Here is a 144,179-nt window from a genome sequence, read left to right on the forward strand (position 1 = left end):
AAGGAAAGAATGCATAATAGTTATGACATATATCCTGAGCCTGTAGCATATTGAGTGTTGAAAGTAGGGCAGCTATCATTTGTTTTGCTTTCCATAGAACTGCTACAATGATGAAACTACTCTTCAATAAATAATATGAATATGAAACTACCTTCTCATTAGTTTGTTATAAAATTCTAGCTTTTCCTAATAAGTCATAGGAAACAACATTTGTAGTGGAGGGTAGTTTGATGTAGTCTTGTTGAGAATTTTCATCGAGCACCCAAATATTGCTTGATTCCCTTGCTCTTGAAAGTGCAACGTAAAGTTGGCCATGGGAAAAACCCGGTTGGCGAATATACACCCCAACTTGCTATAGTGTTTGACCTTGTGATTTCTTGACTATCATGGCAAAACACAATTTAATTGGAAATTGCATTCTATGGAGTTGGAATGGATAGCCTACTACATCTGGTGCCTTAAGCGTAATTCGAGGTAATAAAATAAACTCACCCTTTGAAAACTCAATAGAAATTTCATATTGAATAAGGTTTGGCATGAATTTCCTACAGATCAGTCTTGTTCCATTACATAAGCCACTTTATAGATCAAGGTTTCGCAATAAAATAACAGGAGTATTTAGCTTTAACACCAATTCATGTGGGTTCATTCCTCCTAGGCAAAGTATGTTTAAATATTCTGTCGGATATATGTTACAATGGTCATCAATCACTGTGTCAAAACTTTTATACAATAAGCATCTCCGCAAAAGCGTTCAATGAGCTTTGAATTAATCAGATCAACATCTTCATTCCTTGGTGTCAGTACAGCCCTTTCTGCAAAATGTTCCGGCTTCACACATGCATTTGATATTTGAGGATAAATCCTTTCCAGGAAATCATCTTGAACCTAGAATGCGTAGTTCGACCAGTGGGCATATTAGACGCCACAATACCAGAAGTCGTAGTTGGTAAGACAATTTGCTTAAACAACTGCACTTTTGCATATATGACATTGTACAAGAAAGTTTTTCCAGTTCCACCTGGCCCATCAATAAAAAAAAGCCCAGGTTGTTTTTGTTTAACATAAGAAATGATGCGCTTATACGCTGCCTTTAGTTCAACGGTCAACATTTTTCTTGCTGCCATACATGGCAGAGGCATTGGAGCATCTAAAGCATCCTGTAAATCGCGCGTTCTACGTATTGAGACATCTGGATGCGTATGGAGATGTTGTAAGCCTTAATCTGTAAGAGATCTGCCCATGTTTTCTAAGAACACTTCAACAGATCGTATAGTAAGCCCCAAAATCTTTTGCAGTTCATTGGGATGTTTTTACGCAAAGTCCTCAGAAAGATGGTTGAAATAACGACTCCATAGCTGCATCGGATCGGCTGGCTCAAGAAAAATTAAGGAATGTAGTAATAATCCTTCGCAAAGCATGTGGCATTTGCACTTCGGAAGCTTCATCTAAACACTTTGTTAATAAATCAACAGGCTCAATCAACCCCCGTTTTAGTGCGGCTTCATAAATTGTTGAACATGGACCAACAACATGCGCCTATAACAATCTTAAGTAGTACCTTTTACCTTTCGAAGGCGCAATAAATGTAAGCCTACCAATAATCCTGTTACACTTCCTTTTAGTCCAAGTCTTACTTTTTGAATTCCAAACATGGTGTTCACTAAACTCAGGAAAACAATACTTTGGCTTCAACGGATGTGATGCATTGTATGCAAAGAACTAAGTTAAAGACGTTTTTGCCCTTGATTCACTATATATGACATGCTTGAACTTTTCATTATCTCTAAAGCAAACACTTTGCTTGTTCGGTAAATGCACCTATAAAGACATAACAGCGGGTTGCATATCATATAGATCAAAAGTAAGAATTCTCCAAACAGCCTCCGGAGGAGAAACCCAGCTACCAGACTGAAAGCGCTCAATCTCATTAATAGCATCAACTTCACTATTAGGAATAACATTTTCCGCTATCATATCATGCCCTTTGTAAAAATACTATAAAGGTATTTAATAGCCTTGATGGTTGAGCATATCTCCACAGTCATATGGAAGTCAAAAGAAGCAAGGAGATATGGATTATACGAAATAACCCACCGATTATCTAAATCAGTTCCTCGAATGCAAACCGGCTCATCGATATCACGCCTCTTGTACAGCGGATAACCATATTTGGACTACTTTGTGAATGAGGTGAATTCCCTAGGATTTCGGTTTCTACATACGCGTTTACCACAGTACTTCACCATATAAGGATTCTCTGGGTTAAACAAACTACAAAGGCCATGCATCATATGACGTAGAACAACGCCACGAAGATATGGCTCAGACGGTGGTGGAATCTCTGAACAAACAAACTTATCAAAATGTTTTGGTTGCCTAATCTTTGACCCATGCTTTAAAATAATTAAGAAATGAGCATGCGGTAGACTACGTTTCTGGAATTCAATCACATGTATTATAGTTGCAATCTCACCAAACAACATTCGCTCTCGGATTATTTTTTTCAAAGCAAACAATTTAGCCCAGAAGATTCTTGACGCTAAATCTGGCCTATCTTGGGCATGTTCGCCTTCTGCTGGTTCTTATTGTATCTAAACCCAATTAGTGTTGCACGTCATGGTTAGAAAAATATCGGGCTTCCCATATCGTTGAACAAGCGCCATTGCATTCAAGTAACGCTTTTTCATATCTCTTGGACCGCCAATGAACGAAGGTGGTAGAATTATGGGCCGAATTACATTCGCTGCACTACACTCACCACTAATCATCGTGTCCATAATCCCTTGAAAGAACTATGCTCGAAGTTGAGACTGATTGTGCTGCACAAAATCTAAACGGGTAGTTTTCTATCTTTACGTACATATCCACAATAAATTGTTGGAATAGACGGTTAGCTCTTAAAAGGTAATTAGTAACATGTATCTGAAGTCTGTACGCATAGTATTCTTGATAAGAGACTATGTGCTTTTGATCCTTAAATCCATCCTCAGCAACTGTAGTAGTAGAAAAAGAAGGCTTAATAACATCATATAGCACGAATATTTATATGTATTGATCTGTTTAAAAATAATAGCTTAAAGACACATACCACTTGCTTCATCTAACAAAAATTCCTCCGCACTCTGAGCTGTATATGGAGTAATAGGGTTACGATCATTTAGACACGCGCTTCGATGACCATCGAGAACTTTCTTTAAGCCTTGATGCCATCCACAATCCTAAACGGAAACAACAATGGATACTGCAATGGATCATAGCAGCCATAGTAATGATATATACGGTGTGACATAGATGATTGACCCCACACAACGATATAAGGACTCCTTGTCTCATTTGATGGGACATCATCTATCCACATTGCAGCCACTTCATCTTATGTTGGCAAATTGTACACGCATAGATCTAACATTGGATTCTTACTGAGCAAAACTTTGGTATTCTCCTTCACATCTAAATGACATAGCGATCAGAAAAAGTGTGCATACGGGCTGCGTTGCATGATCTCCATAAGCAAACCCACAATAGACGGATTTATTTCAGGGAAGATGTCACATCGGTTCTCTTTTTCATGTTGACCATCAAAGAAATAAAGTTGTAAAAACTTGGGTTTAGCAAGACCATCAGGCAATAAGCTTGAAACATAGTGATAAAGTTGGCCATGTAAGTTAAAGACATAAATGCTTTTGTGGGTACGAGCATCAATTGAACCTCCAAGTGAACTGAATACGAACATATTGTTGTATAGACGACCATACTTCCTAAAATGCATTTCAATTTCAGTTCCATCTGTGAAAAGATAATTAAGCTGCGGAGGTCGATTCTCATTTATAGCAATTTTAACTTTGCCTTCACCACAACAAATGAACTTAGATTTATACGCAAAGTGCTTAGCATTCCAATATGTACAAAGTGTAGCATCAGCAAGCTTAATGGAAGAGGGCGGACAACCATTAGCTGCAATTCACTAACAGATAATTCTCAATTTTTTTTGTTCCTCAACTTTCACAGTGTAATGAACATAAATTTAAGACATGATGTGCTTATAGATGTGGCTACAACATATTCTAACAAAACAACATATAAATCAAGATTAAATGAAAAAGTGAAACTTACACATGAATAACTCCTCATCGAATGGATTTCCAACAATAGGTTGGTCTTTGCTAGAAAACCTCCCTATCAACGAAGAAACACATGTGCTAATTAAAAATGAATACTCGCTAACACTGTTTAAGAAGGAATTCAAAGTCGAGTGGAAGAAAAACCTTTTTGCTTGCTTTTCTTTAAGAGTGTGTAGAAGTAGAAGGCTGTGAAGAAATGCAGTAGGCCCCAATAGTGTCATCCGTAGGCTAAATAAGTGAAGGAGTGCAGCCTTCAGCCAATTCTTCAGGTGGAAGAGAAGAATTGTGCACTATGAGTTTACTCTTGTATTCACGTTTGCTTGAAGAAGCTTTTAATGTTTGTTGTTTTTTTGGCGGTGATAATCACATGTTGCGATATGGATTCATCATCATAGTCTTTTAAGAATCTATCTTCAGCTCTCAACAAAACACCGACTTCAATAGCTAATGCACAATCACTATACTTTAATTCCGATCATAGATCAATATAATCAGAAATTGAAATGCAGACGTGCACGACAGTGAAGAACCACAATTGAACAAATAAAACAATGCATCAAATAACCACAAACACACAGAACAAAGTGCATCCACAATACGCAGAAGTATTTGCTCGATACTATAGCAATGCAATCACAAGCGCTAGGTAACACAGTCTCCAAATGCTATACATATGCCCTATCAACAGCCATTCATACCCAAAATTAACCACAACAACAGTTGGAAGTAACAAATCAAACACAGTCTATGAACAGTATTTGCAACTAAATAATGGAAGTAGCAATCACAGACAATGTACTGAGCATATACTAGCTGTACACAATTAATATGTGCCTCTCAAAGACTTACCTAAGTGCTTTTCCGAGGTTGTAAATGAGCACTTTGTTAGCATCAAACTTACCCTCAAATTATGAACTAGAAAACACAAATAGTATATTACATAAAACCTGTTAATCCAAGGCCAGTGATAGCTGCGGACCATGAATACAAATTATAAGCTTAGTACTTTAAAAAAGTACAGTTACTACCCAACAAGCTCAACAAACTAAGATATCACAATAAACCTAGCACCTATTTGGGCAAACAAAGTAAATCCCATGACAAACTAAACGGCAAAGAGGTAGAACTACTGCACATCGTACTACTCTCCATGGAATGCTCTACAACAAACTACCAAGAACCAAGCAACATAAAGTATGGAAGCTGTACAACATTTAAGCCAATGCACAAGCAAACTACGAATTGTAATCCCAAAACAACCAAATTTTATTAAGCCGATAAAAATAAGTATAACAATACAAGCTATAATAGGTCAACAATAATTACAAAAGAGTATTGTCCTTATACAATTAACAACACCTAATACAAAAAATAATTCCTACAAGATAACAAAATGATGGTCCGAAGATATCAATCGAGCGCATACAAACTAAAGAAAAATGGACTAAATCATCATCCTCCCTCTCTCTTTCTAAACCAAGTAGCAAAATCAGGAGGAAGCTTAATAAGTTCAATACTGTGCAGTGATACCACAGGAAGCCAATGCAATCTACGTTTGTTTGGGGGAGGAGGAATTGCACCAGTGCAGGGAATCAGAGACTCAATGTCTGTAGGGGTAACACACTCATCCCTTGATTCAGCTGAAATGCCTACAACATCCCCCTCGCATAACCGCATACTTGTGGACCCAAAACTCCTAGTTTTTCTACACCTCCCTTGAGTCCGTAAGTAAAAGAGTGAGCATGTTTCACATAAGTCAATCGTGCCCTTGTTAATATGCGCAACACAGAGGCCAAAATCCGCAACTATAGCATGGAAACAATGTACAGCGGCTGATTCCTCAGAGGCAATTAGGTTCATAGATTCTCTACCAACTTTAAAATATGTAATTCCTCCTTCGTCCACTACAATAATAACACAAGCAACAACTGTATTACCATTAAGCGTCCCGTAAAGTGGATCAAGTAAACCCAAAAGCCTACTAACATGATTTAGGAGTCTTTTGTAAGAAGTTGCAATTATTTTCTCACAGTCAGCCATGACCTATCAGTCAAAAGCATAAGTTCTCCTTTAAATTATATTCTAACTCACCCAAAAAACTTTCAGTGCTTAAATAATAGCATGTAACTCACAATAAAAAAAACAAAGTCTTAACTATTGAAATAATAACATAGGCCTCATAGTCAATGGTAACAAAGTAACCGTTTTATAACACTGTAAACAAAGACAAAGACAAAATAACAGCAAATGAGAAATCCACTTTTCGCTACACATCAAGTCGTTCGTACATCTTTAATCAACGAATGATCATTGACATGATCACGAAACAATAACAATAAGAATGAAAAGCATAATTGATGTAGACCCAAAAGATTAGTGGCACAATCAAAATACAGAAAATAACAAAAGAACAAATAAATATCACTTAGTGCAAGAAAAACATGGTTACTCAAATTTAGTTAATATGACACTGTTTAATACACATTAAGGATTTCTTACATTTCTGATCAAACCATGATCGTTCACATGATCAAAAAATAACAACGACAACAATGCAAAGTACAATAAATGCAACCAACAAAGATTAGTCACACAAGCCAAAAATAACAAAAAAAAAAATAAAAGAACACTATTACTAAGATTTAGCTACCATAACACAGCCAACTAAGCCCAACAAAACCAAAACAAGACCAAATCAATCCCCAAAAAACGCATGCAATAAATGTAACGAAAAGGATCAAAGCATGATCATTGACATAATCAGGGAATAAGACAACACAAATGAAAAGCACAATAAATACAAACACAAAAGATCAGTAACACAAGCAAAAAAGAACAAAGAAGACATGATTACCAAAAGTTAGCTACTATAACACTATCAACTCAACCAAACAAAACCAAAACATAACCACATTTTCACTTTAAAAAAACACATGAAATTAATACAAACAAAATCACAATTAAAACATGATCAAACAAAAGCACAATGCAAACCGTGATCAAGTTTTAGAGCATACTAGTGAACTGAAGATTACAATTAAACATCTAATCCGAAACAAATGAAAACCAGTGAGTTGTATCCATTATAAATACATATATCTCATTGCATAAACCTTGTGTATTGCTAAAGCAAGAAACCAAGAAAACGTCAGCTATGGATTCCTTAAAGAAGAGAATGAATGATTGTATTTAATATAACTAACAATAATTGGAATCTTAAAATTTAGATTTTGGCTATGCTTGATGATATATAAGCAACCTACATGCAAAAACTACGTGCAAAAACACATGCAATCCACGACATGTATAACCCCAAATGAATATGACAAAGCCAAACAACTAACACATGCAAAAACACAATTTAAAAAATTAACCTACATGCAATCTACCACTTGTGTGTAACACCAAAGATGAAGTGGAAGATGACTAAGCAAAAACACTTCATTTCCAAAATGTGAATAGTGATATATATATATATATATATATATATATATATATATATATATATATATATATATATATATATATATATATATATATATATATATATATATATATATATATATATATATATATATATATATATATATATATATATATATATATATATATATAATACAAAAATTAAGAAATAATCAGGTTATTTAAATTACGTGAATGATATAAAAAAGAGTTGAAATTTATGGATGAAAATAAAAGAAAGTAGTAGAGTCATTTTCTTAATGATAATTTTAAGAACAATGATTTTACTTGAAAATCTAGAATTGACTCTTATTTAATGTTTGACAAATCAATTAAATTCATTTTTGGATTTGAGCGAATTCTACTATTGTATAAAAAGTTAGTAAAATTGAGAATTTGAGAATAATTTTCCCAACCTTATCATTTTCAAATTGTTTCTTTGTGATTTATCTTAATTGAAATCTACATTTTAAATGAAACACTTGTTTCCAAATATAGCATAAAAGAAAATTATAATAAAGTAAAAGACACATATTAAAAAGAAAAGTGTGACAATTTCTTTACGACAAAAGAGTTTGTAAAGCTACTAACTTATGAGACAAAGTTTTCTTAAAGCCAATTTGTACCATGTTATTCTTGCAGTGGCGTGTATGTGACTCCTTCGTCTTCCTAAACAAAATTCTTGACCTAGTGCTTTTAGTACCTTTACAATAACACATTAACACATGTGCTAAATAATGATCTTGCATTATATTGCTATTATGATAAGGCCATAATGTTCGAGAGATACGTTTCAAGAGGCAAATCACTAGCTATTTCGATGGACATAAGGTCTCTAGTCTCTACCGAAGGCCTAGGTCATATTGTCATAAAGAACGGCTAGAATTAGTAAAGTCTTTATGCTAAAAGCTGTGAGACATATTGAAAGGAGAGGCTATAACCTCACTCAAGGATTAAAGTATGAAGTTTAAGTGGATGTTTATGGTGTGTTAAAATTTAGAAAACAAATAAGCAAGTTACTGATGAATGACAATAATAAAGTAAATAATTAAGACAAGTATTTAAGGTGGTTTACTAATATTGGGCCACATCCACCATCTAGCCTAGGATTCATATTAATGTGTTTAAAGAATGAAAATAAACTTAAAAAAATTACAATGGAGTGTAAGTGTGGGAAGAGAGGAACTAATTAATTAGGAAGTATAATGTGAGACTTTTGGTATATAAAATAACTAAGTGTATAGTGGTGTATTTATAATGGGAGTAATATAATAAGTGGGGCAGCAATATAGTTTTGTAACACAGCATGCAGCAGATCCGAAAGGAAGCAGTGATCATTACTCGACCTGCTGCTCGGACGAGTGATATGGTCGAGCCAAGAGTCAGCAGGTGCAGCTTGCTTCTGTTTCTTACCTTTCCCTTTCCATGTATTCCCACGGTCTCCAAGGTCTCTTACACTCGCACTTAGGACTGATTTTTGCACATTTAGTCTTCACATGTCAAAGATTTACACCCATAAAATCTTGTACTAATGACATCCATACAAAACAAATTACAAACATGTGATTGATATGTCCTCTTCTAACCCACGCTAATTAAAAGTGATTAATTACCTTAACCATGATTTGATTATTTGGTGAACATAAGTTATTCATAATCATAACACATATCTATTGATTGAAGTAGAGGCTATTGTTTATTGACGGATAGATTGTAAATCATAATAATAAATAAATGCAAAATACGATGCAAAGAATTATAAATGTGGAAAATCCAAAGAAAAAAATATATTGTGGAGCTTTATTATGTTGGAAAAATAACTCACACAAATGCGATTTCACATCGAAAAATTAGAGAGAAGTTGACTAACATATAAGTTTCAATGACTACTTCTTTTATTACCAACTGGTTTGAAAATAGAACTTTATCGAATTTCTTTGCAGTTAATTCTTTTTCTATGTAGGTTTTTATTTATAAGCCTAATAACAATTATATCATAAGTTGTTGTCAAGTAATTTTAATGAGTTGGTACAAGTTGTTCAGTGACAATTAATTGGGTAAAGCAAATGAATATAAGAATATAATGTGTAATTATTGGCTAAAATATTAGTAAAGCGTTGCAACTATAATTGAAATGTTGAGTAAATAAATATCGGACAATTTAGGTATCGACATAATGTCGTATGTAAAAATTACAAGTACAAGGAATTAAATGAATTGGCATTTACAATTACACATGGTAAAGATGAATTAAATGAAGCACCAATATCAAACTTCTTATAGGTGCTTCATATTATAAAATATGTAAATTATTTAAATCATATGAATATGTATTAAATTGAAATTGCGTCAATTGTAAAGAAAATAAATTTTATACACAATAACATAGATTTTTCTTTTCTATATTTTAAAGCTTCTATTCTCTATAGGTCTTTCTCCATTGCATTTCTAACCACTGATCAAAAGCAAATTTAGTCGGCCCAAAATCAACCAATAATTTTAAATTTTTTGTTTTTTGAGAGAAGAAGCAAATCTAGTTAGTATAAATGAGTGTATGTCTACTAAAATTACACACAATTAACACGAACTCAAAAACAAAAAGAAAAAATAGAGAATCCAAAAATTTAGACTGATCATGACATATTACCAAGTCATTTAAATTCCTCATCAAATTTATATGAGATTATCTATCTTTGTTTCAGGATTATGGTTGTTTGTGCTCAATCTATTCTCTTCCACCGACTCATTTCCCATTTCTGTTTCCGTTTCCATTTCCTCAGCGCGATATGTTGAATGAACACCATATAAAACGTAAAACAAAACTAGCAAAACAGTCCAAATACCAAACCTTTTAAAGGACAAAATCTTTAAAGTTGTCATAAGGAAGACATTAAGAAAAATTGATAGGGCAGCCGGCCATGGCATTAGGGGTACCGACCACTCGAGCCCCGACCTAGTCAAAGGCACCATGTAATGGAAGATCGCGGTGATAGTGATCAAGGACCCGCCAAATAATGGCAAATCCAACAGTCGTTGATCGAATTTCCATGATAAAGAGAAGCCTATAGAAAGAGTTGTAAGGAAAAGGAGGAAAAGGAGGACATGTAATGGTGGTTTGCTGCTCAATACAACATAACGGCGATAGATAAGAGCATTTGCTACTAGGTAGAACACCAGGAGTGTTCCGATCGATATTATCTCCAGCACTATGTCAAGATCAGTGAAGAGGGCAATTGATGCAGTGCATATTCCTATACCAAAACGTTGACAGTAAATGTTAGATTTTATGTGTCAAATGATTTTGTACGTTCCATGTGGTGCACTCTAAAACATAATTTTTCTAAAACGATGTCAAATGCAAGTGAACAAATGGATGAATGACTTGAAATTACAAAAAAAAATGTTAAGGTCTTAATTCTAATAATATAAACTCAACTAGATGAATCAAAACAAAAATTATTTAAAATGATCTAAACTCAATTAAATGCATAATGAATTACTTGAGTTGTGAACAATAAAGTTTCTCTAAAATTTACAAAATGACAATTGGTTTTGGTATTTCTCAATGAAGTTAAAAGATTTTTAACTTTTTAATTTCGGATTACATTTGGTTGTGATCTAAAATCATGTACTGCAATTCTTATTCATTTAAAGTTATAGATGATGTTTACTATTAACCTATATATAATTTCATAATAAGAATGTATACATCTGACTTTCAAACCTTGCCTAAAGGAAAGCCAAGATGAGATTTATTGATATGATATTAAAATATAGCGGTTTTATGATTGTTGAATAAATGGCATAAAACTCAAAACCAAAATAAAAGCCACAAGAATTGCTTTAAAAATATACTCACCCAAGACTAAAGTAGCATTCAAGGGTGTGCCAGTTGAAGGATGAACCTTAGCTAACCACACTGGCACGAGTCTCGCCCGTGCCATAACGCAAAGGTATCTAGCCTGTCCGAGCATGGCCACCAAAAGCGATGCCACAATTCCTAAACTTGCACCTACGCCAACAAGATGGCTTGCCCATTTCCATCCCAACTTTTGGAATGCCATAGCAAATGAAGCCTTCTCTGAAATCTGAAAACTCATATACATAACTATGAAAATCACATATTTTCTGTTATTAGAAAACCTTTATCATAAAACCGTATAGCACCCCATCATCAACATTTTACAACCCGTTTGATAATCGGTACTAAATGGTGGAAAATGTAGTGGAAAGTTAGTTTAATTTTGTTAGAATATCTCTTGACAAGTTTATTGGTCATGGTTGTACTCATTCAACAATCTCATTTTTTTTTACAAAATTCATTTTAATGCATTATCATTTGAACATATAGTATTAGTGGTAATTGAAAATTGTGAAGAAGAAAAAACTTTTTTATGATCAAACTTTTATTACCATGGAAATGACATTATACATATCATGAAAATTTACACTATAAATCATTTCAATTTCCATCGTTTAGTACCGATTACCAAACGGGCTTAACCCATTAGTTAAAGATTAAGTTTCGAGTTGGTTTCGATAGAAAAGTTGAAAGGATATACCTGGTCATATGGAACCATGACGCACAAAGCCACACTCATAAGACAATAGACGGCTGAAACGAGAAGAACAGACCCAACAATGCCTGTAGGCAAGTTCTTGGAAGGGTTTTGAATTTCTTCTGCAAGCGTTGAAACAGAATCATAGCCAATATAGCTGAAATATACTATGGCTGCTCCATCCACCACACCTTTAACACCAAAAGGAGCTAACCCTCCTGGAGAGCTTACCAAGTTTTTCGGATTCCCGATCAAAAAACCAGCAATTATTATAAACCCGAAGAAGATTACATGAAATATTGTCATAGTAAGGTTCAAAATCGAGCTCTCCTTCGTACTGCAAACATGCCAATCAACTTATCATAGTTAGAAAACCCTTGATATTAATTATGATATCCTAATATTGTACTCTTACTTAAATTAGTATTTTAAGGGTCGAATGTATACAACTTTATCCTTATTAGTAATAATTAAAACGTTGATAGAGTATATGTACATAAGAAATGCATGATCATTTAGTTAGTCATTTTCCTTTACTATATAACATATACAAAAAAGAGAAATGTAATCAGAGTGGTAAAGTTTTGTAAGCACTGACAACACGTTTGATTGTCGGTATTAGTTGATTGCAATGGAATATATAGTGATGGAAAATTAGTTTAATTTTGGCATGAAAATCAGTTTAGAGCAAAGGGATCTTTGAGGACGTGCGAGGTGATCGACCGCACAGGGCCCCACTTTCTCCCGTATATGAAAAAGTTAATAAAAAAAATATGTTAAGTTTATAAATAAAATAAATATATTTACTGTAAATAAGTCGCAAAATAAAAATTTTTCACATGGCCCTCAAATTTTTCAAGATGACTCTACTTTAAAGGTTGTTGTTGTTCTACATCAATCATCACATATTATTCGCAAACTATTCTAATAATTTAGCATTTCAGCAGAATTGATATTAGGTATAGTTTTGAAAATTTTTGAAAATAATAATTTTGATATAATTAGATTTTCGATCAATATAGAAATGACATGGTACATTTTAAAAAAATTTACACTGCCAAACATTTTCATTATAACCGTTTAATACTAAAAACCAAATAGACCATTACTATCCGATAAGCTAGAACAACATACCTATGACATAAGCAAAGAGTCAAAAGAAGAATAACAGCAACAGCAGTGAAATCCAACATGTTATAGCCATCAACAAAGCCATGAACGTGAACCCTCCAAGAGTTGGGATCTTCAGCTCCAAATGTGCCACTTAAATACTCAGTAAAACTTCTTGCGACCGCAGCATTCGACAGCACGTATTCCATCAGTATATTAGCACCAGCTAAGTAACCCACAAACTCTCCTACATACATCAATGGTAGAAAAATAAAAGATTCAAAAAAGGGTCCTTCATTTTATCATTCTTTAGGGCCATACAAAGCAAATGATAAGTTGAATAATTAAGAGAAATATATATTATCATACCAAAGGTGACTCTCAGATAACTGAAAGCACCCCCAGCAACGGGAATCGCAATGGAGAATTCCGTATAACACATAGAAGAAAGAAGAGCGGATATGGCAGCAATAATGTAGGAGATAAAAACAGCAGGACCAGCTTTAGTGCGAGCCACAGGACCAGTTGTGACAAACACTCCCACTCCGAGCATTCCTCCTAAACCGAAAGCAACTAAATCGAACAACGAAAGCTTTCGTTTCATGTCTGCACCAGACCTTAGTCTCACTTGGTTCACTTCTTGGTCTGGGGTCCATGTAGCGAATAATCTCTTCCTAAGTTTATAAGGAGTTTTAGAAAGGGTGTTTATATAGTCACAAAAACAAAGTTTGCTTGAAGAATTATTTGATGTGTTTTCCATTTTATTTTTTATAAAGATATATAACTTAATATTTGGCTTCTATGAGATTGAAGGAAGCAGCACCTTATGTGTAATGTGTAGTGTATATATATATATAAATATATATGTAAGATAATAAAGAGAACGGACAGAAAGGTTCTTTTTTAAAGGTTAAGGAAACAAGTTAAGGAAGTGACTGGGCTTATTGGAAATACATAATGGTCCACTTTCAAATGGTTCCTCAATTCCTAAAAATAACTCAAAAAACTTCAACCAAACAGCTTTTTCTGGACCCAACAATTTAAAACAAGTTATTTATGAGAAAAGCATGCAGCAAATATGAAGTATGAAGTTCATACTTGTGGATGTAGCGTAATATCACTGAAGTCGATAAACATTAATTGGTTAGTGTATTGTTTTCCACATAAGTGACTAGAAATTTCCCACATAAGTGACTAGGGATCAAAATCCAGTAGATTTTTTTTATATTTAAATTGACATCATTTATTTTTTTGTTGATATATCCGCCACTTGCAGTGTTCGTCACTTTCAATTCCTCATTTTATATTTTGGAAACAAATCCTACGTACCACTTTTCATTTTAACTCTCTTTTAATATCAAATTTTCACATTTCCCAGTGATAAATATCCATTTATACAATGATGATGCAACTTCAATTGACATCAATTGTTTTATTGGAATCCACCACTTGTTATATCCATTTATTTTCTATTTTGGATTATCCTACTCCAAATTCGTTTTCTTATTTAGAAACAAACCCTATGTATCATTTTCCATTTCAACTCTCTTTTAAAATTATTTTCATGTTGTCCTTGAAAAAATTATATTTACACAAGGATGATGCAACTTCAAAGAAACAAGAGTATAGTATATTTGAAGGAGAGCTTACTAAGGGAATCACAATGAAAGAGCAATGAGTTTGACCAATTCTATAGGAATTTTCTCATCACGAAAGCATCAAAAGCTTTTGCTAAAGCAAATAAAGATTTCCTATAAATAAGACTTAATTAAAAGATTATGAGTTGATTATTCTTACACCATAATTTAATAGTAATAATCCCAGTTACAATTCAGGCTTACACTGCTGAATGAATACCAATTACCAATCTTACTGAATGAATAACAAATGTTTTACTACTAATTATTAGGAGTAATTTGTTTATTTCTTCAAATCTTTTAACATATCCAAACTTACATCTGACATAAATAAACATAGGAAATTAGAGAAAATCAAGAAGAAACTTTTGAAAAACAACAGATAGAGTACCAACCATCTCAAATTAATTTAATTCCAAAAGTCATTAATCAGACTTAATCACTAATATCGAAAGGTCACTTGACTATTCAGTTAGTAAAAGAACAATTATAATATATATATATATATATATATATATATATATATATATATATATATATATATATAAGAATTAGCATGAAACTCAAGTATTGATCAAATTAATCATTATTTAAATGTGCATTCCAATGCCATCAGATGTACCCTTTACTAGTCTAGTGACTATAGTTCTTAGTGTTTAGGGATATACCCTTGTATATTTGAAAAATAATTAACTTTTTCTCTAGGGTACATTTGAAGACTCAATAAGGACATCTTTTGTAACATATCAACAAAACATGTTTTCAGTTTCTAAACATCTTGTACAAGGCTTAGCTTCTTAAAAAAGGAATCGTCAACAGAAATTACATGTCAAGAAACTAATTTAACTAAAAGCGTAAACTTATTGGCTATCCCTTAATATCTTATATACTCTATCTTATTCCATCATATTATTACATGTATTATCATTCCATCCCTGACTCTAAATATTCTATTTTAAATGAGGGCCGATAGATATGGAATTCAAATCAATGACTTTTTATCCAGTTACATTTTGATAATCGATTTAACCAAAAGTTTAAGCTTATATTTAAACCCAAAGATTTATGTTATATTCTCTACTATAGTTCAAAAATTGTTTCCTCATACAAAGAGGATAAAAGTCCATTACCTAGAGTACACAAGTTGAAGTAAACTAATAATGCATAATCACCACTAAGAAAAACTTATTTTGTGTTACTAGAAGTTCTATAAGAGAATCATATCCGAATAATATTTGCAGCCATAGAAAATGGGCAGAACCTGATGAAAGGGGGGCCTATAGAGGTTATTTACACAATGCCAATCAACAATATCCCACCATTCTAGGTTTTGTGCTTCATCATTATCTAATTTTCCACTATATATTTTATTTCCTTGACAATACCCCACTTATAATAGCTATATCAAAGACAAGAAAGGAATAGAGAAGGAATCTTAAGCAAGTCTAACAAGGTGGTGTTACGGTATACGTACATATTTTGGGTCTCAACTATCAGCTTAATCTTTTGATTGAGTTGTTTTTTTGACATGGTATCAAAATCTAGTGTGACAAGAGGTCACGGGTACGAATCTCAACCACCTCTCATTTAAAGTGGAATATTCAGCACCAAGTATAAGGAGGGCCTATGTCGCATCCACACTTCTAGCCCAAAGGGCTCTCATGTGAGTGGGCGTATTAGAATATATAACATATCCTGAGGCCTTAACCATCAGCTTAAGCTTTTGGTTGAGTTGTTTCCTTAACATGGTATTAGAAGCCAGTGTGACAAGAGGTCACGGGTTTAAATCTCAACCACCCTTCATTTATAGTGGAATATTTTGCGCCGGGTATGAAGAGGACCTATGTCGTATGCACACTTCTAGCCAAAAGACTCTCGTGTGAGGGGCGTTTTAGAGTATATAGCATATCCTGAGGCTCTCAACCATCAGTTTAAGCTTTTGGTTGAGTTGATTTCTTAATATGGTATCAAAAGCCAATGTAACAAGAGATCACAAGTTCGAATCTTAACCACCCCTTACTTGAAATGGAATATTCAGCGTCAGGTATGAGGAGGACCTGTGTCGCATCCACACTTCTAGCCCAAACAACTCTCGTGTGAGAGGGTGTGTTACAATATATAACATATCCTGAGGGTTCAACCATCAGCGTAAATTTTTGGTTGAGTTGGTTAATTGGTATATGATACAAGCTACTATTTAGAAAGAAAAAAAAAAGAGGGTGAAACTTATTTTAAAGGTTCAAGGATTTACTAGCCACAAGAAGTAGAGCTTAATTTTTTGACTTTGAGCAAGGTCAAAGGGCACAAATGGAGCTAATTATATTTGATGAGGTTATTGGACCAAAGCGTGAAAATAAGTATGAAAGGAAACCTAGCTGGAAAGTGCACAAGGCACAATTAGCAAAAAGTGTGTTAGTGCAAGAGTATGTGATACCCTCCATCAAACTTCAAAAAAGGAAAAGGTCCAGGTTCTTCTAAGGTTTTGTAGCTTTATTAAATAAGTAATCCAGTAAGAATAAAATGCAGCAAGTTAGTCGCTCATCTAGAGTCCAGACAGTACAGATAACACTCAGGGACTGAAACACCGTTCACTAGCTAACTCGACGTATGCACACCTTCGCATTGATGTCAACATGTGAAGTGGCGAACCCAAACATTATACTAATTAAGTTCAAAAATATTGTCAAAATTAAAATAAAAGTCAACAATAAATTGGAAATATATTTGCATCCGCCAATACTTGGGCGTAAGCATGTCATTTTTTAAAACCCTAAATCTAACCCAATACGACTGGATTTCAGCTAAAATTTTTGATGCAATTAAATAAATTGATTAATTCGACTTGATCTATTTATTAAATTGGTTAGATTAAGATTAAAATTTGTAAACTAAAATAAATGCTCTTTCTGTCCTGTATAATTTGCTTCAAAGAGAAAGTTGTTGTTTTTTAATGAAAATGTTGATAATATCAATAAATGAAGAGAGAGAATAAATTGCGTTGATGAAATTAAAAGAGAGTTAAAATATATGGATGAGATTAAAAGAAAGTGGTGGTCATAGTCCAAAAATAAAAATGATCCAAATTAAGTGGCACGAACCAAAATGAAAAATACTGCAAATTAAAAGGAACGGAGAGAATATATTACTATACAATCCATTTGAGTAAACAAGTTAGTTTTGAATCAGATCAATTAATGTAACATGAACTTAATTCATATTATATTTTCATATTCTTCGTAGTAAATAGAAAATGAATAATTTATAAACTAAAAGTTTAAAAGTAAATATTATATAAGATAAGATGTAATTATTGTTTAAATACTTAAATGGAATAAAAATATTTTAAACGGTTAAATGGGTTGTTATCATGTCGACTTGATTCAAAACATATTAAGTTATTATGATGTAATTTTTAATCCAATTAATTAAATAGATTATGTTTATGTCACAAAGTTTCCTATTTGTTTATATACGATCCGAACTGATGCATGGCAGCCTACTAGAAGGTGCACCACATGAGGAAAGGTACTCATGAGGTCACTAAATTTTGTAGCATGCTAATCTTAGAAATAGACATGCAATCATCAGATTCCACTCAAATTTGTATTTGAATTGATCTGATTTGATCTAATGAAAATTAAAGCATATATGGCTAGAGGTGAAAATTAAATAAAAATTGGAAAAATTACTTTAAATAGTATAATGTTTTACTTATTTCCCTACAATAATACCAATTTTTGATTAACCATAAATAATACAAATTTTTAGAGGGTGTTTCCTAACAATATACCTAACATGTTAAAAATCAAACTATAGGAGAATAGAAGACAAAACAAAAATTAGTAAATTAGTTAATAAACTAAAGTTAGTATTATTCTAAAAAAACCCATAAGTTGATATTATTTATGGTTAATCAATAATTGGTATTATTATAAGGAAATTAACAAAAAATTATATTATTCACGGTAATTTTTCTCTAAAAATTTATCAAGAGAAGCTTATCCTAATCACATGACAATAAAAAGAGAAAAGAAAAAACATTTTCTTTTTGTTCATCATATTCATAATCAATATTTATGTACCAGCGGTATCTATATATCAGTAGCACGCCGTAAAGCTTCATGGACAAAGTCTGTGTGCAACCATGAGATAGTTATTCATAACAGTACAATACTATCTTTCATTCCATATTAATTTCACCAAATAAATTTTTGCGCAATCCAATATGTTTGTCGGACCATTTATATTTAGAATTATACATAACTAAAAATTATAAGATTTGATATTATGAAAATATGCGACGAGTCGGCGAATAAAACAAGATCTTACATAACTATGTTATTATCTCATATAATAGCTAAAATATGTAAATTATTATAGAATGATAAATAGCGTAAAAGTTAGTTTGATACAAGTAATATGAAACTGAGAAAGTAGTATAAACTATAAACTACTACTTGCTATCATTGTGTTTTTGATAAAACGTGCATATTGCACTGCACCTATGATGTCAACAAAGATATAAATAAAAAGACTTAAAAAAAAAAAAAGAAAAGGATCATTTGATTACCCTATTTTGCCTAATAAATCCCCGACCAACCCATCAACAACCAATGAAAATCATTAGATTATGTCAAAGCCTAAAATTTCTGCAACTTGCTACAAAATATAATTACTTGCTTTAATAACAAATTATAGCATCGTCAATGGGTCATCAACTAGGCAATTTGCACTTCTTCTAAAAGGATCCAAAATAATGCTGGCTTGTAAAGTCTAAACATTATAATCCAAGGAACATCAATGTATTAACACCATTTTGATCACTCCCACCATTTATTCAAAAGATATCCTTATAATGTACTTTCTCTCCATGTTTCAATATTTTGGATGTTAAATTAAAACCATGGTGTTGTTAGAAAATAACTAACATGTGATCCTACGTTGAATAATTAAAGAGAGGTTAACTAACGTATATACTTGATGGGCTACTCGTTCTAATACCAATTGATTTTTGTATGAAACTTCATCAGGTTTGTGTCCAGTTAACTCTCCTCTCATACAGGTCATATTGTGTACAACACCAATAACAAATTTATTAGGTGTAACCATAATTCATTTTCATTGCCTCATAAGGAAATTAGCACATCATATGACATTAGTTAAAACCCTTATACCCAAAAATATAGTAAACATTTTGGACATTTCTTAGAAAAGATAAAAGTGCAACACAAATGACAAGCTTAAAAGCTTATTATGAACCCCTCTAACAACCAATGTGGGGCAAGATACTGCAAAATTAAACTAGAAAGTATTATGCATAGCAGGGGACCAAGCATATTGATGTTAGTATAAGTATAACAAGAAAGCATTTGAAAAGTGGAACTTCAAGGGAGACACATCATTGTAGATGGCTTGCAAACTGCACTCAAGAAGACAGCATGACCTTTTACCTGCCTTAGATTGTCTAAAACCAGGCCTTTCTGGTATTCATTTGCCTCACTCCCACTTCTCTACCTACAAGCTACTACATCATCTACTAAGGAACAAACTATGAAAAAGACAAATGAAGAACATCATTAGTCACTCGCCAAAAGCGAAAATTAGTACTTTTCTGCTCTCAAATGCTTGCTACATTTTGTTTTTGAGCACTATTTATTGTTTAAATTTATTTTGTATATTACGATTAATGTGTAATAAAAAATATAGTCAAATGAGATCTTGTTTGAATTGTCTAATCGCACACTTTTATAATATAAACTTTTTATAATTTTTAAATGCGTATAATTTAATACTCCATATAAATAAATAAAATAATATATTAAAATGCGTAAGAAATCATAGCAAGTAGATTAGAATAGAGCAAGTAAGAAGCACCCATACACACACAGATACCTGTGTCTGTGTGCACTCCATTCCTCTAAGTCAGTTCAATAAAATCATCTAGGTACCTGTCATATCCAACTGAGTCTCCAATTTAAAAATTCGAAAGAAAACTACTTCCTCCTCAATGATGTACTTACAACCAAGGATTTGGGCACAAGTTTTAACATATATCCCTTTCAAATTGTTTACGTCATTAAGCAGTTTGGTTATCGGTATTAATTAGTAGTAATGAGAGTGATTTAGAATATGAATTTTCATGATATGTATCATATCATTCTTATAGTAAAGAAAATTTAATCACAAAAAAGTTTTTTCTTCACATTTTTTATTACCACCTAATACTACATTTTCAAATGGTAATGCATTGTAAATTAAATTTCGCGAAGTAAATAAGATCATTGAAAGAGTATAAACATCACCATTAAATTTGTCAAAAGATATTTCTGCCAATATTACACTAACTTTTCATTGTCATTCCAATCATTTATTATCGATTACCAAACGGACCGCTAATACCCTATAATGATAGGTGAAAAAATAATGTTGTATGAAACGCGAATAAAATAAGAGTAAAATAGTAAATATATAGTTCTTTTTTGCCAAATAGAATAATATTGTAAATATTGTGAAATATTTAAAAAAAAAAGTGTTTCAAAAAATATTATACAACGAACTTAAGAGTAGGATAAGATTTTAGACAATACTCCATTACAATTTGTAGTGTGTACACAGAAGAACAAATAAGAGGTTATTATTCATCATTATCTTAAGCAGTGTATCCTACTTATAGAAAAACTATAAACAGAGTCTAAAAAGAGAAGTACGACAGCAACTCATACCTATTAAAAAGAGCATGGCAATGTGTATTATTGATATTCCACTCTATGTATAGGGTAGCATTGCAAAACTACAAATTATGGAGAAAAGGCAGCACTCAAAAATGAAAAGGTGCATACCAAACCCCACTACAAAGAGTGATGTGAGTGCATTATAGCAATTCCACTACTTCATCAGTAATCAGTAATCAGTAATCAGTAATCAGTATCCATCACCACAACATTATTCTTTGCTCAAGCACATATACAAGCTATGAACCTGATATGGAATGAATAACCTAGCTAGACTAACCAAATACTTTCTATTCTCGTACGTATCTTGTCTTATGTCTCTTTTCTACTTCCTATATCCAATACAATTTGTTATAATCTTTTTTAATTCATCCTGTTAAATATCTTATAATTTTATTTTTGACTATAACCAACATTCACTCTTAAATTATTGTCTACATATATATTCAACTTATATAACTCTACATTAAATACTACAACTATTTCCCACACTTCAAAATCATTTTAATAGTATTTATGGCAAACTAGTATAGAAATCTGTATAATGTACCAATTTATTAGTATGAAATATATAAAAATATAACTTTAAAGAATAATACAAGTATATATTATTGTGATTAAATTTATCTAATAGATGATTTTTAACACAAAAATTAAATAAGGTTTTTTTAAAAAAATAAAATACATCACCTTTTTATTCAAATAAACATATCAAATTCTAGGTTAGAAATATGATTGTTATGATAAATTATTTAAATGCTTTACTTAATTTACTTCCAATTTAAATAAATTATATTCTAAATTAGGTGAATATTGTCATGTAATCAACTATTATATCCGCTAAAATAATAATTTTATTTGTCAATGTTCCCTAAAGATAACATTTGTTATTTTTTAATATTTTTATTAGTATATAACGATTATGCACTACGGAACGAAAGGAGTATAATTTTTCAAAATGATCCATAGTTTACCAACAAATATATTAGTAAATTGATGTATAATAAATCAATTTTCAACTTGTGAATCTCCATGATAACAACGTTGAAAACAATATTCTATAGACTAGGATCATAGATATATCATGAACATATAGCTCTCAAAATGCTCTGGTGGTCGGGTTTTGGTTCATGTCATTTTCGATTTAGTCAATAATTCGAGTTAAATCAGTTTCAGGTTCAAAATGAGTTTGGATCAACCCAACAAGTCGTCTTTAAACGTTTTTTCCTTATGACGTGAAACTGAAATAAATGTTAATACAGAACTGAAAACGGATCAGAATTTGTCGAATTCAAGTAGTGTTTCCGATTTTCAAGTCGTATCATTTTTGATAATGGGTTGAAATTTCCGAATCATACCCACTAATTTCTGATCGGGTTGCAAATCATATTGGGTGGACCCAAAATATAACGTTTTAGAATAGGCAGTAAAAGGTATATGGTGTATGCTTGTGATGTGAAACACTGGTAATCACATGCATCCAATTGCTATCTTAACATTCCAAATAAAAAATGGAGAGATATAATTGCAATTGGCATGGCATGATTACAACTTAATTGGCCAATCATCATTTATTCATCATAAAGCAAAAGCCAATTTCAGCAGCGGCGGCAAATGACAAAGTTGATGATATTGTAAATCTCATACAATCATTCATCTAAATCACAATCTTTTCTTTTGCACTTCGTTGTAAACCAAGTTTTGTTATTTCAATTGGAACTGACAAGTATACCCATTAATACTAAACTCAAGGCATAGTTACAAATAGGGAAAAAAAAAAATACTTCCTTACCTCAAAGTAATACATCTACATACTTTCTAATTTTGGAACGTCCCTACATTTTAGTTTAATTTCACTCGCGCTATAAAATATAATTTATTCTTATTAATATCGGATAATCGTATTTATTCACGATATATGGATATTCGATATCTGATATTTGATTGTCTGAAATATTGTCGGATATTCGATATCCGACATCCAATTATAAAAATTGTGGGATATTTAGATATCCGAAACTCAAAATTTTGATAATTGATACGTATCTAATAACCGTATTTTCGAATTGGGTATCCCAAGATTTGAACCGGATATTGAATTGAATCATCGGATTTTCGAATCATCTGATAATTTTGCTCAACCTTAAGCATAACTAGATTTTTAATGCCCCAATAAACCTAAATTCCCATTATAATGTCATAAAAATTTTAATTTCCAAACAGCATATACGTAAAATTTGTATTTTATTTCGTATATTTTCTCGCTATCTTAATAAATAAATAAAATTAGTTTTTAATCCACCCTAACTTAGAAAACCACCAATTGTTTTAGGTTTTAGGGAAAAAAAAGAATTATCTAGCAATTTTCTCAACAACTTTACTTTTACTAAGGTAAAAATTGAAAAGTGTCACTATCATGGTCTTTCCAAATACATGGCTACAAAATCTAATGGTATGACTACTAAAATTATTAATCAATTTTGTTCGGTCAAAAGTAGTCATCATGGTGAATGTAAATTTTAACAAAAGGAAACGTAGAAAATGGAAGTAAAAAGAAATTCTCCATTATAGATCCTCATTGGAGCAATATCAAAAGTGACCAAGAGATTAACTGCTTGAAATATTGCAACTATTGAAAAGTTAGTATAGAAAGTCGTGCAATGTACAAATTTATGAGTATAAAATATATGAAAATATAACTTTAAAAAATAATACAAGTATATATATTATCGTGATTAAATTTATCGAATACATGACTTTTTTAAAGCGAATATTAATTATTGTCTTTTTTTTAAAATTATGTATTGAATACATTATTTTTTTCATTCAATTAAATATATCAAATTTTAAGTTAGTTATATATAGAATTGTTATAATAAATTATACTTCATACTATACCTAATTTAGCTCTAATTTTAAATATAATGAAATTATAAATTAGGTAAATATTGTCATGTAATGAACTATCATCCACTAAAAATATTACATTTGTCATGCCTTCTTATAGAAGGACACTTGAAATTTTTCAATATTTTAATAGTATTGTATGCTATGATTTCAAAATTCTCATTAAAGACAGTTTTATGGTCAGATGTTGTCAAAATTAGACCTTAAATCGTCCAATTTAGAATACTGAAACACTCATGTTTATTTAAAGAATATTGTCTTGAATAATTTCATCTATTTCCCAAATACTCATGAAAGCCAGACAATGCCTTTATAGGCCCACTTCTGAAGGTAAAATTACTAAAATACCCCTAAATAGCATAAATTGGTTCAAGCAACATACTGTAAGAAGGTGTTCTCTTCAACTTATTTTTTTGACTTATTACTTATTACTTATTCTTATTGGAATCAGATCAGATCAGACCAGATCAGATCAGATCAGATCAGAACTATTCAGATCAGATCAGAAAGTTTCAGATCAGACCAGACCAGATCAGACCAAATCAGACCAGACCAGATCAGATCAGACCATACCATTATTATTATTATTATTATTACTATTATTATTATTATTATTATTATTATTCTTATTATTATTATTATTATTATTATTATTATTATTATTATTATTACTATTATTATGTTATTATTATTATTATTTTTTTTTTTTTTTATTTTTTATTTTTTTTTTTTTGACTCACTCCACTCGAACAACGACCTTTGAGAGTCGGGGGAGAACCGGGTTGCGATTACATACATAGAGTCATAGTTTGTTTGAACCAAAATTTATGTTTCCACATCCACCTCCAGGTATTACATAACAATTTCATATTCATATAATCCATGTTTAAATATAAATGTCTAACTTTTGTTATAAATTTAGGAAAATACTATTTGGTCGATTCCGGATATCCTAACACTCTAGGATACCTCAGTCCAATAAAACATGATGATATTAGATATCATATGCCTCAGTTTCGTGTTGGTCCACCTCCTACAGGGATGCTTGAACATTTTAATTACAGACACTCATCCTTGCGTACGACAATTGAGAGATGCTTTGGAGTGCTAAAAAATCAATGGAAGATATTGAAAAATATGCCTAGTATGGAGATCAAATATCAGTTGGCTATTATGGTGTCAACATTTACGCTTCATAATTTTATTCGCCTACATCAATTAGGTATCCAAATATCAAGTGGGGTTAACATTGAACCAAGAAGTGATACCAACATGTTTAACACAGAGCGCAAGAATGAAATGGATAGAATCCAACTAAATATAGCCAACGATATTTGGGCATCAATCCAAAGAGAAGCAGAAACATCGTAGTTTTTGATGTTTAATTTGTAGCATGTAATGTATGTATATTATTATTAGATGGAGAAACTATGTAGTATGTAATATTAATAATAAGACATAATAGTAATAATAATAATAATAATAATAATAACAACAACAACAACAACAACAACAACAACAACAACAACAACAACAACAACAACAACAACAACAACAATAATAATAATAATAATAATAATAATAATTTAACTACTACTATTAATAACAAACTCAATGAAACCAAATCAAATCAGATCAGATCAGACCAGACCAGATTAGATCAGACCAGATCAGATCAGACCAGACCAGATCAAATCAGACCAAATCAGAACAGATCAGAAAAATTCAGATCAGATCAGACTGAATCAGACCAGATCAGATCAGACCTTAGTAGTTCAGACCTTATCCAATCAGATCAGACGAAGAGAACAGGGCCTAAGTACCTTCATTTATTACTTAATCAGGTATGCATTCATAACTTAATTCTCTCAACTACTCACATTCAATTCTCGTTTTATATTTTTGATCACTGACTTGAGCGTCGGAGGGCTTTCCAAGAAGCTGCCCCAGGACAAGTAACTTGCTATTTGTTCTGCAGGTCAGTAGTAGAACTCGTTACTATTCATTTGGACACTAGCGAACAAAACCCTTTTACCAAGAACATTCCCCTTTTGAATAAAATTTTACACTAGTTTCTTGGTAGAAACATTTGGCGCCGTCTATGGGAAGGAGTAGCATCTCACACGCTAAGAGAAAAAGAAGCCATGAATTTCAAAAGAAACACTCGAGCCAATACCCGATAGTCTGAACATCACTCTGTCAGTTCGGCGCATGATTAAGAGCCAGTGTTGAACCCGAATCCCCCTAGTAACCAGGCAAAATTTAGACGCTTTTGCTACTTCAAACACTGCCCTATTTCAAGACTTGATCCAGCAAGTCTTTCGGACTCTACTAAATCTCCTGCAAATTCCTCAGCAGAATATCCGGCAACCGGTCTAGAGACAAGCAAAAGCAATTCTGAATTTTAATGTACAACCAACAGCCAACACGAGATTTCTAGGTCGAAGATATATTGCGGACAGTCAGAAGATGACTCAGAATCAGAAATGCTGATGAACAAATCTCCCAATAACTAACCCTTGATAGTCGCCAACAATACAATGCATCCGCCTCGAATCCTAACCGGATTCCCAAGGAGTTGATGAATCAGGACCCTCTCCGTCAAGAGGAGCTAGGCAGGGAGTATCCTTATTCAGCCCCTGTGATATTCACAATCTTGTTGTCGACCCAGATACTGTTTGTTCCTAACCGAAACAAGGTGAAAGTACCCATTGTGAAATACTTTGATGGATTTGATGACCTCGCTAAGCATATCGCATCATATTGGGCCCCTATTGTTTCAAATACCACATATGAAGTAATGTTATGCAAGTTGTTTCCCACCACCCTTTCAAGGTTAGCCCTAAATTGGTATATGGCCCTTCCTCTTAGAAATGTAGATAGCTTCGCTACACTATAATCTTTACTTTTAGACCATTTTTCGCCCCCAAGGGGCAGAGGAAGTCTAATTTCCACCTAATGTCCGTCATACAAAAGGAAGGAGAACTTTTGATGCCTTACATACAGAGGTTTCATGAAGAAGTTTTGTCGATTTTGGAGTCAACAGATGCTGCTGATAAGTGCAATTATTTGCACTTATTTATATCATTTTGTACTGCTTAATGATGTTTGATATTAGTAATTTTGTACTTATTTTGAAGATTTATGCTACTTTATCCATTTTGGTTATTCATGCTGATTTTGAGCAGTTTTTAATTGTTTTAAGCATAATTCTTATGGTTTTAATGATGATGGAGTTTACAAAGGAGATTATTGCTCTATTGAAGATGTTTTATAACGAAGATGGGCAAAAGAGTAGAAAATTGTTTAAATTGCAAAAGTTTTGAGGTGAAGTTTAATACATGCTCACTTTTTTTGTCATAACTTTTGATAAAAAGATCATTTTCATGCACGGTTTGCGGCATTAGAAAGTAGACTTCTAGCGCTTTCCAACGGTATATCATATGTCTAATTTTGACAAGCGAGCAAGAAATGACGGTTGTTTAATGTTTGTAAGTCAGCTGAAAAGTGATGAGTCGTCGCCTAAAAGCTACGACTCGCCGCTTTGTTTCTGAAGACGATTTTTTTTCATGCAGAGAATATGCGACGAGTTTCTCCTCAAGAGCAAGACTCGTCACCTACTGCTGAGAGTTACATGCCAGCGGTTTTCTCTAAAATTTCAATGTTTTATTTTAATTTGTATTAGGAAAGAAGTTACTATGAGATTTAGAAAGATTGAAGTTGTAAGTTTTTCACTAATTTCAGTTTTTCTGCTTTAATTTTTTCTTAGATTAAAAATCCTTAGTTATTAAACGGAGTTTTATTGTTTTCCATCGTTACTTTCTACTCAATTGGATGCCATTCATAGTTGTTTATGTTCTCAACTAGTAAGTTATTCTACCTTGCCTTTTAATTATTAATGGTCATCATCATATTGTTGCTTTTATGTTTATTAGCATGATCAGTGAGTAGTTTGCATGTTCTAAGGTTAGGGTTTGAACCTCTAATTTGAGTATGATTTGATTATTGAATGTGTTTATGAAATTAGGATTAAAGTGATTGAATTGTGCCAATAAATCCTAAATCAAATGTGCTTTGTTAGTCTAGTCAATAGAACTAGTGTGTGAGATTATAATTAACTTTACTTTAGGGTAAATTTTGATTAAATTCTTATTAATTCGTTCAATAAAACTAGCGTGTGAGAATTAAATTAATGGGGTTTAAATCCAATAGTTAATCAATAGAGCGAGAGTTTGAGTATAAAAAAATATATTTAATCAGGTAATTAATCCGACATTTTATAGATATTAGTAATAGTTTGATCATACAAGAATTTAGGGGATTCTTGATACCCTAAATATCTTCATCATATAGTTTCAACCCATTTTTTTTATTGTATTCTTAGTTATTAGACAAAAATCAATCAAACTTTTTCTTCTTGAGCGATGTAGTTAATAGAAATTAGCGAGTTTTTGGCGCGTAAACCGTGTGCTAGCGGTAAAATAAAATTTCACATCAAGTTTTTGGCGTCGTTACCGCAGAAGCGAGGGATAATTAATTTGTTGATTTTCATTGAATATAGAGCTTTTATTGTCTACCCCCTCCCCCGAATCTTACACTTGCCTTTGTTTGTTGTTGAATGAGTAGGAAGTTTTGATCTCTTGAACATTTTTATCTTGAAATTGAGGCCACAGCTCGTATACTAAAGGCAACTAGGAGGCGACCTAGACAGGAAGAGGTAAGACAGGTAAGAATGGGCCAAAATAATAATAACTTTAGCCGTATAGATGTGTGTTCGCTCAACCTAAGTTCCATTCCCTGCATTGTTAAACAAAATTTTGGTGCGGAGATTTTCGAGCTGAAATCTCACCTCATTTAGATGATAGAGAGGAATCAGTTTGGAGAACACCATTTAAAAAGTCCCCACGATCATATTGCTGACTTAGTGGAGAGGCGTGACCTGATAACCGCTTGGATTTAAATGTGGAGACAGTCCACATAAGGGTTTTTCCCTTCATTTTGAAGGATAAAGCCAAGGCTTGGTTGAAATCTGAACCTGCAGCCATTTATCGAGACTAGGAAGGACTGGGTAATGCATTCTTACCTGTCTTACCTCTTCCTTTAAACAACCACCATTTGAGTCCTTTCATGAGGCTTGGGAGAGGTTTAAGGACCTCCAAATGAGTTGCCCTAATGACCAAATTCCAGATTGGTTGTTTGCCCAATCCTTTTATGCATGGTTGTTTGATGAGCACAAGTCCTCATTTAATGCATCATGTAATGGCGATACTGATTCTTAGTCGCCTGAGGAAGTATTGAGACTCTTTGCGACCATAGCCAAAAATGCTTTTCTTGGGGTAATGAGAGAGATTGAGTAACACAAACTATAGACAGTGAGACTATCAAGGTTCTCACAAAACAGATGGTTGCTCTATCCAAACAAATGGCCATGATAAGTATACTGAGTAATACTTCGTGCTCTTCAGCTTATAACATTTCTATGTGTGATACGTGTGGCGTTTCTGGCCACTGTTCAAGCACATGCCCCCAAGTTTACAAGGAGGCAAATGCTTTGTATAGTAAGCCAATAAACGATCCTCTCTCTAACACATATAATGCAGGCACTAAGAACTATCCAAAATTTTCATACAAGAACCTTAATGTGCTGAACCAACCACCATATCAACAACCATACAATCCACCAGGGTTCATCCCACCACCCAAGCAGTTGAACCATTCACCTCCACACCACCACCACCATCAACCCTCTAATGTTGATACGCAAATTCAAGAGTTAAGAAATTTAATGCAGGCACATATACAGTCAAGCAGTGCACATATGAAGATGCTAGAGACTCAAGTAACACAATTCTCTCAACAGCAGAATATGCGTGCTCCTAATCAGTTTTCTAGCCAGCCTCAACATAAGGGCAAGGAGCCTAGTAAAATAAATGTTGTGATCGAGGTGGAAGGTAAGGAATTGGCTGACACTCCTCTACAAGAGGTGTTTCTTGTGAAGCCAATTGGTGATACTAAGACTGATACTATTTGCTTTGAATCTGGTAAATTGAGAAATGACAATGATAATGGGAAGAAATCAAAGTTAACTGGTATTAAAATTGATTACGTCCTTTTCTGTCGAAAGTTGGCTCAAGTCAAACTTGAGAATAAGTATGGAAAGTTTTTTTTAAATCACTCAAAGACAAGTCTTTAGATTCGTCTTTCCTAGGCATTCTTGCCAAGTCACCTATAGTACCTAAGATGTTTGAAGAGTTATAGTCCGATAAGCATGAGGGTATTATCACAGTTCCCAAGTTAGGAGACCGTGGTAATTTCAGTATCCATGATACTATTGGAGGTGTTTTCATGAGCAAAGCTTTATGTGATTTGGGTGTAGGTATAAGTTTAATTCCATATTCATTTTACAAGAAACTAGAAAATGTTGGTAAACAGGCCCCTTATGACATTAAAATTCAACTTATCGATCGTAGTCTTATCTACCCTAAGGGAATTTTGATGGATGTATCAGTAGCAATTGGAAGGTCTGTTGTCCCTTGTGACTTTTTAATTATAGATATGCCTGAAGACCCTAAGACCCCAATCATTTTAGGGAGACCATGTTTGGAAACTTTTGGGACCGTGGTAGATGTTGCTAAGGATAGAATTGTGATGGAAATAGGGGATGATAAGCATGAATTCAATATTGATAATTCCCTTGATTTTGCTGTATTTGTTGAATCTTTGTCATGTGGACATTCCCACTAAATTTAGCTATGAGTTAGATGTTGATGCTTTAACAACCTCTCTTGAAGGCACCAAAGGGAGTGAAGAGGTGATGAGTTGGGAAGATATTTGTAATAACAATTTTGATCTAACACATGAGTTGTTGCAAGATAATGAGTTTGTGCAGGATACTAAGTTGCAAGATGAAGAGCCAATGCATGAGGAAAAGGAGGTGACAAGGGAAAGCTCCACACCTCCCAAGGTAATTTCTAGTGAACTTTTATCCATAAAGAGTGCTAACGTTGTCCCCAAAAAAATCACAAAAGGAAATGTTTTTAAAAAGAAGTTTTGTAAGAGAAAGAAAAAGCAAAGGCTTGTTGGGGACAATAGTTTTAAAAGTGTTGATCTTGTTGACGATGATACTACTTGGTAGGCATGGCCACGGTCCGAGTTGGGCCGGTTCCGGTTCCGGTTCCACTTGGAACCTGTCGCGAACGGTTCCGGTTCCGGACGGTTCCAAACGGTTCCTTGGCGGTTCATGAGGCGGTTCCGGCGGTTCCAACTCGCGGGACGGGCGGGTCGGACCATCGGTTCCATTTTTATTTTTCCTTTAAACATTTATATAAAATACTATAATATTGCGGACGTACCATTGATGATGACTTGATTATTAGCGAAATTCATTGCTTGTCAAGTTGTAATCGTTATTAAAATATTTACTAAAAAGAATGAAAAAAATAAATTAATAAGAAAAATCAACTATAATGTCGATAAAGGCGATTAATAAAAAAAGAGGGAGAAAATGGACTTGAACCTAGTACCCAAAGGAATACTAAGCTGCCTACGTTTCCCGAAGGAATCAAAGCCCACGTAGTTCTTTGTCATACCTTTTATTTGTAGTTGCTGAATGTTGATTTATCGTTGTCCGATGGATCCTATTCGTCTTCGTCATCATCATCTGGTTGGTTAGATGCTTCCGCTGACTCTCCTCTTGACGATGATGCAGATGTATCCATCATCATCCATGGATCATCATCATCGCCTTGATCATCATCATTCCTTAGTCCTTGTGTTCGAATCTCCGCTTGATCATAATCTTTCTTGCAAACACATATTTGAATACTATGTTTCTTGTGTTTGAATACTATGTGGAGCAAGACGAGATCTCTTTTCGTCTAAAACTCTTCTACCTGCACTAAAAGCAGACTCCGACGCAATCGTAGAAGCAGGAATTACAAGGATATCCTTTGCAATTCTTGATAATATGGGAAATTTTATAGATTTTTCTTTCCACCACTCTAAAATATTATAGCTACCTTGGTCAATTTCAAAGTGATGTTTAAGATAATTATCTAATCCTAAATATGCAGTAGAGGGTGAAGAAGAAGATGATCCTACAAAACTCTCATCTTGGCTCATTATATTAGCTATTACGAAATTATAATAAGAGGGACGTGCCGAGACGCTAGCACGCCTAGACGTATCGCGTTTTAGGTTATATACACTAGCATAGTAATCATAAAGTTCTGCTAAAAGTTTTTTACAAGTTCCAACATAATTATGTACATCACTAGGCGGGCGATCTAATGATTGGTAGTAAAATCCAATTACTTTAGTAAGGACTTCTGTCTTAAAACATGGGTCTAAAATGGTTGCAATTCCATAAATAGAAGGAAAATCGGTAAAATATGTCTTCCACTTATCCATCATATCTGCAAGAATCAGCTTTAAATATGGGTTAGTATCATCATGCGAATGTTTAAGAAGATGATAAAAAATAGTAATACACTCACTTATTACTAAGTGAACGTTTGGTTCGTAAACATATGAAAAAATCTTATTTGCGTGGTCATACGCTTCTAATATTTTATGTACACCTATAGCTAGTTCCCATATGTCATCACTTATATAGCTATCTGTACACACACTATAAAGTTGTGTTATAATTGGATGATAAGCAATCGCTTTTCTTAATAAATCGTTGGTTGAGCCCCAACGTGTAGGAGTATCTAATGACCAATACACTTTTTTTTAGTTGATACTGGTCACATAATTGCTTATATCGTCTCTTTATCTGTCCAATTCTAAGCCACTTCACTATGTCTCTAATGGGATCTAATAAATCACTTAATTGTTTTATAAAACTAACCGATAGTTTGGAAATGGACTCGTTTACCACGAGCTTGTCTTTATTGTTGTTGTTGTAGTTGTTCTTCATGTGATCTTGTTGATGACTGTCGAGATCTATGTATCCCAATAGGGGTCGTTGGTTCCTCTTCTTGTTCTTCTTCTTCATCAATTTGTATTTCTCTTTCCACTTCTTCTACATAATCGTGTAATTCTTGGTCGTACCCTTCTGGATAATTTGGTTCATAATTATAATTACTAATGGAAGATGTTGTTGATATCGACGGAGTTGAAGTGAACTTTCTTTTAGAGCTAGAACCTCCCAATGATTTTGCCGCTTCAGTAACTTTTTTAGAGACTTTTTTCAAAAAAGAAGACATGATAATATTGAAATAATAATAGAATTAAGAAATAAATAAATAATTAATAGACTAATTATGTAATTAATTGAATTAAGAAATAATTAAAAGACTAATTATGTAATTAAGAGAATAATTGCGTGATTAAGTAGATAGAGTAAATGAATATGATTGAAAGTGATATATATTTATAGTAAAAATCACAACGGGTAGTTAACGACTCTTTTTCGAACGGTTCCAAAGAACCTGTGGGCCGGTTCCGGTTCCATGGAACCTGTGGGCCGGTTCACACGGACCGGTTCCGGTTCCAGTTCCTGTTCCACGAAACCTGTGGTCCGGTTCCGGTTCGAGTTCCGGTTCCACGGAACCTGTGGTCCGGTTCACCCGGACCGGTTCCGGTTCCGACCCGCAGTTCTTAGGTCCGGTTCAAGCGGTTTTTTCCCGGTGGTTTCACGGTTCCGACAACTTTTTTTCCGGCGGTTTCACGGTTCCACGGTTCGGGCCGGTTCGGAACCTGTCGCGAACGGTTCCGGTTCCGGGACGGTTTCAAGCGGTTCGGGACCGGTTCGGTTCCGGGTAACCCGCTCCGTGGCCATCACTACTACTTGGGTAAAGTATCTAGAAAGTGTCATATTGAATTCTTTTATTAAAAGGAACCTTTTCGCGCTATAGACGTTAAATTAAGTGCTTTGCGGGAGACAACCTCTACTTTTAGCCTGATTTTATTTGCTTTATTTTTTTGTTTACATTAGACTTCCCTTATCGTTGTGCTTGTGTTTTTATGTATTTATCCCTTTGCTATACTGTAAAGCATCGAGGACAATGCTTTTGATAAGCATGGGGGGGAGGGGGGGGAGTCTACACCTATTAGTTGTAGTTTTTATTGCTTTCTTAGTTTAATTCTTTTTTTTATGATTTCTTAGATTAGGATTTTTATTACTCCCTCCGTCCCTTAATTAATAAAGTTCACATAAGGAATGTTTATGAAAATTAGGAAAAATAGAATCTTTTAGATAGTGGAGATATTATTTTATTGAATAATAAATTTGATGGAGAAAAAGTAGAGACCATAAATATTAAAAAAATATTAAAAGAAAGTTAGTGGAAAAAATATGGGGACCACAACTAATAAAAAAACATTTTTGTAAAGTTAGTGAAAAACATGTGGGGACCAAATGAAATATAAAAATGTTAAAAAGAATTTGGTGGAAGATTTGTGAGGACCATAAGCATTATTAAAATATTAAAATGAGGATAAGTAAGGTTATTTTTGTCCAAAATTTGTGATACAAATGAAAAGATTCCTTATGGAAACAACAAATGAAACACCCAAAAGGAATGGAGGGAGTATTTGTGATTATTTTTTGTTTTTCCTTTTTATTTACCCCCTACCTAACAAAAAGAAAAATGAAAAAAATGAAAAAAAAAGAATAAGAGAGAATGCTAACCAATAACCTGTGAATGAGGTATAGGCAAAGGAAAGTGAGCATTCATCAGCTGCTATCATTATTCATCCTTTGTCACGGCACTTGCAGGTATAATTCCATTCCTATTTTTGTCTTTCTCTACACTCTTGCTCTACTGGATTGTCACACCCTAACCCACCTAGCCATCCTTACTCAGATTCTCGCATATCACCTTTTTATCAATCGTTGCCTGTAACATAAGTTAAAGCTTTGAACCAACATAAGCCCTCATCCCCTTTGATCCGAACTAAGTTCTTAGATTGTGAGATCCAAGAGCTCCATTATATGAGCCTTAGTATTGGAGTTCGGGTAATGTGTTTGGTACATTATGTTGTGGTTGTGATGGTGATGTTGTGTTAGGATGGGTATGAGGTTAATAAGGGGTTTGAGATTATTATGGGCTTACAAAGTGAGATTATTTAATGAGAGAAAAGGAGGATTAAGATAGGAAGCGTCTTACTATTGGGAAGTCATAAGTAGAGCCGGTGTATCATATTTTAAGAAGTAATGTTGTAACTGAAGGTGCTATCCCAGTTTCAGCATTTGTGTTTCATTGAATAGACTTCCTTCTCTACTTCTTTCTACTTTGATTGACATATCTAGGGTTACTAAAGACCCTATGCTTATAAAGGTTGTTTAACACCCTCTTGCTACTCACCATGAAAATCAAGCATGAGGGAACCTACTGCTTGCTTGTTCATAGTTTTTATCTAATATGAATTTGGCTTTTGTATACAATGTAATTTACTTTCATTATAGCTGAATTTGTACGTTGTTTTTTGATTGAAAAAGGGAAAAGAGAAAAATGCTTGAAAAGAGAAAAGCCCATCTAGGTTGAAAACCCGAAAGGGTAACCTAGCCAAAAGAGCGGCAATGAGTGGATGCGCAAGTAAGGATTGGAAAAGTTAATGAGTGGCTAGGAGGAAAACCCAAATATGTTCGTAGGCAAAATAAGAGAAAAGGATAGATTTAAACTTTATGAATTTCATTTTGTACTTGGATTGACGACATAAGAAGTGGGAGACATAAAGGAAGGTGTTTGGGTAGGCCACAAATGGAGGAATTAAGGTCATTAAGAACAAATGACAATAAATTGCAAATAAAAAAGAAAAATTAACCTTAAAAAAAGGAGAAATTGTCCAATCAATGAAAAAGATTGAAAAGAAGAGCAGAGAAACTGTCGGTGACTGGTGCGACAACAATAGTGCAACTGGTGGTTGGTACTACGGGTGTTCAAAACCGGATACCGAGTCAATCCGGATTCGAAAATTCGAAAATCCGCTTTTCCAGATACATAAAAATGCGACCCAGTTTCGACCGGGTTTAAACTGGGTATCCGAATTCCGGATACCCGAATTAAATCGGGTCGGAAGCCGGATATCCGGTTTTGTTTATTTTCTTAAACATGTGTTGTTTTTGCTCTTATTTCTTTTAGAATATTTTTTTATGTATAATTTGAATACTAATTCTCTAGAAATACTTAATTAGTCATAAAAGATAAATAATGAGGTAAGAGATAAAGAGAAATAATGAGGTAAGGGTTAGGGAGAGTTTAAAAATTAAAATACAACTATAAGTTAATTTAAATACAACTATAAAGTTAAGTGGATAATTTATCCGGTTTTAATACCGAATACCGAATAATTTGAATTTTCTAAAGCGTATATTTTTGAACACCCCTAAGTGGTACGTTATATGACAATGCATCAATAGATAATGGTGATGCCGACAGGAGACAACAACAGTAAGGTTTGGGAATTGGAAATTTGGAATTAATGTCGACTATCATTGATGTGGGTTTATTTGGGAATTAGGGGTATTATTGGGTGGGTAAAAACGAAAATTAAAAAAAAGTTTATATACATAGCACATAATGGGTTTTAAACCCTTGTCTTTGTTGTAGGAGATAATAAGACTAATTAATTCATTTGGGGTATATTTACATATACTATTTGAGTTTATTTTGAATTTAAGTTATGTCAACTTAACCATAGTAACATAATTATGTATCCACCTATAATTGAAAAATTACATTCAACGATTAATTTTAGGGACGCTTTTTTTCATGAGGAATACAATTTAGAAAATACGTAATGTAAAATTTATCCAAGAGCATTATAAGTCAAGTGATAGGTATAATTTTAGCTAAGTTTTGTTGAAGAATCATCATTTGATTCCTTCGTATTGCATGATCCTTCTATTACAAGTCTTGCTTTGACTTATAAATTAAGATTTTAGTAGGAATATAAAGTTTGATAATTCATCTTTGAGGTGTACGACTAGTCACATATATATTTTTGCTTGAAATGCTGCACGTATCTTTCTATAATCAGTTAAAAAAATAAGTCAAAATACACTCTTTTGTTTGGAAAACATGAATAATTTAGTCTTGCATTAGTATATAAAAAGTTTGAAGGAATATTGCTGAATTATTCCCTCCTTATTTTAGCCATTTAAGAGGTGTTAATTGCTGAATTGATTCTTACCTTTCACTACTAGGGGCGAAGCCAACATTTCAAGTTAGAGAGGGCCAAATTGTCGATATACTAACAAATTACTTATCTTAAAACTAGTTAAACTATGAAAATTTTAAAATCATATGACTGAACTGAACTTAATTCATAACAAAAATCATATTTAACAAATAGAATTGAAGCTTCCTTATAATTACCTTTTTTTTTTAAAAAAAAACTAAGTGTTTGAATCCATATATTTGCCTTCTAAATCTCCTAAAAAAAGGCATTGTTTAAATTAAGATAACAAAAATATAAGTAAATATACGGATAATGTAAAATTATGAAAGATAAATAGTAATAACATGTAACATCCAAAATATTTTCACAAAAAAAATAATAAAGAAACTGTTACTCGTTTAAACAAGAAAAAACAAATAAATATTTTTTTTAAAAAAAAACTAAGTACAGGTTTTAAATTTTAAAAAAAATGGAAAATTAGGTTTAAATAAAAATAAATAATTAATTAAAATAAGATAAATTAGTAAAAATAAAAAATTTTAAAAAAAATTAATTAAATTTGAAAAGTTTACTCTCAAAAAAAATTTTAAAACTTGCATCTCACATTTTCTAATATAACTTCCTTATTCCTCCACTTCTTCCCACTTTTTCCATCTAATTCTATTAACTACTACATTTTACAACTATAAATTAAATCATTTTACTCTTTAACTCATTCATTACTTTCAATTTTCTTTCTTCTCCTTCATTTTTTCATCACCCATTTATTTTTCTTTACATCTATTATTAATTTCTTTTTTCCTTTATATTATATTTCAATCTTTAGCCCATGTTCTATCTACAAGTAACAAACAACAATTATACTTCAAACGTCAATTTCCTAATCGAATTACATTCAAGGGCCATTCCATAAGGTAATTCTCAATATTCATCCAATTAGGATTATCCCATTAGTATTATGTGCTAAGTGATAATTAATGTGTTTAATTGGAATGTGTGATTTTGTATGATATATACTTTATATATTTACTTCTCGAATTTTATTTACTACTATTTTGTTACATATTAAATTTATAATAATATTTTGATGAAATTTATATTATTATTTTATTTTAATGACGAATTTAAAATGTAATTGAATTTGAAAGAGAAAATATTTATGATATTAATTTCTGTTGACACCAATTGATATTAAAATGGTGACTTGGAAAATGAGATTACGAATGAATATTATTGAGATATATAATGTATGTTTGATTATATGTTTGTGTGCATACGACTAATTATTAAAATATATTAAATCACGTAAATTGTAACACGAGGGAAAGAAGCTTTTATATCTGTTGTGATCCAAGTATAAGGGTGATTGAACAAGTTGTCTTGTTTGGTTAGTATAGCAGCCGACATGTTATTATTTCTGCTACTTGATATAATGTTTGGTCTTTCTTCTATTTGTTGTGATCAAAGTAGAAAGAGTGTGCACACTAGGGTTACCTGAGACTACTCTGCTGACCTCGATTAATTATTTGGGGTGACTACTTCTTGATGAAGTAGGTACAGGGGCAAAGCCTTGGCCCACTGGTGTTCTCGTTTCCTCACATTAATAATTAAATATATGTATTTGTCATTTAACTATCAAATTAATTAATTAATTGGTTTATGTGATATTATATTGTTTTCACAAATTGATTTTTAGCTCAACTATAAATTATTTTGTAACATTATTTTCAGCTCGATTATAATTTATTTTCTTAAACTATTATTTTTAAACTTAATTGTTTTACGGGATGAAGTTGAAATTACTCAATTTCCTAATTTTGGGAGCTTTTCTCTTGTCTTTCTTGCATTTTTATTTTTGCAGATTATTGATCGCGTGGGGATTGTGGAGTGAGGTTCACCTAGAAAATCTAGAAAATTAGTAATTAGTAGTCATATGTCAGTTAAAATTTCACTCCCAGTTTTAAAAATTATTTGGTTGTTAAATTGTATAAAATATTTTATATATTTGTTTAGCTTTACATTTATTTCTTATTAGGAATAGATGTGGCGGTAACGCTCCCATGATTAGGTTTTAATTTATGTTTTTTGTCATAAAAATTCTTTTTAAAATTAGACCTAATTATGTGGGTGTTACATGACATTATAGTATTAATTAAATTTATTAGTCTACTAAAAAATAATAGTTCAAATTTGAATTTGATCCATTAACCTTAGATTACAAATATGTTATCCCAATCATTAACCTATAGATATTTTTGTTATAATTATGCACTCTTTAAATTATGTATAATATATTAGTAAGGGAGGCCAAAGCCAAAATTACAAAGGATCGCATTTTCCGCAAGGGGGGTCGGGTCTCTGCTGGCCCTCGACTTGGCTTCACCTATGTTCACTACATCAATTATAGCTTCTTCAAGAAAGGAAAGTTTGTGATATTAAGGTTATTGCTCCTATTTTTGTCCATATGGCTATTGGGGTTTATTGTCTCAGTCGTATAGCTATTGGAGGGGATATTATTGATGTTTGGGAGAGTTATTTGGTCCATATGGTTGTTAGAACTCATAACTCTATTGTTGAAGGTTTAATGGTTGAATTCGAGAGGAGTACCCAAGGGTTAGAAGCATTCAGGAAAAGAGTTTTATGAACAATAAAAGTTTCGGGTCTCAAGCATCAAAAGAGGATGAATTACAAGCTTTCAATGGTTGGAATTTAAAGGTGTTTAATTTCTGATTTTCTTAGTAGAATTGTTTAGTTTTCTTTCAATAAAAACATTAGATGAAATGTTGTAAAATCTATTTAATTTTAGCATCCTAAGTATTAGAATTCTAATTGGTTTCATAGGATTCTAAATATGTTTAATGTAATCACTTGATGGCTTATAATCAAGTGAATATTTTTTCATTTTTCTTTTGCTTTGTAAGCTTATATAAAGGCTTTCTTTTCCTATGAGTAATCATCCAATAATCTGAATTCTAATCAAACGCTTTGTCTTATGCATTTGTTCTTATACTTGTGATTAAGTATTTTGAATGTTTTCCAATTTTGAGGTTTAATTCTTATTGTTTAAGGAATTAGCATGTTTGTTGAGAGTTCTAAATAAACTAATTTGTATGATTAATTCGATTAACTATTCCTCAAATTAAAAGTACACCCTAGTAAAATTAAATGAGTGTTCCTTGCATATCTTTTGAGTTATAACATTCTAATGAGTGCTCCTAGTTTATTTGTTTATTTTCCAAATATCATAATAAAAAGAGTCATTAAAAACATTTTCAAACCTCTGAAAACAAGTTCATGCCATCCTCTAAATTCCATCCAAAAACCTCGAAAAACCAATTAAAAACAACTCTTATCATTCGACAATAGTTCTAAATAAATCACTTAAAATTATTCCACTTTTATACCTAAATCTTTCAAAGCCAAACACATCCTTTCTTATGCTTGTTGCACTTAGAAATCTTTTTGGTTAATCTAATTCTTTTAGATTATAAATCAAATCGACCCTCAAGCTCAACTAATGAATATAATCCACAAAGAAATGCCTATACGCTTCATTTGGTAATCGATACTAAATAGTGGGAAAGATAATAGAAAGTTAATGTAATTTTGGTAAGAATATATTTCGACAAGTTTAATGGTTATTATTATGCTTCTTCAACAATCTCGTTTTCTTTATAAAAATTATTTTAATGCATCACCATTTAAATATGTGGTATTAAGTGGTAATGAAAAATAATAATCAATCTTTCAAAATCATGTGAATGACATAATAAATAATATAAAAAAACATATAAATTATTATAATTTCCACAATTTAATCTGTTAACAAATGGACCAATCACATACTTAAAAGTAAAACAGAGGACTTACAATTGAAAACAGGGAGAGGAAAGAGACCCGAGAGAGAAATAACGCATAGGCGCGCATTTGACTCTGGGGTTTATCAGAGGTTTATGTTGTAGAACCCTAGAATTTGATAGCAGTTTACACAAAGTAGCTGCTGGATTATCAATTGGGCGATTACCATTTTATCAATAAATCGAATCTGCTTAAATTTTATTTCTTCAAATGGCGAATTTGCTCGCTTCATTGTCCCAAAGTTTCCGAACTGTTCCTTCAGCAGCTATTCCTGCAATGCTAGACTGCATCTTAACTTCAACGGGCACTTCTCCTTTATCCCTTTTCGATTCCTTGCTTTCAGATTTCTCAAATCTTACAAAGGTTTGTACCAGAATTTGAATATTTTTGTACCAGATTGCGTTTATGTTAGTTTACTTGTTATTTATTGGATTTTTTTGATGTGAATAGGAGAATTTCGATGATATTAAGAAGATGAGTTCTGAGGAATGTGGATATCTTGTATCCTATCTCCGAGGGCTTTGTCATCTTATGAAGAAAATGGGTATGCCTGTTAATTTTTTAGCTGAAAGAAACCAATTTGATGAGTTTGATTGCTCTTTTAGGTAAGTCTTAGTTAGTAGTACATATTGATTTGCAAATTGATAAAAAGTCATAACAATAGCGAAAACTCATTGAGATTTGATTGAAAATTAAAATAGCTATTATTTAGGAATTAATTATTTTAGTAAGTTATTAGTAGTAGTGTGTTAGTGTGCTATTTAACTTTACTCATTTGACTGTAAGTTAGTGGTATCAAGAGCCAATATGATCTGGACTTGTGAGATAAAAGTGAAGAAAGATAGAGGGATTGAAGTGCTCTATGAATTGGTAGTGGGTGAGAAGTACATATAAAAAAATAAATAAAAAAGGTAAAAGTTGGTGAGAAGTGCAGCAACAAAGGTGAAGGTTAACAAGAAAAAGGAATGTTAAACAATGTAGTATTTTTATGTTTATCACTCTACCGTATTTACTTTCTTTAATTTTTTCCAACATAGTGGTATCAGATTCAAGGTTTATGATTCGGAATAATGAGGTTCTAAAGAAAGAGAGAGGAGGTAGAGTAGATAAGAGCAATGAACAAGAAAGTTAGTCATGTAGAATAAAAATAATTCCAAAAAAAATCAATAATAAATGTCAGGGATAACCATAAAAATTGGTTGCTCTTTTTGGTATGTTTAATGGGTTACATTTTAGCCCACGAAAATTTGTTTGTATGAGTGGTATGAAAAAGATGGTGAGTAATAAGTTTATGTGAAGGTGCAATGTTCAAAATTTGATTAACAAGTTTTTTAGAGAGAAGTGCTTTATTGATAGTTGGTGAGAATGTGCATCAACAGAAGTGTTACTGATGAGAAGTGCATTAATAATTGATGAAGACGAGAAGTGCGTCGCGGTATGAAGAGAAGTGCTTTACAAATCATGTAAATAGATGCTCCATGAAAACGATGAAGAAATTTTGAATCAAGAGGGAATGTTGAGATTTGATTGAAAATTAAAATAGCTATTATTTAGGAGTTAATTATTTTAGTTAGTTATTAGTAATAGTGGTTATTTAATTTCCCGCATTTGGCACTAAGTTAGTGGTATCAAGAGCCAATATGACCCAGACTTGTGTGATAAAAGTAAAGAAGGGAAGAGAGATTGAAGTGCTCTATGAATAGGTAGTGGGTGAGAAGTACATATAAAAAAATAAATAAGAAAAAGGGTAAAAATTGGTGAGAAGTGCATTGAAAAGGTGAAGGTTGATAAGAAAAAGGAAACAAAAACAATGTAGTAATTTTATGTTTATTACTCTACCATACTTTCTTTAGTTTTCTCAACAAAACTATGTTTGGATGGAAGAAAATAGAGGGAAAGCAAAAAGAAAAAAACGAAAGGAATGCATTTTCTTCATTTAAATACCAAAATGGAAGGAAGACGATTGGAAGGGACAACTCTTTGATATAGAACCGTGCCGTCAAATAAGATTCTATTTATAGGATAAATTTCTGGTTAGGCATGGGTTTGGGCGAATTTCAGACTAATAAGAGTTTTCAAATTTATGATTTTTGAGGGGAAAGTTATAATTTTTTTGCGGATTTATGGTGGGCGATGAGTTTCGAAATAGTTTATGTATTAAGGGATTAAGAAAAATCGGTAAAGGTTTCATCGTTGATAGATGATTCGATGGTTGGACGATTTTAGGAGTGGAAGTTTTGAGACATAATTTCTGTCTTTATTAATTTAGGGACGAAATTTTATGGTGTGGGTTATGAATGACGTGCAGGAAAGGGTTTAAGGGAGTCTGGATACGAGTTTTTTGGAATTTCTGATGATTGATGAAAAACAAAAAATATTTTGGCAATAAGCAACAGTTGCAGATAGAATTTAGACTTATTAGTCCTACCTTGTGATATGGCGTCACGTCTTGTGTAGAGGTGGATAATTTTTTTTGTATGTATTGTTAAGCAAAAGAAAGAAATTTAATTTTGATAGGATAAAACAACAAATCTCAAACTTAATTTGGGGTGTCTGGTGGTTTAAAATGCCACTACGTTAAGATATTTTTTATCTGTCTGCCTAGGAAAATGTACTACAAAAGTAAATACAAACTTTTCCATGAACAAAAACTAGATTTTCTTATGATCTAGTTGGCATGGTCGACCAATTAACTCCTAATTCTTAAATCGGAAAGTTAGCCAAATATCGAACAACGTTCTAAAGGAATTTTATTTATCAAAGTTTGAATAGCATTCTATTAACAATTAATTTTGAAAGTTTACACTAGCTAAGAATAGGTAATGAACTAACCAACTAGTTTAATTAAAAGTAAAAATGAGATCTTTGTTATTGCCTATTTTTGGTCGCGTGGAAGAGTTTGTTAGACTCTTCACACACTTTCCTCAATTCAAAGTCCACTCTGAGAATTATGTTCAAACTTTCTCCTTGAAGATAATATGAATAGGCATAACACCTTTCTTGGTTGCCTAAATTGCTGTTGGACTTTAATGAACTTGAGCCTATCATGTGAGTATGAAAGGACTTCAACTTCCTCTTATATTTACGTGGCAACTCCTGAAGTTCAAACTTTGTGATTTACAACATTGTAGTGATGTGCTAACTTTTTTTATTAAAATTATATATGGATAAAAATTTTGAATTTTACTTTCTTGATCTTTAAATTATAGTTTTTTTTGGCATTTTAATGAATTATGTTTTGATAGTAATTACACGACTTTGGAATTTTCTGTTCCATTCAAGATTATATATGGGGTATGTTTGATTTGATAGGAGTTTTTCTTGCATCTTACTTCAATTTCTTGTCATCAACTCCTCCGTATGTGACTCAAAAGTTTTGAAGACATAGCACAATGGGGTTTGGAGAACTATATGGATGTCGATAGTAGTAAATGTTTTGGTAAGAGTACCCCAGTCCCACATACAGTGCTTCATATAATTTTTAAGATCACCATGATATTCTTTGTTGCTTATATATGCAATTAAGGAGTTATGGTCACATTATAGCACTATTTCACAAATAAGGAGTATAGTAACAAGATAGGAGTAGTCGTGATACGTGTGTGAGAAAAATGTGTGGGCATATTCTAAAATTTGAAACAAATATATGCAAAGAAAGTCAGTGTTGCAAATTTCGCGAATAGATTAACGAGAATTGATTTCATCGGTTTGAAGGCCTAATTATGCTAGGTGTTCGGAAACTCAATTAGGAAACACGGAGTCTATACAAGGGAGATCAAATATGATATGTATGGTGAATCTACCCGGTTGGACATTTTCAATTTGGGTTGGATTCAGGTTGGACCAGTGTCACATGATTCGGTCACTTGACCACCGAATCGCGATTGGGTTCGATTGTACCCGACTGTGATTCGTTCGCGAATCAAATCGGTGAAATAAGCCAAAGAAAGAGGACAACAAGATATAATATCTAACCTGTAGTTGTTGCCATGAAAATGGTTAAATCTGCCATGGAAACGTTACAATGAAGGACAGAAGGAGGCGTGAAGAGGGAAGAGAGGCACGGTTAGGGTTTGAAATGGATGAGTGGGCTTTTGAAGTACATATGTTTTGTTTTGTCATTAATGTCACGTGACCGTTGCTTTTCCCAACATTTTGACTATTTTTTTTTTGGAGCTTTTAAATGTGTGGTCTTTTAAGCATTTCTTTCCCTTTTTTTTTACTGTATTTCATTGTTATTTTGGACTGTTATATTTTTTTCTCTTCAAAAAGTATTCTTTTTATTTAAAATCTTTTTATGTTTTTTTTTGTTCTATTTTCATTTTAAATAAAATAATATGAAAACTTGTACAAATCATCAACCAAAAAATCGAACCAAACAATCTGAGAGAACAAACAACATATATGCTGACTAGCGAATCACGAATCCGAATCCATACAACGAATCAAACTGAATCATGAATCGTGTGACATTGGGTTGGCCTAACTGGTCAAGTTTGTTTTACTTATTTTTTGATAAATTTTTAGTATTAAATATTTTCAAAAAAATAGATAACTTTTTTGTTTTATATAAAGGAATTTCTTATAAAAGGATCGATATATCGTTATGAGGCTTATAGAAAGGAATTTTAATTTTAACTTTAATTAAAAAAATGAGCTTGAAATGTAGTAGGTTACAACTAGAAATGAAGACTTAAAAATAAGAAATTTGACAAAATTGAAAAAACGGGTTGAAATGGTTAGGTTTGACCAATTTTTTCTGATTCTTCTAGGTTGAGTTATTTTCAGGTTACATGTTTAATTTTCCGAATTATGACCCACTAATTTTCATGGTATTACTTTTTAATTATTTTTTATCACCCTATTGTTTTGCATATTATAAAAAATAAGATCTCTTAACTTTTTTTCTTTAGGCTTATGAAATAATTTAAGAATCTGAAAAGTAAATTGATATAAGAATAATAATTAGACTAAAGATAAAATTTTCATTTAATTTTCAAAATCTTCTTTTATTAACATGCAAAATAATAGGTTAATATTAAAAAAATTTAAAATAGCAATACCACAAAAAACTAAAAGGTAAAATAAAAAAATTAAAGAGGTAAGAGTTTTTCATTGAAAAACGTGAAATCAGGAATAAGATAAGAGGAGGGAGAAATTTTTCTTCCTCATCCTCGACATTTAAAATAAGAAGAAAAAAATAAAAGAAGAGAAGAGAATACTGACCTCCATAGATTCCAGGTAGATTTTCTTTCTTATTGTTTCACTCTATTTTATTTATTTATCTATTTTTTTTATAGAGAATGAATTACATTAGGGTTTAGGCTTTCTTACTAGATTTTAAAGAGAAGGATGGGTTTGCAAGATAGGGTTGAAGAGAATTTATGGTGTAGATAGTTGGTTTAATTTAGGAATTAATTCTTTAATTGGTAGATTGGGGAAAGAGTTTATGGAATAGTGGGTAGTGAGTAAGTAATTGGAAAAGATTTAAAAAATGATTATGTAAATATGTGATGAATTAATTTTCGTAACAGTGAAAGAAAGTTTTTGTTTTAGTATACAAAGTCAAATTTCAAATTTAAGTTTTTGTTTGTAAAATTTTGAATTTTTTGTAAAATTTTTGGGTTATTACTTCTAAATAAAGTTCGACATCGGACTTATAATTTGGTGAAGTAAAATTTTGGCTCAAAGGTGTTACATTCTTCTTCCTTTTAGGGGATTTTATCCTCAAAACTGGATCTTACATAGTTGAATAGTTTACGGTATCGATGTTTTATGACATCCTTAGTCTCTCATGTCGCTTCCTCTTGCTTTTGGTTTGATCATAATACCTTGACTAATATAATAGTTTTTATTGCGAGTGTAATTTTTGTGTCAAGGGTTTTAATAGGGTGATCTTCAAAGTTGAGGAGTTTTTAGTAGAATGAGAAGGTATTTGCGTAGTTGGGATATATGAAAAATATTATGGACCTTAGCTAGTTTTGTGGGTAAGGCTAATCTATTTGTCACTTCTCCATGTCACCTTCTCTGTAGTTTTTGCTTTACCATTTTCGATCCTAAATTTAATGACTTGTTGACTCTTCAACAAATAGAGCTTTTCACATGTTCCCTTATTGCACCTCATATGGAGCCATTCCTATGTTGGCATGAAAGCTATTGTTATATAAGAATTCAATGTACATTAGGTTCTCATTTCACCCTCCACCAAAGTCCATTACACACGTTTTTTTTACATATTAGGTTTGAGTGGTTCTTTATGTGTGCTCATATAGGTGAAACGTTGTGCTGAATTTGAGTACAGTATTCATGGCTTCTAAAAGCTTCTTCTAAAAGTTTGACAGGAACTAGAATCCCATCTAAGACAATGTCCTTTGGAACTCTATGCATTCTTGTTACTTCGTTGAGCTTGACGTTAATTGCTGCATTGCCCAAATATCGTTCATAACCATAAATCGTGCAGTGTTTGTCAATCGCTCTACCACGACCTAAAAATGCATTCTTTCCAGTTTTAGTCCTTGGTAAAGCCATGATGATGTTCATAGTGATAGACTCCTATTTCCATCTAGGAACCGCTGAAGGTTGCAGATTTCCACTAGGTTTCACGTGTTGAATTCTATTTGACAAGTCAAACATTTTGTCGCAAAGATTACCTCCTCTTGTTTCATCCTAGTCCACCAAAAGTATCCTTTTACATTCTTGTAAAGCTTATCTTCACTAGGCTGTATTAAGTAATTTGAGTTGTGGGTCTCCTTCAATATCATTTACTTGAGATTCTCATTATTAGGCATGCACCAATGTTGTATTTTTCTACCCCATCCTCTTCGATCTTAAAAGCTCTCTCAGTTCTCTTTTGTGCATTAAGACTGTTTTTCTCGAATTTCATCAAATATATCTGGCTCCACTGGGAAAGATCAACAAAACCATGCTTCACAATTTCAAGAATTAGCTTCTTATCCTGCCATAATTCATTTGCTAAAACCATCACGTTCAATGTAAAAAATTTTTTTGACTTGGTGCATCTACCACCTTGTTTGCTTTTCCTTTGAGATATACGGTGTCTGACCTGTAATTATTTATGAGTTAGAAGTCGAACTATCTTTGCCTTTTGTTAGGGTTGAACTGGAAAAACTGTGGAGCACTATAATTGGGAGAGAATGCAATGTAGTAGTTAAAGGTTTAAAAGGGAATGTTACAAGAGAAACAAAGTGGTAGATTGCATTGATATGATGAGTAAAGTCCCCAGCTAGAGTATTTCGAGCATACTCTAAGCTCCCAAAGAGTACTACATTCCGAATTATATTTTTATGATGACTTATTTCTCTCTCTAGATCTCTCTATTTATACTAGAATGATTACTTATATAGAAAGGAAATGATGACAGTACAAAAAAAATAACAAACTAATGAACATAACAGATTGCAGTTTTTCTACTTGAGATTCCTTTTCCATTGCTTGGACTAATATGCCCTCTAATCCTTTAGCTTAATATTGGTCATTCATTATTCATCACATTACCACCAGCACAAAGATCCACCATGTCCATTAGGTCGGTCGTAATCTGGTTTTGGATGTAGATAAGTAGTGCAATTTGTATGGACTTTGCACCAATTTCTTTTGTGACAATGGAGGCAAGATGCAATTTGGAATAATTAAGGTTGAATGGAAAATAATAAAGAAATTTGTTGTTTGTGTTGTATTTAGGCAATAGGCTGGGTGTATGGGATAGTAGATGAAGAGATATATGAGCTTGCTTTTAGATATGTGCTAATCTTTGAAGATCGATGAGTGGATGGGTAAGAAAGAAGTTTCTTCACATGAAAAGAATCAGAATGCTCTTGTTGAGTTTTTTGCTGACATTAGTTTCTTCCTTCATCTCCAAGAAAGCTTCACTAAGGTTAACTACTTCCCTCATCTATGTTTTAACTATGGTCAACAAAATACTAACCCCTCCAACTTCTCAGTCAATATCGCACAATCCAAAAATGGCGACATTAACAAACCCCCTTTGGCCACATGTCTTGTGAAGCTTCTAGGGTACAAACCAGTCATCATCTACTTGCCTTTCACTAACAGATTCAAAGCTTCTAGGGTAGTTTCCACTTTATCTCCTTTTTGTGTCTCTTACCTTTTCTTCCCTTCTTATTTGTTCCAATATTTCTTTTTTTTTTTTTTTTTTTTTTTTTTTTTTTTTTTTCCTGTTTTTCCTCCTTACTTCGTATCTCTTCTTTCTCTATTTCTTATAGGGGGCGGAGGATTGTTTATTTCCACATTTTCCCATTTCTTTTAGAAACTTGAATTTCCTCCACATATGTCCTTTAATGCCCTTTTCCTTTCAACCCAATTTTTTTGGATAATCTTGGTGGGTTTATGGTTGAGCAACTTAATTTTGTGATGTAACAATCGAGAATTCTAGCAAATTTGGAATTCATTTGGAAAAATTGTGATGGAAAAGGAAAAAAAAATCTAGTTTGGGTATTTGAGGATTTCCCAGTGAGTCAAACATCTTGAGTTGTTTTTTTGTGTTTGTTACAGAAGCTTGACGTTGGGAATTGCTGAGAAAATCAAACTTGGTTGTAATTGTAATTTTAGGTGATTTCGGTTCTTTGATCGGTTAGTTATAGGTCGTGGGATGTAGATTTTGGAAAGTGTATGAGCATGGGTGGGGATTATCGTAGCTATCTAAATGTGGTAGTGGCGTTTGTTATGGTTTTGGAATAAGGATCTTCTGGGTGGTTAGGGTGATTTTGCGATGTTGGGTTTTGTGGTGGTTGTTCAATTGATTTGGGTGGCGTTGGAAGGTTAACGTTGTGGTTGTTGACCACATATATGGGCTTAAACATGGTCAACTACTCATCCTTTCTTCCTCCATTAAAATGAGAACAAAAAATCCCTTTTCTATTCTCTTACAATAATACCCCGAACAATGTTTACCTGGAACAGTTCGGGAAGTGGGATGGGAATAGGAATGTGGAATGCTACATAAGTTGATTACGAAATGATGGCTATGATTAACATTCTTTTATTTTAGAAAAATAAAAGCCCATGAATTAAAATCAGAATTAAAATCATAAATTGCATTGCATTACATGAGAATGTTTGCAAAATGCAAGTACACATTAAAAGTCCAACCAATTAAAAACATATTTTTTTCCTATTAAGGCTTAAATCTATCAATCTAATAGTATAACCACTATACATCAAAGATTCTAATACAATTATCTAAATTAATATGAAAATGATTTTTCTAGCTTCTACTCATTCTATGATTCTATATCACCGGACCATATTCCACAAGCTTCCACCTTGGTTCAAATGTAGTAAATATTCAAAATATAGATCAAAAAATGTAAAAGTTTTGAGTTTTTCCATACACACAGGTGGTAAAGTAGTGACTCATAATCAAAGCCTATGACTTTGTCTTACACTTTTTGTAAAGAAAATAGATCCACCTCTATTTCCATTGTAGCTTCCATTGTTATTGTAGCCCCCATTTTGTCATTTATGTGTGTTTGAACCTCTTTGGACATTGCTTGAGTTTGTGTCCTGGTTCACCACACTCATAACACATTATCACTTACCTTAACAATTGAATCTTGGGTGACTCTTGTTGCATGGCTTGCAGACTAATGTCTTGTTATTGTTATCACCTTGATACGCTTGCTTGTTGCTAGAGCTATTGTTGCGGTTGTTTGGGAGGTTTCCTCCGTTATTGTTATATCATGTCCTTTTGTCGTGGCCTTGAGTTTGAAAATTTCCACCATCTTTCCATTCAGTTTTTCCCAAAACATCCTTTTCTCTTTTCAAGATTCTCCACGTTACATGCTTTCGCATAGGTTCCAAAAACGTTTTTGAGGTACTACATTCTTTTGGATCTTGAAGCTTAACCCATATTCTTATTTGAGACATTATGGCATCGTTAGAGACTATGTTTGGCAAAACTTAGCATATTCCATGAACTTTTGGGGATACTCTTCTACACTCATTAATGGACCTTTGTTTGAACCCAATGAACTTGCTACATTTTTGCCTCCTAATGTGATCAGTTAAGAAGCAGTCTGTTATTAGGCCCTTAAAGGCTACCCAATTGAAGTTCAATTTGGCGCGAATCATCAGTCTCCTTGAGTTTCCCACCAATCAATCAACATTTTCTCGAAGATAGAAAGTTCTTTGATCAACTTTCTAGTTTTTGGTTATCTCAAAAAAAAAAAAAAGAAACTTTCTAGTTTTAGGTGGTTGCTTAGTTGGGAAAATTATCTCCATGTCACGTAACTAGTTTTAAAGTCATTGGGTCTTCCCGTCTAATGAAATTTGCCCATTTCTAATTGGCAATCATCTTTGCCATAGTTCTTTATTGTTCTTCACTTTCTTTGATTATTGACTTGGTTTTGGAAAGTCCAAAAGTTTGGAATAATTGTTCCAATACCCTTAAATGAGCAACTAATTGAAATTTCAGCCATATAGTCAAGTTGACGTTTGTGTGAGGGAGTATGTACAAGGCATAAGACACCTATACGAAATATAATGGTATTATCACCATCTAATAAACAAGTTAAAATAATTATTGTACATATTAATTGCATATTCAAGTTAATCAAAAGAAAAAAAGTTCCAACACTCAAAAGTTTGAAGTTCATGGTAAAGACCTTATTACATGCACTAAAAAGAAATAAACTACTCCTCATCCTCATCGTCCTGAGCATCTTCTTCTTTTCCGCTAATATCAATCAAAGGGGAAAGGATCTAGTGTATTAGCACTCCCTTCTTCACATAACTCTTCGTTATAGCGCCACTTTTCACTGCATCAATCATAACTCTTCTCAAATAATCAAGAGCTAAAAGCCTCCTAGTACCATGCATATACCTACTCTTATCATGTGCATCATTAATCATCAGATCTCTATATTTTCTTTGTATGGCCACTAAAGAGCCCAAGATACACAATAAAATATGAGTTTGTCGTTTGGCCCATCAGATAGTAGCTTTCAATAACTACTAATAAACAGTGGACGTAATCGCACATGTCCTCCCTACATCACAAACGAATCATTTTGGGGGACTTGGCATTAGGTCCCATATTTTTGCTTTCGCTACTTTTCCTTGTGATGAGTCTAGGCATTTAAAATATTAAAAGGTAAGTACAAAATACAAACAATTAAATAAGCACCCTCAAACTTAAGAAAAAATTTATACCTCATTTGATCTCGCTCTTAGTTTAACCTATTTTTATTCGCCCTACTCAATTTAACCTAATGTTCATTAAACCACTTTATGCACTTCTCATATATGAGAAATGCACATGATTTAACGAGCTATTTTACTTTAGTCAATTATATCCAAAACCAAAGAACTATCTTTGGCCCCTATTGAAATAATCTCTTTATTATCATTAGCAAGGTTAAGGTTGTGTACATTTGAGCCTCTCAAACGCCACCAACGTCATTGTGGTAATGAAATGTTATTGGTTTTTCATTAAACCAAAATTACCCTATCAACTAATCTATGTGCTAAGATGCAAATATCATAACACTATTTTTAACCTCAACTCTTGATACGATTTTGTAGCAACCTCCAAATTAAACATTTAAAACACAAACATTTGTATTTTAAAAAAATATTATTGATCTTGTTGTCTTTCTGTTGATTAAGACTCCCCAAGTTAAATTTACGTCATTTAAGTAAAAATGTTTGCGATTTTATAAATGCTTAATTTGGAGGGTGTTACACGGGTCAATTTCTGCTGGGAAAAGGATATGGCAGATTTGGGATTACAATGTCATATATTTTTCAGTGGAACAAATGGGAAGGAGTATATGATCTCATGGATTGATTTGTTTGGTTAATGTATATAATCCCATCTTATAGTTTAAATGCTTTGGACTGTTGTAGCTGTTGTCATCATTATATATCTTTAAAGGAATTTTTGTTGTGATTATATTTAATCAATATACGAATTTAAAATGAAATTAGTTAGCTTATTGGTAATACATTAAATAAGCTATGTGAACATTGGTGCTCTGTTTTTTTCCTTAGATATTAAATGATTGGCTGATCACAAATTCAAAACTAATGTTATGTGTAATGTTCGTTTCAGTTGTTAGTTCTGCCACTTTAGAGAGTTTTGTGTGGGAAGGTTTCATTCCTTTGATAAAAATGGTTCATCTGTATGAGAAATCAATGCTTCATGAGGTAAGCTTGTGAGAGGGATGTTGTGATTTTCCTTCTGTATTTTATTTATTGCTCATTCATATGTTTATGGTGTTTTAACTTCTATTTGGTTTTTAGATTGTAGAATTTTTTCTTCAAGTTGCTAGGGAAACCAATAATTGGGAGCTTATTGAGACAACACTAGTTCCGATTCTCTTGAGATCAGTAAGCCTTTCCATGGAAATGAATCAAAATGAAGAGAAGTCTGTCATCGAATGGAGTACGAAGTTTGTCTTTCACAGCTCTAGAGAATCATTAAAATCAGGCAGTGCATCAGATTTTATTCCATTTCTTTCATTGACTTTGTCTTGCTATGTTTTGAGCTGCGTATTAGATACTGCTACAGAGATGTATCAGACTGAGAAAGGGCCTTGCATCTCAGGCAATATCTTCCAAGCTGAAACATTTTGTGGGCATTTGCTATGGGATTTATGTAATTTGACTATCAAAATGCTTTCTCAGACCCTTGATCATAGGTCTTGCACTGTCAGTCTTCTCCTCCCTTCCATTTTTAAAGCATTTGCATGCAAGTGCTCATTTGAAGTTTGCATTCAAGGAGAAAATTGTTGTATTTCCAGGTGCAATATTATACTATTTGTACAGAATTTCTTTTCCATTTAAAATCAGCTTATCAAATTTGTTGTTGTAAGAGTGTTTTTTGGTGTTCAGGCAACATTTCTTCTTGAGACTGTGGAAGTGTTCCAAAGCGTTATTTTCTATGGGATCTGTAGAGAGGAGGGATGCATATGGCGTAATATCTTTGTATCTATCTTATTTTTGTTCTGTTGATTGTGCACAAGTGAAAATGTATGATAAGGCAGAAGAATTTGACATAAGAGCCGAACAAGAATTTTGGGATGAAATTAAAAGAGGCTTGGTACTCTTTCACCCTTTTCATTAATTTTTGTAGTGATATATGATTTCTGCCTTGGGAATCTGTTTCTTTAATCATAAGCACAATTAATTTTCCATAGATTGAAATTCATATTTGTGCTCTGATTTTGGGGTTTTCAGGTCGAGAAAGAAAGCTTAATAAGGAAGTTGTCCTTATTCATACTGAAGAGAGTGGTAGTAAAAAATGAGGCACAACTGCTTAATCCAACAACTGTTTTTGAGAAAAAGTCACGCCAGAGAGGTTCAATTGCTCGCGGCATGACAAAAAGGGATCTTTGGGCTGAAGAGGAAGCCAAGTCGCTGGGTGTTGGACAAACTTCCCTCTCAGCTGATAAACATTTGAGTGAACTGCAGAAGTGGGAGGCATTCATACTTCTCTATGAGATGCTTGATGAGTATGGCACTCACTTGGTTGAAGCTGCATGGAATCATCAGGTTCATACATACATTTACACCCCTTCAATCTAAGTTGCTTCTGTAGGCGCAAATCTTTTAAGTGTCAACTAGTTAGTACCTTTTATCCTCATAGGCTGGGTGAAGAGAACTAAAAGTGCCCCTTTACTAGTACTTGGCTAGTTGGCTCATAAAACTTTGAAGTCCCCCATTTTGAGCTTTTATAGTCCTATATGTCTGTCAAAAATTATGAGTGTAATTTACGTATGGAAGACATAGGAATATTCTTTCATACATGGCATATTCATAGGGTCTTAAATAAAGTAAACAAATAAAAGTTAGTTAGTGTTGTATTTTAGGTTGTTATGTTAGTCTTTTATTAGCCTTTATTCTTGTTTGTATTTTCCACTTCCATATCTTATAATTAGAGGGGAGTATGGGATGTTTTAAGGGAGTAAATATCTAGCTTTGAAGTGGAACCACTTAGGAGTGTTTGGGAGACTCGAACGTCCCATAGTATTGTTCTTGTATTCATCAATAAAGTCAGTTTTTGTTACTATCTTGGCTGATCTGTTACATAGGTATCAGAGCGGTTTACATCTTTTTCCCAAGAAAGAAATAGGAATAGAGAATGGCTGGCCAGGGACGTGAAGAAGGCAGAAGGGAAAGGTATCATCGGAAAATTTCGGACGATGGATGGAGACAGCAGCCACAATGGAGAAGAATCAATGATGGAATTCCGACATGGAAGTATAGCGGTACTATACGATCTTAAGGTTGTCGGAAATTTATGTAGACGGACCGGTGAGAAGGCCAGAGATTGGGGGCTCACCGAAAAAATGCAGCGTTTGGCCGGCGTCGGGAAGCAGTTGGAAAGGAAGGCAAATTTCTTTAGGGTTTCTAAGATGCAAAGGGAGAAGAGGGATATGAAAGGGATCTTAGGGTTTCCTGATGACGTCTAACTGATTTCATCTTTGCTGATGTCATCATGACAAATCATAATTTGGGCCTTTTTACACTCTTAAAAATCAGCTGGGCTTTGGAAGCATTCCTGAATATAATTTTCGATGCCATTAACTTTGTTTCAAGGATTACTTTAAAAGAAAGTTAAATTTCAAAAAAGAAAAAGTTGGGTACCGGAAATTTGGCATATGGTGAGTATTCAACTTCCTTTTTCTTGGTGTATTCTTTAAATTATGCAAGAATCTGGCTAGCTAATGACTCTAAGACTGCAAAGAAGGCCGACGAGAGACAATTCAAAGGTTTGATTGAGGAAATCAGATGGTATAGCTGGGCTTTATCATGGCTTCAACATCTCTTATGTCGGAATTACTGTGCATCGTGGAATTTATTTGAAATGGACGACTCACTCCTTTAAACCACTTCTACAAAAGCTACAATCTTAAAGGCACACTCAAGTACTTAATCGGGTTTATAAGTGTTCTAGTTATTGATTGCTTGAAATTTGGTGTTATCGCTTCGAACCGAGTTACATTTACCCACCTTGAGGGCAAGGTGGATCTTTAGGCTGCCGGTTGTCATACATGGCATATTCATAGGGTCTTGAATAATGTAAATAAATAAAAGTAAGTTAGAGTTGTATTTTAGGTTGTTATGTTAGTTAGTCTTTTATTAGCCTTTATTCTTTTTTGTATTTTTCCCTCCCATATCTTATAAATAGAGGGGAGTATGGGATGTTTTAGGGGAGAAAGTATCTAGGCATTGAAGTTGAACCATTTAGGAGTGTTTAGGAGACTCGAATGTCCCATAGTAGCGTTCTTGTATTCATTAATAAAGTCAGTTTTTGTTACTATCTCGGTTGATCTGTTACGCATTCCCCCTTATAAATTTTTTCTCTTTGGACTAGGTAGTTAAATCGGGGTTGGTTAAACCTTTCGTAAATGTTTTAGCCTTGAAACCTTATACTTGAGCTGTAAACAATGTATTTATAAAAATTAAAATGGACCGTTACTCTTGATGTCTGATGAATGCATCAAGGATTGCAATTTGTTTGACTAGACAATTTCCAACGAGTCTTTTACATGGTGAGTAGCGGGGAGTAGAAATGTAGCAAGCAAAACTAATAGATTTTAATGCTTTGAGTTTCCAGACTTGGCATTATCATTGGGATCAAGGGTGGTATTTGATCATTTCCACTTATTCTTGAGGCAAAAAACTTCAACTGGGGCCATTGTCCATTTAGATTTGAAACATGCGGTTGAAGCTCCCTAATTTTCTCAAACAAATAAAAGAGTGGTGGGAGCAATTTCAAGAAAATGGATGGGAGGGTTATAAATTTATGATGAGACTCAAGTCGCTTAAGAATTAAGATTAACTTGAAAAATGGATGTAGCAAGTTGAATTCTTATAGATTTAATTCATCCCCCAAAAGAACCGGACACGATAATTTTTCATCATCCGGCTCGAGCAAGAATTAAAAGAACCGAATGGATCCATAATATATTTTATCCATATAAAAGGTTCTCTATGAACCCCTTTCTTAAACCTCCCTTTTCGAAGTCATACTTATCCATGGAAAGAAAGGAATTTCGCTCTTACAAACATACTTTGAGATGATTGGAATGCAACTGACGTACTTGAAGAATATCTTGAGTATGTAGCAACAGTTCCAAATGAGCAGATGCAGTTGGTGCAACTTCAGATGCTAAATTAGGTCCTTCGGCTTTCTTGAGTTGGGAAACATGAAAGACCAGATGTATGCTGCAGTTCTTAGGTAGAGCTAACTTGTAGGCCACCTTTCCACTTTTCCGTATTATTTTATAAGGTCCATAGTAACAAAGAACAAGTTACTCATAAATACGTAGCCAAGAAACATTGTCTATAGGGCTGTAATTTAAGGAATACCAACTCCCCTTCATTGAATGATACGTCTCTTCGTTTCTAATCTGCATATTGGTTCATCCTCTGTTGTGCCTTGATGTTAAACTATATCTTATCCAACATTGCTTCCCTCTCTTGTAACATCTGATCCAATGCGTCTACCGTTGTTTGTCTGTGCCCAAAACGAACTAAACGAACTATGTGGGGAGGTACTCGACCATATAGAGCTTGAAATGGAGACATGTTAATGGATAGGTGTGGGGAAGTATTATAACTGAATTCAGCCCAATGCACCCAAGTTGCCCATTTCTTTGGCTGCTTGTTGGCAAAATAACGCATATAGGCTAAGTGCCTTGTTAATAATCTCAGATTGCTCATGGATTGGAGTTTCATACTTGTAATTCCTAGATGTGGTCACCAAAATCCTTTATTAGTAAGCATAATTTATTATGGTGTTTGTGAGGGAACCTTCAAAATCATGTATTGCCTTTTTAATGTAACTCTGTTAAAGCAAGTTACTTGAAAGGGAGGCTCCCAAGTGACAAAATGTGCGAATCCTGCTTTAGCTAATTGCACTGTTAGACTAATAATGCTACATGTCACTAGAGTTTCTTGTTCTCCAATTCCCATAAAATGTATGTACAAATACTACACCATTGAAGAGGGAGAAACCTATATACTCTTGACGTGACACGAACAGAAATTGAGCCGTTTGGCATAGAAGCTAAACTCATTCAATCTGTAATTTGGTGCCATAAAGTAAACATACTGGGAGAGATGACCAATACAGGTGTTTGTTTCAGGAGCAATTATTTAGCATCAATATTGTATTATGCTTGCTTCTGCCTTAAAACGCTCACAGTAACTGAAACTTTTGTTTCAAATTAAGTCAGAATTAAGCAAAGGGAGTTTTAAAGGTGGTATTGTTAGTTTCCTTTTTTACTTGTGGTTTGGTTAACAAGAATGTCCCAACTGAGGATGATCTTAAGAGAAGTAACCTTTTTGTTGATCGTCGTTGGAGTTTGTGTCTTTATCGGTTTATCTTCTACTCAGGTGTGTTTGAGTTCTTTCCAGTCGGCACTTATCATTATACAGTAGTGTTGTTTGAGATCAGCTGGTTTCAGCCTTGTTCACTTTAATACGTCTTTGTTGACTGAAAAAGTTGAAATTATCATTGGTGCTGAATAATTCAGGTGTAAGTGTAAAACTATATCCTTTCCTTAGAAACCCTTTTCGGCATTGTACTATTATGTGCTTTAGCTTGCTTAGTTCAATGTTGAATTGTTGTTTGCTGATACTTCAATGATTTTCTGGCTTGAAGTATCCCTTCTTTTCCTTGTGGTTGATCATAGGTTGTTTTCATTCAAGACTTTAGTGTTTCTGGTTTCTAACCTCATTTTCTGCTGGTACACACACATCCCTTGGTATCCTTGCGTTTAAAAGTTTTGTTGGTTTAAAAATTTTGTTGGTTGAAAAATGTGGAAAGTGTGCTGAAGCTTTTCATCTGTTTATGCCTTATATGTTTTTGCAGATAATTCTGCTACTTCAATCTTGCGTTTCCCATGAAAGTTCCATGGATACTGATGTATCCCAGCAGCAAATTGGTGTGCATGGTGGAAACTTTGGTTGGCTAGCTATATTGTGGGAACGAGGACTATTTCATGATAACCCTCATGGTAGTATTAATTGCCTTGAGATTCTTGCCTTTGATATAATTCTCCTTTTCTGTATATTAATTTCTTTCATTTGGATGATTCAGTTAGATGCCTGATAATGAAGTCATTTTTGGATATCGAGTGGAAGAATCAGGGCAATTGCAGTGAGCTGTTTCGGGTGGATTTTGTACTTGGTGCATTGATGCAAGGGCTGAATGATCCAGTTCACCACAAAGATTTTGGTTTGCATATCTAAATCAATTTACTTTCTCCAATTGTACTTTATGCCATAAAAAGGCCATGTATGTTTGTGGATTTGTGCCTTTTTGTTTTTGAATTTTTCACATGGCTTTAAATTGATCCATTCAGATTGTACATGCATGAATGATTTTTTAGAAGAGAGAAAGGTCTGGTTGTCCTGTTGCTTATGCATGAATGACTTTTTATGTCTATTTGCTCATCAACTGAAATTATTTGAAAACCTGTGTGAACATAAACCAAGTAAAAGAACAAAGAGTTTATATTTTAGCAATGTTCAACGTTTGCCATCATACAACAATTTTCCCTCTTATTTAGTTGCTTGAAAATGCATGCAGCCTTTTTCTATTGATTTTCATCGCGATTTAAGTTGTCAAGTTTTATTGTCGTTGTTCTTTAAAAGCGGATGCTTGCTGGAGTTGGTGTTCCATTGTTGTCATGTTATATCATGAATTATGTCAGAAGTGCTAACTTTATCTTTTGAATGATATTTTACGCTTGATATTTGTTCTAGGTATAAAAGGAGTCTACTCCTCGAAAACAATAGAAGGGGCCTCGAAGTTCTTTCATCAATATTGTAGTTTCCTTGTGGGAAGGTATGTTCTAGAATATGTTCTAGTTTATGGCTAGCAATAGGCTGTTCATCTCTGGATTGATACTAGATTATTAAGAATATTGCTGCCAGATTTTAGTGTAGCGAAGTGCAGTCAGAGATTATTAACACACAAATTCTTGTGTGAGACGGTCTTACCGTGAGACGTTCCCTATACACGGGTTAAGTAACCAACTAATACAATTATTAGCATATGGCTCTTTGTTTGGAGGTCGTCTCACCTAGAGACGGTCTCTCGCAAGAGTACCTTATTAACACAAGGTTCATGTATTTCTATAAGTATTAACACCCCGTTTGGTTGTTGGTATTAAATGAAGGAATGTTAACGGAAAAAATAGTGCAACTTTGGTAGGAAAATCTCGTGACATGTTTAATGGATATCATAAATGGATATTTTGGCAGTCATTCTTTAAATCTATCTATAGATCTGAATGATCAATGTGTCGGTGGCAGTTACCTAGATGCTCTAAGTGAGTTGGCCATTTTTAATGATCAAAGTTAAACGGACTTCTAAAATGTACTTCATATTCTATAAAGATGTGCTAGAGAATTTTTTAAATTGTTGGAGGTCCACCTTCTGAGTGTTAGGGAAATAAATATATGTTTGCTTTTGTGCACTCTGGATTCTTTTTATTGTCTTTAATATAATCTTCTTGGCAAATTTTTAGATTATGGAATCCTCTTGTGACCTTGTCCTTGGAGTTTGGAGTTGTTAGATAGTATATCTTAAAAGGAGTTCTGCAAGCGTATGTTATTAGTTCTTGAGCTGTTCACCTGTTATGAAATCAATATCTCACCTGTAGCTTCCAAAATCTAAAGTTCCGACACTGGATGGTAGTCAATAGAAGATTGATACATACTGTCTGTCATACATGAACTTGTACCTTGTGAAGGATATTGGTGCTTTAGAGTTGTTACTACTAAGATAAGATTGCTAATCTGGTTAAGTATTGGTTGTTACTGTTAAGACTTAAGATGAGGCTGCTAGTCTGGCCAAGTATTATAGTGTAGCATTTGAATATCTGATTTGGTCAGAACTCCAATATCTTGTTTTAATCATCTTTGTTGCTGTTTCTTCTCTTTTTAATTTGTTCTTTCATCAATGAAATCTTACCTTGAGAAAAAGGAGAAAGACCATACTTTTGTGCATAGTACAATGGTTATGGGGCTGCTATCTTTAAAAAATGATTTTGAGGCTATCTTTTGCATATGTTATATGTATAAGAAAGCACATAGTTTTTCAAATATGTACATCAGCGTTTAATGCTTTTTAAGTGTGTGGTAGAATGATTATTTGTGGGAGTGATCATATATGATTCTTTGGCAAGGTGTTATGAATCAAGCTACTGTGCACACAATATGTAAGAGAAGTTAGAAATAGGGGGAGGGAAAAGAGCAGAATACAGAGAAAGGAGAGAAGAAGAGGGAGAAGAATAGATAGAATGACAGAGATAGGATTATAAAGAGGAGGAAAATGTATTAGTATTTCATTGCATACAATCCTTTATTACATAAGCATATTTATAGAGCTAATGAGGCCTAACAACCTGATGCCCTTTTTGGATCAGATATAAGATTCCCCTTCTAGAGTATTTCTCCTATTACCCCTCCTATAACAGAATTATGTTAATTAGCTTGCCAACTCATCATTCATTCCCCCTTTTTTTTGCGCCTTTAATACACCTTAAGAGCCTTGGTGCGTTGTGTAGGTATGACATTACCCGCTACCAAGAGTTGCACCTTGTCCTCAAGGTGAGAGTCAGGAAAAGTAGCAATAAGCTGATGGTAGTTCTCCCAAGTGGCTTCGGATGTGGGTAAGCCTTGCCACTAGACCAAAACCTCCCAAACAGATGAACTAGGCTGGCGTAAGGTGAGTATGTCCTCTGGAATGGTGACAGAAATCAAATCTTCAGTAATGTGAGGGGGGATATCAACAGAATCAGGAATTCCCACAGCTGGTTTCAATTGAGAGACATGAAAAACCGATGGATGAGACTAGGTGAAGGCAGCGCCAAGCGATATGCTACTTTGCCAATCTTTTGAGTGATCTTATAGGGCCCATAATAGCTTCTCATGAGGGCGACGAGCGAGAGATTGATGGCGATATGGTTGGAGCTTCAAGAAAACGACTTCACGACGTTTTGAGTTAGCATAATGGAGCGTGCTTTGCTGAGCTTTAACCAAGGCAAAATGAATCGTATCCAACATGGTATCTCTCTCTTGGAGTAGGTGCTCAACACTGTCAACTACGGTGTTGCCCTGGCCAAAACGCACTAAGTGTGGTGGAGGTTTGCCATATAAAGCCTGGAAAGGAGACATACGAATGGAGGAATGGGGGACGGTGTTGTAACAAAATTCAGCCCATGGAAGCCATTTAGCCCACTGTTTAGGTTTGCCCTGGATGAAACATCGAAGGAAAGTCTCCAAGGCCTTGTTAACAATCTCAGTTAGGCCGTCGGTTTGGGGATGAAATGCCGTACCGTTAAGGAGTTTAGTGCCCTGGAGACGAAAAAGCTTGCTCCAAAAATTACTCAAGAAAACCCGATCCTTGTCCGTCACAATGGAGGAGGGAAACCCATGTAAACGAACTACATCTTTGATAAATAAAGCTGCCACAGAAGTTGTTGTAAAAGGGTGAGTCAACCCCATAAATGTGCATATTTAGTAAAGCGATCAACAACCACAAGAACGGTATCGATGCCATGGGATTTCAGAAGACCCTTGACAAAATCCATGGAAATATGCTCCCATACACTAGTTGCAAAAGGTAGTGGCTGTAGGAGGCCAGCAGGTGATTGATACGAAGCTTTTTGTTGTTGGCAAGTACGGCATTGTTGAACGTATTGGGTGACCTGCCGGCGCATACCCTCCCAGTACCATTCTGAGGCGAGTCTTTGATATGTTTTAACTTCGCCAGCATGATCCCCAAGAGGTGTATCGTGGTACTCATGTAATAAGATGCGAATGAAAGGCGAGGATTTTGCAAGGACAACTGCCCTTTATAAAATAAGTCATCATGGAACATGGAGAAACCCACTGGAATATCCTTACCCTTTCGAATTGCTTGTTTAATGCGGGCCAGGGTTGAATCCTTATCAACTTCTTGACGAAGAACAGGCCAATTAATACTGCTGGAGCTGTAGAGAGTACATTCGGCCAACTCATGAGAGCGTCGGGATAAGGCATTGGCAACTTTGTTGGACGACCCCAGATTATAAATGATAACAAAGTCAAATGCCATGAATTTTAAGAGCCATTTTGATACTCAGCACCCACCTCATGTTGCTCAAGGATGAACTTTAAACTGCTTTGATACGTTTTAACCACAAAACGATTCCCCATTAGGTAATGCTTCCAATGAAGGATGGCAAATACAATAGCCATGAGTTCGCGTTCATAGATGGATTGCCGTAGCGCCCGTGGGCCTAAGATATGGCTAAAGAAAGCACTAGGATGAGCCGCTTGGATTAGAACAGCCCCTAGGCCCTAACCTGAGGCATCGGACTCAATGGTAAAAGGTAGAGTATAATCGGGGAGAGCGAGCATAGGAACTGTAGTGAGAGCATGTTTGAGGGTGGAAAAGGCTGTCTCAACTTCTGAACTCCGGTGGAACGTGTCCTTAAGTAGGGCTGTGAGTGCCTGGGCAATCTGGGCATATCCTCTTAACGAACCTCTTACAATAACCAGTGAGACCCAAAAAACCCTGTAGCTCACTGATAGTTTTGGGGGATGGCCAACAAGAGACAACCTTGATTTTGTCGTGGTCAACCGAAACTCCATGACAAGAGATGACTTGACCCATATATGCAACTTGAGTGACCCCAAAGTGACATTTCTTCCCATTGAGAACCAGGGAGTGAGCCATGAGTGTATCAAGAACAGTGGCGACATGGTTGACATGGTTGTTCTCGGTTTTACTATTAATAAGAATGTCATCAAAAAATACCAAAACAATTTTTCTAAGGAAAGGCCGAAATACCTCGTCTATTAAGGACTGAAAAGTAGCCGGGGCATTCATGAGACCAAATGGAATGACGACGAACTCATAATGACTGTTATGGGTGCGAAAAGCCGTTTTAGAAATATCCTGTTGCTTCATACGGATTTGATGATAACCAAATCGGAGGTCTAATTTAGTGAAGACCGAGGCGCCTCCCAACTTATCTAACAACTTATTGATCACTGGAATAGGGAATTTTGTTTGGAACAGTGGCTTTGTTTAGGGCTTGATAGTCAACACAGAAACGCCATGACCTATCCTTCTTTTTGACAAGGATGATAGGGCTTGAGAAAGGGCTGGTGGAAGGCCTAATGATGCCCGCTTTGAGCATATCATGGAAAAGACGTTCAATTTCAGCCTTTTGAACGTGAGGGTAACGGAAGGAACGCACACTGATGGGATTGATGCCTTCCTTCAATACTATAGAGTGGTCATGAGTTCGGTGGGGAGGAAGGGATGATGGGGGTTGAAATAAGAGAGAGTAACGGTTGATAGTAGAGGTGAGGGTGGTATGTCGAGTGATGGTGGGTCCTCCATACTGCTCCAGCCCATAGTCTCAATGAGTACTCCCTGCCCTTCATGGTGCAATATTTTCAGCAATGCTTTCATGGATATTTGGGAGCAACGGAGGGAAGGGTCGCCATGTAAAACACATTTCATAGCACCCAATTGAAACTACACCTCCTGTGTCTTCCAGTTGATGGTGACAGTCCCCAATTTCTCGAGCCATTGCACTCCCAAAATAACATCCAGGCTGCCTAACTCCAAAGAGAAAAAATCCTCCACAATCCCCACTCCTTGTAAGGACAAACAGACCTGCCTACAGATGCCTTCTCCATAAACTTTCGTACCCGTCCCCAGAGTGGCACCAAAAGGTTTGCAATCTGTACATGGAAGTCCTAATCTGCGAGCTACGGACGTGGGAATAAAATTGCTCGTTGCCCCAGAGTTAATGAGGATTAGTACTGTGTTTCCCCCAATACTCCCCTCCATTTTCATGGTCTTCGAATTCGTAAACCCGATCAGTGATTGAAGTGAGATTCCTTGGAAAGGGTCCTCGATTGCCATTTCATTGAGCTCCTTCACGTCCTCCAAGTCACTCGAGGAAACCCCGCCCTCTTCAACTAGGATGAGGCGAAGCTCGCGGTTGCGGCAAACATGCGTTAGTGACCACTTCTCATTACATTTTAAACAGAGCCCTTTAGAGCGTTTTTCCCACAGTTCGCCGTCGCTGAGACGTATAGATTAACGTCGTTCTTCCCAGTAGGCTGGTGTTTGGTTTTGTGTGGTGTGTGGGGAAGATGGGTTAGGTTTGTTTTGTGGGAGTAAAGTTTTGGGTATTTCTAGAAAGGTTTGGGTGAGGAGTATGTTGGTAATTTGGACGGTAGGGCCATTTTTGTCTCATAAATTTAGCCTTGACAGCATCCTTTTCTCAATCTTTTCAGCCCATTCCATGGCTATTTTAAGTGAGGTGGGGTCCACCAATCTTAACTCACACTGTATATCTTCCTGGAGCCCATTTATAAAAGCCCCTAAAGCAAAGTCTCTGGGTACTTTACCTATGGGTGAGGCTTTCTCCACAAATTCCCGATAGTACTCCGCCACCATTCCTGTCTGCCTTACCGCCAGCCACTGCTCTACCAATCTTCCCTGATTAGCTGGCTGGAATCGCCTGAGGATGAGGGTCTTCAAGTCAACCCATCGGGTAATCGGTTCTTGTTGATCTTCCTAGTGGTACCAAGCTAGGGCATCGCCATCCATGCTTATGACTGCCGCCACCATACGTTCCAACTCCGACAGATTATAGCAGGTAAAGTATCGTTCCGCCTTCAAAATCCACCAATCGGGTTTCTCACCGGTAAACATGGGTATGTCAACCTTCCAATTTGGCCATTGACTGTTTCCCTGGCTATTCTGGAATGCCGTAAAGCCCAAATTCTCATCAATAAAATTATCATGGTTCTCTTGTTGATTGATGCTCTGGCTATTTTGGTTGTTAACCACTAGCACCAGACTTCGTCTGTGTAAATTTTGTGGCTCCAAAGAATGCTGGTCATGGGTTGTGGCCTTGAGTTACTGGCCATGAACAATGTGAGAGTCTCCTGCATTTTTACTTGGCCTCCAGCTATGGCAGTGATGGATTTCTCCAAGTCTCCATACTTTGTTTCAAGAAACACTTGATTCAACGACATCCTCTCCTCTAGTTGCGATATTTCAGAGTGCAACTGAGAAGTAAATTGCTGGGTGAGATTATCAAGCTCATGCTAGAGTTGCTCGATCCTCTGCTGATTTGTTGGATTTCCCATAGCAGAGAAAGCAAAAATTGCTCTGATACCAGTTTGTTATGAATCAAGCTACTGTGCACACAATATGTAAGAGAAGTTAGAAATAGAGGGAGAGAGAAGAGCAAAATATAGAGAAAGGAGAGAAGAAGAGGGAGAAGAATAGATAGAATGACAGAGATAGGATCAAGAAGAGGAGGAGAATGTATTAGTATTTCATTGCATACAATCCTTTATTACATAAGCATATTTATAGATCTAATGAGGCCTAACAACTTGCTGCCCTTTTTGGATTAGTTATAAGATTCCCCTTCTAGAGTATTTCTCCTATTACCCCTCCTATAATAGAATTCTGTTAATTAGCTTGCCAACTCATCATTCATTCCCCCCTTTTTTTTGCGCCTTTGATACACCTTAAGAGCCTTGGTGCATTGTGTAGGTATGACACAAGGTAATGCAATACTTGTTTGATTTGGTAGTTTTATTTTATGACTTTTGAATGTTTTGCAGGGAGCAGATATTGTTTTTGTGCAAGTTGACATCTGTAGCAAGACAGCATGCCTTCGGCCGAGCCGGTTTGATGAGTCTGTCAGCATGTATTTTTGCTGCTAGTGAATCTTTCAAGTTTTCGGTAGCTGAGGGGCATGTTGAAGGTGCAGGTTGTGCTGGGCAATGCATGAATGCCTTAACTGATATGAATGGATTGCAATCTCCAAAAAGTCAACTTTGTGCTGATAAAGCAGAATTAATTGACAATCTAAGGTATCTTGTAGAAAATAGCAAGCAACACTTCAATCCTAATTACCGTCTCAGAGGTGTGCAATTTATTGTTGTTGATCTGTCATGTTTGTGTTTTCCATTGGCATCTTTGACCTTAAATCTTTTTATGTATCAGTTTGTGAGAATGTTATTGAAGCTGCTGTATCATTAGTGTGTGTGGATGAGCTATCTTTTGAGACACTTTTGCATTTCATAGCAGCATTTCCACGTGAATCTACTGATAGTGGTGGTAAGTAACTACTTCTACCATCTGTATTTTAAGCTCTTTTTCTTCATATCACTTGCTTTGGTTTAAGTTATTCTCTTCAAAATTTGCAATTTTCTTCCTCCTATCCTGTGTGTGCATATGGGGTGGGGAAGGGAAGACATTCCATAAAGATTCATTCCATACAATTTCGTTTGATAGTATAGCTTAACTTCCCATACAACTTAATACCAACATGCCATCCACATAATTTGAGTTCATTGTTGAAATAGTATAGCTTATATTTTTCGATTGCTGAAATGTTGGGGGTGGAAAAATTAATGCATCGCTGAAATGGTACTAATTTGAGTTTATCTTGTGACTCGTTTGCTACAGCTCGCGCGATATGACATTATTAACATAACCTTTGTTATGATAAAAACGAGCATAACCTTTGTTATGCCTTAACCACGTACACAACCTTTGTTGCCCAACATACTTTTTCATTCAGCACAAAAATACTTTTGTATGCACAACTTCATCTTTGAAATTTCAAAACTGTTCTACTTGGGATAATATGTTTAATAGTAACCTCATCATAATAAATCATAAGTACAAACTTTTCTACACGGAATAAATATACTTGGTTGTTAAACTTAGATTATGAATTTTGTAATTCAAATTTGCAGTATAAATCATATATCTACCTTTTTCAATCAAAGGTAAACATGCTTATTTGTAAACTCATAATATATATTTATATATAATTATATAAAACACTTGTATTATATTGGAGCATCTGTGCATCTGTGCATCACCACTATGTATCAAATGTATCTTTCTAATCTTGCTTGCAATTAGATACCGTTTTGAGTAAAATAATAAAAAATGTATTTAAATATCAATTTCAATTCTTTTTAAATGAATAAGGCATGAATTCAAATAGTTAATGTATTTGATTCAAAACCACTAGAATATAATCCATATGATTTTTTACTTTTTATGATAAGAGATTTCATGAACGTATTCTTTTTTTAAAATACCTTGCAATTTACTGATCGTTAAATTGATAATCGAATCAATATCAATGATATAGAATAATTTGCCAGCATAGCTAAAAATAAAGAGACGAGAGTACGACATAATTCAATTGCCCCAATTTCATTAAATGACACTCACCTAGGGAGTGTTTGTTGTGGTCGGATGTATGCAACCTTCCCCTTGTAAAAATAAAGAATTTTGTTTCCGCTTGAACCTTGATAGCAAGCATCATTTACAAGTTCACATAAATAAGAAGTGCTCATGATTTAATGAGCCATTGTTTGTGATTAGATTGTATAATACTCATTGTAAAGCTACGTTGTTTCAAATCTCTTTTCATTTCTTTTTATTGTTGCTTCGTATAGGTACTCTAAGGATCAAAGTGAAAGCATGGTTTACAGGGGATCAGAAGCAGAATTATGCTGTGAAAATATCTAGTTTAAATATGAAAACTGCTAAAAGTTTGCATGACTTCCCAATAAGATTTTCCTCTCATCAATATAGTTCAAATGTTGGCATTTCGTATGATGATGAAGACTTGTTTGCATGGAGTGCTGAAGCAGAAAGATGGGCTAGAGTTTTTTTCCTTTACATGGAGGAAGAGCACCATTTCGAACCTCTTTTTAGGGTATAATGCTTTCCGTCGTTGTGTTTTGTAGTACATCTTGTATGTCAAAATGTTCCATTAGACGGTGGACTATATAGTTTGATAAGTTCAGTTCGAAGTCAAAATCAGGCTATCAAGTTATTGGTAGGTTGTGTCTGGTCAATTCTTCTTACAAATCATTTTGATGTGCTTTTGTGGTCCTTTGATATACATCTTTTGTTCTGGACACTTGTTTACGTACATCCTAACCTCCTGCCGGACCTGCCCTGTCGAGGCTTTTGTACAGACCTGAGTTTGGACTGGTTGGTCATATACATGCTGTGATTAGTTCATTGCTTGCTCTGTTCAATTTCTCTCCTTGTGGCAGCATGCTTTCATGGGGGAACTTTGAATCTTTATTGCAAGGATTGATTTAATACAAAATATGTCTAAGGCACTCAATAACACAAGCGATTTCAATTAGGGCATCTTGACACTTCCAGACTTCCAGCTATATATACACTGAAGGGGGTCCTGCTTTATATTTTTTTTGTTAATTTTTCATATCAAATTTTCATATAATATAATATTATGTTTGAATAGGAGGAATTGGAGGGAAAGGACGGAAGGAAAATGGATGAATGATATTACCTTTCTTTGGATAGCAAAAGAAGAGGGGAGGGAAATAGAGGGATGGGTATTGGGGGGAAGGAAATAACAGTGATGAGGTCCTTCACATTTTAGATGAAACAAATCCTTCCAGTTGGAAAGATTGAAAAAGGAGAGAAGAGAAAGATAACAAGGTAGTTGTGTCTGTCTACACAAGCATGATCCAATGCATGTCTCTTGTTTGTGTGCGTGACTGCGTATCATATCAAGTCGACATGTACAACGGCGCCATATGCCTTAACGGGTTAGCATAGCCCATACGAGTTATTGAAGTTGAGTCATAAAAGTAAATAGTACTAAGAAGTTAATAATAGGCCTTGACAGCTATTTTCTATGACATCGAAAGAGTTTAAATAGTTTTCTTGGTCTGTTCATATTTTGTATTCAATATATTTTAAGCTTCTTTATCATGGAATTAATTTGTATGTTGTTTGTAGCTTGAGCATATCAAATTATGAATCTCTCCCATCTTGATATCATTTGCTTTAACTGTAAAGTCTGCCTGATGGAAATTTGTATGATGTTAATATGGCAGTTTCTTGAAGAAAAGGGTGTAACCATCTGCCAAAAAAGCAACTTGGGGGAGTGGATACCTGTGAAGTTTCTCATGTTGATCTTGAGTATTGTCCATGAGCTTGAAATTATGCAGAAAAGCGTCGGTGAATGCACCAAATTAGAAAAGAATAATTCTAAAGCCAAGAATAAGGGCTGTGTTATTGCAGAAAAATTCTCAAATGTTCTTCTGGTCATATTGGTAACATATTTTTTATTGTTTAGTTGAAATTAGTTTCTAATAGGCATTCTATTACAACTCTACAAGTCTTACTCTTTTTCTTAAACTCTATTTGACATGCAGGAGGACTTAATCTCATTTGCTGAGTCATCTTGTTCAATATTCTGGTCTCATCTTGTGATGGAAAATAGGCTGCCTGGTTCTGTAACTGGAAAGTTAGGGGGCCCTAGTCAACGAAGGCTATCTTCTCCTATGACAACTTCTGTTCTGCAAGCTGTATTGTTTCTTTGCTTTTGTACAATCTGGTGCATTAACTTGTGTGGTGCATTAACTTGTAGGCTAGCCTCCCATGCTGCTCCCTATAGTATACATGTTTTTCTATCCTGAATAGTTTGGCCTTGGACACTTAACCTCTATATTGCTTGAATTTTGTTATTTTTTTTTACCCTTGTAAATCAAGCAATTATGATTTCTGTGTGTCTGCCTTTGCATGTAGTCGAATATACTGAATTCTGTAATCTGCTAGCAAATGGAAGTGTCCGACCTAAAATTGTACTATGAATGAGACTTATGAAAAAGGTACATGCTATTTATTAATTGTCAAAGTCTAATAAATGCTTCTAAGGGTTCTTTCTTCTGGAGAGCTATCAAAGTATTAGCAAATTAACAAACATGATTGTAGACCAGATTCTTGTGGGGTTTCCCGCATTTTGAAGTGAGGAGAATTCAATGTATGAGTCATTTGTAAGTAGGTGGTAGGCAAAACAAAAAGAAAAGAAAAGAAAAGAAATGAAAAACATAGCTACAATAAGTCGGTCTTTTTCAGAAAGAAAGAAGAAATATATTTTTAAATTGCATCCTTTTTGAAACAAGAACTAGAAAGATAAGATTTTAAAAATTTTATTGGACTCTGAATATGCATGTAAATTAGATTAAGGTTGTTATTGACAACTGTATTTCACCAAATAAAGCCCTTGTATTTTTTGTCCATTGATTACTTTGTTAGTCATATAATGTGATCAAAATGTGACTCTTGACTGTAATTTATGAAGGAAATAGCATATAACACATCGTAACTATAGGTTTGTTGCTTTTCTTGACAAGTAAGATAGGCCTCCATTTTTCTACTATTTTTGGTTATACTTGGGGTTTGATTCTTACTTCACCCGGAACCCGACCGGAGTTTAGTGGGTTATAACCCTACAAGTTTGATTTGTGACCCAAAAATGACCCGGTCCGAAAATACTGGAAAACTGGGTCAAATCGGACTGTAACTCAAACCCAACCGTTCTGCTTGATTTAATTAATCCTTTTCACTTCCACATCATTATTTTAGCATAAACCCACTATATTTCTAGTCAATGTTGTGTTTTGAGTCGAACATTTCTTTGTGTGGTCATAAAATTAGTATATTTGTCCTTTTTTAAAAAGAAAATATTTTTTTCAAAATAATAAAATTTTTATGAATAATTTTTTGGGAAAAAAAAATGAAAAAAATGATATTGCTTTATATAAAAACTTGACTCGGTGGATTGACCCGAACCCGAGTTGACCCAACTTGAAAATGATCCCATTCGAGATTGACCACGTCAAAAATGACCTGAGCCGAAACCCGCTCCTCTAGTCATGAGTATCCACTTCATGCTGCTGTGTCTATTGGTTACTTGATTATTGCTACTCTTGTCTATAATTTGAGTTATGGATGAAGTTGCTTCTCTGGTCTACAATGTGGTGGTTGTGTGCTTATTCCTGACGTTACTTCATCTAATCCTTTTCTTGATGTGTTGGCAGATTGTGTCAGTGAGAACTGTTGCAAATGTGTCATCATGGTGTGCTTATTTGAAAGAAGATGCTCGACTAAACCTTGCCTCCACTTTCCTGTGGAGAAATTTCCACATGTTGGTTTCCACGGCCATCAGTGACTGTGAGGTACTGTAAAAGTTTGAAATGATTTTAATTTTCAGTGTGATGCCTGTAGTGTAGACCTATCACCAATTCAAAGATGTTGATAGAACAAGCTTAAGGAATTTTATGATAAACTGAATTGGTAGGTTTGATGGCTATTTACAAAAAAGATGTCGTATTCATAAGTAACTGGGAGAAGAACTAGTAAAAAAATATACTTGATTTAGATATAAGGCAGCGATAAGAAAGGGAATAATGAAATTAGAGAACTATGCTGAAGAACATTTGAACATCTCTGGCAACCGGAACAAGTGGGTGGCTTAAATGAATGTGCTATTTACAAAAATTGTCTTATTCGTAAGTAACTGGGAGAACTAGTGAAAAAAATATACTTGGAATGGATATTAGGCAGAGATAAGAAAGCCAAAATGAAATTAGAGAACTATGCAATATTGAATGTAGCGTACTTTTCTTGTGATTAATCTTGGTTATTTTCTGCAAAGATAGCTGATTTACCAAGGGAATATTTGAAAAGCTTATTTCACTCGTACTGATATTAGATTATACATCTCTTTGATTTTATAGAACATTGGGGTTAGAATCAGCGTCAGAGCTAAGTGCAACGCAATGGGGTCATTTACCCCACTTAGCTCCCAAAAATTTTCATAAAATTTTAATGTTTGATTTACCAAAAGAATTTTTATTTTCGATTTTTATTAAGTTACATTGCAATATTTGTTGATTTAAAGGTTGGAAACTGTGTATAGTAAGGTGATAAAACTGGGATCACAACACATTAGTTCTTGAAAGATTGGAATTGTTGAGCTTTATGAGAATTGTGATCAGATGGAGGATGCATATAAGTTTTTTTGTGATATCAATAGAGGAGATGTCACAGTTTAGAATTTGATCTCAGGCATGGAGTTTAATGGAAAAGGTAAGGTTGGGTTTAGTTGATTTGTTTGAAAAGGCTCAGCTGAGTAGAGGTGTAAAGCCCATGGTTACTTGTCTCATTGAGTATTTTGAAGCACAAAAGCTTGCCAAAGCTTAAGCATTATGAATGTATAGTAGACTTACTTTGGTGACGTGGAAAATGTGAGGCAGGCATGACTTGGTAAAAAACATGCTTATGAGGCCAAATGATGCTTTGTATCGTGCCTTACAGAGTACCTCTCGTAATTTTGGTGACGTTCAACTTAATAAATTTAGGTTTTTTTCAAGGCAATGTTCAAAAAGTAACACAACTTTCAAACTTTTGAAATTGTATGACTTTGAAATAGACTTTGAAGGCAATGTCCACAAACTCAATCTCTCTCTACATCTCATTAACATATTTCTTTCATCAACTTGTTTTTTTGGTCTTATTCTCCCACTAACAAGAAGCCACAATTACTTTTCTTACCAATTTATAAATGCAGCATGATGAGGGAGACAAATGAGGACTTTGATTTATGTTGACCGACACATTTTTAGATATGATTTTAATTTTACTTCCACTCAATTTTCTTTAATGTCTTCAAGCAGACTAATGCAGAAATACATTTGGCGGCGTACGAAGCTCTGGGTAATGCTCTCAAAGTTTCTTTACAAGTGATTTCTCCAGCAACTGCCAGTTTTATTCAAGATCTGAATGATTCCTCGGACCCATTGGCAAATGATAGGCCTCTTCTTGATCCCCTGGTGCTGACATTTCTTAATCATATAAATAGCCTTCTTGCTGTACGACAATTAGCAAGAACAAGAAGGGCTGTGCTGATGAACTGGAAGGTATATCTCTATAATTGTTAACTTTGCTCTCTCTTAAGATTTTCAGGTCTTTGTAACAGCAATTTTGATATGCGAGAGGTTGTTTTGGTTATCACCTTCTCCCCAACCCGTTGCTACTTTTTTATGTTTTACATATCTATGTTTAACTATTTTCTTTCCATCTCATCATACTGAATTAACATTTTCTTTAAAATGTTTTAGTGGCTATGCCTAGAAGCTATATTATCCTTTCCCTATCATGCTATTCAAAATGGAATGGAGCTTCGACATGATATTACTTTCTTCTCATATGACACTGTCAGATTTATCTTTACTGACCTTGTTGAAAGGTAAGACATGAATCCCAATACTCTTTCATAGAAGATCACAAATTAACCAGATCTGTATCATATTGTCTTCGTAGTTTTAAGTGTTCAATGATTTTTTGTAGTCCTTACTAATTTACGTGGAGTTTTGTTCTACCGTATCTACTTGAATGAGTTATGCAGCCTGGAGAATGCTGGAGAAGATTCTGTTTTGTCCATGCTGAGATCTGTCAGAATGGTTTTGGATCTATTAGCGCCAAATGGTTCATTTGTCTCAGCCTCTAGCAGGGTTGATGCACAAGTATGGATTGATTTAACTTAATTTTTCTTGATTTGTTACTGTTATGGGTTGACATGATTTTCTGATATTGTGTCCAGATGATATGGCAATTGGTTAGGTCTTCCTGGATACTGCACACCAGCTGCAATAAGCGAAGGGTTGCACCAATTGCAGCACTTCTCTCTGCTGTGCTGCATGCATCTGTTTTCAGAGAAATTGAAATGCACGTGGCTTCTAATGGACCTGGTCCGCTGAAGTGGGTATGCATTTTTTACGTTCACTTTGGTCTTTGAATATTTCCAAGTTTTCATGTCTTTGCATGATGTATTTGCATCATTGTTGTAGTTTTGCGAAAAGGTTCTTGAAGAAGGAATGAAAAGTCCTCGTACTATTCGCCTTGCCGCCCTTCACTTGACAGGGTTGTGGCTCTTAAATCCTACTATCCTCAAGTATTACATGAAAGAGCTAAAGGTTTTGACACTTTATGGTTCTGGTGAGTTGCTTGTTATTGCTCTTTATTATTTATAGTTCACTTTTATTAGGATAATTGTTGAACCACTTAACAGATTTATAACAGAAAAAAAGTTTTCTTTCCAGTTGCTTTTGATGAGGATTTTGAAGGTGAACTAACAGACAATGTTTACGCAAGAACTGAAATATCATTGTTGGCAAAAATTCCAGATTGTGAGATGATGGAAGTATGTGATCTATCCCAACATCGTATTTATGATGCTTCAGATGCAATCTATGATAATATGGGCTGTAGTTAAGCTTAAAGCCTTAATGTTTATTTCAACTTACATTAAACTGCAGTACACTTTAGTTGATGATTGTAAATTATTGTCAGTCGCCCAGACAGAAGCAGGGCTAAGATATTTTATTGAGAATTTAAGATTTTAATTCATCGTCGTCATCATGATAACTAGTATATCTTGCTAATAGAAGCTATGGTTTGGTTCTAGGGAGATATAGAATTTTTGATTAATTTTGAATCTTAATTTTAAAGATGGGCTTAGCTAGAAAATGCGAAGTAAAAATGCTATCATCTGGTTAGATTCGAATGAGATATAAAGGTAAAATACGTTAGAGTTTTAAATCTCTAGTATAATAGATGCTTTCAGTTTTTCTGTGTTCTAGCTGTGACTCTGAGTGTGACAGGCAAATCAGTTTTCACATTCCTTATTACTTTGTGCACCCCTAGACATGCCCCATTTCTCAACATTTTGCTAGTTGACTTCTCTTTCTTTCTGTTTCCATTTATCTCATGTTAATGGTATGTAATGTTGATAATTTGCTTATGTGATTAGGCATATATTAATACGGAGTTGTATGCACGAGTCTCAGTTGCTGTGCTCTTTTATAAACTCGCGGAGGTTTCTAAGATGGTTGGGTCCGATGGAGAAACTGATGTTAGCTGTGCTGCACTTGAATCTGGAAAATTATATTTATTGGAGCTTCTTGACTCTTTGGTACAACTCAAGTGCAATTGAAATGCTTATTTTTCTTTTTCTTTTTCTTTTCTTAAATTTTGATAGATTTTTTATATTCGCATTGTTTGAATGTTTTGGGAATCTTTTTGGTATGTGAACAAGAACAAGAAATATTCTTGCTGTCAGTCATTTTTGTAAGCATATTTATGGACTCACAACTTTTATGATATTACATTCCTTCAAGTCTTCAAGATTCTCATTATTATGTGGATGCCAAAGAGCTTGATTTTTTTTTTTTAGATGTTGGAGGCCTGGAGTTAATTTGAGGTTTTGATATCACTTTGCTTGAGCATAAACTTATGTCATTTCTAATTCACATTTTAATATGGTCATCTTTGATAATCTTCTAAGTTGTGCACAACATGTTAGTTCTTCATTTAGCCATATAACTTGTATTTATTGTATATGTGTCATGGAAAAAAATTGTGGTCGTGGATGTGTTTGCGGAAACGGTTGCGATGTCGTGATAAACGGCTATAACAGAGTAATAACGCGAATCACGGCCAGTGAAGTTTTGAAAAAAAAAATCACATAAGGGGAGTTTTGAAATTATAAATGCATTTTGGTTGTCGAACTACTATTATTATGCGATAATATGCCATAACTATTATTATTGCACTATATGAGATAGTGACGTGTATAATCTTTTAACTTAGTAGTTAATTATTTTGTTTAACAACTAAAATTATGAGTAACAATGTTTTAATTGATCTTAATAATTGAAGTTAATGGGTATATGAAATTTTAACGAAGAGGGAAATAACGATTAATGTTATGTAATGGTCAACGCGACGTTTTGACCGTGAAAATTTGGGCACCGTTATATATCGAGACTAACGTTGTGACAACTCTCAAAAAGGTTACATAACGGTTGTTACGTAACGTATTGGGGGAGTTTTTATTCCATGTGTGTGTGAGTGCCTTCTATTTATTTGTGATTGGAGCAGCCAACGTACAATAATATTCTGTTTTACACCATATACATGTTGAAAGTATAAAACCATTTCCGAACTCACACCATTTACGTTGTTTCTTGAGATTCAGGGCTTTAATGCTGAAATAGCATTACTTTTTCCTTCAATTTGACTTGTGTAATATTTGAATTTGACTTGAGCTTATTAATTAATCATTTAGCTCTCAATTTTTTTTGAATACTTTTACTGTCTATCATATGGTTAAAAGATTTTCTTATATATGGGTAGGGATAGTTAGTGGTTAGTAGCTGAAAAATTTTTGGTAGAAACTCGTTGGTGTGTATTTGCGTTTGTTAGAGTCAATCATGTGGTGTTTTATATTGTACTTTCTTTTGTTTTGGGTTGTTCGAAATCTCTTTTTGGCTCTTTTTATCCCTTTTTTCCCTTAATATTCATGTTACTACTATTACTTCCGGAAAGTTTTTCTATCACATCCTCACAAATTCTTGCATATACAGTATTCGTCATTTAGTTTTAACCAACTTTGCAGGTTAATGACAAGGATCTAGCAAAGGAACTATATAAGAAGCATAGTGCGGTAAGTGTTGAACCTCCTCAAGCTAGGCTGAGAAACTTTCTTCAATATGTACATGGAATTCAAATGTGAAATGATATCAGATTTTCACTGTCAAGAATCAACCTAGCTGTTCAATACTAGTTAACTTGGGCAACTTCTATGGTGTTTGCCCTATTGTGATGGGGGTTCTTATTAAACAGATTCATCGTCGGAAAGTCCGTGCTTTGCAAATGTTGTGCGTTCTTTCAAATTTCGTTCGTGAAGATATTGTTCAACAAGTAATACAGAGCTTGTCAGCATCATTGTATGTAAGTATATTCTTTGCAACATCGAATGTTCTCTATGTTTCCTCAAAAAAGCCGTTGTTTATGAATGAGAAAAAAAAAATGATTTTCTTGAGATGAAAGCGATAACTATGACTCATGGAGTGAATGCTACGTACATGATATGGAATTCAACAGTGAACTTTGTGGTGTCATTTGGTTGCTTTAGAAAGAACACATCTAAAGGTTCTATGTGCACTTTAACATCCTTGGGCTTACTTGCTAATTGAATATTCTGAGGAGCATAGAAAGTGCTGGATACAAAGTCAAGACGCGGATAGTTGGTGACTGCCTCATGCACTATCGATCAATCATCATGTGTTTTATGCGCCTCTATATGCTAACTTCACATGACTTTGAACATGCCAAGACGGCGGAGTTGAGAAAGAAGTGAGGTTTTCCACTTAGAAAAGGGGAACGAAGAGGGAATATTTAAGATGGGGGAGTTGAATAGAAAGAGCAAGGTCCTTCTAAAAGCATCAATTTGTTTTGCGCACTAATAACATTCTGTAATATTTTAAAAAATGCAAGTAAAAGGGTATATTTATATCTGTAGTTGCTTTTCTTATCATCATGTTATCTATGATATTATACCAAACAAAAAGTGGGCACAGATGTATCAGAAAGTAACCTAAAAGAAATTTGAAAATGGAGCATTGTTACAATATTATGAATTCGTTTACCTTGAGAATTCGTGTAAACTAAAAATTGTTGTCTTCATCAGGGCTAGGAGTTTAGAACTTTAGCATTCAATGTCAAATGTTCTAAACATATAATGGTGTACACTAATCATTAAAACTTTTAGTTTTATTCTTAGGGTAAAGAAAACTCAAATATAGCTATGTCTCAAAGTTTATTGTTCCTACTTGATGGCTTAATGCACCTGATATTCAATATGCATTAGGTCTAGGTCAATGCCGAAAATTTGAACATAATAAGCTTTTTTATTATAAACCAAAGTGAGCTTAGGATAATTTTATTTCCCAAAATAAGTCATCGTGTCTGAACCTGTGGTATGCCATTGTATCTTAGTCTGAATTGATAGTGTAATGCCTCAATATAAAAAAGAACAAAGCTCATGAAAATAAATTGTAGATAGCCCATTACTAACATCGAGCAGCTCGTCATTTATTTTTTGTAGTTTAATTCTTTTAAAATAGTTTGCTAGTGACAACGACCAACGGCTAAGCTGATTTCAGATGGTTCGTTGTTGGTAAAAGCGGGCAATTCCATACCATAGGTTTGGGCGCAGATTCGCTTATTTTGGGAAATAAAATTATCCCAAGCTCCCTTTGGGATTTTTTTTTTTTTTTTAAAAAAACCTTATTTTGTTCAAATCTTCGTCAATGCCAATGTGTATAATGTGCATGAAAGCATTACCTAAGTGTAGGTCAACGACTTTGTCTACGTTAAACTGGGTCCATTCTAATTGTTTAGAAATGAGTTGTATAATTTCTGATGTGTTTATGCTTTTCTTACATTTCTCTGTTTTAAGGGGAGGTGTAGCAAGCTAATCATAGTCACATTTTTTTCAGAGAAATAACCTGCCTGCAGTTCGGCAATACATGGAAACTTTTGCAATACATGTTTACCTGAAATTTCCAGTTTTGGTATGTGACCAATCTGTTTGATTATTAATTGTTTGCCACTTGTGTAATGCATGAGTGCTGTTAATTTTAATTTGAAGTGTCGATAAAATAATTTTTGGCTTATTTTAATTAAGTTTAACTTTTGAAAGAAGAGTTGCTTAATTTTAGTAAAGCCGGAAGGAGTGCATATCTATCGCTGCTATGTTATTGTCTTCATACTTAATATTTGTTTCCAACTCGTGCAATCATATGTAGTCTATTTTCCTCTTTTTTTCTTCTTTCAATCTCCAATTTTCCTATCCTTTGTTATGTGGATTATTCTTTTTTCCCCTCATCTTCTAGGTTCTTCATCTTGAGCCATTTTGAGCTACAATAATGGTTTTGAATTTTGTGTAATGTTAACACTCAGACAATTAGATAAGTTGCTTTAAAATATGGGCTTAAGTAGTCTCTTGTGCCGTTTTGTACTATGTTAATGGAGTTACACATGGATAACGTATGCCTTTTGGTATGTCATCAAACTTTTGCTTATACATGCTGCTAGAGTTTTGGCTTTTGATAGTGTACAATCAAGTTCTAGAAGTTCTTTGAAGGACTTCTGGTATCATTTAAGTTCTCTTTTCAGATAAAGTTTTCATTCTTATATCTAAAAGACAAAGTCAGCATCTGCATTTGTTTTTTGTTACTTTCTCCACAGGTACAGAAGCATTTAGTGCCTATTTTATGTGATTACAGTATGAAGACTCAGGTTTGTATTTGGATTCTTGTTAATTTTATTTCCACTGAAATAATTACATTCTCCTTCAAATTTGTTGCATGGTCTATTATACAGGTAATTATGACTCATTTGTTTCCTTTTTGAGGGTGGGTGTTAGTGGTGTTGTTCTTGAGGTACTAGTTTATGAGATTTTCATTCGCAAATGTGTAAAGGTTTTCTTTACTTTAATTTTATGGTTTAGCCAATGGTTAAGATGATCACATTTGGATGAGTGTAAGCTTCAATTAAGCTCACTTGAATGACCTGTCATTGCATTTTTTTTTGTGCAACACCAACAACAATAGCAATTGTTTCTTTAATTTTATTTAAGGCGCTCAAGTCAAAGATAAAAGGGAATGGAGATTGATCATTGATGCACTAATGGTATTTGATGATCATGGGTATTCTGTGATCAAAGTGGAATTAAATGGGTCTGACTCATATCAATAGATGTAAGGTTGAAACAAACTATGATACTGATGATGATTAGATAAGGAAGGAATAAATATAAGGTTTGACTTTATTATGGAAAAAAGATCATGAATGTATCATTATTAGGATAGGATATACATTACAAAGATGATGATGTAGGATAAAATCGAAGTGCTTATAAGCTTGGCTTTGAATCATGAATCTCACACAAATAGTTATGCAACATCATTAATGTTGGTAAGGGTATTTATGGGGTTAAACTTGATTCCTACTCAATAAAATAGGGTTTACTCACTTCCCAAAATTAAATATGATCACTATAATTAAAAAGACTTGTTCAAAGAAAAAAAGAGTACTACAATCCAAAAGGAATACTAATATAATGAGTCGTAAATGAATCAAAATTAGACCTTACTAGCTCTAAAATAAATGTAAAATAAGTTAATATTAGGGGTAAGCCACGTAATAGTTGTAATTCTTCATGAGTTGATATCACCTCACTTGTGAAGTTGTGATGAACAAAAGTTCATTATTCTCCTATCATGTATTTGTTGAGTGCATGAAATTCTATTTTCTTTCCTAAAATTGTAATGAAGTAAAAAAGTAGGTGGGGTAACATTCCTAAAATACTATTGCAACTAATGTGAAATATTCCAAACAGGTTGTGTTGCAACCAATTAGAACTGAGGCAGTAAATGGATTGAATATTGTATTTTAGTTATTCTTGAGATATAACACATGTATTATCGATATCAATTAGTTTCAGATGAAGATAACTAATATGAGAAATGAATGCAGGCACTCTCGTCATATGTATATATAGCGGCTAACGTCATGCTCCATGCAAAAGTAGAAGTTCAATCTAGGCATTTGAACGAATTGCTTCCACCTATAATTCCGTTGTTGACGTCCCACCACCATACGCTACGTGGTTTTACTCAGGTTTCCATGTTACACTTGTCTGACATTCACTTGTACATTTTGAGTATAGAAGAGTTCCACCCTATTTTTATTTTTTTTTTTTTTGTATTCAGTTGCTAGTATATCAAGTTTTCTGTAAGTTGCTGCCAACATTAGATTCGAACTGTGGTGAATCAAGCATTTTGGAGAAAAAGTGTTTCAGCAATGTGAAGGCGTACTTGGAAATGAATCCCGATTGTGCAAGGTACTATTAAACTTTGGTTTTTGGTTTAAAAATATGAGTGCCTTTGTATCTCAGAAAAATGTTCTCTTCACTTTAGCCTTATGAGTCATCGGCAGTTTCTACGATGGCCTAGTGAAATTTAGGAGGTCTTTGTCATTTTGTTTTTCTTCTATATTTTGGCAAAGAGAAACTGCAAGTTTATCAACAGCAATGCTAAATCCTTGATCCCGACAATGTGTAGGCTGGTACATGAACCAAAACAAATTAACTTGGGAAATCATTGCAGAAACTGTAATGTATTCAAATTTATAATATTTTTTTAATATCTAGCAAGATGAATTATTGTCACTTTCCCACTTCTACGTTGACCTAATTTCTTTGGTTTCATACTTGCTATGTGCCTTAGGTGGTGAATAAGGAATTTTCTGCTTTTGCGCTTTTCTTGGTTCATTAATATAGCCAAGAAGAGACTTAGATAACTCTGCATGCTCAATTCTGACTTTTTATCGTTGAATAGCTGGATTCGCACTTTGTTTTCTCTTATGACTCATAATTGTTCATTGGGGGTAACATGAATTGTCTGTACAAATCTTTGTCAAAAGGATAAAGGTAATATATTTTTCTGCTTAGAACATATCACCTATTTGTATAGAAAGCAAATCTAGTGATGCAAGAAAGCTTGAAATTTGGCATTTCTATCTTGTCTCATGAAAAGATCCTTGGTTGATGCTGCGTCTATCAGCAAGCCCATGGCACACAAATCTATTGGCAAATAGTTTCACTAAATCAGTAGGGCATCTGGGTGTGGCTGCCAGCCAGGTCCACGGATTAATTACCTCTAAACTGTAGCCTCTATTGAATATTTTCTCTTTTTAGTGATAATAGACATATTGACTTGAAAACTGCCATTTTTCTGTAAATCTAAGTTATTTTGTCAGTTTTTTTATGATATCCATTTAACAAGGAAGATAACTACATTCCACAAGTATAAAATTTACTACTCCTGTTTGAATTTGCATCACTTTGCTTGGTTACTTTTATTAGGGTAAGTGGAATTGGTGAGGACAAGAAAAGTTGTTGGTTTTGTAAACTCACAGGACATAAAGGGTTATATGTTTATGTCCCTTAAGCTATATGTATTGTTTTCCCATGAGCTATCTGTATTGTTGATGGCCTTTTTCCTTATATACTCTTCATCCATAATTATTAATTATTTTATTATCAATATTTTATGTTGTACTTTGGGACAATCTAATGACCTATTTAACTTCTCACAGATTGCGAGCCTCAATGGAAGGGTATCTTGACACATTTAATCCTGTTGAATCTGTTCGCCCTACTGGAATCTTTTCCAGTCGTGTTGAGGTTAGACGCTTGTCCACTAAGGTGGACAAATTGGATGTACCTTTCCTCTCTGTCAGTTGTTTGCAAAATTTGATTCTTGTTTTCTTTGTATAAGATGTCAATCAACCTGTTTGATGATCTTATCCTCTAAATCATGGAGTTGATGGTCTTGAGAGTGATATTTTGGATTATTTAGTTGATAGACTGTGAAATATGGAAACACCTTTTTGTTTCAGTCTTTCACTATTTGAGATTTGTTCAAGGGTATTTTGCAACTCTTTCTAGTTAGGTACATCTTAGATGTTGATCCTTGCATGTGGTGTTGTTCAAGTGGCTTAGTACTATTAGTATATTTAAAAAGATGAAAATTTGAATAGTGAAGTAAGCATTTTCTCAGTACTATTAGTATATAATTTACACTTCTAACACTGGCATTTGGCGGTTCAAACTTCAAAACACCCTGCTAGGGTATTGATGATGTTCAGAATACTTTTCTTTTGGTTTAAGCTTTTGTTAGAACTTAGCTAGCAAGGATTCAATTTATTAGTGCAGAATCAAACCACAACAACATAGCGTTGCCCCAATGCCGTTAAAGTGGCACCTCCCAGGGTAAGGTAATGGGTAGGAGAGGGGCTGATGTTTACAACCTTATCCTTCAAAACCCGTGGAAAAATGTCATTTTTCTCCATTCCATTGACCCGTAAGGGTTGTAAAAGAGAATAAATAAAGAAAAGGAGATGAGCCATTGGCAATTGGAATACTTAAGCCAGATTTTAATACGAATACTGCTTTGTAATGCCATTACACTTGAGCATCCATCATCTCATTCCTGATTTACAACCTTATCCTTCAAAACCCGTGGAAAAATGTCATTTTTCTCCACTCCATTAACCTGTAAGGAATAAGTAAAAGAGAATAAATAAAGAAAAGGAGATGAGCCATTGGCAATTGGAATACTTAAGCCAGATTTTAATAAGAATACTGCTTTGTAATGCCATTACACTTGAGCATCCATCATCTCATTCCTGATTTATTTCTCTACTATATATGAGGGACACCCCCTCGTTTATTTAAATATAATATATTCCCTCCATTTTTTTTCAAGCGTCTCATTTGCTTTTTGGACACTATTCATCATTCACTCTTAATTTGTAATTTATTCTTAATCTATATGTTAAAATATAGTTAAATGAGATCTTATTTAATTTGTCACAACATAAAGTTTATTAATATCTATTAGAGATGTTAAGGGTAGTATTAGTGTGTTGGCAAACGTGCCCAAACCAAATGGGACATTTGAAAAGAAAAGGAGGGTGTATGTCTTGCAGAAATTGGAAAATAAAGGTCTTTTTTAGTTTTTGGCTGTTTAACTGAGAGGCTGAAATTGTTTTTCCTCTTAAGCATTATGGTGGATGACAAAACAAAGAGATTAACAATGTTGAATTTTTCATAGAGAAGTATGTATTAACTTCATTGGTTGTTATACGAGCCTATCTGTTGATATCACTTATTTGAAATATTGTAGGATATGGAGTTTGAATGCGTTCCAATGTGCTTAATTGAGCGAGTGACAAATTTCCTCAATGTAAGTTGATCATGTTGCTACTAGCTACTTCCTCTATTATGTCCTTGTCTCATCATGCTTAAATGTCTAGGATGTTAGAGAAGAATTAAGAAGTTCAATGGCTAAGGATGATGCAGCTCTAAAAAACGAAAGTTTAATGATTGTGAAAGATCAAGATTGTATGTGCCTATCAGAAAATGGTGGGAAAGAAATGTTACTTTCTACTCCACCAAGTAATATGCAATTAGATTTTCAGAAGAAGTTCACATTGTCAAAACATGAGATGCTGAATGAAGGTAAGAATACAAGATGAATTGGTGCTTATTCATTTGGATATTTATAATTTATGTTGAATCTTAAATTTGTGAGCATATTAGAAAGGCAACCTAGTGCCACCCTTCTTCTAAGTTGGGATGAGGCTATTTGTTAACTTGTAAGTTCTATCTTAGGTTTGTAAATTTTTTTATTCAATTTAAGTATCTATGCCTCTACGTGGTCTACTTGTTTGAATTGTTACAAGGAAAAAAAATACATCCAATGAGCTTGTTTTGAATTGGATCTTGTCTTAGTTGTGCATTCCCACCTCTTCCTGTTATTTAGGCGAGAACGGACCATTGTCCTCCACTTCTCTTTTTATTTCAAAAATCCTTGGGCATTTTGAGGAAAAAGAGAAGAGGCTACACAGGTAGGACCATCATTTTCTTTTTTCGACACAAATAACTCAACTAGAAGGATGTATTCACCATGTTTATTAAGGCTCAAGGTACACAAAAGAAATAACGATCCTACAGCCTAGGTGCAAAGCACATGCCCTTCAAATGAGGTGCAATCACGGGAAGAAATGCGGTCGCTGATGCATTTGCGGAAACATTCGCAGTGTTGCGAAAAATGGCTATAACAGAGTAATAACGCGAATTGCAGCCAAGGCGGTGTCATGTTTTGAAAAAGATAATCACATAAGGAGTTTTGAATTTATAATTGCATTTTTGTGGTTGTACTATTATTATGCAATCCTATGCCCCTAGCTATTGTAATTGCGCTATATAAGGTACTTTTAATGGATAATTACTAATTTCTTAATTCAATTATTTTGTTTAGCAACTATAATTTAAGTGATCTTAATAATTAAAGTTAATGTGTATTAATGAAATGTTAATGAAGAGACGTTGTAGGAGTGAAATAACGGCGTTACACGTTACGTAATGGTCAACGCAACGTTTTTACCATGAAAATTCATGCACCGTTATATAACGGGATTTAAAGTCATGACAAATCTCAAATAGGTTACATAACGGGCGTTAAGTAACGTAACGAGGGAGTTTTTTCCATCGGCACAATCCTTGCAAATATAGAAAGTGCGCCTCATTGAAATGCCTCGCTTAGTCCATCTAATGTGCTGGGGCTGTCGCGTCTTGGTGTGCCTTAGACATGATTTACATGAGCATATGACAACGGATAAGAATGAAAGAAGGAGAATAATATATGTAAATGACCATTGGAATTGATTTTTAGTTGTAAATTAGTATTAAATAAGGCTGAATGAAGAAAAACTTATGTCAGCAATGTAAACATTGATTCGTTTTAATTCATGTAGGCAACCTAATATTGGATTAAGCCTTTGGCATTGTTGTTGGTGGTGCTTTTCCTGTACATGTATGATATGCTTTTCGCACCTAATTAATGCTACATGCAAACTCCGGATAGTTCTTCCTATTTAACCAATTTAATTTTCTTCTCTCAACTCTTTCATACCAGAAATGGAAAAGGAAGACCAACTTCTCGAACAAATATTGCAGTCAAGAATTATTTCAATGAAAACTTTGAAGGAAAATCGTCAACAACTCATACTTGTTGCGTCCCTTGTTGATCGTATACCTAACCTTGCTGGGTTGGCTAGGACTTGTGAGGTAAAGTACTGGTCTTCACTTTATTTTTGAGTACTGCTGGTTCTGATCTCTCCTTTATATCTTCCCCTAAGTTCGTCTTTTTTTCCTACATTAATTTCTCTTTTCTGCTCTTGCTTCTTGATTTTCACATGTGTCTTTTGCAGGTTTTTAAAGCAAGTTGTCTGGCCATATCAGATGTTAATGTGCTACAAGACAAACAATTCCAGCTGATAAGGTTTCTATATGACTGTCTTGAGTAGAATTTCTTTTGTGGTATAATGTGTGTATTCTAGTCTCAAAAGTGGTTAGCGATTCCTGCCACTTGTGCTTTGTTGTTAGTTGTCTTTCCAAATTAAACCATCTCCTTGATACTGTTGGGTTACGTTGCGTGTCCCTAAGCTATAATTCTGAGCATTTAGAAGTCGCGGTAGCTCAAAAATCTTTACAATATGGTCGCATACAGTGATGCGGGTGACATTTTGCTCTATTCTTGTTCAAACTTATTTTTGTGACCTTCCAAAAATGGTTCTTGTGTTTTTTTAGCTTTCTGGATAGTACCGATTACTATTTTCAGTCTTTGTTTTTACTTGGCCAGTGTGACTGCTGAGAAGTGGGTGCCCATCATAGAACTCCCTGTTAATAGTATCAAACACTATTTGGAGAAAAAGAAGAAAGAAGGTTTCGCAACATTGGGATTGGAGCAAACTGCTAATAGTACACCCTTGGACAAATACAGCTTCCCCCAAAGAACGGTAATGTCCATGAAACTCAATAACCTACGGATTATATCAGAAATTGGCTAATTTGCATCCATAAACGCATGTTTCATTAGTTAAGCCGTAGGTATAGGCTTGTTAGTGATGTGCCAGTCATAGTACAAAAATACGGGTTTGGTCATAGTCCTAATAACAATCGCAAAATGGATTTTGATGTTAATATGGATGATTTCGCGGTCGTAAACTCAAAACCTTATGATACGGTTACGGTGCAGTGTTGCGGCCTTGTTTTTGCACTATGATGCCAACTTGTGGAAGTGTGGCCTTAATGAACACCTTCACACTTTTTCTCGTTGAATGTTAACTTTATTATTTTCTTTTTTGGCAACGAAATGATGTATTTTGATAATGAGGATATATCTGAGGCTGTTACCTTGCAGGTTCTTGTTCTAGGACGTGAAAAAGAAGGAATACCTGCTGATATAATCCACATTTTGGATGCTTGCATTGAGATCCCACAGTTAGGGGTTGTTCGGTCACTCAATGTTCATGTTAGTGGCGCCATTTCTATCTGGGAATATACTCGTCAGCAGAGGTCAAGATAACTTTTATTTCGCATCTGAACCCAAATTCATTCTGATAATGGAGCAATATCATCTTATTTTCTGGTTTTGATGATATGTGTCCTCCATATTGCTGCATGTTCAGCAAGGTTATATCTGTTTTTGTGCTTTCTTTAGGAATTGCTTTAATATCTTGTAGCATTCATAGTATTAAGCTCAAAAAATATGACAATTGAATAGAATATACTAGATCGTTAGTTTGATTCCTTTCATTTTTCTTGATTTCGTTCTTTTCTTTTTTACCTTGTATAAATTTTCAAGCTATCTCAACACACATTACAGTTTTGGTTCCAATTACGTCTCATCATGATGGTCCATAATATCTGAATGTGTTATATTATGTAGGTATGGACAATGATGCTTAATAATGCACTTGAATCATTGTCATTTTATTTATAGTCTGAAATCCTTGGATAGATATGCTGCTCATATCTCTGCAGGTTTATTTTATGTACCTTAATATCTCATGTCTTTTGGTGGATTTAAGATAGGTCGAAGGAGATTAGCGAAATCAGTTGTTACTAAGTGAGGAAGGTGGGACGGAATTTGACAACCATAAGAGGAGCTCCTTAGATATCCTTTGAGATAGACTACATTACCATTTCATCTTTGTTCGTATTACCCTTCTATCACTTAAAATAAGAGCTCACCCAAGGATACGTAAGAGTCTGAAAGCACGAGGGTGAGCATACACACAAATATGGTTGGACGTTGTGTATGGGTAAGACATGAAATGGGTGAGAATTGAGGAATACATGGATAGGTGATCATACAAGTAACTACGTGCATCAGGAATAGACCTAATTAACGAGAATAATCGAAAACATTTCTTCCAGTTAGTGTGATCTATGAAAAAATTACGCTCTTCACACCATAAATAATTCACATTTTTGTGCCATTACTTGACATAAAGTTGATCTAGCATTGTTCATTTTATTTTGTTTCAGTCACAAGTTGAAAGCAGTTGTTGTGCATGCCTAAGTGTTCATTGCTCGTCTCAAAGAGTATTTTTCATGGAAGCTTCAGGTGTGATAAAATTCAGATATTTTAAGTGCCAACATCTTTCTTCATCTCCTATCTTTCCTAGTGTTTGCTTTTTGTTATGTCGCCTGCGCCATTTGTAAGAATTAGTTTACGACGCCATAGAGCAAATGCAGAAATGATAGGTAAAAATGTATTTTCATTTTTCTTTAATTTTTCTGGCTTTAAATTTAATTTTATATGTCATTTTAATTTTTAGCCTTTCTGTGATAATCAAATGAAATTAATTAAAGACATAGTAAGGGGGTGTTTGGTACGTGTTTTTTTAGGGATGGAAACGGAAACAATTAAAGAAAACCGTTACTTAGTGTTTGTTTTGCTGTCAGGAACCGTTAACTCCATTACTTCTCTAAGTTTAGTTGTAACAAATACCTTTAACAATTGATGACTCATGACCAAGCTCCCAATATCATCATAAGAGCACCAACATTGTTGAGGACTACTCTCCTTTTAGCTCCCTTATCTTGTACTTATCTTGATGAATAACAATGTAAAAATAAGTTTGAGGATCCTGTTAGAAAAAGGAATTGGGTATTCCTTTCCATGGAAAGGAGAAGGCTCCTCGGCCCACGAGCACAAGTTGTACAAGAAGCCAAAAAAAATACTGAAAAGAGGAAAGAAACAGTGCAATGGGTAACATATTTTTGAAGTTCATGGCTTTGCAACGGTAATATTGCTTTTGTTGAGCAAGGAAATGACGCCACTTGTCAGATTATGGGTGGGTGGGTATTTTTATATGTCTAAAAAATAAAAAACTACCATAATTTGTAAACGGTAATACATTTGGAAAAACTGAAAACACCAACGGTCATAAAATTTTTTTCCCTATCTATAAAATGAGTATAAGTTTTCCATATTTTCACATACTTTCATTTTCAGTTAATACTCTTAAACACATAAATTATTCTAATCTCCATATTTTCAAGTTTATTTTTCTCCATTTTACTTCCAATTTCTTAGAGTCTTCAATATGGATCGTAATAATTCTAATTACGGCCATAACCCGAATTTTCCTAACAATTCAAACTTTCAATTTAACCAATCTAATCCTCCTGTTGACCCTAATATGTTGAATAATCCTCAAATTCAAGCTGCATTTTTTCAATGGTGTAATAGTCAACCAAGACCAACAAATTTCAATAATATTCCACCAATACAACCAAATTTTCCTCAAAATTCCCAATCATATCAACAATCTTTTGGTAATACCCCTTTTTTCCCTATATCAGAACATTTAACTCAAAATATGAATCAATCTCCAGGTGGAGTTTGTAGTAGCAATGCTACTCCAATTGAGTTAAGTGGTGAACATGTTGAAGAATTAGCAGGAGCACAACATCTTGAAGAGATTGACGATGATGAAGTCGAAATTGTTTCGGAAGTGCAACTCAATAATACATCTGCACAAAGGAAAAACCAAGCGTGGACTATCGCCGAAGACAATGCTCTTGTATCAGCCTATATAATCTTTGCCGATGAACAGCCTGAGAATATGCCGGGGTCGTCCTCAACTAGGAATGCAACAACATTCACCGTCACTCCCGGACATTATGATCCATAATCATACTACCTTATAATAATTCAAAGTTTAACTTACTACCTTAATCAACCATACCTATTTTTCTCTCTCCTTTTCTTGAAAATTTTCAACTTACCTCCATAATCATACATTTCTATTCTCTCTCCTTTGTGATGAAGAAATTTACACCTACGAATGGTCTTAATGTTTGTTGGCAAGAGTAATGTCATATAGAGTTCTTAAATTTTTAAGTAATTTATTCCATTCCATTCCGTTTACACAATTGATACCAAATAGCTCTTAAGCTTGTTCATTGTGTTAATTCAAAGATTAAATGAATTAATTGCCTCCATTTCTTAATAATTTGAGCTCTTCGGTAAGAGCAATGTGAGTCTGTCTAAGAGATTGCTTATTTCTCTTCCATATATGCATTGGGCTTACACCGATCATGTTAATGCAAGTGTCAAAACTCTTAACAATGTGGATGCGTCGAGTTGTGATGTTTTTACATTTTTATGACATTATCGATGTGGGGCAAATGTGACTTCACTAAAGTATTGAACCGTGTCTTGAACGAGGCAAGGCATGGGAAGGTGATTGCTTGAACAAGGCAACACGAAAACAACAAATAAAAGGCACCAGAAAAGGGTGCTCATTCGAGCATATTGCATGCTCGTTTGAGCACATATGCAGGCAGTAGGCAGTGGCTCACAGATTAGGCGACTCGTTTGAGCACATGGGTGGATCATTCGAGCAGCAGCCTAGGATGCTTCTAACGTTTAATTTTCATATGTTTAGGGCATTATAGGGGGCATTTTGCTTGAGTTTATTGTTATGTTTAATGTAGAGTTATTGTATAATTCAAGAATTTAGTATAGCTTATATATATATATATAGGGCATGCACATTTTTAGATTTTCACAACACAACATACAACATAGTTGAGAGGGCTAGTACACAAGTGAGGGGCAAGGGCGTTAACCAAAAGAGTTTTTTGAGTTAGTATTTGTGATGTCAAAAGGTTGTTCTCAAGATAGGGAGGGTTATTTATATATTGTATTATAAATAAATTATTGTTGAACTGAGAGGTATCTAAGATACCTTATATATCATTTTGTTCATCTTTCCTATTGTTTTTTGATTGTTGTTCTCATCTTGTTTTTTCATTTGTAAATGTCTTTTAAAGCTTTCATTTCAATTAGTATCAGAGCGAAGAGTGCATTTTGGGAAAATTAGTGAGGGAAAGCGAGGTTATTGTGTGAGAAAGCAAGATGAGTGAAGGGGGAAAGTTTCATCTTCGATTGTTTGATGGAAAAGTAAAATTTGCCATATGAAAGAGTTTCGTGGAGGATTATTTGGTATAACAAGGAATCAATGATGCGCTTGAGAAGGAGAGGCCAAATCATATCGAGGAGGGAAGACGAACATTAATAAAGAAAAAAGTGGTAAGCATAATTCAATTTGCTATTGCACCTGAAATCATGTATAATTACTTAAAGCATAATACAACAATGCAAGACTACATAAAACACATTCAACAAATTGATGAGCCAGTTGATGAATGTGAATGAGGAGTTGGCGGATGAGAAGTTGACGAATGAGGAGCAAGCTTAGTCCTATTGGCTTCACTTCCCAAGGATTATAGAAATATAGATCAAACATTGCTCATAGGTAGGGATTCTATCATTATTGATCAAGCATTGGCGGCGTTGAGAGTGAATGATAGGTTCATGGTGAGAAGAAAGGGAGAAAAAAAGTTGGGGATGACTTGTATAGTGAGGGCTCTAATAGATGGAAAACCAAGAATACATAATATCAAGGAAGGGGAAAGTCTCAAGGAAGGGGTGATCTTAGTGACAAAGTGTAACATCCTGGCTCCTCGGACCGTCGGTGACTAATCATAGATACTGTAGATTGGCCCCACAGATCAATACAAGTCTTTCCAGCGCACTTTGTCTTCACTGGTGCGCCTAGGAAAACTTTCTTAGCAAATGGGCGCCCATGAAAAGAAGATGCATCTTGTTGATATAAGTAGTCTATTAATCCTTTTCAAATCTCAATTCGGGGTATCACACTCACCCTCACTTAGGAATACAACGTCCTCATTGGACCATAGTTTCAAGATCTTTTCCCCCGTTAGGTGCATTGAACACACAAAAGGGGTAATTAAAAAGATCTTTTCCCCCGTTAGGAAAATCAAGATTACATTCATCTTTAAAGACAACCGAAATATTGAAGCACAAAAGGGATGGATTTTTCTTCTAAAATTCAGCACATACATTGTAATTAAAAAGGTTAGAAAGGGTAAATTTTCCTTCTTATAATCAGCACATACATTATATTTGTTTTTATCATTTTTCGTTCATAACTTTTAGGTGTTAAACCTTAATGCGAATGATTTTTTTAATTCAGGGTTTATAACAGTCAATGAGTCAATCAAATAATAAAGGGGTGTTTGGCACAATGGAAGAGGACTTGTGAGAATTTAATATGAGACTTTTAAGATGAGACTTTTAAAATAAAAAGTCTTATCCTTTGTTTGTCATGTTAAAGACTTTGATGAAACATATAAGAATGAAAGTCTCAACTAAAATATCATCCTTCCCCCCAAGGCATTTTTCTTAGGGACTTTCTCATTTTTTAATCTTATTTCTTATTTGCATTCCCCTTAAAACAAACAAAGACTTGAACCTTTTTTTAGGCAAACGTCCTATTCCCTCCTTGAAATCCCATATGCCAAACACCCTAAGGGTTTTGCAAAAGTACAAGGATCTATTGATGTATCCGATGCTAAGCAACAATTTATATGTTGCATTGACCCATATGGATCCATTACATCATAAAGCTCGTTAACGACCCACATAAAAAATATTTGACTTATGACATGTCCCGCAACCCGTATGACCCGCAGCCCTCCCCATGACCCGAAAATACAGTTGTTGAGCTATTAACCAGCTCAAGTAGATGCCACTCCATAATCCCGGTCCTTGTGAGCAATCTTTCTCGTACTATTAATACGTGACAATGATCCATGGGAGGGAACTGAGGCCTTCAAATGTCATGGTGAGTGCACCAGCTGCAACTAATAACTTCATCATTGGTGACTGTTACTACCAAGAAACAAAGGGCATGGAGTTGGAATAAGAAAAATAGGCTCTTTCACTTTCCTATTAACAAAATTTGTATGTTGCTACAAAGCCTTTAATTGCTCTTTAGAATCTGATTTTTTTTAAGCTAACCAATTGTTAATGTTTGTGGAACATCGTGTACTCGTGGTTTATCTAGATTGTATTACAAGCTTTCTGGCAAATTGAAAAAAAATACATGAAAGAAATTCACTTATGTAAGCACAAATAACATGATATGTCCATTATGTACTCAAGTCTCAACTATGCATTATGTTTGGGTGCATAAAAAGAGAATATGAGGATGTCATGACCCGTAAAACGAAAAAAAGTTTAAATTCTTAAAGGAAAGAGAATAAAATTCAAAAACTAAAGTAAGAGATGTTACTAAAAAACTACTAAATGTACATATAATATAATCTAATAAAACAAAAAATACTTATTAGTCGATATTAAGATGACTATTGTCTACCGTTGCCTTCCATAGTTAGAATTTTGAGTCAGGCGTTGTGTGGATGCATTAGTAACTAGGTTTTCTATTTTAACGACTATTTGAGAAAATAAAGAGATGAAGAAAGTAATAATGCGGAATAATAAAGTAGAAATGATGAATACTTGGTTTTTAATAAATAATCAAAAAGACAATAGTCCCGATTTATACAAGAATGGCAAAACTAATCTAAGAAACTAAATAAAAGAGAATAATCACAAAATAATATTGCTTCCTAAATATTTTCTAAATATTTACTTTCCTACACTCCCCCTCAAATTTGGTCTTCGAGTCACCAATATCTAACTTGCACAATGTTTGGTCAAAGGCTTCTAAAGTAACGGCCTTCGTAAGAATATCTACCAGTTGATCTTTTGATCTTACAAAGGGAAGGTGATCATGTTTCTCCTTTATGAAATGTTTGTCAATCTCAACATACTTAGTGCGATCATGTTGAACTGGGTTTTCAGAGATACTGCTTTATTATCACAAAATTTTCACGCTTTCTTCAGTGGGAAACCTAATTCAGTTAGGAGCTTATTTAGCCATTTGACTTAAGAACTCCTTTTGCAATACCATGAAACTCTGCTTCTGCAATTGACAAAGCAACAACCTTTTGTTTCTTACTTTTCCATGTAATATGACTTCCCCTAACCAATGTAAAGTACAAAAAAGTAGATCTCCTATCATCTCGATCACATGCCTAATCCGCATCAGTATAAGCTAGAAGGTCTGAGTGATCATTTTTCCTAAATAAAATGCCTCTGCTACTTGTACCCTTCAGGTACCTTAGGATCTTCATGATTGTTGTCATATGTTGTATCTGTGGTTGATGCATGAACTTGCTTACTACTCCAACTGTATATGCAATGTCTGGTCGTGTGTGAGAGAGAGATGAGCTTCCCTACCATTCTCTGATACTGCCCTCTGTCTACAAAAATTTCTCCTTTGATCATCTAAAGGCCATGATTGGCTATAATAGGTGTCTCTGCAGGTTTACAATCTAGCATACCTGTTTTAGCTAGCAAGTCAAGTATATACTTCCGTTGGCTAATGAAGATACCTCCTCTTGAACTCAATACTTCAATGCCAAGAAAATACTCCAGTCGTCCTAAGTCTTTCATTTAAAATTATCGAGATAGTTGCTTCTTGAGGGCACATATTTTCGCTTCATCATCCCCAGTAATGATCATTTCATCCACATAGATAATTAGGCACGTAATACGATCATTTTGTCTCTTAAGGAACAAAGTATGGTTAAAGTTGCTTTGTTTATAGCCAAACTTTGTCATAGCTGCAGTGAATCTCGGAGATTGTTTTAGTCCATATAATGCTTTGTTCAGTTTACACCCTCTCTTGGAGTAAAGTCACTAGAAAAAGCTGTGGGAGCTTTCATATATAACTCTTCCTCTATCTATCCATGTAGAAAAGTTTTTTACACACCGAACTGGTGTAGTGGCCAACCTTTGTTTGCAACTATTGAGAATATGACTCGGCTTGTGTTGATTTTATCACCGGTGAGAAAGTTTCAGAATAATCCACCCCATAGGTCTGAGTATACCCTTGTGCTATCAGTCTTGCTTTGTACGGTTCAATAGTACTATCAGCCAAATATTTGATTGTGTATACCCATCTGCATCCAACTGCCTTCTTTCCTCTTGGCAACTTACACTTTTCCTATGTTTCATTTTTCTTAAGAGAAAAAATTTCTTCCTTCATTGCCCTTTTTCCATTTCGGATCCCAGAGAGCTTCGTGAGTCGTTTTTGGAAGAACATTGGAATATTGGGAGGTGTTGAAGGCTATTCCTGTCTGTGATAAATTTCCATCATTTCCTTGGTTAGTGGGATACCGAGATCGTTGAGAGTCAAACTCCGTGTAACATCTCGGAATAACTCGGGTCGTACGAAAAGGGAAGATGACCTTTTAAAAACGAGACAACTATAATCCGAGTCAAACCGGGATGTTAGAAAACAGTTTAAAACGGGTTTCAAATTAAGGGAAGCTTGCGGATCGAGTTCTATTAGTGTTATTATGAACTACTAGATATAAGAAATTCTTAGCAGCGGATAAGAACGAAAAATTAAATCTACTTATTACAACTTGAGAACGAAATCGCCTCATAAAACCAAATATTCTTTAAACTTTATTAGAAGTTCTTATCAAGACTTCTGTATCCTAACGATTTATTTCTCCAAGGGACAATCCTCACTCCCCAGACCTGCAACTTAACTTACTGCTAGTCATTGCCCAGATAGGAAACAACATCATCGCAGGGTCGTTAAGACCAAAAGTACACGTCAGCAATCGTCGCATACCAATAAATAATAACACAAGAGTAAGTTTTAATTTAATAGCTGACAATTCACAGAACCGTACGCTTCGATCATGCTAATTAAGAATAATTATTTTCATGTAAAGATTAGTCAGCCATACTGCTGTACTATCCAGCCATACTGCCGGTACACTCCAATCTCCATAAGTGAGACAATACATTAGGGGGAGCTAACCCCTCAGCAAGTCTCTACCATAGACACTCGCCTTACTTCGGTGCCTATGGTTAAGTATGCATACCCCCGCGGTGGCTCATAATGCCCCCATATACCGCGAGTAATTCATTTCCACCAATTGACGTCATACTACGTCCACTTTAAGGTTAGTGAAGTCATACTACCTCTGCTTATCAAAACAATGTATAAAAATTATTTATTCGAAGAATAACATTATTCGTACTATATATCCATGATTTACTTTTGTATACCATTACTATATGATACATCGGACTAATGCGAACCACGCTGCGTGTACATACTGTAGGAATGCTAATAGATGATCGAATGCAACAAGAGGGGGGGTGAATTGTTGTGTATTAGGTTTAAGATTTTTGCCTCTAATTTTTGCGGAATTGTATCAAGTAAAGAACAAAACTTAAACTCAAAAACGAAAAGAAAAATAATAAAAGGAGACAAAGATTTTACGTGGAAACCTTCTTGGCCTAATAAGAAGGAAAAACCACGACCCCCCGGGATTTCAAAATTCTCACTATGTTTTAGGCAATCAATTACAATTACATAAAACAAATATGCTTCACTTGAAGCTTCTCTACTCTAGGCCTATTTCTCTTCTCTTCTTTTCTCCTTCTCTTTCTCTTCTCACGCTTCTCTTGAAGCTTCTCTATTCCCCTAGACTTCCTTTAAGTCTAGTTACAACAAAAACACTCAATTACCCTTACAAGGCCAATTCTTAAGAAGATTAAAATTAAGTAGTTGCTCAAGAAAAATATAATGAATTAATTGGCAAATTCATGAACAAAATATTTTTCTTCTTTTGATCTCACCTTAAGGACACTCTTAGATGGATATCGGTTGAGCGTAGCTTCCCTCGTTTATAAAGGGAACAGCCATCAGTGCACTCAACCCACGATTTCCATGTAGTGCACTCACCCCATAACTTCCATTTACTTACTTGCTCCCAAAGAAAATTGGGAAGTTATTGAAAGTAGAGGTGGAAAAATGACTGCGGTTTTCTTGTTCGGTTAATAGTACATGAGTCACTAGGAAGATCCTAAATTATAGGAGACTTGTTCAAAGTAGAGAATAAATCTCTTGGGTGTCCGAATTTATAGGAGACTAATTCAAAGTGAGGAATAAGTCTTCTCCATATTTTTAGGCGTTTAAAAAAAAAAACTTTTTGCCAATTAATAAATTAATTTAATTAAGCAACTAATTAAACTTTTAACCTTTTACATTAACTAAACACAGAAAACGTAATTTTTGTAACTTCCAGTCAATGTTTTCTTCAGACTTGTATCGTGGGGAACAGCGCACTGTCTCCATCTACAACTTTCGTCAGGACTTTAACTCTAGGAACAGTAAACTGACTTCTAAAGCAATTGTCCAACTTCTTGGATATTTGAGACATGTACAACTTCCACGAACCAAGTCATAGGCTTCATCAACGATTAGCAAAATCGGATATTCACCTACAAAACAATCTCTAAAACATGTTTGTTTATTTAGAAGTGAAGTCATCATCAAAACCTAAGAGGCCAACAAATTCCCCCTTTTTGATGAAGACAAACTTTATAAACAAACTTAAGTAAAATAGAGTAAAGCAAAATTCTTAGAGTATACTAGAGATTAAAGTAACTCCAAATAACTTAGTAAATTAACTCGTTACAATATAATTTACCAAGCACTCATAGTAGAACAATTTACTCCAAACAAAAACATAACAAAAATAATTAAACTAACACAAAAATAGTTTAAACTAACACAAATTAACAAATAATATGAAAAATTTAGAACAATTAAACAACAATTAAACTTAACAGCACAGATCAACTTAGATAATGATATTTTAAGCCCTTAGCAGATCACAGTATGCAATAATTTCCATTAAAGAGCAAAATCAATCTATCAAGATATGGAGACTGTGCATTCACAACTTCTCTTAAGTTTGTGCATCTTTTTCCCCTTTTGTCATCAATCAAAAAGAATTGGGGGGCATCAAACCTCAGCACAAACCATATAGATTTGGCAGTGATGAAAGCAAGAAACAACAAATGAAAGTAAGTTCCATGAAAAGCAATTCAAATCTGCATAGAGTTAAGCATCACAGACCATGAAAATAAAAGCAAGAAAAGAAAATGTAGTAATTGTTCAACAAACAGATACAATGTTGTACCCCAGATGGTACAACAACAGAAAGAGAAATTGTTTGATAAGTGTCACATCCAACAAATCATTAAAATTTTGAGGAGAGGGATCAAGGGGCGGTCTCTTCTTCATCAATGTATTCGGTCTGCACTTCAACAGTGTCCAACTTTGCACCAAGACGGTTTTCCATCAGGGTAAGTTGATCAACAATTGAGGCAAGAGAGACGCGAATTTCATCTTGAAAGGCAGTGAATTGAGACTGTAGATCAAGGAGCTTGGAGAGAATGGAATTTGAAGAAGCTGCAGGAACAGAGTCAAAGTTAGTACAACCAATATTAGGTGAAGTGTGTGATTGTGGTGGTGTAAACTGGATAGGTGATTGTGGTGGTGATGGTATTTGATGTTGTGGTGGAGTGGCTGGCTTGGGAGAGGAAGGTTCATTAGGTGTTGGCTTAGGTATGGTGTCAGATGTGGTTTCATCAACCACAGTAGCCTTGCGTTTCAAGGCCAACCCCCTACTCTTCCTTTGTATTGACTTAGCCTTTTTCCTCATAGCCAACACAATCTCTTCATCACTGGAATCACTGCAGAGATTGTGAGGAACATTATCATCCAAGGCTTCATTCTGTTCTTCCTTTTCCCCTTACTTGCAGCTCCGTCCTGTTCCCCTTTTTCAGATGTTTCAATATTTTCAGAGGGAACAGAATATTGTTCCTTTTCTTTCTTATTCTCCTTGTTCTCCTTTTCCTCTTCAACTTCTTCAGCCCCTTCTTCTTCAGATCCAAATTCTACAACCTCCTCATGCATCAATATCCCCTCATCATTCAATTTTAAATGCAAGTTTTGTAAACATTTCGCACCAATTTTCATGTTGGGACCCATTGGGAACTCCAACCCTTCCAATGGGACCTCAAATTTTCTAAAAATCTAGGTTAGCAACCCTTCATAACCAATGAAACTTTTCTTTTCAATGCAGTCTGATAAATGAGAGATCATCAATGAAGGAAAATTTATTTTAATATGTTTTTCCAAGCAGTAAGTTAAAGTGGCGTCACGCAAACTCACTTGACTACGTTTTGAGTTTCGTGGTAAAATGAATCTGCGAGCAACATTGTACAACAATTTATGCATAGGAGACAGAACATTGTGACTGATCTTCCCCTTCTTTTGATCAACCCCTAAAAATTTTAGAATTGTTCGTTCATTGATGCCAGAAAATGCAATCTTCGACCCAATATAATATGTATCAAAACCAACATTGGGAACATTAAACCATTCCCCCAATAAAGCACTGTTAAATTAAATTTTAACATTTTTAACAATACTAGAACACATTCCATCATCATTAGAGAAATTTAAAATAAATTCTCTCATTAGGTTTGGAAAAATGGAATTGTAACTGAAAGTGGACATCAATGATTCCCATTCTTGATTTTTTAAAATGTCATGCAATTTAGAAAAGTGAGTAGAATCATACCAATACTTATCCAACCCGAACCCTACTGTCATCTCCTTTGAAACTTCTTCGGCACTGTTTGAATCAACATGCTTCGAACGCTTAACTACTCTAGAAGATGAACCACCTTTTGGTGATGGAATCTTTCTTTTGGTACCTGTGGGTTCAGTGGAGTGTTTGGGTGATTCTTGTGTGGTTTCTGTTGGTGTGGGTGGTGCAACATTCAGTAGTGGTGGAGGAAGAACTACTCTTAGTGGTTTTGGCTGGTCTAGTGTACGGGATTTGGTAGTTTTCTTGCCGGATTTAGAGGATTTTGGGGATTTCATTTTTGAATTTTTGAAAGTGTTGAGAGAAGTGAGAAGGACGGTTTCTTGAGTGAGAGGTTGAGAGAAAGGTTTGGGGGAGTGTAGTGTTATGACGTAAAGGGAGGGGGTTTAAATGATTGAAGTGACGGTTACTCCTTCAAGTCCCATCTCTTTATTGCCCTTTGCATTACTTGAGTGAAGAAAAAACCGTTTTCCCCCCTTTTTTTTTGATTATGTTGGCTGTTTTTATAGAGATATGAAATAAAAATAATGAAAATAAAATAAGATAGTATTGAGATGAATTGTGATATTGTGAGATTTTATATGAAGAGAATAATGAACAACTGCTTTGGTCTGATCAGATTAACACATGCAAATTAGAAGACATTCATGGTACAAACTTTATTAAGTGTTTACCTGATCCATTCAATAATTGATTTTCAATCAAGATATTGAGGTTGATTCCTGACCTTTTCATTCTCATGATGCTTCAATGGGAAATATATGCAACTAACTTTAGTGGAGCTTGATCATACCAAGTTCCAATCTCATCTTTTCATATTGTTCTCTTGGAAGTGGTTTAGTCAGAATATCTGCAACTTGTTCATTAGTGTTAACATGCTTTAATATAATATTTTTGTTTTCTACATTATCCTTAAGAAAATGATGTCTAATATGTATATGTTTAGCTCGTGAGTGATGCACTGGATCTTTAGATATACATATGGCACTGGTATTATCACAATAAATAGGAATGCATTCAATTTTAATACCAAAATCTCTTAGTTGCTGTTTTATCCAAAGCATGTGGGAACAGCAAGCTGCTGCTGCTACGTATTCAGCTTCGGCTGTGGATAATGCAACCGTGTTTTGTTTCTTGGAACTCCATGAACTAAGCATGAACCAAGAAATTATACCATACCTGACGTGCTTTTTCTATTAACTAGATCACCTGCATAATCTGCATCACTAAAACTTTTTAAATCATAAACATCACTTTTAGGATAAAATAGGGACAAGTCGTCTGTTCCCTTCAAATATCTTAAAATCCGTTTTACTGCTGTGAGATGTGATTCTTTGGGATTGGACTGAAATCTAGCACATAAACCAACACTAAATGAAATATCGGGTCTACTTGCAGTTAGATACAATAAGGAGCCTATCATGCCTCGATACATTGTTTGATCTACGTTAGTTCCTTTTAGGTCTTCATCTAATCTAACATTTGTAGCCATGGGTGTATGGTTGGTTTTAGCGTTGTTTAGCCCATACTTCTTAAGAAGTTCTTTTATGTATTTTTGTTGATGAATAAAAATACCATTTTCAGTTTGTTTAATTTGCAAACCAAGGAAGAAATTTAATTCTCCCATCATGCTCATTTCAAATTCTGTGCCCATAAGGTTGGCAAATTCTTTACATAACAAATCATTGGTCGCACCGAAAATAATATCATCAACATAAATTTGAACAACTAAAATATTATAACCTTTATTCTTAAAGAATAAGGTTTTATCAATTTTTCCTCTTACAAAGTTATTTTGAATCAAAAACTTTGATAATCTTTCATACCATTGCCTAGGAGCTTGCTTCAAGCCATATAAAGCTTTGTCAAGCTTGTAGACATGATCAAGACTAGAGGTGTTCTCAAAATCAGGGGGTTGTTCAACAAAAACTTCTTCATCAAGAAAACCATTTAAGAAAGCACATTTCACATCCATTTGATATAGTTTAAAGTTCATGAATGCAGCAAAAGAAATTAAGATTCTAATAGCCTCTAACCTTGCTACTGGAGCAAAAGTCTCAGTGTAATCAATACCTTCTTGTTGATTGTACCATTTGACCACGAGTCTTGCTTTGTTTCTCACTATTATTCCATGTTCATCTAGCTTATTCCGAAATACCCATTTCAAACCAATTACCTTCTTGTGTTTTGGTTTGGGTTCTAAGTGCCATACTTTATTTCTTTCAAACTCGTTCAATTCATCTTGCATGGCTACGACCCATTCGGAGTCCTTTAAAGCTTCCTCGTGATTTTTAGGTTCAAGTGATGATAGGAACGCAAAGTGTGCACAAAAATTTCTCATTTGGGATCTTGTTTGTGTTCCCTTATTTATATCACTTATAATCGAATCAAGAGGATGATAACTTTGATATTTCCAAGGTTTAGGCACAAATTCTCTTGTGGGAACAGTTGCATGTTCTTGTTCAGCAACTTGATTGTCATTCTGTTCAGCTACTGGTTCATTCTGCTCATCTGCGGGAACAGCTGGATTGGGAACAGTCTGCTGGTCCTCGAGTACTGGCAGTTCCTAAACTTGGTCAGTTTCTTCTGCATCTTCTTGTATTGCCTGCTCACCTGCTGTTCCTTGTTCTAACACTTTTATTTCTTCATCATCGTTCTCTAGATGAGCAAGACCAATTTTAACATCATTGATATCCAGTTCACTTGTTGAAAAGTTAGTTTCATCAAAAATAACATGAACTGATTCTTCTACACACATTGTTCTTTTGTTGTAAACTCTGTAAGCTTTACTTTGTGATGAGTAACCGAGAAATACTGCTTCATCACTTCTTTCATCAAATTTGCCTACATTTCGTTTTCCATTTACATGTACAAAACATTTGCATCCAAATATACGAAAGTAGGAAATATTTGGTTTAACACCCTAACACCTTTGAGTAATTCATAGGGTGTTTTTGAAGTGATTGGTCTTATTAATACACAATTAAGAATATAGCATGCAGTATTGACGGCTTCAGCCCAAAAATTTCTATGTAGACCACTAGCAATCAACATGGTCCTAGCCATTTCTTCTAAGGTCCTGTTTTTCCTCTCTACCACTCCATTTTGTTGTGGTGTTCTAGGTGCGGAAAAATTGTGATTTATACCATATTCATTGCAATAATTAATGAAGTTTGAATTTTCAAATTCTTTCCCATGATCAGACCTTATGTGAACAATTTGATTATTGGTAGATTTTTGTATTTTATTAGCAAGAGAAACAAACTCATCAAAAGCTTCATCTTTGCTTACCAAAAATAATGTCCAAGTGAATCTACTATAATCATCAACAACAACAAACACATACCTTTTGCCACTACGGCTTTGTGTTCTCATAGGTCCACATAAATCCATATGAATTAATTCTAACGGTCTAGTGGTAGTCACCAAATTCTTTGATTTAAAGGATGACCTCACTTGTTTTCCTTTGGCACAAGGATCACAAATTTCTTCTTTAAGAAATTTTATAGCTGGTAGTCCTCTAACTAGGTCTTTTGATCTTAATGCATTAATCAATGAATAACTAGCATGACCTAGTCGCTTATGCCAAAGTAGTGGGTCTTCTTCTATGACACTTAAACACGTTAGACTGGTTTTGGGAACAGTGTCCAGGTCCACTACATAAGTGTTCCCTTTTCTGATTCCCTCAAGCATAGGGTCTCCTGTGTTGTTCCTAGAAATTATGCATCGTTCAGAAGTAAACTTAACAGAGTTACCTTTGTCACAAAATTGAGAAATACTTAGCAAATTGTGTTTTAAATTCTCGACTAAAAATACGTTATCAATGGCATGGGAACTTGACCTTCCAACCTTTCCTTTGGCAATTATCTCACCCTTCATGTTGTCGCCGAAGGTTACTGTTCCCCCATCATAGGCTTCAAGTGAGAGAAATTTAGATTTGTCACCCGTCATATGCTTGGAACACCCACTGTCGAGATACCATGAGTTGTTCCCCCTCACTTGAACCTGCAAAGCAACTTAATGGTTAGGTACAGGAACCCATTCATCCTTGGGTTCCTTGTCGACAATACTTGAATCACATTTCTTAATCCATATGCGTTCGACATAATTTTTATTTGCTTTGGTATGCTGTTCCCTCTTTATACATTGATGTTTTAGGTGTCCAATTTTACCACAAAAGGAACAGATTTTACTACTAGGGAGATCAACATAGATCTTTTTCTTTTTATCATACTTAACATAACCTAGACCCTCTTTACTCTTTGTTTTAGCTTCTAGAATCGATTTGGGAATTTCATTGATTTTCCCTTTTCCTCTTGAGTTTATTTTATTTTTCAAATATTCATTTTCTATTTCATAGGATTCTAATTTTGATTTCAACTTTTGAAATTCAGTGCTAACCATGTAAGTAGATATATTGTTTACATCTTTACTTAATCCTAACAATTTATTTTGATTTATTTCAATATTAAGAAAAATAAATTCCTGTTTCAATTTTTCAATTGTCTCTTTCAAAACAATATTCTGATCCAGCAAATTAAAAAATCTGCTTTGTACATCTATTCTAAATGAATTTAGGTAGGACACATGATCCTTGTTTGAGTTGAGGTCTTTATTGATTTGGAGACACTTGATATTCTGTTTATCTAATTTCTCTTGTGTCTCCAAGAGTAACTTAATTAATTTATTCTTACTGAGTTTAGATGGATGTTTAGGAAGTGAGTTATAAGACATTACCTTTTTTTCTTTGGACTCTTCATCCTTGCTGTGATGAGATGCCATGAGGCATAGGTTTGCTGTTTCTTCTTCCACTGGAGCTTCTGTCTCAGCCTCGCTCTCCGTATCACCCCAAGCTGCAATCATTGCCTTTCTAAAATCAGTTTTGAAGTTTCCCTTCTTATATTGTCTTCCAACTTCTCTTGCTTTTCCCTTGCCCTTCTCATTTTTCCATTGAGGGCAATCCTTGATGAAGTGATCAGTGCTCCCACACTTGTGGCATTCAAAATTTGTCTTCAAGTTAGCAGTTCCCTTTTCTTTGTTGTTTCTTTGATTTCCATATCTGCTGTTCCTGAAGAATTTTTTAAATTTTCTTGCCAACATAGCAGTCTCCTCATCATCAGTTTCTGATTCTTCATGATCCTTTGCTGCTAAAGCCAGTCCTTTATTTCGGGCACTGTCGGCTGTTCCCAAATGCAATTCATGGGTCATGAGAGAACCAGCCAACTCTTCCAAATTGAACTTGGTGAAATCTTTCGATTCTTGAATGGCTGTGACCTTAGCTCTCTAACGTTCGTCTTGAGGAAGACTTCTAAGTATTTTCCTAACTTGTTCATCAACGGGAATGATCTTACCAAGAGAGACTAATTCATTCGTGATATTTGTGAACCTAGTGAACATCTCTTGAATGTTCTCCCTAGGTTCCATGACGAATCTTTCATATTTGGACATCAGCAGGTCAATCTTGGATCGCTTTACTTCACTAGTACCTTCATGGGTAACTTCTACCAGGTCCCAAATCTGCTTGGCAGTTTTGCAACCCATAATACGATTGTGCTCATTAGTACCAAGTCCACAGTGAAGTAATTTAATAGCAAGAGCGTTCATCTCCATCTTTTGAAAATCTTCTTTCTCGTATTCAGTGATTGGTTTTGGAATAGTTTTGTTGTTGGAGTTTATGGTCGTCACCTCAAAATCTCCAATTTTAATAACTCTTCATACTTGGTAATTTTCGGCCTTTATGAAGATTTCCATTCTATTTTTCCAGTAGGTATAGAATTTCCCATCAAACATGGGTGGCATTTGCGTGGAGTACCCTTCTTCCATGCGTTCGTTCATCTTCAACATCTTGCCAGGGAAAAGAATACTGCTCTCAGGGTTTCCTGATTTAAAGAGGAACAGGGCTCTGATACCAATCGTAGGAATGCTAATAGATGATCGAATACAACAAGAGGGGGGTGAATTGTTGTGTATTAGGTTTAAGATTTTTGCCTCTAATTTTTGCGGAATTGTATCAAGTAAAGAACAAAAGCTAAACTCAAAAACGAAAAGAAAAATAATAAAAGGAGACAAAGATTTTACGTGGAAACCTTCTTGGCCTAATAAGAAGGAAAAACCACGACCCCCCGGGATTTCAAAATTCTCACTATGTTTTAGGCAATCAATTATAATTACATAAAACAAATATGCTTCACTTGAAGCTTCTCTACTCTAGGCCTATTTCTCTTCTCTTCTTTTCTCCTTTTCTTTCTCTTCTCACGCTTCTCTTGAAGCTTCTCTATTCCCCTAGACTTCCTTTAAGTCTAGTTACAACAAAAACACTCAATTACCCTTACAAGGTCAATTCTTAAGAAGATTAAAATTAAGTAGTTGCTCAAGAAAAATATAATGAATTAATTGGCAAATTCATGAACAAAATATTTTTCTTATTTTGATCTCACCTTAAGGACACTCTTAGATGGATATCGGTTGAGCGTAGCTTCCCTCGTTTATAAAGGGAACAGCCGTCAGTGCACTCAACCCACGATTTCCATGTAGTGCACTCACCCCATAACTTCCATTTACTTACTTGCTCCCAAAGAAAATTGGGAAGTTATTGAAAGTAGAGGTGGAAAAATGACTGCGGTTTTCTTGTTCGGTTAATAGTACATGAGTCACTAGGAAAATCCTAAATTATAGGAGACTTGTTCAAAGTAGAGAATAAATCTCTTGGGTGTCCGAATTTATAGGAGACTAATTCAAAGTGAGGAATAAGTCTTCTCCATATTTTTAGGCGTTTAAAAAAAAAAACTTTTTGCCAATTAATAAATTAATTTAATTAAGCAACTAATTAAACTTTTAACCTTTTACATTAACTAAAAACAGAAAACGTAATTTTCGTGACTTCCAGTCAATGTCTTCTTCAGACCTGTATCGTGGGGAACAGCGCACTGTCTCCATCTACAACTTTCGTCAGGACTTTAACTCTAGGAACAGTAAATTGACTTCTAAAGCAATTGTCCAACTTCTTGGATATTTGAGACATGTACAACTTCCACGAACCAAGTCATAGGCTTCATCAACGATTAACAACATCGGATATTCACCTACAAAACAATCTCTAAAACATGTTTGTTTATTTAGAAGTGAAGTCATCATCAAAACCTAAGAGGCCAACACATACCTTAAGCAAGATAACCAACTCACAAGCGTCTTAATCAATTCTCGGTCACGAATCGACTTCCTACAAGGTTCAATCGTATTCGGGAAATAAGCACACATACACATTTTCCTCAAATCATCCATAACACACACATACAATTACATACATACCTAGAATACTACACACAACATGAACATCCATCACATACTATAACATGGTAAACACACAAAACAGGACAGCCTACACAATCTGTCCAGAAACTCAACTTAAAACTGTCAAACTGAAAATGCGACTTCACCGTTGCGTCCGGAAGGCGTCAAAACCCCCGGGTACCAAATTCCATAATTTATAACATAGTATAAGTATTTTTAACTTAATTTCAAAGCCAAAAATGTTCCAAAAACACATTTTTTTTCACCATTTTCAAAACGTACGGGATTTTGTCATTCCATTTTTTTATCACAAAAATATAAATTTCAATGCTTTATTTCCTATTAAATCTAAACAACAAAATTTACATAATTTTCATGATTATCTACATAAATAAATTTTAATGAACTATTATTTTTTTTTTCCTCAATATAATTCTTTTTACACAATTGTATGCACACATACACATCACATATTTACATGTATATTTCTTTTTTTCTACCAACATTATAAATTCCTCCTATTAATCAAAAATAAATAAATTTCTAACACCACATACATTTTTTTCTATGAGCATCCATTATATATATATATATATATATATATATATATATATATATATATATATATATATATATATATATATATATATATATATATATATATATATATATATATATATATATATATATATATATATATATATATATATATATATATATATATATATATATATATATATATATATATATATATATATATATATATTTTCAATCATCCATCAAACAAATTCTCACACATATGTAAACATATCTAAAACCCTAAAAACCATACATTAATCTAGATAGAAAAATACATCATACTTTCACACATGAATTTTTAAATCATGAACAAATCATAAACTATAAAATAACACACATATAAATCATAGAAATTTAAATTAAAACTTAAAAAATAAAAACTAAATTAAGAATTACTCACAATTGCACAAGAAGAAAACACCAAAATTGATGAACCAAGGTGATTTAGGCGTGAGGAATAGAGTGTTTTGGGAGTGTTTTCTTACTTGCAAATGGTTTGAAATGAAAAGATGTAAGTTAATTAGGAGATTAAGGAAATAAAGGAATTAAGGAAATTAAGGCAATAAGTATGGAAGGCAATTATTCTTTATCTTTCAATATTCTTCAAGAGGTTACAAATCCCCCAACTTCCCCATATGGCCGGCCAAATTGATTCAAATCCCTCTTTTATTTTTATTTTTTTTTATTTTTTTTTTTGAAATTAAAGATAGATTAGGAAAAGGTTTGGGCCTAAAATGATTTTAATTGCCTTAAAAGTTGAAATCTCATGATCTAACCCACTAACAAAATAAATAATAAAAAGAAAATATATTCTTCTAAAAAGAATAATAATAATATTATTACTAGCAAATCATTTAATATATCGAAAAATATCGGGGTGTTACACTCCGGATCATATCTCTTAGGAGGAACACCTCTTTTACTTCTGGGAGGTAACTCATATCTACTAAAAATATCAACACTAGGCCCATCATTATCAGATATATCAATTATGGGTTCAGGTGTTACCTCTTGTTCAATTGGGTGCTCGTCAGAAGAGATTGGAGTGAATTGAAGAGGAGATACTATGACTTCAAAAACAACATCGGTTGTCTCACCTACCTCCTCTTTTGGGTCCTGATCAATCATCACTAAGTATATTAGCCAGCTTAGGTCATCACTAGCTGTCTCCCTTAGAGGACCAGGCTGGGTATAGTAGTAGGATTGTTCAAAGAAATCACAATCCATTGCAGTATACATCCAATTTTGTAGAGGGTCAAAAAATTTATATCCCTTTTGATTTACCTCATAGCCAAGAAAAACACACTCAATTACCTGAGGTTCAAGTTTGGTTCTGGTTTGTTTAGAAGATAAACATAAACAACACACCCAAAGATATGCGGTGGTAAGGAATGAGAAGAGGGAAGAGAGACAAAAGATCCCAAGGTTTGAAGGGGAGTTTTTTATTGTAGGGGTTTTGAAGGAAGACGTTTGGTGACATAAGTAGATATAGCAATTGCTTCAGGCCAAAAAGAAATTGGGGCATGAGACTCTATCAAAAGAGCTCGGGTGATTTCAAGTAAGGTCCGGTTTTTGCGTTTAGCAATCCCATTTTTTATTGTGGTGTGTCAGGGCAAGAAGTTTGGTGAAGCATTCAATGGTCTAAAGGAAATTGTTTTATTTATGGCTGAATTAATGTATTCTCCCCCATCATCAAAACGTAATATTTTTGGTTGAGCATGAAATTGAGTTTGAAGCATATTATAAAAGGTGACAAAAACTGAAGAAACTTCAGATTTTTGTTTCAAAATATACACCCAACTCATACGAGTATAATCATCCACAAATAAAACATAATAAGAGAAATTATGAGTAGCAGAATTAGGTGCACGTCCCCACAAATCAGAATGTATCAAAGAAAATGGCTGGTAGATTGAGAAAGACTAGGCAAATATGAGTGTTTATGACTTTTCGGCAAGACACAAGATTCACAATCTAAGGACATGACAGTATTTTTAAGAGAAAGGAATAAATGTTTTAAGTAAGATAGAGAAGGATGACCCAAGCGACGATACCACGTCCATAGTTGATGAGTAGCGCACCCACGAGTAAGCATAGTTTGACTTTGTTGAGTCGTCTCATGCATATAGTACAAACCTCCTGATTCAGGACCACGTCCAATGATTACCCCAGACTGAGCATCCTGCACAATACAACTATCGGAAGTCAATAGAACAGTATAATGAAGTTGTTTAGTCAATTGACTAACATATAACAACTTATGGGATAGATTGGGAATTAAGCGATAATTTTTTAAGTGAATCGAGGGAGAAATATCAACAGTATCGACCTGAATAATACCAACACATTCTCCATTGGCCGTTTGAATATGGGTCTGATTTGTAGGAGTGGGAGAAATAATATCAGAAGGATCATAGGTCATGGTATATGTTGCCCCACAATCAAAAATTCAAGGAAAATGAGTTTGTCTCACTTTTTCATTTAATTAAGAAAAAAATGAAAACTGCCCCTTTTTTCTTTTTCCCTTCTTTCTTTTTCTCCTACGTAGGACACCACACAACAACTACCCCTCCCACTTTTCTTTTTCAATTTTACCCTTTTTTCTTTCTTTTTTTTCCCTTTTGGATGACACCTCACAACCCCTCCTATTTTTCCTTCTTTTTCGGTTGACATGCCAAGATTAACACCATGATTTCTTCTCCCACCTTCAAACTCATTCTCTCTTCATTATCAAATAAAATTTAGCCAGTGGTTTTGATGTAAAATCCATCATGACCACTTTTTTATTTTTCATGGAAAGACTTTTCATGACTAAAAAAGGTCCAACTAAACTCATTTATGTTGGGATTATTCGAAGTCAATGTCAAGAAGGTCAAAAATGGGGTCAAAGTCTTGGTCTACTCAAAGTCATTATTGAAGTCACTTTTGAAGATACTTGCATGGTCCATTCGAATTGCATGGGTATGGGATTACTCGAATATTTGTAAGGAATGGTACCATAATAATTTATCCTTGGTGATTTATAAAAAGCCACGATTTTCTTAAGGATAACATAAGTTTGAGGTGTTATTCTAGCCACAAAAGTTACCTAAATTGGTATGCATGCATATAAGACAATTGGATGATTAATTTGCTAATTAAGTTGGTGATTTATGGGTGAATAAATCTGAATTGAATAGGGTAATTTTCTTGCCTTGAATATGAATAGTTTACAAAAGAGAATAATTCCCTTTATAGTCATATATCAAAGAATTGAATTGAGTAATTACTGCTGGTGACTATTCTGCAAAATGTTTGAAAGGCTAATTAAGACAACTATGAGTTTTGTCTTAAATCACACGATTCCTGGCTTACTGCTCTTATCATTCATTTCAATGGCTGTAGTAATATTGTCCATTCATTTCATTGTGATAATCATTGAGAAGAGCATCCAAAAGGCAACGTTTTATTCTTTTATGGGAATAATTGCTCACGGTTTTAATGAGGGTTTTTTGTTGATTTCAACTTCAATTTCCACCATTCATTTGGTAATTCAATATGGCTAATTCAAGAGTGATTTTATTTCATCAATGTTATTTTATGGGTAAGAGCATCTAAGGTAAGCATTCAAAATCGTTCTATTTTTTATTCATATGGTTGCTGGAAAGGTCATTCAAGGCTTTTAATGTAACACCCTTAGAATAGGTCGGACTTTTGAAAACACCTTTAATGAAAAACATGAGCCAAAACCTAGTCATGGGAGTGTTACCGCCACATCTATTTCTAATAAAATAAATGTAAGGCTTAACGACTAAGAAATAACTTAATAATTTTAAACCCAACAAAGGGTCATACAACATAAGAAAAGACTGAAACGTAATCTGTGTCCATATAAAATTTAAACAACTAAAATAAATTTAAATTGAAATACGACTCTAATAAAGGCTATATTTCTAAGTGATCCGCACTCCACAATTCCCATGCAATCGATAACCTGCAACATAAGAATGCAAAAAAAAAAAAACAAGGGAAAAACTCCCAAAATCAAGAAAATTGAGTAATTCCAACTCCATCCCGTAAAACGATTAAGTTTGAAAATGATTTTAAGAAAATAAAATATAATCAAATTGAAAATAATTTTAAAAAATAATATATAACTGAGTTTAAAAGAAAACAATGTGAGAAAACAATATATGTAATATCACATAAACCAATTTATTAATTTGATATTTAATAATGACAAACACTTAATCAATTTTTAATTTGAGAGAACGAGAACGCCAGTAGGCCGAGGCTTTACCCCTATACCTACTTCATCAAGAGGTCGTCACCCCAAATAATTCAAGGTCAGCAGAGTAGTCTCAGGGAACCCTAGTGTGCACACCCCTTCTACTTGGATCACAACAAATAGACGGAAGACCAAACATCGTATCAAGTATCAGAAATAATAATAATAATACCTGTCGGCATCTATACTAACCAAACAGGGCAACCTGTTCATCACCCTTATACTTGGATCACAACAAATATAAGAGCTTCATTTCCCTCGAGTTACACTTTACATGATTTAATAGATTTTTATAATTAGTCGCGAGCACACAAACATATAATCAAACATACATTATTTATTTTATTTTAGGATCATAAATTTTCCCAACGAAAATATATCTCAAGAATATTCAACTGAAATCTCATTTTCCAAATCACCATTTTAACATCAATTGGTGGCAATAGGAATTAATATCACAAATATTTCTCTTCCAATTAAATCATATCTAATTTCGTTATCAAAATAATAATAAAAATTTTATCGAAATAAAAATTATAAATTCAAGTTTGACCAAAAAAATAATAGTAAATATAATTTGAGAATATATAAAACATAACATCATATAAAATAATGTCATATCAAATCATGCACCCATTTAAACACATTAATTATCACTTAGCACATAATACTAACGGGATAGTCCTAATTAGATGGACATTGAGAATTACCTTGTCACGCGATCCTAGACAATGTACGCTCCTAATAATCTCGGTCTAAGAATCCACTGTCGCTAATATCGAAATCTTGCGTTTTCTTGACTTGACTTTTACACAAATGGGAGATGGAGGAAGTAGTTTGTAGGAGAAAAAGGAAATGTGAGTAATAATGTGAATGAAAATTAAGGGTTATTGGTTTAATTTATAAGAGGTAAGTGAGGTTAGTTATAAGGTTTAGAGGGAGGATTTTTATTTTTTTATTTTTTTATTTTTATTTTTTTATTTTTCTGAAGTTTATTTATTATTATTATTATTTTAAAAAAAACGGTTGTTACATTTAAACTGATCAGAGAAGAATCCAAATGTCACGATTTTTGGGCTACGTTTTTTATCATCAACAAGGGATAAAAGAAGCCATTCAATGGTAGGATTTTTAAAGTCTTTTATTCCTAATTTTTATTAGAAAAAATAAGAGCCATTTATGGCTATGTAATAGTCTTTTGATTTAGCATCCTAAATGCTAAGTATTCTAGCAAGTTTACATAGGATTTTAGTGTGTCTTTATGTAATTACTTGAATGGTTTGTATTTAAGTAAATGTTTAGTTTAATTTCTGATTTTTCATATGCTTTGTAAGCCTATATAAAGGAATAATTGATGAATGGAATATATGCAATAGAATACACGACATGAACAAAAATCGAAATTTCAATGAAAGTTGTGAAACTTTTCTTATTCATATACTTTTGTTAAGTATTTAATGTTTATCCAAATTGTGAGTTTTTCTTAAATTTGATGAGATTAAAATGTTTCTGAGAGTTCCATACATTTTGATTCGTAATATTCTAATTTGAGTTGAGTGTTCTTAATTTGATATTACAACCTAGTAAGTTTAAGTGAGTATTCTTTGCTTACATATCCTTCGTTTGATTAAAGTGAGTGTTCCTTATCAAACAACAAATGTTCGTTTAGTTGTTTTTCCATATCTTTGAAAATCCTGAATTTTTAACCAGAAAATTTTGGAATCGTTTTCAAACTCTTGAAAGCTATTTCAAACAAAAAACTGTTATTTTTCGTAACTTCAAAAAATAGCTACATACATATACCACTTTCTTACCATCTTTCTTTCTAAACCAAACACATTTCTTTTCTTTCTAAGTATTCCATTTGGGTTCGCCTCATTTTTGTTAAACTAGTCCCACTAGTTTCCACATCAGGTTTTCTTATCCTTTGAGAGCAATTTACCTCCATAGCCAAATGTTAATTCGGTTGAATTTGGCCTATTTTTTCTGATTTTTAAATTCCAATTACCCCTCCCATATGACCATGTTTTTAAGTAAGGGTGAGGATTGTTATCTTGTCGTCGGAAGTTAATGAACTGCACCGGAGCAAGAAGAAAAAAGATGGTTCTTGCCTCTTTATTTTGAGATCTGGGTTTGGTGTTGGAATATTTGTGAAGCTGGGTGAATTGCCCAACTCTGTTGACGGGGCTGTGTGCCGGAAAAACCAGTTCGAGGTTGAACGTGTCTACCACGGAAATCATGGTTTATGTTTGTTTCGGTTATTGAAGTAATTTTTTTATACTCCGACAAGGGTCAGGTTATAGGTCGCCGGAAAATATCATCGACTTTGATATAATGAAGAAATTAATAATGCGGAATAATAAAGTAGAAATGATGGTTTCGGGTTTTGAATACTTGGTTTCTATTAAATAATCAAAAAGACAATAGCCCCTATTTATACAAGAATGGAAAAACTAATCTAGGAAACTAAATGAAGAGAATAATAACATAATAATATTATTTCCTAAATATTTACTTTCCGACTAAAAGAATAGAGGGAATAGAGATAATAGATAAAAATTTTATTTAAAATTGTGTTTTTTACTTTTTAAACTTGCATATTTATAAACAAGTTCTACCTACAATACATTAAATGCATTCACATAGGTGTAAATCCATTAATTATTTTTCACACCATTTACAACACCTACGAATATAATATAAAAGCCAAAAGTACCCATTAGTCGACATTAGAGCTGTTCGTAGGCGGGCTTGAGCGGGTAGCGGACATGGTAGTACCTAAAAATTCTACCCGCGGGCTCATATTAAATAGCCCGCCCGCATTTGCAGGCATATTTTATTGTCGCTACCCGCCCATTTTTAAAGCGGGCTAGACCCGCGGGTATTTCTTATATAAAAATTCAAAATAAATCATATTATAAAGTTAAGTTTTAATAACAATTAAAATACAATATATTGTCTAAAATACTTAAAATATATATAAAGTCTCAAATTACATGAATATTGAAATAGACGGTAGAATTAGAAACTTTAAAGTCTAAAAGAAGCAAACCATAGGACTAGTACAAGAGTAATAAACTAAAGTTGGGTATGAGTACTAATTACTAAAGTTGGGTATGGGTCATGTAGTATTTAGTTTAATAAATAATAAATTAATTATTTAATAAATAATATATTAAACTAAGCGGGGTATACCCGCAGGTATTTTTTTGGTGTCACTACCTGCCCATTTATCTTGGCGGGCGGGTATTACCCGTCTAAACTTAAATTTTTTTTGAAAAACGTTGTCCATGTCCGCCCGTTTTTCGAGCCGGATGGGTCAAGCCTGACAGGTAGCCCACCCATGAACAGCTCTAGTCGACATTATGATGTTTATTATATACCGTTGCCCTTCCATTGTTAGAATTTTGAGTCTGTTTGTTACTAGGTTTGCAATTTTAATGACTATTGTCTAAATTGGTATATTCAGTAATGCAAAAGGAGATGTAGCAAAATGATAGATAGTTGCTTCCAGCCACAAGTTTTATACATACACTACTAAGGCAAACAATGCTCTATCTCTTGCAGTTACAAATATGCTGAATGATACAAAATTCAGCATGAAATTATAGTATTAAACATAAATAAGGTGCTAACCAATTCTTCATGGATACAATATTTAAAGAATCCTAACCTTAAAATACAAACAAAATGATATTTTGAAGAAAAATCTGATAAGCTAGAAAGGCTAATCTTTCTTGGATGCAGCATTGCTCTCTTCTTGCCATGTTGCTTGCCATTGCTTGTCGTACAAAGTCGTCTCTTCTAGTAGCTTCTTTAAGTTATCTAGATCTTCGTTTTTTCGGATGAGCAGCACGCCTAGAACAGCGATAAACAACAAGGTTTTGCAGAAGAAGTTGCCCATTTGGTCGACGAGTCCTACACCAGTTAAGCTGTCCACAAAATAAGCCATGAAGAATCCGACCATTGCAGCACGACCTGCCAACCGAAACAAAGATTGAAATCAGTTAAATGAGCTCCTCAGCTGTTACAACCAGACATTGGCTGTGCATCAAATATAGAAACAAACCATTAAGAAGCTCAGCTTCAGGAAGGTGGAATCTCTTAATCCATGCCCACCATGGAATGATTGAAGTGTCGAACACTATAGGTTCATCATTACTGGTTGATTCTGGGTAGGTCTGGAGCCATTTCCTCCTCCTTGCCTCTGAAAAACATTGTCGAAAACTCGTTATCCAAGTATTTTGATATCGAGATGACACTTGATGTCTCATTGTCATTAAATAGAATCATATAAACTGTCAAGACTTCCGGATCACAAGCAAGACACAAGAAATCGTAAAGCTTCTTTTATAACAACAACATACCATCACACCAATGCCTTTAAGTGACGGGGCTTGAAGGATCAAATATATGTAACTTACCCTTGTTGGTGATAACAAAGAGTTTGTTTCCATAGGCCCTTGGTAATGGCACTGATAGATTTTTAGTGGGCTTATACACAACAAACCCGCACAATGGCACAATAGGAGAGTTGACAGTATACAAATCCGAGGAAGTTCCATCATAAAACTAATTGGTATTAGGAGGAATAGCCCATCAAGTATATATGATAGTCAAACTCTCCCTAATTCTTCATGTGTAATCACATATGGGTTACATCTGAAGAACTCTTCATTTTTGCATCTTCAATGAACTTCATCTGTATATCCAATTAAAGAATTTGCTCATCTGTATATCTAAGTACATCAATAGAGTATATCAACTGCGAACCAGGTTTGAATATTCAAGAAATTTGGTTTCATTACTCAATATGTTAAGCTAACCCAAGATTTCATACACTCCAAAAATGTGCAAACCAAGATTAACTACTTAATATGACTCCAATTCAGAGATGAACAAGTATACCATCAAATTCAACAGGAATCACAAATATCAGATATAAATATACCAAGAACAGACAACAAATTATAAAGATAAAAACTTGAGATCCAAAAATTGACAAGAACATATAAAATTTAAGAACTAACCAGCATCAATAACAGCATCCCAATCAGTGGTACCATTTTTCTCAAACTGTTTCAAATCCCAAGTTCCATTAACCCATTTTGGGTTCTCAAATTTCTTCACTTCCTCACCATCAACTTTAACAGGAGTCACATCTTCCTCTACTTCTTTCTTTTCCACTTTAGGTAAAGAATTCTCACTTACTTTTTCCTCGGAAGCTTCTAGAACCTTCTCCTCAGCAACAATAGTTGCAGTAGAAGAACTTACAACCCCAGCTCCATTATCAGAAGCTGAAACTCTAAGAGGGGAAACTAAAAGGTGGGTTTTTCTGGGTTTTCCACCAGAAAGAAGAAAAAGATAAGGTTTTTGGCTAAGATTGTGGAATTTGGAAATAGGAGAAGAGATAGCTGGGAGTTTAGATGGGGTTGAAGATGAAGAAAGTAAGGCCATTTTCATTGTGAAATGAATATTTTTCTAAGGGGAAGAAGAAAGTATAGTGTAAGGATGAAGTTCAAAGCATGGGTTCATTGGAGGAAATTCATGGTTGGAGTATGGAGATTGAAGGAGAAAACAAGACACTTTTTGTTTAAGGGGTCCACCTTCAATCCTTTGTTTAAGTTGTTTGTTTTTATTACATACATCATACATCATACATGTAGAGGTGTTATTCAAGCTTGTGGCTCAGTTTGTTTGTTTATTTTTCCGTCCTTTAAAAATTTGTGTTTCATAATGGTTGGAGAGTAGTTAGTAGTGTACTCATTGTATTCATTGTTTTCTCAGAAGGTAGTACTATTTCAGCCTGTAATACTACTTTCATTTTAAAATAATGCAACGTTTTTTTTTTCATGTATTTTATTAATTTTAATATATCTAATTATATATAATACAAAATTATAAAAATTTTTTATTAATAATCATTACATTGAGACGAATTAAACAAGATCAAACGGAGAAAGTATTAGCTTAGTAAGCATCTATATTTACCAAACTTATTTAAATATTGGCAGTGGTCTTAGATGAGATAATGCATTCGATATAAGAAGAAACGCCTTGGTGGATGGTATTTTCTGATTAAATTATTTTGCTAGATCTGACTAGAGAGAGGATAAATGCTAATCAAGAATGATGGAGACATGAGTTGGAGTTACGAAATTTCTAATTAAGTCGGACCTTGACAAAGTACATGCAGGGGTGAGCATAATCAGATTCTCGATCCGAAACATGCAGTTGGATTGGATATCCAATATCCAAAACTAACATATCCGATATCTTATCTGATCCAACTCGAATATCTGAGACTTTCGATATGATACCAATGAGGATAAGTTGAAAACTTCCAATCGAATATCCGAAATATCTAATATCCAATATCTAAATTTAGTTGAAATGATTTATTATAAAAAAAATTTTCTTATGAATCTCGAAAGTTTACTTATAACATGCGGATATCTGATATCCGACTATCCGAAATAATGTCAGATGTCCGATATCAGATATCTGACTATTAAAAAATGACGAGTATTCGTATATCCAAAATCTCATAAAATGATTTCAAATCCGTATTCGATATTTGAATTTTTGAATCTCAGAATTCAAATTTCGAATCGGATATCTAAAGATTTGAATTCGATATCGGATCGAATTATCGGATATTCGGATCATCAAATAGTTTTGCTAAGCCTAAGTACATCTAGTGTTATTTTAGCACAAACGAGGTAACAAAAGCCACTGTGAAGCTAGCTAGAAGGAAAGAAATCGCTTGAAGTAGATGCTTCAAATGCCTTAGGCTTATATTTCAAAGTAGTGGGGACATCCAACAAGATTCGACCCATAGAACTAAGTGTGTGTAACGAAAATAGAGAGCGGCTACTGGAATATTATGCTACCAAAGTGTGCCCTTAAAAATAAAGGATAAATTTTATTGAATAAATATTAGATCGACGCTACTATATAGATTAGAATGTTGTGTTTTAGAAAGAATTATAGGAGAAAGATGGAAGTAGCAAAAATATAAATCCTTCAATGGATGAATGGCATACCTAGAAAAATAGAATTTGAGATGAAGATACATGAAAGAGTTTAGGAGTTGCAAAAATTAAGGAAAAGATGAAAGAGAATTGTTTAAGATGGTTTGGACATGTGCGAAAACGGGGTATCAGCAAATCAATAAGAAAGATCGAAAGCTAGACTTTGAAAGTGTTAAAAAGAGGGCGAAAAAGACCAAATATGACTTGGAGGACAAGAGTTAAAAAGGATATGAATGACCTAGACTTTCAAATGGAGATGGTTGAAAATCACAATGAATGGAGAAGAAAAATCCATGTGGACAACCATTGAAATTGATAAATCGGTTCATCTAGTCGATCGTAATCTTTTAGGATTAATGCTATGTCGTTGTATAATGTAAAATAAATAAAATAAATGAAGGAGATATTGCTTGGTATTCACTTTATTGTATAAGATAACAATATGTATATCTTCTTAGGTCAAACTAAATATATAGACTTGTAAAAAATGTTGTTAATTAGATCTAAAACCCTATATTTAGATGCATAGTTATTAGCAAATAATAAAATGTGTAGTAATAACTTAAAGTTCCAAAAGAGCATTGTGAGTTGTAATAAGATAAATTCATCAAGAGAAAATGAAATTTGGTTTTTAATTTAATGTTAATAATTTAGTTTAATGAATCATATTATCGTATCATATATCATATCATATCATAACATATCATATCAGCATACAACTAAAAAAATATCACATGTCGTTCTCTCAGAGTTTCTGATAAATGGAATAATAAATTATTGATGGACCATTGCTTACATGGCCGCTGAAAATGCAACAACCTGTCTAAATTACAGAAAGTATACATACTAATAAAAATATTAAATAACTCAATGGAATAAAATTATTGGTTCACCATAGAAAATCTGAACTAAATAAATACATTTTTTAGTAAAATTCAAAAACTAAGTTTGGGAATAATTTAACTCACAAATTTAGCGTCTCTAGCACAAACATGAGGTAAAGGTTATGTTCACTGTTAGTAATATCAAACAACAGAGAAAATGGTAAAAAAAATGGACATCTTTGTTCTCTGCTAATAATGGCAAATAAAGGAGTTTGATTTTTTTTTTTGATTAGTTCCTCTGTTCGTGTTTCTAATAGCGAGCGAACAGACACAACCTAAAAAATAGATGGTCTTTTTCCCTTCATTATTCCAAATTAATCAACCCTAATAAAAAAACAATATTTCCTTCAAAAAAAACCCCCTTAAACCTTCTTGAAGCTCTCAAATCACTTCGTGTTTTGCCGATTCAACACTATTAAAGTATTCTAGGATATACTAAGATTGCTCTAAGGTAGAAGTTTATTTATTTTATGCTTTTTTTTATTTTAGGGTTTTTTCTAATATCCAATCATTAGTGCAAAAAACCTCATTTGCTGCGGTTTCTTGGCCATTATTTGCTGCGGTTTTGGCCCCTAGCAATAATGATAGCAGCAAATGGCCTATTTTAAATGCTGCGGTTTAAAACCGCAGCAAAAAAGGGCTTTATTTGTTGCGGTCAGCCCCCAAAACCGCAGCAAATAGCTATTATTTTTTTTCTTTTTTCGTTTTATACTAATAATAATCCAATAATAATGTACCATGTAATAACAATGATTAATCCAATAATAATGTACAATGTAATAACAATGATTAATCCAATAATAATCCAATGACAATCACAAATATTCACCAATAATCTCTTTGTAATAAAAAACTCTCGATCGTATATATAACATAATATTATGTACGTACATATATATATATATATATATAATAATATTCATTAAAGTCCTAAAAAATCTGTACTAATTACAATTTATCAAGGACAAAAATTAGCAAGATACGCGGCAATCTTGTGTTTTAATTCGCGCATCTCTCCACTTCTCAGAGGGCGTGTTTCCCTCGGAATGTCGTATAAAACCTATAATATAATATAAAATTAAAAAATTAATAAACATTAGATTTTACCAATAAAAATAATTTAATAACGTAACAAATACTTACGACATCTATGTTTTTGACTCCAACCTCCTTCACGGATTTTAAGATATCATCCATGTATTTGAGAGTGTAGTAGCCGCAATCAACGAAATTAGAAGATTGTCGAAAGCACTAAGAGAAAATAGATGTTAGTGCAAAAGAAGCATAAAAACGCATAAAATCGCAACTTAATACGTAATTTCTAGCATACGACTATGATTTTCAATTCTAACCACTTCAACGCAATAATATAGACCAAATAGTGTTGTGTGGCAAGCTTCGCGCAAAACAAACCAAGTTTGAGCTACTTTATGCGCAAAAGTGCCAAAAGCGCTTAAAAACGCATAAAATCGCAACTTAACACCTAATTTCTACCATATGACAATGATTTTCAATTCTAACCACTTCAACACAATAATATATACCAAATAATGTTGTGTGCCAAGTATCGTGCAAATCTGATACAAATGTGGTTGTATCAAATGAAGATACCAAAGGAGCCCACACAAGGCTGCATCCAAGACCTAGGCTAGCGACCAGACCACCTTGCACGACACGTGGAGACCAAACCTATGCATCTAGGACCTAGGCTAAAGTGGAAATGAATCTTGGTACTTGGATCTAGCTATCAAGGTCCTAAAAACATTCTAAGAATCCCCGTGGACTCCTAGCAGTTGAGCTGAAGGAGGGCTGCTCGACAGTTTGCTAGATTAGAATTGTCTTAAGTGTTTTTTTTTTTTGTGGTTGTTTCGTGTTCTTTTCATGATCATTTGTAGTTTTTGTCTGTGTCATTAATCAAAGCTTCCGCACAACATTAATCCTTGCATAACCAAGGCCTTAATCAACCCCGGTTTCGCATCAAAATCAAACCAAGTTTACTTTATGCGCAAAAGTGCCAAAAACGCTTAAAAACGCATTAAATCGCAACTTAACGCCTAATTTCCACCATATGACAATGATTTTCAATTCTAACCACTTCAACACAATAATATACACCAAATAATGTTGTATGCCAAGTTTCGTGCAAATCAAACCAAGTTTGAGCTACTTTATGCGCAAAAGTGCCCAAAACGCATAAAAACGCATAAAATCGCAACTTAACACGTAATTTCTAGCATACGACAATGATTTTCAATTCTAACCACTTCAACACAATAATATATACCAAATAGTGTTGTGTGCCAAGTTTCGTGCAAAACAAACCAAGTTTTTATGCGCAAAAGTGCAAAAAACGCTTTAAAACGCATAAAATCGCAACTTAACACGTAATTTCTACCATATGACAATGATTTTCAATTCTAACCACTTCAACACAATAACATATACCTAATAATTTTGTGTGCCAAGTTTCGTGCAAATCTGATACAAATGTGGTTGTATCAAATGAAGATACCAAAGGAGCCCACACAAGGCTGCATCCAAGACCTAGGCTAGCGACCAGACCACCTTGCACGACACGTGGAGACCAAAACTATGCATCCAAGACCTAGGCTAAAGTGGAAATGGAATCTTGCTACTTGGATCTAGCTATCAAGGTCCTAAAACCATTCTAACAATCCCCGTGGACTCCTAGAAGTTGAGCTGAAGGAGGGCTACTCGACAGTTTGCTAGATCAGAATTGTCTTAAGTGTTTTTTTTGTGTGGTTGTTTCGTGTTCTTTTCATGATCATTTGTAGTTTTTGTCTGTGTCATTAATCAAAGCTTCCGCACAACATTAATCCTTGCATAACCAAGGCCTTAATCAGCCCCGGTTTCGCATCAAAATCAAACCAAGTTTACTTTATGCGCAAAAGTGCCAAAAACGGTTAAAAACCCTTAAAATCGCAACTTAACACGTAATTTCTACCATATGACAATGATTTTCAATTCTAACCACTTCAACACAATAATATTTACTAAATAGTGTTGTGTGCCAAGTTTCGTGCAAAACAAACCAAGTTTGAGCTACTTTATGCGCAAAAGTGCCAAAAACGCTTAAAAACGCATAAAATCGCAACTTAATACGTAATTTCTAGCATATGACTATGATTTTCAATAATAACCACTTCAACACAAAAATATATACCAATTAGTATTGTGTGCCAAGTTTCGTGCAAAACAAACTAAGTTTGAGCTACTTTATGCGTAAAAGTGCCAAAAACGCTTAAAAACGCATAAAATCGCAACTTAACACCTAATTTCTACCATATGAAAATGATTTTCAATTCTAACCACTTCAACACAATAATATATACCAAATAGTGTTGTGTGCCAAGTTTCGTGCAAAACAAACCAAGTTTGAGCTACTTTATGCGCAAAAGTGCCAAAAACGCTTAAAAACACATAAAATCGCAACGTAACACGTAATTTCTAGCATATGACTTTGATTTTCACTTCAACACAATAATATATACCAAATAGTGTTTTGTGCCAAGTTTCGTGCAAAACAAACCAAGTTTGAGCTATTTTATGCGCAAAAGTGTCAAAAAAGCTTAAAAAGCGCATAAAATCGAATTTGTGTACCTTTATTGCTGTCCATTTTGGAAATGTGGCTCTGGATGTAGATCCCATTTGTCCACGCACTTTTTTCATTGTGCTGAAACGCATGGGAAAAGTAATACTATTTATATATATGTATAACACTTAATTAAATCAAATTGGTAAAATAATTAGTATTACGACGCATTCATCAACGCTTTGAATTTTGTGTTGCGAGGCGGGCTTTGAGGTTTTTGTAATGAGTCGAAGACGTGCACAGTGTTCGTTAAAAGACATATGACCAAAAGTATCCAATGCAAACTAAAAATACAAATTTAAAATCAACAAATTAGAGATTAGGTGACTTTAAAAATCAAAAGATAAGTTCAATTTCAAAAATAAAACTTACTCTTCCGTATATGGAGCCAGAATGAACGTGTGTTTAGATGCAAGGGAATTAGTTTAAATAGTCTCAATGTATGCTCTGACGTCATCTAGATCATTTACACATTTAGTACCCGAAATTGACTCAGGACAAAACCATCCAATTTTTATTGGAGGTTCGCAAGAATTTAGCTCCTCGTAAGCCGCACTAAACTAACGAATAAGAAAATTTTGTTAGTAATTCGGTTATTAAAACAATTAAACAACAATGCCTAACTTGTAAGATAATGAGCATCACCTCATGTAGACATGGATAAGAGCTACGTTCAGCATCTCTCCTCTCAAAAATTGCCCAATGTCACTAGAACCAATAATTACAAACGGGCTTTCTAAAAAGCAGAATTGGTCCTTCTGCAGGTTTAGAATGATTGTGTCCTCCTCACGCAGACGAGATGCACAAGTGTGCAGCCATTTGCAATCTTGAGAGAGATCGTTTAGCTCCGCGTCAGTCAAAATTAGAGTGATTGGCATCGACTTTGACCCAGTCGACACCTTTGTTGAGGAACCGATCTCTCTCCAAGATCTCTTTAGACTCTTTTGCTATTTCAATTTATACAATTAAATTAGTGTAGCATGCAATTAAAAAAATAAAAATAAATAAGGTATAAATGATTCTTACCATGTTAGTGAATCGGACCCAAGCATATGGCCATGTGACGAAACTACCTAGGGCGTCTGATAGTTTCTCAAGGCTCCATGCTGGCATTGGAACCGGGAGTGAGAAATCTTCAAACCCCTTTACAATAGTTTCCACGGTCACACTGATGTAGCCACTTGTAACAGGCATCGAATGCACTGTTTGGCCCTCTTTGGTTGGCTGGGCCACACCATATGCAACCTCAGTTAAGTCGCCATCACTAGCAACACCTAACTGAGGCAACAAAAGAGAACAAGGAGTCGCCTCTTGAAAATTGCGTCGTTTAGTATAATAAGCATCATAATAAAATATTAAAACGCGTTGCAATTTAAATTAATAAGTGCTTATATATTTAAAAACTATGTACCTGTAGCACTGGCTCCGGAGTTGGCTCCAGATTTTGAGCAACGGAGTTTATGGTCACCGGTGTGGGGTTTTCCCCTTCAGGGAAAGTAATGGGCTGGGGTGCTACGGGGGTAATAGGCTCGGGTGTTGGCTCAACCCAAGCATTAGGATCCCCATGTTAACTTTCCTGATCCTCGACAATCAGGTTTGCCAAGTCAACAATGGGTGCTCCCATCTTCTGCAACACGACGGCCAGTTTGACGAGAACGTCCTTCGTAATCTCTACTCGGAGGGTCACTACTTCATCCCGCGCGTCGTTCGGGATTGAGTAGCAACACACTCTTTGTCGAATGCCTTCTGTAACCCCACGCGGACTCCTCCTTTTCCGACTACCCGCCCACTGTGGTCTTTCCCTAAGACCATATGCAATGCGTCAACATTGCCTCTTGGTGTGAACTCCCCCGTAGCTTCTTTTTCCTTCCAGCCCATCTGTTCAAATAAAAAGTGACATATATAGCAATTAGTATAAGTAAATCAAAGCCAAAGAATACAATACAAATCAAGAATATACTTAATAATTTCAAAACTCACCACAGCATCAGCAACCTTCTTCGTTCCCAGATCATTAATGGTAAATTTACCACTTGCATCTCGGGAATTAAGCCCGCAATACCAATCACGCATTTGATCTCCAGCATGAGTATTCACGGATGCGGAGGTAGTCGTAGATGAGGGCGTGGATGAACTTTGATTGGGGTATAACCCGCATCCACCCACTCTTTTCGGACCTCATCGTACGTTTTCTGGCCCAAGCGATGGTAAAACTTTATTTTGCTTACAGAATCAGAAGCTTTACCACGCTTTTCCTAATTAATCAATAGAAATCGAATGTCATGTATTAGTTTAATGACTGAAGCAAAAAAAGTAAATTCAAATCAAAAACTATAATATAATATGAAATACTTACAACTTCTATGGGAGTTGTTCTTTTGGCAACAAAGGCCTCCCAATCCCTCTTCGATATGTGACCCCATATTTCATAGGGCATCTTCGAAGGTGCTTGCTCTCCTCCTTCGTTTCCCGTTTTGACCTTTTTGGTCGTACGGGCACGGCTCTTCGTAATCCAGCCAGTTACTAGCTTGGATTTGAAATCTCTGAATCTTTCAGCAACATTTGAAAGAAACACATTCTTCTTGTCCTCATCGCTCTCGATGTGGAAAAGATTCTACAAAAAAAAGTTATATTTATTACTGTCAATTAAATTAATTTTAAAATAAAACTAAATGAGTAAAAATACTAAAGTTGCTTACCACAGTATCATTCCATAGAGAGTTCTTCAGACCCTATGGAACCTCGTTCCATGCGTGCAATATGGAAATCTTGCGGATACATCGGCCCACTTGTTTTCCATATTGCCTATGCCATTTTCCGCAGGGTTGACCCAATGCATTGTATTCCAAATGCTTGGGTTCTGTGACTTTGAGGTTTTTCGTAGGACCTCGCCCTTTTCTTTTCTTACTGGTAGTGGGAGCATCCATTGGTGGGGCGTCTTCAGTCTCAAAATCATTGTCAATTGGTGGAGCGTCTTCAGCCATACGCTCGTACCTCACAATTTGGTCCTCTTCACTGTCGTAACTACGATGCTCATTATCCTAGGTCTCAATCTCGGGGACAATTTCGTCTCTGAATAGATGCATTGTATATCGGTACCTGAAAGAGTATGAATAGAAATATATTAGGACATAAGCTAAGTAATATTAAGAATATGACTATGATTTACAATTCTAATACGTTCAACACAATAATATATAACAAATAGTGTTATGTGCAAAGTTTAAACCAAGTGCCAAAAAAACTTTAAAAAGCTTTAAATTCATACCTTCTGAATCACTTAATTCAAATGTATTCCTTCCGTGTGATCTACACGCATATAACCAACATCTACATCATCTACATCATCTTGATCCAATGATTTTGGATTGATAAAGGGAGGGGAGTCTTCAAAAGCTTTATATTCTTCCTCATCCTCAACATCACCTATACCAAGGATGCTTCTTTTTTCCGATACAACAATAGACCATTTTTTATCAAACGGGTCTACAATGTAGAATACTTGCTTGGCTTGTGTGGCTAGTATGAATGGCTCCTCACTATCACGCAAACGAGTTAAGTCTACAAGAGTGAATCCACAAGGGTCGTCAGTTTTTATGCATCGTCGATTATTATCTACCCACTTACATTTGAAAAGACCAATATTGAAAGTAGAGTAGTCAAGCTCCCATATTTCATGTACCCGCCTGTAGTATACCAATTTAGCATCAACCGGCGCTTGATCCTTCGCACTCGCGTAAAATGTAGATGACGCCAAAATAGAAACCCCACTATTATGTAGATAACATGACTTCTTGTCTTGACCCTCAGTCCAAAATGTGAAGCCATTGACATCGTAACCCTAATATTTGTTGACATCATCACGCCCCAAAAGCTAACCACTTAACAATTTCGGATACACCCTTGAGTTCTTCGCATATAACTCGATTATGAAACCAATTAATAAACGTCTTGTTATGCAACTGCATCAATGCCCTATCCCCTTTAGAAGGATGTTTTGCGTGCAATATATCAAAGTGCTCACTCAAAAAAGGATGAACTTTCGAAATATGATGCAACACATACAAGTGTGCTTGCAGAAGGCTGTCTCGAGGAGGTGTGACCGATTTGGAGCCAATTGTTCCTTTTCCCTCAAGCCTTCCTTCATGTCTAGAGGTGGGAAGTCCAATAGGCTTTACCATGGCCAAATACTCGGCTATAAAGTTACTAATCTCATCGCTCACAGTGCCTTGAATCATACTCCCCTCGGGTTGTGCTGGATTCCTCACCTTGTTTTGTAAAACACCCATGTGTTTTTCAAAAGGATAACACCACCTTAAAAAAACTGGACCCAAAAGCTTGATCTCACGAACGAGATAAATAATAAGATGAACCATTATGTCAAAGAAAGAAGGTGGAAAATACATCTCAAACTTGCATAAAGTTACAATCGCTTCGAGTTGAAGTGCATCAAGTTTAAAGGGATCAAGAACTTTACTACAAATTGTGTTGAAAAACGAACATAGCTCGGTAATAGCATATCTCACATGTTTTGGCAGTATTCCACGGATTGCAATTGGTAAAAACACTTGCATCATTACATGGCAATCGTGAGATTTCATGCTTCCTAACTTCAACTCACCATTTAGGCTCACAAATCTCTTCATGTTGGATGAGTACCCAGACGGAACCTTAATGACATACAAACACTCACAAAATGTCTGCTTCTCTACTTTGGACAATGTGTAGCAAGCTGGAGACAAATAAACTTTGTCATTACTCATCTTTTTCTTACTGCCACCAACTTTATCAGCTCTATTTCTTTTCTTACACACCTTAACATGTGCCCATAACTAAAGACGAAGACCCTTACATTCAAACCAATCTCGCACGGCCCTAACATCCTTTGTCTTACCCGAAATGTTCATGAGAGTCTCGAGTATGGCATCGCATACATTTTTCTCTATATGCATAACGTCAAGACAATGCCTAACCGTTAGATCTCTCCAATATGGAAGCTTCCAAAAGATTGATTCTTTTTTCCATAATCGGTCTTCACCCCCTTACACTTGCCCCGTTTTACCAAATACAGTCTCAACTCCCTTAACCTGTTCATAAACCTCATAACCGGTCAACGGTCGACGAGCTACACGGTCCTCAACCTCCCCGTTGAACAACTTCTTCTTCTTACGATATTGGTGGTCTCGTGGGAGGAACTTTCGATGGTGCATGAATACGTGTTTGCACTTAGGAATCCACATGGATTCCATGTCATCGACACATATTGAGCATGCTTTCTTCCCTTTGTTTTTATACCCCCGATAAGTTGCCATATGCCGGAAAATCATTAACGGTGCATAAAAGCATTGCACGCAAGGTGAACTTCTCATTAGCATATGCATCAAACACTGAAACGCCTTCATCCCACATCTTTCTCAAATCCTCAACTAGAGGTGCAAGATATACATCTATGTCATGGCCAGGTTGTTTAGGACCCGAGATAAGAAGCGAAAGCATAATGTACTTACGCTTCATACACAATCAAGGTGGCAAATTATAGATCACTAAAAGTACCGGCCAAGTACTATGTTGAGAACTAAGATTGCCGAATGGGTTCATTCCATTCGTACACAGTCCAAGCCTTAAATTATGAACCTCATCCCCAAAAGTCTTATGCAACCTATCAATACTCTTCCACTCCGGAGAATCAGATGGATGTGTGAGCAAGTGACCTTTCTTCACCCTATCTACATGCCACCTCAAATTTAACGCATCTTTCTTTATAGAAAACAAGCGCTTGAATCTAGGTATTATTGGAAGATACCACAACACCTTAGCCGGGGGCCCTTTAGCATCCCGAGCCCCTTTACGCTTGTAGCGCGATAACACACACCTAGGACACTATTCTAAGTTCTCATTTTCATTCCGATACAACACACAATCATTCGGACACGCATAAATCTTCTGGTACTCTAAGCCGAAAGGACACATGAGCTTTTTGGCATAATATGTCGACTTTGGAAGTTCATTTCCCTCAGGAAGCATCTCACCTAACGCTTCTAATAACATTGTGAAACTAGCATCACTCCAATTGAACTTTGACTTAATGTTGAAAATTGTCAACACTGCTGTTAGTTTGGTGAACATTGTACATCCAGGGTACAAAGGCTTTTGAGAAGCCTCTGTCAACAAGTCAAAAACACGAGGACGTTTTCCTAACTCATCCTCGACTCCCTCCATCATCTCATCAACATGATCCACATCCTCATCGACATTCTCTTCATCTGTCTCATACCCATCAACATGATCTACTACATCCTCATTGACATCGGCCACATTATTGACGTCCTCAACAACACTTTTCTCTTTGTAAACTCCCTCCTCACCATGCCAAACCCAAACATGATATTGAGGCCTAAACCCACGTCGAAGTTTGTGCTCCCTAAGGATATCAACACTATCTACCTTTGATACATTGCCACAACTGACACATGGGCAATAAAAACCAACTCCCCCCCGTCCTAACTTGATGTTCAACCGCAATGCTACAAAATTCTAATACGCCATCAATAAATTCCGACGATTCAATGCTTCCATACATCCAAGAACGATCTTTTGTCATCCTAATTAGTGTGATTAATTGATTCAAAACAAAATTAATACACAACTTTTAAACATATATACTTATTTCTAACAAACATATTTAACCCTAAAAAAATATGTACTTATTTATACCAAATCTATTTAACCCTAAATATACATACTTCATATTCTAATTCTATACTTCATACTTTAATATTAAGCACTACATTGTAAATAAATCATATTCTAATTCTAATAGTTAAACACATAACTATAACAACAAACCACATTTTTAACAAATTACACAAATATTTAACAAACTAATAACATAAACTTGAATAATGTAAAATTCACAAATAGTAAAATTTTGCACAAATAGTATCCAGATTTGGCATACTAGCATACAAGCAAAAGCAAAACAGTACATATCATTTGCAAATAACAATTCAAACAAAAATTCACTAAATTACTAAATTACATGTTAAATAATAAAAGCACAACGAAAAACAGAGAAACAAAATTAGTAAATATACAAACGGTTGCCATAATTTTCGAGTTTTTTCATGAATATCTTGCAAAACATAAAAGCTTAACAAATTAAAAGGAGAAAAAAAATACCTTAATGTCGTGGGTTTTGAAGATGAACAAGAACAAAGTAATAAATTTCATGGGTTTATAAACCAAGAAGATGAAGAACTTTGAAGAAACTGTTAACACACAGCGTTTTTCGAGTTTGCAAATGAAGATGAAGAACTTTGAAGAAGAAGGCTGTTACGTTTGTGAAGATGAAGAAGAGGAACGAAGCAGATGAAGATGAAGATGAAGATGAAGCGTTTTTTCAATGGGTTTGAGAGAACGAAGCAAAGTGTATACTGTAATACGTTGTAGTCAAGTTTTGTGAAAAGAGAATATCGGGTTTTTAATGCCACTGTATACTGTGTATATTTAATTAATTCCCAACGGTTATTTGTTGCGGGCCATAGCTAACCGCAGCAACTAATGCTGCTGATGTATTAAATGTGCTGATTAACGGTTATGTGTAAGGGTTATTTGCTGCGGTCCCTAAAAAAAACCGCAGCAATTAATATTGTAGTGAGTATTTGCTGCAGTCAAACCTTAAAACCGCAGCAATTCATTGTTTTTTTTTCCAATTCTTTTTCCTATTTATTGCTGCGAATATACATAAACCGCAGCAAATGATAAGCAGCAAATACGTTTTTTTCCACTAGTGAATATTTATTCTAATGTATGTCATATACAAAGAAATACTCCATTAGCTCATCCTCGTTTGATTAAGGTACTTCTTAATTAATTTTTATATAACTTAATTGTGTATTTTTTTGAAGTATAATAGTCGAAGGTGAATTGTATTTAATCATGATATTAGTACTTACAATTAGTTTCATTTAATAATTTAGATAGATTTTTGTGTTAAAAGTACTTGTTTTTGTCATGAAATTGATAATAATATTAATTTTATGTGTACTTTTGTATAAAATGGCATCATATCGTGTGACTATACGATATTTTGAAATGGTGAAATTCAAACATGTAATATAAATGTTTAGTATGTTGGTGGTAAACATATACTTTTCGTATGCGATTCGAACGTGGAGTTAAATGAATTGAGACTTCATATATGTTCAAGGATTGGAATTGACTCAACAAGTAGTGTAAATATATGTTTTAAATATGGGATGAATGGACAATTTTTAGTCCATCCTATTGAGGAAAAAGGAGGCATATGTGGTAGCATTCAAAGTTTATTCCTATTCCCTCTTTGGAGTTGTATGTAGAAGAGGTACCCTTAGGGAATCAAAATATCAACATTGTAGAAACACATCAAGTTTTAAATGTAACTTCTACTCCTTCCTCTACGCCTATGCTATGTTAACCTTGGAAACTCAAAATTCCTTGTTCCATTGTCTTCTTGTACTACTAATAATAAATCCTTTGGAATCCAACTTCCAAATGAGACAATGGTTAACTTAGGAGCAAATGAGCAAGTATATTAGAACTCTGATAATAAGAGAAATGAATTTATAAATCAACTTCTAAGAACGATGTGGGTATTAATGAGGATGTCCTAGGTAATGACTTGACTCTAGACAACACTCCTATAATTGTTGGTCTTACATCTTATGCTTTCATTACTCCTCTAAATAAACATTAGAGGATAATTCTTAAAGGTCTTGGGCTTGTGAAACGACCTACTTTGCAAGTATTTTTCAACATTTTGCTCTTTGTCTTGCTTTTTCATTATTTAGGATTAATTTCAATTATTTATGATTACAAACGCACGGCGTGCCATTCGTCATAAGCTCTAGTTTGGAGCGATGATTACCCAAGGCATATTCTTGAGTTCATAATTCCAGTACTTCATTTCTGAAGTTGAGGAGCCTACCCAACTTGTATTGAACCTATTAGTGACGGGTAAAGCTCCTCTCCACCATCTGAAGTTCATTTGGATGAGATGGACTTGTCATATCCTTGCGATGTGGGGTCTTCCCAGCTTGAGTTGTCTAGTACTAGTTGTAGCTGACTCTATAAGGACGGTGTATTGAGATCGTAAACGACATTTTCATAATGTTATTTAAGACATTACGTGAACTACTCAATGATAAGCTATAAATACCTATGATTACACCTTGAACAAGGGATCTAGGATTCAATTAATTCAAATATTTACTATCAATATTTATTGATCTTCAAACAATATTATTTAGAGCAAACTATATTTATAAACATCTTCAATCATTTAGAACATTATATTGATGAGTATTTATTCAATAGGACGAACTTTGATTTGTTAAACCGATTACATAAGCCTCACGTTACAAAATAGCCCTAATAATAGCCTCTAAGTTAAGAGCCACTGTGCACTTGGAAAAGGTTTATTATGCGAACATAACACCGACTTGGCAATCGGAGAAGGTCCCCGAAAAACCATTTCCAGCCCTCCTAATCTCTGTTTACTATGCAGCTCATAGAGCATTTTGAAGAGTGGTCTTATTATATTGCAAGATTGGCTAGATAGTATCAACGGACCTCTATAATCCCAACAATAACTTTTATTAAGACACATCTTTTGACTAATCCTAATTTAGTCATTAACTAATTGTATCATGTTTAAATACAGAAACAAAATGTAGAAACAAAACGTAGAGATGAATTCGTGTAACACGAACTAAAAGTATAATGAATGTAGCATGTATAATACACATTAAAAAGGTGAATCTCTTTAAAGCAAAATTTTAGTCTTAGTTAAAAAAAAAAAAAAAAAAGTGCCCAAAGTATGACAATTAAAGCTGTATAAATTCTCAAATGACATGGTTATATAGTGAGACTATTTCTATTAATTGACTCTATATATACTTATTGTTTTATGGTGATCATTTATAAATTTAAAGTGATCACTCATAAACTTAAAGTGATCACTTATACTTTTAAAGTAATCACTTTTTATAATTTAAAGTGATTACTTAAAACCTTAATTAATTCTTATAATTTGAAGTAATTAATTAAAAAACTAGACTACTATATATACTCAGTTTCATAATCATAGGGGTTATACAACACTTGCTGTTAAAGTTGAAAACCATTTACTGATGTGATGAGTGCAAGAATAGATTTAGGCTATAAAATAGCCCACTTTTCTTGATTCATATATCGTAATCCTCAACTTAAAATCAGGACTACTACAAATCAGCAACCATTATTTGTGCATGAAAAACTGTTAAAACCCTCTATAACTACCCCTTCTATATAATAAGCTCTAAACTTTTTTCAATCTCCCATTCCTCTTCTCAACTTTATAACTCTTCTTAGCCCAAAACATCTACTCGAAACAGAAATCGAAACCCCAAGAGATGGATAAGAGATTAGTTAATGTGTGTGAAGCAGGAAACATAGAGGCATTTTATGCATTACTTGAAGATGAACCACAAATTCTTGATTACATTGATCAACTCCCATTTACTAGAACTCCTTTACACTTAGCCATTATAGCAAGAAAATTGGAATTTGCTGAAGAAATAGCAAGGTTTAACCCATCTTACATAACTAAATTAGACAGTTTTGGGTATAATTCAGTCCATTTAGCTGCACAATTTGGTGAACTAGAAATGGTAAGAAGTTTACTTGAAAAATTGGACTTAAAAAAAGAGTTTTTAAGGGGTAAAGAGAATAGAACTCCTCTTCATATTGCTGTGATTTCTGGGAAGATTGAAGTTGTTGATTTTTTGGTAAGAAATTATGAAGCTTGGATTATGGATTTGACTGATAGAAATGAAACTGTTTTTCACTTAGCAGTGAAGAATAAACAGTTGGGTGTTTTCTTGTTCTTGCTTGATTATCTCAGAGTGGTTTTTGGTTCTTTTGATGAGAATAGAATTGGATTTGCTAATGATTTACTGAATTGTAAGGATGAGGAGGGAAACACTATATTGCATTTGGCAATCATGATGAACCAACAACAGGTAATTCATTAAGGTTCTCTCATTTCACATACCATATAATATATGTTTTATTTTAGCTTAAATTCAACTTAAAAAACCTCCTTGTTAGTGTTACAACTAGGACCGTCCCGTTAACTTTTCAGTCCCGGAGCAAAAGATAAAGAAGACTCCTAATACACCTTATTTAGCAAATATATATATGTTTTATTTTAGGCCCCAGAGCAAAAGATAAAGAGAACCGTCCCAGTAATTTAATAAGGTTCTCTCATTTCACATACATATATATGTTTTATTTTAAGGCGTAACATAAAATATAATACAATTTTTTTATTGTTGATATTTAAACTACTTTATAAAAAACCACTAATAACTCATATTATTTAGCAAAAAATATATGTTATATCTATACTTAATTAAAATTATTATCACTTATTTCACATAACATATACTACCTCTTATTCAGCCTAATTGTCCTTTTTTTTGGCGCTATTCACTTATCACTCTTAATTTGTATTTTACTCTTAAGTTAAAACATAGTCATGTGAGATCTTATTTGATTCGTCTCAATACAAGAATTATTAATATTAACTTTTTATAGTTTTTAATTAAGAATAATTTGAGATATTAAGCGTTAAAATATTGCCTCAATAAATGTGAAAAGTCAAATGAGACAGTTGGGCTGAATAGAAGAGTGTATAAGTTTTATTTTAGGTTATACTGAACTTAAACAACCTATTTGTTAGATGAATTATTGTGTAATTAACGACAAAGGGGTAAGCAAGGAAATGTAGGTAGCTAGGTTTTAGTCTACCTAGCTAAATTATAGTTTGAATCATTCGATTAAGATCTTATTAATATTAAATTATGTAAAAATAACAGTTAAAGTCATTCTATTGGCACATAAAGTGATAATCATATTTCACACTACTAATTCAATTAATTAAGTCAATCTTTAATTTGGTGAAAAAGAGTCAATCTATTTATGGCAATTTGTTAAAAATTGTCACAATATCATTTAATTGAAGTCATTGCATTTTGGAGAATTCTAACCACTACAATCATAAAATTTAAATCAAATTTGAAAATTAAGCCATTAGTTTTTTCTTAATACTAATTTAAAAAATAATTAAAATCTTAAAAAATATTTTAAAAAGCAAATAACATTAAGTAATTGTCAATAATCTCAGATTAAATATAAACTTAATAATTTATATTTAATATTAGTTATTATAGTAGTTAGTTTTGAAAGGTAATAACCATTATAAATTAAATTTTATACATTCTCACCCAAAAAAGTAAAAAATAAATATCTATGGAAAAATAATGGACTAGTCGTTTTGGCTTTTTTGCATATAATGCTAGGAGTAGATGAAAGTAAGCCCCAAATTAACAAAGATCATCATGGTCTCATAGATGTACACCTTCATTTTCTTGCTTGATTTTATCAATGTACCTAATAAATTTGTTGATACATCATTTTCTTAGGAAGACTATGAATTTTCCATTACCAAAATTACTATTAGGTTTTCTTATTTTTTTTTGAAATGAATTGCTATTAGGTTTAATGCTTAATTATTGGAACAAAAGAAAAATAAGTAATTGCAAATCTCCTATTTCCATGTATTTTACTTGTTAGTAATTAAGACTAATGTCGCTATTGGCTAGAATATTTTTGGTCGATTATTTTTATAAGTATTTGTATTTATTGTAACGTTAATGCAAAATTTTGTAAGCAACGGCCTCATTATGAGATGGTACTAATTGGCTGATCAAAACTCAAAAATTAAAAAATAAAAAATATTTAATTTTGACTTAAATAATAATTAATTTTCAAGACATTAAAGTGATCAATTTCTTAATTTTTAAAATATATATGACCTTAAAAGGAAACAACCAACTATTTTTGATTTGCAGGTGGTAGAAGCATTGTTAGGCAGTTGTACCAACAATTCAAAAGGAATTCTTGGAGTAGATGTAAACAGTTTGAATAGGGTGAAGTCCACTGCTCTTGACATCTTATTACAATTTCCACAAGGAAAAAGAGATTCTAAAATTGAACAAATTCTTGTTCAAGCAGGAGCTAAGACAAGAGCCAATATATCATTACCTTAATTGATCGTCTATCATATTTAATATATTCCGCTCATAGTAGTAGCTATGACCAGTGTCTAAGGATAAAACTACCTTAACTAAGTATCACTTTTAATTTGCCTAAAAATGTTCAAATTACCCAACCCTAAAGCCATAATAAATCACAATTATTAGGATTATATTTAAGGGTTGATCTTAGATTATATTTGGCATTTTTAGGTACTTTGATATTGGAGTATATGCATGAATAGTAATTATCATATTAAATCTTGTTTCATAATTATCCATTTAGGGATTTTTTTTAATTTTAAATATTAAAATTAAGATGGAACAACTTTCGGATGCAAAGGCTAGGCTTTGAGGTTCTAGCTTTCGTGATTGGCAATTGACGGTTGAAGAGAGAACTCGAGGCATTTGCTCGTCTACATTATGAAACATTTGCAAATGAATCCTAAAAAACATTAGTACAAACAAAGATAAACAAACCTGAAATCAAACATTGTTATAAACCTATTTGAAAAGTAATTCTTTACAAATAACAATTATATCCTCAACTAAAGCAATAAAAAGAAATTGACCTGACATGTCTAATAAAATCACCAGCTTATTTGCACTGTAACAATTCTTATTTTTTGACTGAGATAAGTGAGCGCAACTAACACTCGACTCGAATTCTCCGGCTGCAAACCAAATAACTTGATATTTGTTCTTAAATCAACCTATAATTAATCGATTCGATTCGAGCGTGACCCGTCGTGCCAAGTAATCAAAAATTAACTGATCCAAAATCCAATTAAAATAAATAAGATACATTGAAAATTAATCTGATAACTGAAATAAACACCTCTATCAAAAGGAAAAGGAAATGATGGGGATCAATGAGTATAAAATATGGTAACTTTTGATTTGTAAAGGTAGATGGTGAACTATCAACTGATGTAAACTGATGGAGGTGATTTTGATGGGTTATGATTGTTAAAAATCAATATGGGTTTTTGGGCTTAATAATTGATTTTAATGTTTAATCAATTATGATGGTCTTTTCATTATTTTTACTATTTGGGTTCGTTTTGGCTTTTCTTAGAGCATCTGCAATGGGGTTACACATTTTGAAATGGGTAACCAAATTAATATACTCATGCATTGCTAATACTCTACTCAAATATTGGTATACATATAAAATGGGTACACTACCAATCCTTTAAAAAGTAGAAATTATTTTGAAAAAGTAGAAAAAAAAATACAGTAGCAGCTAACAGGTATATGTTGGGCATGGTTTGTGACTTTGTGTACATGCTTCTTGCCACATGTCAGCATGATGAAGTTAAAGCATTTACAAGGTGTATTATTGTTAAAATTACTGTTTTTTGTCAATTATGATAAAAAAAAATGTAAATTAAAAAAAAAATTCACTAAGGGTCATATTTTTTTACACTCTCTAAATTGACACCAAATTTGCTATATTGTCATCATACCTAAAAATTTCCAAGTTTAATTCTTTCCAATTTTCTCTTATTTTTTTTTTCTTTTTTAAGTTATGGATAATAATTATTCTTATTATTTAAATAGCCAACAACAACCAAATAACAATAAAAATCCAAATTTTTATCCTAGTCAAAATAACCTATAAAATCCAAACAACCCACAAAATCCTAATAATTTTCAAAATTTTAACTCTATTACTCCACAATTTGATCCAAAATTTTTAAATACTCCCGAATTTCATTACATGATGCGTTCATATTTTTTACAAAATCCAAACATCTCAAACATGATGATGCAACCACCTCAAACTACTTCTAATGTTGGATATCAACAACCAGCACAAATTTATTCTCAAAACCTTGATCAATCTCCTACAACACCAGAAGCACATGAGAGTAGCAAGAAACAACAAATCGAAGAACTTTATCCTAGTCAACAACTCGGTGACGATGACTTTGGTAATACACAATGAAAAGGAAAAGAAAAGGCAAAAAAGACAAACAAAGATAGGTGGTCCTCCGAGGAAGATTTATGTGTTGTTTCAGGTGTTCTTAATTGTGGAGGTGATATATTAATAAGCACTGATCAAAAAAAGGCGAAATTATAGAGGTGATATATTACTTGGTAGAGCATGTATGGGAAAATTGTCAAGGCTGGTAAGACGAAGCATAAAAAAATAATACGAAGTGAAAGTATTAATTGTATTATAATTTTATGTACTATTTTCTCGTTGAAGTATGATTATTAATTATTTAAATGTTAGAATATGGTATTTTTTTTTTATTATAATGCTTTTTTACATAACTTTTTAATTGATAAATAAATTATCTTATTTATTTAATTTTAAAAATAAACTTAATTTAATTGTTACATTAATTATCTTTTTTTTTTTTTACTTATACTCAAAATTTATGTATATCATTAAAAATAAAAGCATAAATGATGAATATGTGATTATGAGAGAGAAAATAAGGGTGGGCCATATTAAATAGTGTTTGGAAAGCATTAAGGTAACCCACCGTAGAGAAGTTACTAAAATATAAGAATCTAATTGAAAAAAGTGTGTGGAAAATAATGTGTCAAAAAGATAAAAAGAGAGATAAATATAAAAAGGTATAATTCTCAAAAGATTAAGAGACCGTGAATTTGAGTCGGCCTAATATTTTCAAAAGAATAAAAATTTAAAAACCTTAAATAATTGACACACTTCCCCTTTCTTCTTTATCTAGTCTTTCACTTACTCCTTAAATCGATAACTTCCTTTAATTTCATCACCTTTTTTTACTTTTTGGTAAAAAAAAATTTCTATTTTTTGCTCGATTTGCATCATTGATTGATTTATCTTGAACCTTAATTGCTAGTAATGTTTATGTTGTTCATTTTCGTATATTTTAATTTTAATGTTTATATTGATTGCCATTGTGTTTTTAGGGGTATTATGTCGTATAATTTTAGGGTACATTTTTTTATATTTCTTTTTTTAATTTTTATTTGTACATTTATCTGTCCAGAATAAAATCATCTAGTAATGCTAATATGTCATCGTAAATAAACCTCTGCTTTCGTTTTTTTTTTTTTTAAAAAAAGAAGATAGTTCCAAAAAGAGTTACAAGCATTGTTTAAAGAGGAAGGAGCAATTGTTTGATGTTTGATATAATCAAATCAGTCGAGCTTAAGGCATCAGGCATGTGTTGTTAAAGTAGATATTGAAGAGGGAATGTACCATTCAAATATGTGTTTGTAGATGTTATAGTTGGATTTTTTTTTTTTTTTTTTTATATAATAGATGTTTAATATATGTTAAAGTTAGTATTTGGAGTATTACATATAAATTCAAGTATGTGTTTATGTTATGTAAAGTAGGTGTTAGTATGGGTTTTTAGTATGTAAATTAGTTGTTTATTACATTAATTTTTTTTTTGTCTTTTAAAGTAAGTGATTAAGGTGCAAATTTTCTTTATGCAAGTAAAGCATTTACATAAATTGTAGTATATAATAGGTAGGCGCCCATTACTATTAATAATCAATTTTGACCCTTTCATTGATCAAATAGTGAGATCAATGGACTAAAACAGTAGTATTTATTCTACCTACTTTCTCCATTTCATTGATCAAATAGGTTACATTTTGATGAAGCTAACTTAATGAAATAGAGGAAGTAATAAAAAAAAAATAAACTACACTATTGTTTCAAAATCAAAGTAGTACTCTTTCTGTCCAATTTTAAAATACAATTATATAGTGTATATTTAGTGTGTTAAAATGATCAATTTACAATTTTTCTGTGTTAAAGTGATCACTTTACAATTTAGTATGTTTAGTGTGTTAAAATAATCACTTCATAATTTTAAAATACACAAATACTTCATTTGTATTGGGTTGATTCATGTATATTTAGTGTGATAAATTAATCAATTTAAAATTTAAAAGTGATCAAATAGATAAATTATCTAATTATATAAATTGTGTATGATCTCATATAAGACGAGCTAATTAATATAAAATGAAAAAATAGAGTTTTAACTTCAGGATTAAGATGGGTCAAGTGGCCAAACTTATAACTTTGCATTCTAATTCACCAATTTACCCCTCTCATCTTCATAATTTTCACGTGAAGAAGTCACCCCCTTTCTCTTCATTTATCTCTCTCCTAACTTCATCAATGTCAGAGTACTCTTCGCCTAAACTCAATTGCTCAGTCCCTCTTCTACTCGCACCTTCACACACCTTCATACAGATCCACCTCATGCGACACTCACGCGCAACTCTACAAAAACCCTCTCTGTCAGTATTTCAGTTTCAATGCAACATGAGTTGGCCGCTAATTCAAATGGGTTCTCAACTTTTTGTAGGTGGGCCTTGGGCATAGGCCCTCCCTAGGCCCGGCCTTGGATGAAGATAATGAAGGAACAGATGTTGGTGTGCAAATGAAATGATGATCCTTGTTATCTCTGTATAAGCACCTTGCCTTTTTCAACGTTATTATGACATTTGGTGTCCTTGCAATTACTGTGCCATCATCTCAATCTTTCCTTTTTTTTTTCTTTATTATTCTCTTTTTTTCGTTTTTTAACTAAAGCTTTTAATGTTATTTTAATTAAGGTGTTAATTTTATCCTAGTAAAAGCTAATTATATTGAACAATTGTCAATATTATAATTTTAAATATATATGGTACTTCACGTTAACACGTGTTATTTATTATTAACTATATTCGACATATAATTTGATCTATAATTATTAAATATCAATTGGTCACAGGGCATGAAATATTATTATACAACATATAAATATAATAATAGTTGAGAAACTAATTAACTGAAAAATAATGGGGTATTACAGGATTACTAACCTTAATAATATCATTAAACTAAGCTGGGTAACTATTATTTAAGGTAATGTTACTAATGTAGACTAGACAGTAGATGAGTAGACTAGAGCAACTTAAAAAATAATAGAATTATTATTTAATAATTAATATAGTAAACTAAGTTGGCTGGCGAATATACACGCGAGTATTTTTTTGTGTCGTTACCTGCCCATTTATCTTGGTGGACGGGTATTTCCTAGTTCAAATTTTAAAATTTTTTTGCAAAACGTTGTCCAAGCCTACCTTTTTTGATTCGAATGGATCGAGTCTGGTTGGTAGCTTAAGGTGGCTAGGGATCAAGTAATGTCCCAGTTTGAAAAGATTTTTGAAAATATAGATTGGTTTGCTTTTGTGGATGCAATTTGTGAGTTGTTGATCAAAAAATTCAATGATGTTGATGAAAGAGGAAATAGATATACAGGCTCAAATACTTAGAGAAGTGTTTGCGAAACACACGAAACCTCCAACCCTCCTCATGTTGCTAATTATGAAACCACAATTCCTTCAGCTCTCAAAGAGATATGTAATTTTGAGGGCCGCATGTTAATTTTTCATGTGCTGACTTAAAGTGGACTTGTACATAATTTGTTTGTGTTTGAGTTGAAGCTAAGCTTAAAAGTGATTTTGGTTAAAACTAAAATATTAAATAAAGGAATATTCTACATGAAAACATTCAACTTTCACAAAATGTAAATGATAGCAATTTATTTTTATTTTTATCCACAGCGTATCATTTAATTTTGTACCCAACACGCATTATTACATTATTGTATAAATTGCTAACATTGACCCATTGCTTCCCAAGAAAGTCTTTTATAACAACCATTTAGTCAATATAGTCCTTATATGGATCGTTGTTACAAACCATCTATTGTCTTAAATATACTAACTAATTTTCGAAAATTTGAAAAAAATAAGGTTATTTAACAACTTAATTCCCAAAATAAGCTCCGTGAAAACTTATTTCCCAAAATAAGCGTCTGTACATCCAAGCCTAGCCTCGGGTAAAATCACTGTTACTAACAGCGAAAGAGGAAAAAAAATTAAAAGGCCAAAGTCGCTGTTACTAACAGCGACTTTAGCCTTTTTATTTTTCCAGCTTTCTTCTTCCTCAGTTCAGTTCACGGTTTTATTTTTTCATTTGCAATACTTACGAGTTCTCCTTCTTCATTTCACTTTTCTAATCAACTTTAATTCTTCAACTAAACTCATCAAACTCCAAGTTTGTACCACTAATTAGTTCTGTCTTCTTCCTAAATCTACCTAAGGTTTTTTTTTTTTGTTTTTTTTTTCATTTTCAGAATATTAGGGTTTGTTGAATTTTAATCATCTTTCACATTAATATAGGTTCACAAGCTTGCAATTTACTAATTCTTGTTGATCTACAGCTAATTGAGGTACGTTTTTATTATAAAATTTTTCATTTGGTGTTGATTTTAAAATGTATGTCATGTATAGTGGTCATTTACACTTAAACTCTATGAATATGTCGAATGTAGTTTTTATTTACCTTGATCTTCATAATTAAAATTTTTTTCGTGAATTTTTGTTCAATTGAAATGTATAGTGGTCATCTATTTATGAACATGATGGTGATGTTGATTTTGTATGTGTTGTTGTAGAAATGGATTCATTTCGTGTGACTGTTGTATGCTTTTGGAATGGTTCAATTCGATCAACTAGATGGATGCAGCAGCTTCAGGCCCTCTCGACCCTAGTGTCCTTACGATGCAGGCGAATCATAGGAGCAGTGTGGTATGGGATGTACAGGTTATTGAACTTACTCCTTTTGAATTTAGTACTTCATAATACTTTAACTTGAAGCTAACATAATATTTGGATTTAGGTGTCCGACACGGATACCATATACACCAGGCATCCCGATTTAGCTCCGGGCGATTGACGCACGGATCGTCCCGTACGTTCAGCTTGCGAGGTTGCATGACTTC

At 33.9% G+C, this 144,179-nt stretch overlaps 5 protein-coding genes across 7 annotated transcripts; 3 read left to right on the plus strand and 2 right to left on the minus strand.

The window, feature by feature from the left end:
• Positions 1-9,787: 9,787 nt before the first annotated feature.
• Positions 9,788-14,057, minus strand: LOC130799751 (cationic amino acid transporter 6, chloroplastic-like). Its single transcript, XM_057662969.1, has 5 exons — positions 13,625-14,057; positions 13,280-13,502; positions 12,149-12,482; positions 11,446-11,674; positions 9,788-10,837 (listed from the first exon to the last, which is right to left on the minus strand). Exons 1-5 carry the CDS (start codon positions 14,013-14,015, stop codon positions 10,260-10,262), a joined length of 1,755 nt encoding a protein of 584 aa, XP_057518952.1. The 5' UTR covers positions 14,016-14,057; the 3' UTR covers positions 9,788-10,259.
• Positions 14,058-29,689: 15,632 nt separating this feature from the next.
• Positions 29,690-31,665, plus strand: LOC130799313 (uncharacterized). Its single transcript, XM_057662414.1, has 4 exons — positions 29,690-29,786; positions 29,900-30,715; positions 30,817-31,257; positions 31,322-31,665. Exons 1-4 carry the CDS (start codon positions 29,690-29,692, stop codon positions 31,663-31,665), a joined length of 1,698 nt encoding a protein of 565 aa, XP_057518397.1.
• Positions 31,666-41,522: 9,857 nt separating this feature from the next.
• LOC130800073 (uncharacterized) lies at positions 41,523-88,655 on the plus strand. 3 transcript variants are annotated; one of them, XM_057663422.1, is made up of 35 exons: positions 41,523-41,879; positions 41,967-42,060; positions 53,608-53,702; positions 53,799-54,298; positions 54,390-54,597; positions 54,735-55,049; positions 59,380-59,524; positions 59,608-59,745; positions 60,276-60,357; positions 67,167-67,471; positions 67,552-67,665; positions 69,027-69,289; positions 70,452-70,670; positions 70,773-70,925; positions 72,441-72,578; positions 74,079-74,321; positions 74,523-74,650; positions 74,810-74,927; positions 75,005-75,166; positions 75,252-75,399; positions 75,504-75,604; positions 76,214-76,375; positions 77,861-77,908; positions 78,088-78,195; positions 79,746-79,820; positions 80,497-80,547; positions 81,787-81,930; positions 82,023-82,153; positions 83,410-83,497; positions 85,002-85,061; positions 85,132-85,336; positions 86,796-86,947; positions 87,091-87,161; positions 87,522-87,678; positions 88,083-88,655. In XM_057663422.1, exons 1-35 carry the CDS (start codon positions 41,727-41,729, stop codon positions 88,245-88,247), a joined length of 5,439 nt encoding a protein of 1,812 aa, XP_057519405.1. In that variant the 5' UTR covers positions 41,523-41,726; the 3' UTR covers positions 88,248-88,655. The 3 variants fall into 3 exon arrangements, with proteins under 3 accessions (XP_057519405.1, XP_057519407.1, XP_057519406.1); XM_057663423.1 differs by lacking the exon at positions 41,523-41,879 and having other exon boundaries at positions 41,982-42,121; XM_057663424.1 differs by lacking the exons at positions 83,410-83,497; positions 85,002-85,061; positions 85,132-85,336; ... (2 more) ...; positions 87,522-87,678; positions 88,083-88,655 and adding an exon at positions 82,374-83,371.
• A 27,589-nt stretch (positions 88,656-116,244) lies between these two features.
• On the minus strand, positions 116,245-118,531 carry LOC130800069 (light-harvesting complex-like protein 3 isotype 1, chloroplastic). The gene is made up of 3 exons (XM_057663416.1): positions 117,767-118,531; positions 116,806-116,943; positions 116,245-116,714 (listed from the first exon to the last, which is right to left on the minus strand). The coding sequence occupies exons 1-3, from the start codon at positions 118,197-118,199 to the stop codon at positions 116,464-116,466; spliced, it is 822 nt and encodes a 273-aa protein (XP_057519399.1). The 5' UTR covers positions 118,200-118,531; the 3' UTR covers positions 116,245-116,463.
• Positions 118,532-134,542: 16,011 nt separating this feature from the next.
• On the plus strand, positions 134,543-137,613 carry LOC130799853 (ankyrin repeat-containing protein BDA1-like). Its single transcript, XM_057663115.1, has 2 exons — positions 134,543-135,306; positions 137,200-137,613. Exons 1-2 carry the CDS (start codon positions 134,698-134,700, stop codon positions 137,395-137,397), a joined length of 807 nt encoding a protein of 268 aa, XP_057519098.1. The 5' UTR covers positions 134,543-134,697; the 3' UTR covers positions 137,398-137,613.
• Positions 137,614-144,179: the final 6,566 nt, after the last annotated feature.

Source organism: Amaranthus tricolor, chromosome 14, assembly GCF_026212465.1.
Source record: "Amaranthus tricolor cultivar Red isolate AtriRed21 chromosome 14, ASM2621246v1, whole genome shotgun sequence".
In the NCBI taxonomy this organism is placed as follows: domain Eukaryota; kingdom Viridiplantae; phylum Streptophyta; class Magnoliopsida; order Caryophyllales; family Amaranthaceae; genus Amaranthus; species Amaranthus tricolor.

Bases quoted from the DNA above. Each gene is read 5' to 3' on its own strand.
- LOC130799853 (XM_057663115.1), top strand. From the start codon at position 134,698: ATGGATAAGAGATTAGTTAATGTGTGTGAAGCAGGAAACATAGAGGCA. The intron at 135,307-137,199 runs GTAATTCATTAA...TTTGATTTGCAG, and splicing joins TCATGATGAACCAACAACAG to GTGGTAGAAGCATTGTTAGG.
- LOC130799751 (XM_057662969.1), bottom strand. From the start codon at position 14,015: ATGGAAAACACATCAAATAATTCTTCAAGCAAACTTTGTTTTTGTGAC. The intron at 12,483-13,279 runs GTATGTTGTTCT...GCATGTTTGCAG, and splicing joins ACTCTTTGCTTATGTCATAG to TACGAAGGAGAGCTCGATTT. The intron at 10,838-11,445 runs GTGAGTATATTT...GTTTTGGTATAG, and splicing joins GAATGCTACTTTAGTCTTGG to GAATATGCACTGCATCAATT.
- LOC130800073 (XM_057663422.1), top strand. From the start codon at position 41,727: ATGGCGAATTTGCTCGCTTCATTGTCCCAAAGTTTCCGAACTGTTCCT. The intron at 69,290-70,451 runs GTATAATGCTTT...TTAATATGGCAG, and splicing joins ATTTCGAACCTCTTTTTAGG to TTTCTTGAAGAAAAGGGTGT. The intron at 78,196-79,745 runs GTAAGTATATTC...CATTTTTTTCAG, and splicing joins GCTTGTCAGCATCATTGTAT to AGAAATAACCTGCCTGCAGT.
- LOC130799313 (XM_057662414.1), top strand. From the start codon at position 29,690: ATGAGTTGCCCTAATGACCAAATTCCAGATTGGTTGTTTGCCCAATCC. The intron at 30,716-30,816 runs GTCTTTAGATTC...GTATTATCACAG, and splicing joins TTTAAATCACTCAAAGACAA to TTCCCAAGTTAGGAGACCGT. The intron at 31,258-31,321 runs GTGGACATTCCC...CCTCTCTTGAAG, and splicing joins ATTTGTTGAATCTTTGTCAT to GCACCAAAGGGAGTGAAGAG.
- LOC130800069 (XM_057663416.1), bottom strand. From the start codon at position 118,199: ATGAAAATGGCCTTACTTTCTTCATCTTCAACCCCATCTAAACTCCCA. The intron at 116,944-117,766 runs GTTAGTTCTTAA...AATGTTTTTCAG, and splicing joins GGATGCTGTTATTGATGCTG to AGGCAAGGAGGAGGAAATGG. The intron at 116,715-116,805 runs GTTTGTTTCTAT...TTCGGTTGGCAG, and splicing joins TGAAGCTGAGCTTCTTAATG to GTCGTGCTGCAATGGTCGGA.